A 136,263-nucleotide genomic window follows, 5' to 3' on the forward strand; every position below is an offset into this window, starting at 1 on the left:
TGTTCCCACTCACCTGATCACCTGCTGCATTCCTGCGGGTTACTGTTGGGAGGCTGACCTTCCTACCAGTACTCCTCCAGGATGCCCTCTGACCACGCCCCACCCCGCACATCAGGCAGCTTCTTCTTGAGGCCTGACTGCTGTGGGACTTTCCGGGAGATCGGACAACCGCTGAACGGACCTCCAAGAACGCCTACAGGAAGGTCATGGGCCCTACCACATCTTCACGTAGGCAGTCATCGGCCTCTGCGGCGTCCCCGAACCGCCGCAGTATTGAGTCATGTCTTAGGGCTGCCTCTTCCCTGCTGCCACTCCCCTACCCCCACTCCCAGGAGGGAGAAGTTGCAGACCTTAGTTTTCCGGGAGGAGGGAAGAGGGCCTCTTAACCTAGGAACTGAGAAACCAACAGTGGGGTCTGCCTTAATGGTGCTGCTCTTGTCTGCGTCTGCATTTGGGGGCTTGGCTTCTGTCCTGGAGAGTGTCCGGCTCTGCCTGACCATAACCCAGTTCCGGAAGAGAAACCTCAGTGTGGGCCGGGGTCCAAGGCGCAGAGCAGAGAGGCCGAGCTCAGCGCGGGTGAGGGCGGCTGCCGGCAGGCGCTGCATCCCCCAGGCACCATCTCCTGGTGACCGCGGCGCTCGCGGGCCCGGCGGCCGTTGTCCGGGCGACTGCGCAGCGCAGGCACCCCCGCGGCCCCTCCCCTGGGCGCGCGCGCGACCTGGGCGCCATGGCGGCGGCGGCGGCGGCGGCGACGGCCCAGCGGCCGGAGACCGCCGCGGCCGGTGAGGCCTCGAGTCCGCAGTGGGCGCCGCCAGAGCACCGCCGGGAGCGGGCAGCGGCCGGGCTGGGCGACGGCGAGGACGCACCGGTGCGGCCGCTGTGCAAGCCCCGCGGTATCTGCTCGCGCGCCTACTTCCTGGTGCTGATGGTGTTCGTGCACCTGTACCTGGGCAACGTGCTGGCGCTGCTGCTCTTCGTGCACTACAGCAACGGCGACGAAAGCACCGACCCCGGGCCCCAGCGCCGCGCCCAGGGCCCCGGGCCCGCGCCAACCTTAGGCCCCCTCACCCGGCTCGAGGGCATCAAGGTGAGGACACCACCCCCCCCCCGCCCCGCCGTGCTCCAGGCCCCGCCCGGCGGAGCCGGCGCTCAGCACAGGTCCCCCACCCTACCCCTGGTGCCACTCCATGCCGATCCTGCGCGCACCCATTCAGTCGCCTTCTGTCGCGCTTCGGCCCCGGGGTGACTTTTCCCTTCTTGGGCAGCGCGGTCTGGCGCCCCAGCTGCCCGCTGTGCGCCTTTCCCTTAGGTGGGGCATGAGCGTAAGGTCCAGCTGGTCACCGACAGGGATCACTTCATCCGAACCCTCAGCCTCAAGCCGCTGCTCTTCGGTAAGTCTGGGCACTCCTGGGAAGGGCCAGGGGCTGTGTGCCACCTTGAGGCTCATTTTGACCACGTGACCTCTATTTTGAAAATGGCTGCTTCAAAGTAGCCCTTTTCTTTTATTCATCCAGAGGATTACCAAAGTGAAGTACCCAATTCCGCTCCATAATAGGGGAACAGGGTGCCCTTTTCACATTCTCCTCTCTGGTCCCTACTCCCTGAAGCCAGTTCTTCCATCACAGGGCTGTGCGACGACCCTGAGGCTAGAATCTAAACGTTTCATTGAAACTGTCTTTTGACATTCTGTGCCACCATCAATCCTGTCATCTAGAATGGGGGGAGGGTGGGAGACTGAGAACCAGGTTTCAGCTGACCTCAGGGCCTCTGGGGGAAATCCCACTCCCAAAGTAGGCCTTGTGGTCTGGTGAGAAGCTGTCCAAATGGGGATAAACTGGTGCCCCCAAACCTGCCCCATCAGGGCACCAGTCAGAGGCCCAGCTTTTGCTGCCAGCACTCTGGGATTCTTCTTGAGGAAAGAGGCTTTGGCTCAATCATAGTGGGCAAAGCCTTCTAAGGTGACTCGACTTGGAGCCACATGTTTTCTGAGCCCCAATTTGTGTGATTATTTCATTTAATTCTTACAACCCCTCTGTGAGGTATATTTAGATCCCACCCGCAGGCCAGCAGGTAAGAAAGTGAGACACAGAGAGCTGCTGCGGCGTGGCCAAGCTTACACAGCTAGTTCGGTGGTGAAGCTAGGATTAGAACCCAGGCAGCCTGCCTCTAAGGCCATTGTGAAGACCCAGAAGTCCTTGAAAGACCACCAGTGTCAGCAGGTAGGGGCCCACATACCCATGGACCTTGCCCAGGGTAAGTTTGTGCAGCCCAGCCCTGGTACCTGGCCTCAGCGACACACATATTTGCAGACCCGGGGCTGTTCCTGGCTGAGAGTGGGCAGAGAGTTTTAAGAAGGGGGCTGGAACCAAAGCAGAGAATCTGAGCAGGTGCCATTACCCCTGGGGCAGCAGGCCCTAGTTGGGAATTATGCCTAGACCTGTGAGAACGATGTCACATGCTTGCTGATTGTGGGGAAATAGGTTCTGCTGTCAGTCATGTGGGAGGGGCCCTAAAAGGTGGTGGTGGTGGTTGGTGGTTGTTTCTATAATCATGGAATAAGAATAACATTGAAAGCCAGGCGCGGTGGCTCACGCCTGTAATCCTAGCAGTCTGGGAGGCTGAGGCAGGCAGATCATTTGAGCTCAGGAGTTGGAGAGCAGCCTGAGCAAGAGCAAGACCCCACCTCTACTAAAAAAAAAATAGAAAGAAATTATATGGACAACTAAAAATATATATAGAAAAAATTAGCCGGGCATGGTGGCGCATGCCTGTAGTCCCAGCTACTCGGGGGGCTGAGGCAGAAGGATTGCTTGAGCCCAGGAGTTTGAGGTTGCTGTGAGCCAGGCTGATGCCACGGCACTCTAGCCTGGGAAACGGAGTGAGACTCTGTCTCAATATAAATAAATAAATAAATAACGTTGAAGTCTGTGCCGGGCACTATTTTAGGTGCTGGGAACACAGCATTGAACAAAATAGAAAACAAAAATAAAATCCTGAAGCTGACATTCGAATGAGGAGGAAACACACAATAAGCAAATAAATTAATAAATGTACATGGTGTGTCAGGTGACGATACATAATTGCAGACAAATAAGGCAGAATTTCACCAGGGGTTGAAACTCTTACTAAGGTAGCCAGGATGGGCCTCCCTGAGAAAAATACTTGAGCAAAGACCCACAGGAGGTGTAGGACCAAGCCAGGTGGCTGTTCCCACGGAAAGGGAACAACACTTACCTCATTACTGCACTACTGTGAACAGACACATCTGAGGAGGTTGTCTTTTCTCTCAGCCTTCCTGGGACCTGGATATATTTAATTCAAGTGCACATTAGCTTAAGTGAGCCATGAGGCCAAAGTTCCACTAACATACAGCTTGTCCTGTGAAGCAGGGAATGAGAAACCCAGACCCTAAGTCACCAAGAGTAAATTACATGAAGCAGAAGAGATCAAAGGGGGCCGGGCTCGGTGGCTCATGCCTGTAATCCTAGCACTCTGGGAGGCCGAGGTGGGCGAATCGTTTGAGCTCAGGAGTTCGAGACCAGCCTGAGCAAGAGTGAGACCCCATCTCTACTAAAAATAGAAAGAAATTATATGGACAGCTAAAAATATATATAGAAAAAATTACCCGGGCATGGTGGTGCATGCCTGTAGTCCCAGCTACTCGGGAGGCTGAGACAGGAGGATTGCTTGAGCTTAGGAGTTTGAGGTTGCTGTGAGCTAGGCTGACGCCACGGCACTCACTCTAGCCTGGGCAACAGAGTGAGACTCTGTCTCAAAAAAAAAAAAAAAAAAAAAAAAATCAAGAAGAGATCAAAGGGCATAATTAGGAGATTCGGGCAGCTGTGGCAAGACCTTCCTGTTTGTGGCCCTCATTTCCTCCAAAACATTAACATTGCTCTCCTGTCTGTTGGTGGAAGATGGCCCAGGTTTTCCCCTGAAAGCCCTGGGGCTTGCTACTTGGCGAAACAAGGTGGGACAAATGCAGAAGATATTAGTGATTGCAAGTCCCATTGTGAGAGAGGGAAACCACAGGGGAGAGGGTGTCCACAGTGGGTAGTTCCTGAGTGCTCTGGCGTTAGATGAATCCAAAGAAGGATGCCTCATCCCCAGAAGGAGCAGTGTGGGTCTCACTTCTGTGCCTGCCTGTCCATCCATCCATTGGTCTGCTGTCCACGTCATCCTAAAGAGGCAGGTAGGGCCCGAGGAGAGTGGGCCTGCTGTAGACTCTGCCCCCTCTGCTATGCTGCTTTTGGCTCCAAACCAGTGACCTGGCAGCCTCAGGGACCCAAGATGGCCTGGGCTCCAGGGGAGGGTGAGCACAGGATGTGAGCTGAGGCAAGGGCACTGGGGTTCTACCCCAAAGTGCCTCCATCTCTATGGAAGGGAACCCCAGCACTTCACAGGGAAGACCCCATGCAACCTCCAGTCTCTCTCTTTGAAATATGTTTCCTGTTTTCCATCCCTGTTTCTAGAGATACTTGGCAAGTGGGATCTGGGTCACCAAAGGCCCCACCCTGAGTTCCTGGCAAATACCTGCATGACTATGGTAGGCATTTCCCAAGGATTTGGAATGTTAGGGGAGAGCTGAGGACTCTGTCCTATTCAGTTCAGAAGGGAAGTACCCCATTTGTGAGTCATTGCCCCCTCCCTAGGGGCTTTCTTACATGTGGCTCACTTCTACCCTACCTCACCCCATGCTCATTCTGTCTTTAAACAGCAGGTCAGATATCATCACCCTCTTCCTTAAAGTTCTCCTGCATTTCCCATTTCCCTTCTGAGTCTCATTTGGTGCCTTAAAGCCCTGCCACTTCCCACTTCCTCCCTACTGATGCTCAGACACCAAGCTCACTGCTGCCTTGGGGCCTTGTATGTGCCTTTCCCTCACTAGACCTGGCTCTACCCATAGATGGTGCCTTCGGCTCCAGAAGCCCCTGCTCAGACGTACTCAACCCATGTCTTGTCCTCAAACCCATCTTACAAAGTTCCCAGGCATCCTGTTGCATCAGCCCACTGGGTTTTCATCTCAATGCTTAGCCCTGCTGGAAACTGTGTTCTGTATGTATTTGTGTCATTTGGGCCTCTGCCCACAAAGGTGATCTGCATGTGTGCGAGGCCTAATTTGTTCTGGCTGTGCATCCAGTGGTCAGAGTTGTGTCTACTGCTAAAAATTATTGGCCACCTGGGGGGTTCACTGAGCACTCGCAGCCCCGACGCCAGCACCTGCCTGTTTGCTCAGTGTGGCCTCTACCGCCCCGCCTCCTGACTTGGCACCCTCTTCAAGGGCAGCAGGGGGCACTTCCAGTGGGCCAGTGAGAGTTTTAATCCATTTTTCTTAACTAAGGTAAATGAGTAATTGCCACCAGTACACAAAACAATTTATGTTAAAATCATGACTGCTTTATCATAGGATTTCCAAATATATTCTTTTTCAGTTTAAGAAAATAATTAGGCAGCTACGTGAGACCACTGTGCTCATGACAAACACTGAAGGCCCAAAAGTAGGGAAAGAATTTTAGTGTACATATTAGTTCAAGTTTTTAGGCAACTTAATGCAGTTTTCTGCATGGACCGCCACACACACACCCCTGATGTTTCATGATGCTGTTTCTTGGGCCTGCTGCTTGGCAAAGCTGTAGACTCAGTAAAGGTCAGGCAGGTATAATTGAGTCTGTCTGGGGTTTAACAAACAAGCAACATCCTGCCCAAGGTGAGCACAGCCCAAGGCTGTGTGTCCTCTCTGAGATGCAGCTTGGGGTGCTAGGGCATGTGGGCAGTAGCAGGGCAGTAGCCAGGCTGTCATCCCAGGCCTGGGACGGACAGAAAGGTGGTTTTGTTTGCCCAGCACACACAGCTGCCAGGGAGCCTGCCTGCCCTCTTGGCTGAGCAGAGAACTATGTGCTCAGGAAGCAGACCCTAGCTGTGTCCCAAGAAGATGGGCTTCCATCCTGCTTGAGCCTTGTGCCTCTCTGGACTCTGGTCTGCAAATATCCTTGGTGGGGGCGGAGGGCAGAAGAAAGAGGGAGCGCACACACAATTTGTGTGGGCACTGCAGAATGTGTGGCTACAAAGTCCCAGGCTTTCCCTGGCAGGGTTAGCCCCTATTCTTGGCACTGATGATGGTGCCACCTGCGCACAGCCAGCTGTAGATTTCGGTGGCCCTGGCTCCAGGCATAGGCCGTGGTTACCAACAGCCGGCGGCCCTGCATCTTCCCGCTCAACACATAGGTCCCTGTGTGCTTTCCTCGCAGGAGGTTGTACACACACGTGACATCCAGCTGCAGCCAGCGTCGCAGGGTAGGCGCCAGCTCTGCAGGGGATAGTGGTCCTGTCTTCAGTACCTCTAGTCTCGAGTCCAGGTCACAGTCCCAGGGGCCAGAGGAGGTACTGTTGCACCAGGAGAGCCGGACCTTCACTGCTGAATGGGATCAGAGGGACTGGTGATGAGAGGGGCCCCTAGGAGTCTCCCTAACCCATCCTCTCCCCCTGGTGGACTAAACCCTCTTGTCTGATGCTCAGCTCTTGGAATCAGGCTCTTAGGGATGCCACCCTCCTTAGCAGAATTTTTTATTTGTTTTTGTTGTTGTTTTAGCAATGTCCCATGCCCTTAAAGGAAATTTTTTAGCTCTAACCCAGCCTAGCATTTGGGTATTCCCTCTTAACATTGTCCTAGCACCAAGCCAGGGGCTGGAACGGAGGTCCTTGTAAGGGGTGAGTAAAGGGTGCTACACACTCAGGGCTCACCAAAGTCGCTGGTGCACAGCGTGTCCAGGATCTCCTTGGATGAGCCTGCGTTCTGCAACTCACAGTCCCTGCAGCTGGCACGTGGCACTAGGAGGAGGGGTGGGAGTGAGGAGCCCACCAGGGAGGAGGGGGTAATCAGAAAGAGTCCCTCCCACTTCTCCCTCTTTTTCACCCTTTTGAGATAGATGCCTGCTGTAGCAGCAGCCTTTCTTTCCCACCTGAGAGTGCCATTTACCTGATCCCCATGGGGAATGATTTGAACAGGGTGGGGCACTGCCCCATGGGCCTGAGCAAGGTAGAGACCAGCCAAGATTTTCAAAGACTCACATGGGTGATCCAGGCGGGAGCCGTTGGCCAAGGCTGCAATGCAGAGACCATGGCCAGTGGGGAAGCGTCCGCAGTGCAGGATGGCTGGCCAGGGATAGCCATAGCAGGCCATAACGGGCTCGCAGCTGGCCTGCACGGCCTCGCACAGGCTGCGGCATGGGTAGATGACCCTGCAGGGGAAGAGTTGGGGGTGGCACAGCTACAGCCTGGGCACTTACATCAGCTGGTTGCTGGGCAACGACACTCTGGTCGCCTAGCAACATCACTGCAGCCTGGCTTTCCCACTTGCTCCACATCTCAGCCCTCAGCCCTGCCTCCCCCCTCCTAGAGCTGCTGTCTTATCTCCCCCACGTCTTCTTCGGCCAGGCTTCTTTCCAGCCTTCCCACACACCTCCCCCTCCAACCTCCCCCTCCAGCCACACCACCATTTAGTGTCTGAGAGAGGGGAGTGGGGGGGCCTTGAGCTCTGGGCCTTCACTCTCCATCTTAAAGGGAGAAAGCAGGGCCCTCCCTCTTGTCCTGAAAGGCCTTCAGGGCACTGCAGCCAGGGCTGAGGTTGGCAAAGAGAGCAGGGGCCTGGTCCCGCGTTCTACTGGCATGGTCAGCCAGAGGCTCTGGGAGAGAACTGTTGTTCACGGGATAGGTTAGGCTGGAAAGGGCAATCAACACCATGACCTCTGGACTCTCTGGGAGTAAAGGCCACCAGTTGGGCCTTGGCTCCATCTTTTGCCAGGATCCCTTAGACAGAGCTTCCACACCCCACTGGAAAGGACCCCCTCCAACCCCCCATCCTGAAGCAGCTTACCCACTTGCCCCGTCTTGACATTCAAGACCCTGTGATCATTTGTGTGTCCCGACTACAGGTCCAACCCCACATGCTCACTGTTGCAGTCCCCTGCCTGTGGGCACCTGCTTCCTTCTTCCAGGAACACTCTAACAAAATGATCCTTCATTTTCCTCCCTGCCCGTCAGCAGTCAGCACAGACAGGAGCTCAGCAAGGGTTAGTGAGACCTGAGCCTCCAGAGCAGGACCTGGGTAAGGAGGGCTCCCTCCACCCCGCACCTGGAAGCCCCTCCCTACCTGTCAAGGCACACAGGGGCAAAGAGGGAGCAGAGGAAGAGGCGAGCATCGGGGTGGCACTCCCGGGCGAGCAGGGGCAACCAGCTGACCGACTGCTGGATGGCCTCAGTCTCTGTGTCATGGTCCAGCAAGTTGGGCAGCCGCATCTCTGTGTAGCCAATGTCGTGGCACAGGGCCATAGCTGGGGAAATGGGCACGCACCGTGTGGAGCCCCAGGGAGCCCCTGCCCCGCCATCACCCCACAGCACCACCAGCACCACCAGCAGCCACAGCCCTCCTCGCTCCATCACCTGCCTTCTCTGCCCTGGCCTTGATGAGCTAAGATCAAGGGCTTTATAGGACTGTTACCCACACCCCAGGAGCCAACAGAGAAGGAGGTCCTGCAGGTGTTTGCACAGCTCCCAGGTGCCTGGATCTACCTGGTTAGGCCCCAACAGGCTGACTGACTGTTTGCTTTTGATTAGCGCACAGTGGGGTGGGGGGCTGTAGAGGCTGGCGGCATCTCCACTGGACGGGCAGATTACTGGCACCTAATAAACTGAAGAAACCTAGGCCTGTGTTTTCTTTTCTTTTCTCTTTTCTGGCTTACTTTTCTTTCTTTTTAAATTTTATGTGTTATGCAATCAAGAGGTGACTGTTGATTAGCAGTTTGGTCTAACCCATTGTCCAGCAGGGATGTCTCCCAATTGCTGGCTCACACCCTTTCTGGGCTTACTGGGTTCAGAGGTCATGCAGGCCAGGGATGGGGGCTTTTGTCCTGTCCTCAGTGTTATCACATCTGGGTCATCTACTCCTGGTGACTGAATCTGGTCGTGAGCATGGATTCTGGTATACAGCAGCCTGGGCAGCCCTGTCCTGGGCAAGCTGCCCATCTCTCTGTGTTTGAGGTTCCTCATAGATAGGAAGGACAAGTTAATGGGGCCTGGCTTTCCAGATGCCTGACAAGATTAAGGAGTCGATGTGTATGAAGCGCTTAGGACACTGCCTTGGGCAGAGTCTATGCTACCGACGTGTGATCTGCTGGGATTTCTACTAAAAACCACTCCAGGGCCAGGCACGGTGGCTCACGCCTGTAATCCTAGCACTCTGGGAGGCCAAGGCAGGAGGATCGCTTGAGCTCAGGAGTTGGAGACCAGCCTGAGCAAGAGCGAGACCCCGTCTCTACTAAAAATAGAAAAAACTAGCCAGGCATGGTAACCCATGCCTGCAGTCCCAGCTGTTCAGGAGGCTGAGGCAGGGGGATCACTTGAGCCCAGGAGTTTGAGGTTGCTGTGAGCTAGGCTGATGCCACGGCACTCTACTCAGGGCAATGGAATGAGACTCTGTCTAAAAAAAATAAAATAAAATAAATAAAATTTAAAAAAACCACTCCAATCCTGGCTCTGAGTGGCTATTTTCCTTCCTCTGGGCAAAGAATGAAACTTCATGCTGGGAGTATGACTGAGAGAAGTGGCAGATCACTTGGAGAATCAGTTCCTTTGTGGGCCTCTTGTCCCCTAAGGAAGTCCTCTCTTCCAAGAACAAGGGAAGGAAAGAGGATGAAGGCTCCTGCCCTGGAAGTGCCTGGGGACACCAGGATGTTAGCTCCCCAGGTATGAGGCTCATGGTCCAGCATCAGCAGGCCATCTTCCAGCTGTGCCTCATGTGCAGGCATCCAGCCACTGCAGCCAAGCCTAGGAGGCCTGACTGATCTTTACCTAGGGGCTTAGAGGCACAAAGTAGGCACTTAGTATACATTTGTGCCAGGAATTGGGGAAGTGAAGGACACCCTGGGGCATCTTCTCAGAGACTAGCATCTGCCAAAAACCTGAGTAACGCCCACTGACTTTCCAGCACTGGGCAATTCAGCCCTTGTCATCTGCCCCATTAGTACAGGAGGATGGAGGGCAAGGCCCTTCGACCAACTTAAAGCATTAGCTGTCCTGTGCTTTCTTTTTATTTGAATAATGCTGAAAAGCAAAGATGAAAGCAAGAATCAGCCACCATCTCTCCACTTTAAAAACTTATACCCAGGCCAGGCATGGTGGCTCATGCCTATAATCCTAGCACTCTGGGAGGCTGAGGCAGGAGGATCGCTTGAGCCCAGGAGTTCCAGACCATCCTCAGCAAGAGCCTGTCTCTACTAAAAAATAGAAAGAAATTAGTTGGGCAACTAAAATAGAAAAAATTAGCCAGACGTGGTAGTGCGCACCTGTAGTCCCAGCTGCTCGGGAGGCTGAGGCAGAAGGATCACTTGAGCCCAGGAGTTTGAGGTTGTTGTGAGCTAGGCTGACTCCACGGCACTCTGGCTTGGACAACAGAGCAAGACTCTGTCTAAAAAAAAAAAAGACCCTTATACCCAGTAAAAAGTGAGGGTCAACCCTCTGCCCTTCAGGTCTACTCTGTGGCCTTCAGTCCTACCCTTAGGTGGGTGAGCCCACATCCAGGTTAGCTCTGGCTTTCTCCCAGGGCTCCCTGGAAAGTATTTGCTGTCATCATCAATGAGAGAGGCCCCACATTTCAAACGCGGGCCAACATTTGCAGGATAATTCAGCTTCAACGACTCAGAGTCCAGAGCAGATGTAAAGGTGTATGTAAAATGCCCACACCTGGTGGCCACCAAGGGACAGGGAGTACCTCAGGAGCCCTGTGGGGAGGAAGGTACTGGCTCAGTCCTTGGCCTCACTTACCTCCTCCTCTGGCAGAAATCCCTGGCTTCCTGACTGACGAGGAGTGTCGGCTCATCATCCAGCTGGCACAGCTGAAGGGCTTACAGCGCAGCCAGATCCTGCCCACCGAAGAGTATGAAGAAGCAATGAGTACGATGCAGGTCAGCCAGCTGGACCTCTTTCGGCTGCTGGACCAGAACCGTGATGGCCGCCTGCAGCTCCGCGAGGTTGGGATCCTGGGCTTGAATAGGCACAGGGTGGGAGTTCCCAGAATTACCTTTCTGGTGCCTAGGTGACTTGTCTAGCTCAGCCTTGGTCCCAAGAGTCAGATACCACCTCAGGCCTGCCTGGGCATGCCCAGTCCTGGGGTCCCCCTTGCTTCTCTGAAGAGCCCCTTGCTGCCCTCAGAACCCCAGAGGATGGAGGGAGAATCCACCTGGGGGTGATGGCATTTATCACCACAGTTTTCAAGTGGTGTACCATCTTTGGCCTAGATTCCTTGCTGTCATGGCTGGGGGCCCCACAGAACTCATGATGGATGGGGTGGTAGCTCTGGGAGGCCAGCAGTTTGCCCTCTACATGCCTCTCACACCTGGGCTTCTGAGAGATCTGGCAGGGTGCAGGGTCCATTGCCACACAGAACACCCCACTGAGCCTGGTCTTCCTGAGGGGCCTGGTGGTCATGCCCTAACCAGGCCTCCCCCTAGTGCCTGTTCCCTCTTCCTACTCAGGCCTTGGCCTCCCCACCTTACCTGGGGTAACCGAGTGGGACACAAGCCCATCCATTCTGCCTCCAACCAGCCAACGGTGCTCCCCTCAAAGGCCACCGTCCTAGCAGGGCTGGGAATGCCAGTGGCCTCAGGCCCCTTGACCCTCTCCCTGGCCTCTTCCTCAGATGCCTCTCACCTCTCTGCCTACCCTCATTTCAGTCCAGGGACTTTGGGCTCTGTCCTGTGTCCTCACCCATGCCCTGTCACCTGATCCCATACCTCTACAGCGAGAACTGGGCCATCTGTGCTCTGGTGGGTGTTCACCATGTGGGTCACCCCACTGAGGGACCCTCTCGTGCTTTAGGTCCTGGCCCAGACTCGCTTGGGAAATGGACGGTGGATGACTCCAGAGAACATTCAGGAGATGTATGCTGCCATCAAGGCTGACCCCAATGGTGACGGTGAGCTCACACCTCTCCACAGTTCTGTCCCTGTGAGCCTCCTGCCCACTCCCGGGTGCATCATCTTGAAAGCTTGGGTCCTGCCCCCACGGCCAGGCAGCCCTTCCACTCTGCTTTTACACAGGCCAGAGATGGGGAGATGAGGATCGAGGCTTGCCCCTCGCCCCTGGGAAGTAGGCAGGCAGCTGACAGTCTAGAGGGCAGTACCTGGAGATCCTTTTGACCTCATCAGGCAGTCTAGAGTCTGGGGCACAGGAAGGAGGCTTCTAGTTGGCAGAGGGCAGAGTGGGTAGAGCAGGAACAAAGGGACAGTGAGGCCAGCTTGAGCTTGGTTATTCACCCTGCTCCATCCACCTCTTCAGCTAGACATGGGGTCCACCCCAGCAGACAGCCTCCCTCGTCTAAGCGAGGTCTCCCTTGCCTTTTTGCCACCTGGAGTCATGCTGAAGCATCAAAGTGGTAGTGTTGCTAACTTTGCTAACTGTTGGGGCGGTGTGAGGAGGGGAGCTGCCGTGCAAGTGCTTCCCCCTCTGGTAATAACCCTCAGGAGCTGTCTGGGGTGCAGTCATCACCCTCATGCCCACATTCTGAACCAACTGAACAAGATACAGCAGTAAAATAGGACTTGGAAGAATGCCTTGTGGCTGGTGAACCCAGAGTGAAGAATCTGGCTGGGACTTGTGGCTAGAGGGCAATACTGCCATTGCTCCTGTACGGAGCTGGTGACAGGCTCACAGCCCTTGAATGTCCCCCATCCTCAGAGTAACCTGGGCCAAAGGGTGGAAGGTATCTTCCTTGGGTCAGCCAGAATAACATGAAGCAAAGACACCAGCTACTCTTCCAGAACCCCAAGACAGTGGAGCCCCTGCTTTGTGGTTTGGGCAGCGACAGGGGAGAGTGTTCTCTTTTGGTGGAGTTGCCTGGCTTTTTTGCTCAGGTAGACTGGTAACCCAGCAGGGGGACTGGCCAGGATGGGACCTGAGGTCATTCGAGAACCCCCAGGGACTGGCCCTGCTTGTACCCTAGGGTATGTAAGGCCCTGGATGAGACCCAGCACTGGCTACTCTCTCCCCTACTCTCTGCAGGTCGGAGGGTGGCTACCACGCTCTACGCAGCCAGGCTGGAGGGCGAGGGTTAGTCCTTGGCCTAGAGCCCTGGCCATATGGCTCAGGCTGCCTTTGGAGACCTGGCTCTGGCTACTCTAATAGAAGTTGGGCTTTTTCCTTTTTGGGGCCAAATCAGGGCTTAACCTGAGAAAATGAATTTCTCTGGGTCTTCTCTTAGGGCCTGATGTGACAGAAACCAGGTTCATTTGACCCAAGAGTCTAGGTGGGGGACAAGTGTACATGGCCCCTCAGTGTCTGAGGCCAAGGGCTGCTGCCTATAGGATAGGTAGCGAAGTGCGACCTGCCACTATGGTCTCCCTATCTGGGTTTGGCCGGCATTGACAGCGGGTGCCCTGTGCAGGAGTGCTGAGTCTGCAGGAGTTCTCCAACATGGACCTTCGGGACTTCCACAAGTACATGAGGAGCCACAAGGCGGAATCCAGTGAGCTGGTGCGGAACAGCCACCACACCTGGCTCTACCAGGGTGAAGGTGCCCACCATGTCATGCGTGCCATCCGCCAGAGGTGAGCACCTGAGGCTCTCCTCAGGGGAAGGGGGAGGAGACTGGATAGGACCTCCACAGAAGTCCTTGGCTGGGGCCAGAGGACAAGAATTGATTAGTCAATTTGGGATTAACTTCCACTTGTTAGACCAGGACTGGGATCCACTGAAAGACAGGCAATTAACGAGGCAAATTTGCCCTCACTGTGAGCAAACAATAACCAATTGGGTTTGGAAAGAGATCAAGCATTTGTTTTCTGCTAATTAGAGAAGACCCCTTATCTTTGGTCACAGGACCCCTACCCCTGAGCAGGCAGGGGTTTTAGGTAAATAATTTCCTTCCTGGTGGGTGGGCCTCAATGCTCCCATCCTCCCAATTTAGTGGAAATCTTATCTCTCCTACGCAGCAGGTGTCTCTGTCTCTGGCACCTAGGGAGAAAGGCTCATCATGAGTAACCCCTTCCTGCTCTCACAGGGCCAGTCTGAGATGGCTTAAGAGGCTTCCAGGGGACGTGGGCAGGGGTACAGCTTGTGGCAGGCCCAGGGCCCACCTTGGCCAGCTCGTTCAGGCTACCATCTTGGATGGGCCTGCCCAGCCAAATGCCTACTGCCCACCAGGGTGCTGCGCCTCACTCGCCTGTCGCCTGAGATCGTGGAGCTCAGTGAGCCGCTGCAGGTTGTACGATACGGCGAAGGAGGCCACTACCATGCCCATGTGGATAGCGGGCCTGTGTACCCGGAGACCATCTGCTCCCATACCAAACTGGTAGCCAATGAATCTGTACCCTTCGAGACCTCCTGCCGGCAAGTATCTCCTACCTGGGGGCTGCCTGCAATTCCCAAACCAGGCACCCCCATGACACAGGCACAGCACTGCCCTATGGGCATCCCACTTGGCAGGGGGCCAGGAGCACTGGGCCATCCTGGTCAACAATGCCCTTTTCTCTCCCTCCAAGTTGTTTACCAAATGGTAGGAAAAGGGTGGCTACTGGCTATCATGTCCACTCAAGGCATCACAGACTGAGGTACCCAAAGACACCAAAACTTGCCCCCAGAGCTCTGCAGCAAGGGGCAAGACTGGGCCCTCAGCTCTTTCTGCCCCCTCCCCCAGGTATTGATTTTGACTCCACCTAGAGGAACTGAAGCTGTGCCTCCCTCCCTTGCCGAGGCAGTTCCAGTTCTCTCCTCTTCTTGTGGCTGTTCTGGCTCAGCCTGTTCCAGTCCCCAACAAGACATTCTGCATGATCTTGCTGCTTCTGCTAGCTTACCTTTCCCAGCCAGGCCCTTGGTCAGGGCCATGTAATTTAGCTAAGTGCACCTCTGATCTTGGCCAAAAAGTCACTGTGACACACTAAGAGACTGGTTTTGGGGGAAGGAGGGGCCAGGGACATCTTGGCACTGGCCTGCCCTGTTATCGCCCATTCCAGTCTATCCCTCTGGCTCCTGGGAACCTGGGCAGCTTATCTTGCCCACAGGTAAGCCCCTGAGGGTGTCCACAGCTGGGGACCTGCTCAGTGGCCCCCCTGCCTTACAGCTACATGACAGTGCTGTTTTATTTGAACAACGTCACCGGTGGGGGCGAGACTGTCTTCCCTGTAGCAGACAACAGAACCTACGATGAAATGGTAAGGGCCAACTGGGCTACTATTGTGGGCTGGCAGGGCCTTGGGCAAGTGTAGTACACACCCTTCCAGGCCTAGGATGAGGGCCCAAGTGATCCCCTGGGCACATCTGGCTGGTTTCCCTTTGCCACCTGGCCTTGGCTCCTGGCCAAACATGGGGGCAGCCTGAAAACTCCACCACCCTGCTGCCCACAGAGTCTGATTCAGGATGACGTTGACCTCCGTGACACTCGAAGGCACTGTGACAAGGGAAACCTGCGTGTCAAGCCTCGGCAGGGCACAGCAGTCTTCTGGTACAACTACCTGCCTGATGGGCAAGGTGAGGGCCTATGGCCAGACTAGGGGTTCCCTGAGGCAGTTTCCCCTTACCCAGCCCCCCTGTCTGCCACGCTGGAGGGCTGTCTGGCTGCCCTCCAAATGGTTTTCTGCCCCTGGTACCTCCCAGACCATCCTTGGTGACTTCAGCAGGCCACTCAGGAGCCTGTTCCACCTCTTGGGTTATCTCAACCCCTATCATTTTCTGATTCCCCAGCCTTCCTGATCTCTGGGGCTCAGGACACATGGCCCTCCCGAACACAGGATGGGAAGGGCTGAGGACAGGCCCAGCAGCAAAAAAGCTGGTTTCAGAGGGCAAGTGGGGTGAGATGCTGAGCCCCGAAGGAAGCCTTAGATCTGCGTGTTTGCTACTCAAGATATGCACAGCTGGGCGCACCTTGTTATGCCCTTGGTCTGTAGGAGGCCAAGCTCAGGCCAGTCCCAGTCTAGGGTTCCTCCCAACCCCTCCCTTCCTCCTTTGCTCAAGCCACCCTCCTCTCCTAGGTTGGGTGGGCGACGTGGACGACTACTCCCTACACGGGGGCTGCCTGGTCACACGCGGCACCAAGTGGATCGCCAACAACTGGATTAACGTGGACCCCAGCCGGGCGCGGCAAGCGCTGTTCCAGCAGGAGATGGCGCGCCTGGCCCGCGAAGGTGGCGCCGACTCACAGCCCGAGTGGGCTCTGGACCGAGCCTACCGCGATGCGCGCGTGGAGCTCTGAGGGGAGGGTTAGCACCGGCCCCTAGCCTCGGGTCACCCGCCGCCAGAGGTCGGGAGCCCAGTTGTCCTGCCCTGCTGCAGACTAAAGGTCTGGCCAATGTCTTGTCCCACCCCCGCCTCCAGCCGCGATGCGGCGCAGTTCCGATATTGACGTTATTTATTGTGTACAGACCCCATGCCCCGTCAAATAAAACCACACCGCCTTGAGCCGCCCGGCCCACGAGCTCCGGGTCGGCGGGAGAGGGAGCGGGCGGGCGGCCAGGACCGCGCTGCCAGCGTCACGCGATGGGGAGGGGCGGAGGCCTCTCCGCAGGCCCGGCCAATCGTGAGGGGGATTTCGTGGGGCGAAGGGTCGTCATTGGACATCCACCGCGGGCGGCCCTGGTCTTCGCTACCTGTAGCTAAGGCGCAGTTGCTCGGCAGCGCGGCGCGCGGGGAAGGCTCGTTCTCGCGAGAGCTGAACTCCCTTTTTGGCTGCAGCCGCCGCAGCGCCTCGGGGACCGTCATGGACGCTCTGGAGGACTACGTTTGGCCGCGGGCAACCTCGGAGCTCATGCTCCTCCCGGTCACGGGCCTGGAGTGTGTGGGGGACCGGCTGTTGGCGGGTGAGGCTTGGCTCTGGGCGCGCTAGCGGGCAAAGAAAGAGCGCCCGCCTGGGGCGGGGCCACAGGAACAAAGGGATGCCCGGAGTAGGAGGATGGGCGGCAAGATGAAGCCCGATCGAAAGTGGGAAGGGAGCTAAGGAGGTGGCGGGGACTAGGGCCAACCCGAGGAGGGTAGGGCCCGAGATAAAAAGCTGATGTGACTGCCGCGGCCCTCTATAAACTGCAGCCAGTGTGGAAAGGGTGGGCGGAGGCGTGGGAAGGTGCAGGGGAACGCGGTCGTTCGGGGTGGGGGGGGCAGGGGAGCGAGAGGAGTGTGTGTCCCCTTGGATGAGATGGGCGGGGCCTTGACCTCTCCCGAGGAGGCCTGGCAGAGCGGGGAAGATAGGGAACGTGGCCCCCTCACGGGGGTGGAGCCAGGAGGTCGCGGGTGTGGCTTCTTTGGGGAAGGCGGGGCCGGGAGAGGGCAAGAGTGTGGCCTCTGGGGGCAGGTTTAGGCTCTTCCTAAGGTAGGTTTCCCTGAGGTGGGTGAGGTGGCAGAAAATTGCGAATGAGCCCATTCTGAGTAGGCCAGTGCCCGGGGAAGCGGGGGCTGAGGCCCTTCCTGACATGGTTGGGGCCCATGGAATCGCGTGTGGAGGTTCCTCCGAGAAAGAAAGCACAGGCCTCAGTGGTTGGATGCAAAGGCCTAGGACCTGAGGTGTCAGAGTCCTAGGGAGCAGTAAGACCTGACATAAAGTCAGGTGTGAGTCCTAGTGACTGATGATGGTGCTGCTGAGTTTTATAAGGGTCCTGAGGCAGGCTGTCAGGCTTTGAGTGAACTACTCCCAGTCCTGTGTGTGTGTGTGTGTGTGTGTGTGTGTGTGTGTATTGCGGGGCGGGGGGATGGCCTTCTGCAGAGGTAACAGCAGCCACTCAGGTGCCCAAGCCTCAAGCCGAAGAATCTGCCTCACTCCCAAGTCTGGTTGACTTTGTTTTTATTTTATTTTGTTTTATTTTATTTATTTACTTATGAATGAATGAATGAAACAGTCTCTCTCTGCCCTGAGTGTTGTGGTGTCAGCCTAGCTCACAGCAACCTCAAACTCCTGGGTTCAAGCCATCCTCCTGCCTCAGTCTCCTGAACAGCTGGGACTACAGGTGTGAGCCACCATGCCTGGCTAGTTTTTTCTATTTTTAGTAGAGATGGGGGTCTCACTCTTGCTCAGGCTGGTCTTGAACTCCTGAGCTCAAGTGATCCTCCCAGCTCAGCCTCCCAGAGTGCTAGAATGACTTTGATTTCATATATGTGGCATCTGTTTGTCTGCTTTTATTGCCATCATTCCAGTCCATGCTACAGTGTCTCCCTGATCCCCTCAGTAGCATCCTCTCTACCCCATTCTTGAGTCCTTCATTTCCTGTTACACCCAGGTCATTGGTTTGTAATGCTCAATAAATGTTTATTGAATGTCAAAAGATTGAGACTGAGTCTGGGGGTGGTGTGAGTGGCTGTGGCTGTCATCTTAGGTAAGAGGTGATGACCTGGACTAAGGTCACTGTGGTGGGGAGGATTTGCAGACTCTTTGGCAAATGAAATCCACAGAACTTAGAAATAGGTAAGATGTGGGAAATTAAGAGAGTAGTAGTCTGTGGGTTTCCTGGTTTTGGGCCGGGGAATGGGCAGAAGGTAGTAACGATTGTTGGGATTAGGAACATTGAGAGAATTTGGGGGATGAGTTAGTAGAGTGGAAGATGCCTGCAGGACAGCCAGGAGGCAGCTGAGGGTCCAGTTCTGGAGAGACCTGGGTGTGTGCACACACATAGTTGGGATATATGAGGCTGCCCAGAAAGCATGTGACTTGTGTAGATAGAGGTGCTGAAATTCTCTGGAAGCACCAATTAGGGGAGTTTTAGGAAAGGAAAGGAGGAAAACAAAGAGAATGTATATTACAGAGGCAAGAAAAGAGGTTTCTTTTTGTTTCTGCTGTGTGTCAGACCTTGTCAAGGCTCTCAATGACTATATCTCATTTGCTCCTTCTGAGGCTTTTTGTGTTGCTGCTATGCTGGGGCTTCATACACAGAATAGGGCTGACATAGCTGACCAGTGGCGGGGCCAGGATCCAAGCCCAACCTCTTTCGCCAAAGTGGGGGCTTCTCCAAGTTCTCATTGATACCGAATATGCTCACATCTCCTTAGATAGAAGCTCTTGGAAATCAGAAGGGGGCTGCAGTGGCTCCAGTGGCTCCAAGGATGAAAAGGTTGCTTTAGCAGGGACAGCCTCTGCCCTGGAAGAGGGGGATCAGGAAGGATGCATGTAGAAATATCTGAGAATGTGGGGACTAACCTGTCTGAAGAGTGAGGCGGAGTGAGGAGAAGGCTGTGAGTTTGAGAAATTCGTGGTTGAACTGAATGTCAAGAGTGACTTCTGGGAGCAGAAAGTTAGTACTGAAAGTCCAGCTGAAACTGAGACCGAGGATTTTCCAAGGTTAAAGCCGCAGGATTGTGTGTCCTTATGCATCTATATGCTACATGCTCCCTTCCCCCCATCTCTTCCCCGAGAGTCATCAGAGTTAGGTGCATGGTTCTGATATGACTCTTTGCTTCTGCCTAGGTGAGGGGCCCGATGTCCTGGTGTACAGCTTGGACTTTGGTGGACATCTTCGGATGATGAAGCGAGTGCAGAGCCTGCTTGGCCACTATCTTATCCATGGGTTCCGGGTGCGGCCAGAGCCTAATGGAGACCTTGACACAGAGGCCATGGTGGCTGTGTTTGGGAGCAAGGGACTCCGAATTGTGAAAGTTAATTGGGGACAGGGCCACTTCCGGGAGCTTTGGCGCTCTGGCCTGTGGAACATGTCTGACTGGATCTGGGATGCACGCTGGCTAGAAGGGAATGTGGCCTTGGCCCTGGGCCATAACTCAGTGGTGTTATATGACCCAGTGGTAGGGTGCCTCCTGCAGGAGGTGCCCTGCACGGACAGGTGCACCCTCTCCTCAGCCTGTCTGATTGGAGACACCTGGAAGGAGCTGACCATAGTGGCAGGTGCTGTTTCCAACCAGCTTCTGGTCTGGTATCCAGCAGCTGCCTTAGCAGACAACAAACCCGTGGCACCTGACCGGCAGGTCAGTGGGCATGTGGGTGTCATCTTCAGCATGTCCTACCTGGAAAGCAAGGGCTTGCTGGCTACAGCTTCAGAAGACCGAAGTGTCCGTATCTGGAAGGTGGGCGACCTGCGGGTTCCTGGGGGTCGGGTGCAGAATATTGGGCACTGCTTTGGGCACAGTTCCCGTGTGTGGCAGGTCAAGCTCCTAGAGAATTACCTTATCAGTGCAGGAGAGGACTGTGTCTGCTTGGTGTGGAGCCATGAAGGTGAGATCCTCCAGGCCTTTCGGGGCCATCAGGGCCGTGGGATCCGGGCCATCGCTGCCCATGAGAGGCAGGCCTGGGTGATCACCGGGGGTGATGACTCAGGCATTCGGCTGTGGCACCTGGTAGGACGTGGCTACCCGGGCTTGGGGGTCTCAGCTCTCTGCTTCAAGTCCCGTAGTAGGCCAGGTACCCTGAAGGCTGTAACACTGGCTGGCTCTTGGCGACTGCTGGCAGTGACTGATACAGGGGCTCTGTACCTCTATGACCTCGAGGTCAAGTGCTGGGAGCAGCTACTAGAGGATAAGCATTTCCAGTCCTACTGCCTGCTGGAGGCAGCTCCTGGTCCTGAGGGCTTCGGGCTATGTGCCATGGCCAATGGGGAGGGTTGTGTCAAGGTTGTCCCCATCAACACTCCAACTGCTGCTGTAGATCAGACCCTGTTCCCTGGGAAAGTGCATAGTCTGAGCTGGGCCCTGCGTGGCTACGAGGAGCTCCTGTTGCTGGCATCGGGCCCTGGTGGGGTAGTGGCTTGCCTGGAGATCTCAGCTGCGCCTTCTGGCAAAGCTATCTTTGTCAAGGAACGTTGCCGGTACCTGCTGCCCCCAAGTAAGCAGAGATGGCACACGTGCAGTGCCTTCCTGCCCCCGGGTGACTTCCTGGTGTGTGGGGACCGCCGGGGCTCTGTGCTGCTGTTCCCCTCCAGACCAGGTCTGCTCAAGGACCCTGGAGAGGAAGGCAAGGCTGGGGCTGGTACTGGGGCACCTGGAGCAGGTAGTAGCAGTGGTGGGAATGCTTTGGCGGGCTGGGGCCCTGTGTCTACCCTTCCTTCTCTGCATGGGAAGCAGGGTGTGACCTCAGTCACCTGTCATGGTGGCTACGTGTATACCACCGGGCGTGATGGCACCTACTACCAGCTCTTTGTGCGAGGTGGCCAGCTCCATCCAGTCCTAAGGCAGAAGTCCTGTCGAGGCATGAACTGGGTGGCTGGGCTCCGTATGGTGCCTGATGGGGACATGGTCATCCTGGGTTTCCACGCCAATGAGTTTGTGGTGTGGAGCCCCCGGTCGCATGAGAAGCTGCACATTATCAACTGTGGTGGCGGGCACCGCTCCTGGGCCTTCTCAGATACTGAGGCAGCTATGGCCTTCGCGTACCTCAAGGATGGGGATGTCATGCTGTACCGGGCTCTAGGTGGCTGCACCCGGCCACATGTGATTCTCCGGGAGGGTCTGCATGGCCGTGAGATCACTTGTGTAAAGCGTGTTGGCACCATCACCCTGGGGCCTGAATTTGGGGTACCTAGCTTCATGGAGCCTGACTACCTGGAGCCTGGCAGTGAGGGGCCCGGCCTGATTGACATTGTGATCACCTGCAGCGAGGACACTACTGTCTGTGTCCTGGCACTTCCCACAACTACAGGCTCAGCCCATGCACTCACAGCTGTTTGTAACCATATCTCTTCGGTGCGTGCTGTGGCTGTGTGGGGCATCGGCAGCCCAGGTGGCCCTCAGGATCCTCGGCCAGGCCTTACTGCCCATGTGGTGTCTGCTGGGGGGCGGGCTGAGATACACTGCTTCAGCGTCATGGTCACTCTGGATCCCAGCACCCCAAGCCGCCTTGCCTGCCATGTCATGCACCTTTCGTCCCACCGGCTAGATGAGTACTGGCACCGGCAGCGCAATCGGCATCGGATGATCAAGGTGGACCCAGAAACCAGGTAATGTACACTGCAAGGCAGGGGCATGGGGTGGGATTACACAGGCCAAGTTTACAGGCTTCACCTGAGGGCTGTGTATTGTCTTTGCAGATACATGTCCCTTGCAGTGTGTGAATTTGACCGGCCTGGCCTTGGCCCCCTTGTGGCTGCAGCTTGTAGTGATGGCGCAGTGAGGTGAGAGCAAAGGACCCATGGGGTGGGGAGACAAAGGATATGAGGTTGTCCAGGATTGGTTCTAAGCTGGGACCTTTCTCTGTCCCCCTCCCCCTCCCCCAGGCTTTTTCTCTTGCAGGACTCTGGGCAGCTTCTGCAGCTCTTCGCTGAAACCTTCCACCATAAGCGGTGTGTCCTCAAGGTCCACTGCTTTACACATGAGGCACCCAACCAGCGGCGGTGAGAGGGGCTGGACAATGATCCTTCATGGGTTGGGTTCCTGTTGCCTTCCATCCCTCTCACTGACCTGGCTGTCCTTTCCTGGCTCCTAGGAGGCTGCTCCTGTGCAGTGCAGCTACTGACGGCAACCTGGCCTTCTGGGATCTCACCACTGTGCTAGACCGTGGCTCCTCTGCCCTTGAGCCTCCAGTAGACCCTGGGCTTCCCTATAGTGAGTAGCTAGTGTGCAACCTGACTGCCCCACCCCACCTCTCCCTTTGCCTTCTCAGGTGTGGCAAGCAGGGCCCTGACAACCATCCTCTTCCTCCAGGGCTGGGCTCCCCATCTCTGACTCTCCAGGCCCACAGCTGTGGTGTCAACAGCCTGCACACCTTGCCCACACGTGAGGGCCACCATCTTGTGGCCAGCGGCAGTGAAGATGGCTCCCTCCATGTCTTTGTGCTTGCAGTGGAGATGCCAGAGCTGGAAGAGGCTGTGGGGGAGGCTGAGTTGGTACCGCAGTTGCGTGTGCTAGAGGAATACTCTGTCCCCTGTGCACATGCTGCCCATGTGACAGGCCTCAAGATCCTAAGCCCAAGCCTTATGGTCTCAGCCTCCATTGACCAACGGCTGACCTTTTGGCGTCTAGGGCATGGTGAGCCCACCTTCATGAACAGCACTGTGTATCATGTGCCAGATGTGGCAGACATGGACTGCTGGCCTGTGAGTCCCGAGTTTGGCCACCGCTGTGCTCTTGGGGGTCAGGGGCTTGAGGTTTACAACTGGTATGACTGAGGTATCCCTCGGTGGCCAGGGTGCTGGGTATGGGGCCTGCTCACAGACAGTGCAGCAGAGGTTGACTGTCTGCCCATGCCCAGCATGCCCTGAGGGGAGGCGGCAGCCGCGGGTTCCCAACTTCAGAGCAGGAGCTAGAGGTGAGTAGAGTGCTGCTCAGACTATGCCCTGCTCCCCACAACAGGACAAAACTTTGTACAACAAAACAATTTATTTTGGCTCCAGGCTCCTAACATCATGTGTGAGGTTTTGCGTTTTTTCCAGTTGATGACTTTGTGAACATTCCCATATATCTGGGCCTTATGGCCTTAAATGTGGCTCAGTGGAGGGAGACCCAGCATAGCCAGGCCAGTGTGGAGCACCTCACGCACGGCCCTCAGAAGCTGCAGGCGGGCGAACATCTGACCAAAGAGGTGTGGTCGAGGTTCCTGAAGGAGAAGGGGCCTGCTGGTCTCATCCTCTGCTTTCTTGCCTTTACCCTGCACCCCTTTGCACCTCCCACCCTCTGTGCTGTGTGCTTACCCCTAGGACGTGTACCCGGTTATAGTATGAGCTGAAATCCATGCTGAGCTGTACCAGGAACTTGCACATCTAGAGACAGAGACTGAGTCACTGGCCTGTCTCTTTGCTCTTATGCCCCAGCCCAGAATTTTTTTTTTTTTTAATACATCTGGGGTTATGCTAATTTTCTCTGTATCGTTCCAGTGTTAGTGTATGTGCTGCTGAAGTGAGCACCCTAGCCCAGAATAAAGAATAGATTGTGCAGTGCCTGGCCTTGTTTTCTGTGCCTCACCATCTCTGTGCGTGCAGCAATGTGCAGCCCTGGGGCTGTGCAGTCCAGGACTGCTGTCTGGCTCAGCAGGTCCGGGAAGGGGAGGACACTGTTGAAGAGCAGCAGCCACTCACCCTGTGGGGGAGAAGGGTGCTGCAAGGAAAGTCCAAGTCTCCTGCTTGTGCTACGTACTGGAGGGGACACTTACCTCATCGTGTAGCAGTGAGAAGTCCAGACTGCTCACAGGTGGAAAAGTGGGGTACAGACCTTGTTCCATACTGAGCTTGTAACTCTCAAAGAGTGTGGCAAGACGGGCACAATTGTACATGACAAAGGTGCCACTCTTTGTGCCCTTTGTGGAGATGCTGCTGTCAGATAGGGCCAGGAGGAGCTGGGAAATGGGAGCACAGCTGCAGAAAAGGGGGGCAGCCACCATACCCTGTCCCCCCAGCCCTGGCCCTGTGAGACTGACTCCCAGGCTCACCTGATTCTGTGGGGTTGTGCTTAGCATCTCAAACTTGATGGTGGCCACAGAGAGAATTCCAAAGATCTCTATCCAGGCTGGGTCTGAGGGAGTACAAGTTGGTTGGTTAGTCTCTGCAGGGAAGGAACAAGGGGTAGGGGTGCAAATGACCTTCCCCCACTGCAGAGCACAGCCAGGGCCTTCTAGGCGCACCTTGTGCCAGATCTTCACTGTGTTTGAGAGCTGAGGCCTTGCACACCTGGGCATGCCGGAATCTGTTTTGAAGAGAGAGAGAGCCAGTGGGCAGGGTCCCAGCAAAGAGTTGCCCCACCTCGACTACCCTGGCTCAGGTTGGCCTTCCTTCTAGCCTCAACTCACTTGTAGTATTCAGGGGCAGTCATCAGAGTGCCGGGTGCACCAGCTACTTTCACTGGGCCACAGACCAGGTGCTTCTGTCAGGAAGATGGCAGAGGTTCAGCCCAGCTGGCGCTACTCTCCAGCAATAAGTCCTTCAAAGAAACCCAAATCTGGTGCCTCTACTCCACCCAGTCCACCCAGACTCCCTCAACCTATAACCACCAGACTTGGTGCCTCCCTCTCAAGCCCAGCCCCTTAGGACACAGTCCAGGATCAACCTATTCTATTCTTCAATGTTCTTGGGATGTTTTCAGACTCCACCTTCTCCAGACCCTTGCACCTGCTGCACATACCCTCTCAACAAGTTCACCATCTCCCCCAAGGTCAAGTGTCAATTTCTGGATCTGTCAGATAACAGGCCACTTGGTAGGTTTTCAAGGGCCCTCTGAGGGTGGGAGGTGAGGTAGTGGGGAGCTCCACCATCACTAACCTACCTGTCTGAGTGGAGCCTGGTCATCCAACTTCCACCAAAGCAGGTCCAACTTTTGTTGCTGGAACTCTTCCTCACAGCTCACCACGTGTAGGACTGTGCAGCTGTCGGCCCCAGCCTTATAAGGAAGGAAGACAGTCACTACGGAGATGCAGGATATTTGGTTTGCTAGAAGCCTACAGGGCTGGGAATTACTAACCAGGCCTGGGTAGCTGTCCTCCGGCCAATACCGCAGAGCCTCCTGTAGCTCGGCCAGCACAGAGAGCAGATCCTCAGTCACTGCAAAGAGAACATACAGGTGCTGAGGCTGGCTGGCCAGGATTGCAGAAGTCTCCCCCCTCTTTTCTGGCCCTGTTAGGCTCCAGTTCCTACCCAGACAGTTGTCCAGGTTGCGATCATAGCCAGCTGCCAGGCCCTGTTCTTCTACCAGCTCCTTCAAGCACAATCTGCCCAGGACGCCGGGGGGCAGTGTCTCCCGGTCATGAGCAGAGGTAAGCTCTGCAAGTGCGCGGCTCCTGAGGGTTTCGGTTGAGGCTTTCTCCGAGGCAGGGGACCAGTCCACCTGCCAGTCCACCCGCAGTTGCTGCAGGAAGGTCAGCATGTGCAGATCCCGCACAGCAGGCACTAGGCGCACGCACACCCTGCGAACGGAGGGCGACCGCCTTAGCCTGCGCACCTGATCCGACTCGCCAAGACTTTCCACCCCCAGCGGCTGTCCCCAAGGGCGGCGCCGTTCTCTAGGCCCCCAATGGCCCGTCCCACCTTCTCCATTTTGGCCCCGCTCACCCGTGAGCACGAAGAGCTCGCGCTAGGTGATCGGCCACGAGCACGGCACGCAGCTGGCTCAGGCGGAGTGCACAAGGGGAGCCACGCAGCGCGGGACAGTGCAGTAAGACGCGCGGGCCCAGGGAGGCAGGCGTAGCGGGCGCGGCATAGGCAGCCACCGCGCGGAGGACGCGCTCGAATACGGCTGGACGGTGCAGCTGCAGCGACAGACCCGCGGGGGTCGGCACGCAGCGCAGCACTGGGGCCACACCGGGGCCCTGCAGGCAGGCGACGGCACGGAACACATGCTCGGGCACCTGTGGGTGGACGGGCGGTGTGAGCGGGCCGCAGCGCTCGCTGCCACCCTGGGCCGCACGTCCCGGCCCGCGCCCACCTGCCCGTCCTCGAAGCGCGCCCGCAGTGCGCCTCGCGGCGCCAGGAAGTCTCGGGCACGGAGGTGGCGGGCGCGCGTCTCCTTGAGCCACACAGGGCCGCCAGGTCCCAGGGCAGCGTTGAGAGCCCCCAGAGTCTCCCCGACCCCAAGGCGCCCCGTCGCCATGGCGACCGGAAGGAGTGAGGGGAACCGGAAGTAAATTTTCGGAAGGTGGAACTTCCGGAAAGCCCCACTGGCGAGGGCGGGGATGCAGCAGCGGCCACCCGTAAAGCGGACAGGTGCGGCGGAGGGAGTCACGTCTACCGCTTTCGACCTAGCGGTCCCAGTGCTACCTCTGCACGGCCCACCTGCATTGCCGGGCCCCGGACCCGAAATCTCGAGATCCTCCCCGGGCCTAGGGCTCTTTCGCTACAGTCCCGCATTAACAACTAAGAAAAAGATCCTTGCGACTGGGTAGCGGCTTAGGGCACCTTCTCTTCTCACCGAAGTCTCACATCTTTGTGTTTGTGTAATAACGTTTCATTTTCCCCATTTTACATATGATTAAAACATCAAATTTCGAAATGAGTTGTCACTAAGAATAAGGCAGTAACATTAAGGCCACTTTCATGACCTACTTTAAAAATCTCATTTTTCAAAGAATTTGTGTTCCGCGGTTTCAGATTATTTGCAAGCATTTACTCCTTTGAGATATGGGTGGTCTTTATTCCCAATAAATGCGCACTGATACAATTGCCGGTTTTCTTCTCTTGATACCTGGGGAATTAGAGCCACGGTGACGGTTTACCAGAATTACCAGCTTTTGTCTCCTTTAACCTGGTGTACTTCAACAGCAATCCTCAAGCTTCCTGTTTTAGGCTATTAAGGGCCAACTAAACAATTTGACCATGAGAAGAGGCTAAATAGACCTCAGTTGAAACATCCTGCTCCTCTAACAGCGGGAAAGCACTTTTCCTCTCTCTCACGAGGGGTCCCCCAAATGTTTTCACTTCCACACTCCCTCCCCCACCCTCGATCTCCTTTTAATAGCGATTGAACCCGACTAAGTACAGAGAACTGAGAAACCCCATGATCTCTGTGCCCAGAGTTCTGGAAAGGAGAGAAACATAAGAACAGGAAAAGCTTGGCAAGGTCCCTTTCTGGGCCAGGGCTGTGAGGCCCTGCTGGGAGGCTCCGAAAGAGCACTGGGCGGACACGACATTCCCGATGGCTCCTTGGGTGCCCACTCAACGGGAGTGATCGTGTCATTCCAAAGCGCTTTCCATGCTGTAGGCTCATGACCCGGAGACAGCTGCTAGCAGGGCCCCGCGGCCAAGCTGGGGACTTCAGCTACTCTCGTCCACAAAGACCGTTGGGGTGGTTTTTCCCCAGGAAGTGCAAGGCTATCTTTAGCGAGCTGTGGGCTGGGCCGGCCCTGTGGGACTCACCATCCTAGCAGCTCTACCCAGAGGCCCTGAGTCCACCCTCCCTCGCCAATGCTCCCTGGTGGTGCCAGAGATGGCCACCAGCCCCGGCTCTCCGACATCTACACCCACCACCTCCAGCCTGAGGGCGCACCTGAAGGAGGAACTGAGACCAGATCGGCCCAGTAAAGTATGTCTGAGGGTCTGGGGCCACCCCATCTGGGCCAGGGCGCTGCTCAGGCAGGAGAGCAGGGAACGAAATCCAAGCGCAGCTGGAATGCTCTGGAGACAACAGCTGCTTTTGGGATTCCGTTGCCCGCTGTCCAGCCGTTGGAGGGGGGCTCCTGCCCCCAGGTTACTTGCCCTGAAGCCAGACCAGAACCCGCCCATTCCCAGTCCCAGGAGGCGGATCCGGGAGTAGGCGGTGAAACCGAGTCTAGTGGGAACAAGGCGCTCACCTGGGCCCCAGAACAATAGGAGGGGAGATGGGGGCCTCCCCTGGGACCAGTTCCCGATCCGGATTAGATCCGCGGGGTAGGATTAGCTCTGCCGGTCCTACGCAGCTGGGACCACTGGTGCGGTGACGGTAGCGGTGGCGGGACGGGCTTCGGGCCAGAGAGGAAGTAAACCCACGCGTCCGCCTCGGGGACACCCCCGCGCCCGGGGCCCTTTGTCCGGTGACGCTGCCAGCCCGGAGCGCCAGGGGACGAACGGGCCCACACAGCAGCGGCGGGACCCACAGAAGCCCACTGCGACCAGTCCTAGCAGATCCACCGCCAGGCCCCGACTGTGCCAAGCCTCCCACTCGCCCCTCCCACTCGCCCGGGTAGCGAACACGACAATGTTCCCCTGAGGCCACAACAGAGCCGGCGTGCCGAGATACCCAAACCCAGCGCGGGCGCCAGCGACTCTTGCGCTAGTAGGCCCTTGACTTGGCTCAAGACGGGGGATGGGGGACTCTCGGGACGCGAGCAGAGTGACCGAGGACAAGGTGATGCTTCAGGCGCCGCCGAGTTCAAGTCTGGTCCGGTTCGGCCCTGTTGATCCCACCCGAACAGCCACATCAGCCCTACAACCGCGTGCCCTTCCGCTTGCTCTGGCTTCCCGCAGATTTGGAGCCATTTTAAGGCGAAACCACATGGCCACGCCTCCTCGCGCTCCGGAGAAGCCAATCCCCGCTCGGCCACGCCCCCCGCAGCGCGCGGCGGCGCAGCCAACGGTCGAGCGGTTGACGGTTAAGGAGGGGCGTGATACGGCAGCAGCCGAGAAACCCTAGGCGCCCGCCCCGCCTACGGGGCCTGACGCCACAAAGCTTGGGATTAGCGGCGGGGAGCCTGGCACCACGCCCTGGCCAGGTGTGCAGGACACCGCCAGGTGGGCGGCAGCCCGCCCCGCCCCGGGCCCCGGGCCCCGGGCGCCCTGCTTAATGGCCGGGAGCCCGGGGGCCAGGCCGCGCTTGCGGCCCAGGCAATGCCCTGAGGGCGGTGACGCTACCCGGTGTCCCACTCCCTCGGGATGGTCGGCGGGGGCATGGGGCGGGGCGGGCGGCAGGTGCTGACACTGGAGCCGCGCGAGGGGACTGGCCCTCCTGAGACAGATGGCTCTAGCTCGCTGGGCCGACCGAACTGTGCGGTGCCCTCCGGAACGCAGAGGGCGCTGTTGCTGCGCTGCGTCTGGCCCCGCTAGGCCCCACCAACCCAGTGACGGTCTTGCTACGCGCGTATCAGCCATGGCCGCCGCTTTGGCGCTTCGGTGCTTGTACCGCGCGCGACTAGCGCTGCGCTGTCCGCTGGTTCAGCTGCCGTGGTGAGCCGGAACTCTGCACCCCTAACCATCCCACTTCCCAGGGCCGGTGACCCCAGCCCCGCATCTGCCGGCCCGCTAGACCACAACCTGGGCACGCGCCCCTGACCCTACCGATCCGCAGGGCCCCACGGCGTGGGCATCGGCTCTCGCCGGCGGATGACGAGTTGTATCAGCGGACGCACATCTCTCTGCTGCAACACGAGTCCCCTCACGCCATGTACATCGACTGCTACAACAGCCGCGGCTTCACTGTCAACGGAAACCGCGTGTTCGGGCCCTGCGCGCTTCTCCCGCACTCGGTGTTGCAATGGAACGTGAGCTCTAACCCTCAATGAGAAATCTGAGGCCCAGAGTCACAGGCTTTCTCCCTGCTTGTGGCCCTGTCCAACTGGCCTTTCCGTGTATCCCCAAAGTGGAGCTGGGGGGCAGAAGCTGCATGGATTTGTGTGTCATATTGAATCTGTCTCCTCCCCGTAGGTGGGATGCCACCAGGACATCACCGAAGAGAGCTTTTCCCTGTTCTGGATGCTGGAACCCAGGATAGGTATGGAGGCGGGAGAGGGAGGGCTCAGGCGCTTTGAGCCCCAGAAGGCCACCCTCATCCCATCCTCTCAACAGACCTGGTTGTAGTGTAAGCCACACATCCCTTTCCCTAGAGATTGTTGTGGTGGGCACTGGAGACCGGACTGAGAGGCTGCAGTGCCAGGTGCTGCGAGCCATGAGGGAGCGGGGCATTGCTGTGGAAGTGCAGGACACGGTAAGTCCCAGGATTTGGGAATGCTGTGGGCAGCTCAGGCCGAGCCCGCCCTAGGTGGGCTGATACTGGCCTATTCTTTGCAGCCCAACGCCTGTGCCACCTTCAACTTCCTGTGTCATGAAGGCCGAGTGACAGGAGCTGCTCTTATCCCCCCACCTGGAGGGACTTCACTCATATCTCTGGGCCAAGCTGCAGAATGAACCTCCAGGAACTGACCTGTCTAGGAGGGCCCTGGCACTTTGCAGAGTGCAGGGGTTCCCAGTGCTTTCACTATTGTCTTCCTCTGGCACTTTTAACACTTGTCTTGTTTGCCAGCATATTAATAATTTATGTACTTCTTTCGTTTTGTATCAGGTGTGTTGCTGGCCAGGAGCTGCTGGCTCAGTGGGCTCTTGGTGGTGGGTATGAAGAAACTAAGGGGTCACTTTTTCTTCTAGATTACTTGGATTCCCCAGCCCTTCAGAGGGAAGCAGTATATTTACCTGTTCCAGATCTATCCACTTGTTCACATGCAGATTTGAGGGGACCTCAGTGGCTTTCCCCACAAGATCACTGAAAGATTTGAGTTAGGGAGTATATATTCATGTTTTGACCTGGTCCCATGTGGCCAAGCTTTGGGCTAGCAGGATTCCCTGTGGATGCCAGTCCGATGGATTGTTCTGGGATCCCTCCAAGGGAGCCACGGAGTTAGAGTCTCTGTGAGACTGAACCCACAGGAGCCAGAGCTGATCAGAGCTGGTTTGTGAGCAGCCTCAGGAGGAACTTTCTGAAACTGGAACTACCCCTTACCAGGTCCATGGAGCACCTTTATTTATCTCAGGGCCTGAGGCTCCCCCTGGAAATGAGGATACTGTGTTTGTGTGCATTTGTGGTGGTGGCAGCTGCAGAGTCCCACCTGCCTACTGACCTCAAAGATCAGGCATCACTTTCTTTTTTTAAACTTTTATTGAAAAACCAAGGGGATGTGCTGGATACCTTTTCAGAAAAGCCGCTTCTCATACCTGCAGTCAAAAGGACCACTGGTGAGGTGAGGATAGGAGGATAAAGGCACGAGGCATGGCAGAAGCCCCCACCCAAAAATGGCACTTACGAATGGAGGCTATGGACACCACCTTCCACCTGAGCTGAGGATGTTCTCTTCTCAAACTTAAGCTCCCCAGAGTACATCATGGCTCTGAAGAGGGTCAGATGTCAAAAGTAGGTAGCTGGCCTTGGACCAGCCCCTTTAACCATGTCCCAGCTCCCCAAGCTCACCGGACTTGGGTCAAGCTCTTGGCACCAATGTCCTGGCAGGAGTGCTGAATGCCGGCAATCAGGTAGGGGACAAATTTATGGATGGACCCTTTGTCCTGCACAGCCCCAGACACCCCCTGGGCCACTTTGATTTTGTCAGCTTCACTGCAGAGAGGCAAAGACACAGGCAAGGTCATACCAGAGATAAGACTGTCAGTGCAGGGCTGGGGTAATTGGCCTGCCTGTCCCACCTGAAATATCGGTTCTGGCTGCTGAGATGCTTGTCCATGGCATCCAGAGAACCCATTCCACGATATTTCTTTAGCCGGATGCCATCGGAGAAGAAGTACTCACCAGGGGCTTCGGTGGTGGCAGCCAGGAGGGAGCCCATCATGACTGTGGATAGATGGAATGTTTGGGGCAGAGCCTTCACAGCACTGGGGGAGGGCTCCCACCAGCCTCCAGGCCCTTACCTGTGGAGGCCCCAAGGGCCAAGGCTTTGGCAATATGGCCCACATTTTGGATTCCCCCATCAGCAATGACAGGAACACCAAAGCGCCGTGCATACTCTGACACCTTATACACTGCTGTTGCTTGGGGCCGCCCACAGGCCAGCACTATTGAGATGGAGGAACAGATGGGTGGGTAGGGTTAGTAGGGACAGGCACTGTGGCCATACTTAGCACCCAGGAGCTCTTGGCTACAGTTGTACCAGGACTGCAGCTTGGCGGAGGAAGAGATGTCTGGGATGGCTGCTGCCCCATCTGCCTTGAATAGTACAAACAAATGTGGTGGCCTTCACTCACCCTGCGTGTGCGCGTGCACGTGTGCAGTGCCCAGGGCAGCCTCAGGCACATGCAGTCTTAGCAGCCGGGAAAGCCCCGCCCAGCTGGTATCAGATGGGGCAAGAGTCACCGTGCAGTGCGGTTAGTACCCAGAGGCACTGAGTCAGGCCCACCCTTCCTCTCTGCATGGTGGGCAGCTCAGGCAAGGTCAGGGCAGTGTCATGTAGAAGTGAGAGCAGGCTCCAGAGTTGGTCCTTGAACCATGCCTTTTGCAGAAGATGTGGGCAGGGCAGGGTTTTTGCCTTAGGAAGGAGGTCCTGCCCTATCAGTGCCCCAGGAAGAGGACAGAGCTGTGTTCTCCAGCAGCCCCCGAAACCATGGTCTGTATATCAGTTTGCCCTGCCCACCCATCAGCACCACAAACCCCGGGAGCTACAGCTACAGTCAACCAAGCAGCCGGGCAGTGGGCAGCTGGGCTGGGCTGGACTTACTATAGCAGCCCGTGACAGTAGAAGGGCATTTGGGGCTGTGGGACTTTATGTCTGGAGGGATCTTGGGAGCCGCTAAATAAAACAAACAGACCAGAGTTTAGAGAGGGCGCAGAGCAGGAGCAAGGAGGCCAGGCTAGGCGAGGGAGTGGCAGGTGAGGGATGTCAAGAACTTGTCTTGTTTCCAGCCATGTCACCCATCCAAGAGGCCAATTTGGCCCCAGGTTTGCCCCTACTGGAGGAGGACTCGGTGGTGTTCCTGTAAGATTGCTTGGCTTCAGGGCATGTGGGGCCTAAAGCCAGGGTCTCTGTGGGCCCTGCCAAAGCATATTCTTACCTTCCTGGGTGATGCAGATGGAGCCGCTTCCCATGCCCACCCGCAGGGCATCCACACCTGCATCAATAAGGTTCTTGGCCTGAGCAGCAGTGACCACTACAGTGAAGGAGAGGAAAGGCTCCTGTGAAGGTCTGATGGGAGCCCAGCTCCCCCACTCCCACCACACATCTTGCCTTACCATTCCCTCCAATGACTTGGAGACTGGGGTATTTCTCTTTGATGTACTTGATCATGTTGATCTGGAAGATGGAGTTTCCCTGGGAAGAGTCCTGGGACAGGAAAGTAAGTCCCAGTCAGGCTGTGATATGGCAGCTGCCCATACTGCCCCTCCCTGCCTGTGTAGCAGCTCACCAAAACCACTACATCAACACCGGCCTGGGCAAGCAAGTCCAGCCTATACTTGTCATCCTCATGAGTGCCAATGGCTGCCCCACACAGCAGCTGCTTCTTGGCATCTTTGGAAGCCAACGGGTAATCCCGGTTCTTCTTCAGGTCTGTCCGGGCAATGATGGCTACCAGCTCATCGTCTTCATTTACAATGGGCAACTTTCCTGAGATCAGGGCAGGACATGAATCAGGACCCTGAGCATTAGTTCCAGGCCCCCTTCCCACCTCTAAGACTTACCTTTCTTGCTGCGCTGCAGAATTTCATTTGCTTCCTTCAATGTGATGCCTGCAGGGGCTACCACCAGGTCTTCCCTCTTTGTCATGATCTAGGAGAGAATGAGAGTTGTGATGAAAAGCCAGTCAGAAATCAGACCTCTCCACAGACCCTGCCCTAACTCAGGGGTGAGGCTCTCAAGACCACCATGTTCACACACTTGCACCTAGACCACCCTTCCTCAAGGGAACTCAATAGTCCCTATAGCAGTAAAGCAGTAAGGGAGAATTGAGTAGAAAGGACAAAATGGCACAGAAAGCAACTATGGAGAAGGAAGGACCACATAGGAGCAATGTGAAGAGAATTAGAAGAGGACGACTGACACTGGTCCTTGAGCACTGCTCCCACCCTGGGAGTAGCAAAAAACAAAGCATAAATGCTGGCAAACATGTGGACAGTTTGAGATTCTCTGGTGGGGAGAGACTACAAGAATCCAATGAAAGAGTCGGAAACTTGGCTGGGCCCTCGTATTTCCTGTACAGAAGAGGCCCTCAGAGATATCATTATAAGGGCAACAGAAGCCTTCAGTCTTCAGCCTGGGCTGCCAGAGCTTAGCTATGCTCTACCGTTGCACCTACCTCTTCCAAAAAGCAGTCATGCTCCTCCTCCTTGAGAAAATCAATGTCCCTTGAGGAGATTATGCCCACCAAGCGGCTCCCCATCCGGCCTGTGTCTGTGATTGGGATACCGCAGAAACCATGCCGGGCCTTGGCCTCAAAAACATCCCGTACACGATCCTTGGGACTGAGGACCACAGGGTCTGTGATGAATCCCTGCTCGTATTTCTGGAAAGGATGGTGAAAATGAGCATTGCATCTTTGAACTACTTTCATCAGGCTCTTGGTCTGAAGCATGGAGTCTGTCCCTAACTCCACCTTTGGCAGTGCCACAGAACCAAATCACAGCAACACTTAAGAGACATGGATGGGCTAGAGGCACTGTCCACCTGTTCCTCTTCTGTTGCCTTAAGAAACAGGGTCCCAGGCTCTTCTCAGTAATTGATCCCCATGGTGAGAAGAAAGGATCCTTAATTAGCAGAACAAACTCCCACTCTCACCCCACCCCACCTCAGTGCATTTCCCGGGAGCTCTTGGCTATGATCCTTGCCCTTCTGACCTTCACTTTCCGAACTTCATTGGCCTGGAATTCAGGTGTACAGTTGTGGTGGATGAAGCCGATACCACCTGTAAGCTACAGGATGAGCAGAAGAGAGGGAATAAGTGACACAGAGTAAGAGAGGCAAGACTGGATGCCTTAGGGAAAGGAGATGGCATTCCTGCTTCTCCTCCACCCCATGGGGCTCACCGCCATTGCTATGGCCATTCCAGCCTCTGTCACTGTGTCCATGGGAGAAGAAACCAATGGGGTCTTCAGAGTAATTTTCTTGGTCAGAGCAGAGGTCAGGTCCTGAGAAGACAAAGGTCCACTTATGTGGGAAAGCATCTCTTATAGCTTAGGGTGGTACCGGGTCCCCCCCAAAATAGGTGCTCTGTATGACCTGCATGAATCCAACCCCAAACCCAATTTGGTGAGGCTGCCCAGAGACAAGGCAACCTTAGTCCACCTTAATGTTCAGAACCCAGTTCTTGATCATACTCACCACCTGGTCTGCCGTGAAGTCGATGTAGCCAGGGAGAATGAGAAAGTCGCTGCGGGGAAGGGGAATAAATTGGGAATAGGGCGCTCAGGCTTATGGCAGCGTGAGACTCCATCCCTATAGATCATCGCCTAAGGCATATGAACAGAGACGGGTGCTCACTGAGCCCGTGTGTCACAAGAGAGGCAGAGGACAAGGTGGAGATGCGGACAGAAGACCTTTACGGCCACTGAGCTGTCATCAGTGCTCCTGGCACCCTGACAATTCCGTGTGTCCAAAAAACGTTGTCTCTAGCCTGAAATCCCAAGCACTATTAAGATAACTTCCCCAAAGCCAACTCCCGCTCCAGATCTGTCAAAATGAGCCCCAGAGACAGGTGGGTAGTTCCCGGAACCTGTCCCCCATGTCTGCACTCGAGAAGACTTCATGGAAGCCCCCATCCGGGCTCTTCGCCCAACATGCCGCCCCACTCCTTGCCCAGGTGAGCCCCATAGGCCCGCACTTGTAAGTGAGACCATCCCCGCAGTTGAAGAGCTGCTGTGCCGTGAGTCCGTCGTCTGGCACATAAGACGTGCCCCCACTAATCAGGTAGTCGGCCATGGCCAACGCAAGGAACCGCCGCGTGTCTCCGAGGACCGCGCCGCAGAGACCTCTGGCGTCTGGGCCGCGCCAATATAAACCAGCCGGTTTCGTCACGGCGCCGCGCGCAACACTGACGTCACGTCGTAAGGCGCGAGGGTGGAACGACTACGGCGCCGCGGAAGGGGCGGGGCTGGTTGACGAACCGGCGCATGCCCATGGCACGCACTGACCTAGTCACTGTGGAGCTGGGCTGTTTCCTGTCCCACCCGCTCCCCGCAGGGCCCGTAGGACCTTGGCCCGTTCAACAGGCAAGGCTTTGCTTCCACTGTTCCGCCCGGTTCCTCCCCAAATAAAGAGACCACGTTCACTAGCATGTTGAAAAGACGTGCTTGTCATTCTTAATAAACAACTAGAGTAAGAATACATAAGAGAAACAGAGTGGTATCTTTATATGATACACAAGTGTATGTTACAAGAATTCCATCAGGCACAGGAGCCTCAGGTTTTAAGGCCTCAATGTTAGGCCAAAAAAAAAAAAAAAAAAAAAGAAGCATGGTAAAGTTTTTACTTTAACATCTAAAATGTCACTTGTCATAAAGGAGGGTGTAGTAGAAATTGTCTTTAATAAATCATAATTGAAGTTCCCCTCAATTGTCTTCCATTAAGATGCTAAGTTTATGTCTGAGCATGAAGAAAGAAAAGAACATGGCTCCCCTGTGGTCAGCGAAGTCTGCCAGTCCAGGGTGAAAACCAGCTGGGGAGATTCCCTGCAGGGTCCATCCATCATTAATTCTATCTCTCTTGAGGAAGGGAAAGGGGCCGCATTTCTCCTAATAGTCCAAGCCCTTTCCACAGGCCTCGGACAAAAAAGAAAAAGTCAGCCAGCAACTTTCTAGGATATCTGGCTCTCAGGAAACCCAGAGCCCCCATCGGCTGAGGAGTCTGCCACAGCAGGTTTATAAAGATGCAAAGGGGGCAGAGTTTTCTTTTACATTTTAAACGGAAGCTGCCTGATAGGCTTCGTAACTACACCAATAAAAAAAGAATAAAGAAAAAATGGAGGCCTCTTCTTTAGTGTGAAACTTTGTCTCCTTTTTCCTGGCTGGTTTCTCTTGCACCATGGCCAAGACATCTCAGTGCATGGTGCTTGCGTTGGCCACTGCGATGGCCTCCTGAATTTCTCGTATAACCAGGATCCGGGTTAGCATTTGTCCCATCTGCTCTCTGCTGATAGGCTGGACTGAGTACCAGATTGGGCTGTTGGGGGCCACCACTGGCTCAGGTGTCAGGTAAAAGGTGTCATTCCGGCCTTTCACACTCTGGGGGCTGAAAAATATGTCAGTAAAAATTGGGTAACACCATTACAACCTCAACCTTCCCACTTTGAACCTCCTGGACAGATGCTGTCTGCAAAAGTTGGTAAGGCACCAAGGTACTGTGGCACAGCTACTGAATTCCATGTAGCCACAACATACCACTTCCTGGTCCTCCTTTGGGGCTACTGCAAATGCCAGTGATAGGGTGCTTCCTTTCTGCCCCTCCTTTCCATGTGCTATCTGTATCAGACTGTATCTACCTACAGCTCCCTGAGGCTCATTAAACTTGAGTCCATCTATATCCCACCCAGAGGCCACTTCACAGTCCAGAAGGTCTATCTCCACGTCTTTGTTCATGTTATTCACTCAATAATAATGGCCATAATGCTAGGGTTCTTACCTGGGCTCATGCCACCCCCCAAAGTGTGCTGTACCTCTATTAAAGTACTTAGCACCTTCCATCTTCTAACGGTTATTCATCCATTTGAGATTTATCGAAGGACTACTGTGTGCAAGGTCAGCACTAAATGCTGACGTTAAAGAAATGAGCAGGAACAATAATTCGTACTACATCATGTAGCTTACAGATAAAAGGAGAGACAAAGTTCCATAAACACACACAAAATGACAAACAGTGGTTAAGTCCTAGAGAGGCTACATCCAGAGAAAACAGGTAGGGCATCTAGACATGCTTCCCTGATAAAGCTGTGAAGTTGAGAAGAGGGATAACATGATGCCCTTGAGTGGAGAAGAGCTAGTATGGCTAGGGAGCCAAGAGCTCCAGGGACATCAGGTTAGCAAGGGGGAGCAGATGGAAGGCTTGTCCACTATGTGAGGATTACTCTGTAATGAGAAACCACCAAAAGTTTTCATCTAAGTGATATGTTAAGATCTGCAACCTAGAAAGATCATTCTGGCATTGCTGTGTCAACATGATATGACAGGGACATAGAGGGAGCAAAAGCCAAGAGGAGTTCCCCCTAGATTGATAGTGACAGTGACAAAAGGTCAAGGTCAGGATGCAGGGCCATGCTCAGTATGTGTGCAAGTGGCTTCTCTGTACCCTCATACCCTTTCCATAAAAGGTGACTTGACTATAACGGGATTGGGGACCCCTTTTGTATCAGTGCTAGGCACATCACACACTTTGGGAGAAACAGCAAGGTTGCTTCTATATTTAGCTTTTCAGAAGTCTTTTTTACTCTCAGTTTAGGACTAAAGAATGCCTCTATCCTGTGATCAGTCAGACAGACACACACACACAGCCAGTCATAATAAAGCCTCCTCACCATTTGAAGAGGTAGAAATCGTAGAGCTTGATGGGACACCTCAATGGATTCTCTGGATTTTCTGTCTGTTCTGCATACATGTCATCTGTAACTGTAAAACATCCCCCCCCCACACACACACCACAGAAGTGGCATCAGATTGCCTTAGCTCCAGCCCAGAACCTTAGGCTTTCAGCCACCCCAACTAGAAAATATTGGGTAGGGGGAGGGAAAGTATGGGGCATGGGCAGTGACTATGAAGGGAAGAGGCAGCTATCTTCTCAGGGGCTTCTCTGCTTTTAGGAGAAAAATTTGAAGTTTTTGGGGAGAAGGGAGTGGAGAATTCCTATCCAGCAAACCCCAACCTGCACATCTGCACATTCATCACTAGCCCCACAGACACAAGGGAGGGTGGGACAAGTAGCAGCTGTTTGTGCAGTCCCCTGCCTCCTTCCCCTACCTTTCTGGCCAGTCTGGTGTATTCCAAGGGCCTTCAGGTACCGTATACTCGTGCTTTTATCCTTGGGATTAGAGGGGTTCTTCTTTGTCTGTCGCAAGACCTTGGAAAAGGCCAGCTTCATGTGCTGGTCCACTGTCTTCAACAGGAAGTACCTGGACCGCAAGTGAAAAGCAAGGCAGAGGGAGGGGTGCCAGGAGAATACCATGACTTACCCTCTGCCCATCGGTACATCAGGGAGCTACTGCCCACACTCCCAGGATCTCAGCAGGCCCATACCCAAGCACAGTGTCCAGTGGAGGAGCCACATCAAGATGGATGGTAGGGATCTGGCAAGGCTGTTTGCCTTACTGGTCACCACACAAAATGCAGCCAAGCCAGACTGGGGTTTTCAACAGCCCAGACTTTCTCAAATATGTGTCAGAGGAATTCAGAAGTCCTCCTGGATAGTTTCCACCCTCTTCACTGGACAGATGCCAGCAGTGGCTAAGCGTGGAGCCTCTAGAACACTTACTTGGTGTTAAAGAACATGAGGGTGGTCAGCAGGGTGGAAGGGGAGTGAGCCCCAAGCTGTTTGCACTCCCACAGCATCTCCTCAGTCACATGGCTGGGCAGGACATAGCCTAGGAGGAAAAGAGTACTGCTACAAGAACATGGCAGGTGGTTTCTCAAAGGTACAATATGGGAGGTATAAGGCACAAAGACCACACAGGAATACAACTTTATTCAGGGAAGTCTCCCTAGAGTATGGCAAAATAATCTGGAAAGCTGGTTAAAACACAGATGCCTGGGTCCCAACCCAAGTTTCTAGGGTAGGACCTGATAATGAGTATTTCTAAGAAGTTCCAAGGTGATGCTGTTGCTGCTGCTCTGGGGAATCATACTTTGAGAACCATATCAGCTTTACGTGGTAACTGTTACCTGACAAAGTCTTCCTCTACTCCAAGGCTAATATGGGGCAAAAGGGATCACCCTCAGGGAGAATGAAGTAACTAAAACTCTGCACATATGCATACTTCTCTGAGAGGATACAGAGCTTGCATTGTATCTTCAAAGGTCTGCAAGGGCCCAAAGAACTGGTATGCATTGCCCTGTTTGCCCTTACCAAACCTTCTCTGTCTACCATGAGAGAAAGCAAGGCCATTCTCATCCCTTCTCTGGATAAAGAGGAGACTGATAATTTGGCTTTTACAAGTTTCCCCCACAGGGCAGGTGTTACTGTAAGATCCTGGTTCATAAGAGAACACACAGTTAGCAAAGGCAAAGATCAATGGTTTGAACAAGAGCCCTGGTCAGCGAGGTTTGCACATAAGGAAGAAGATACTTGGTTTGACCACCAAGCCCCCTTCATGTGCTCAATTCGGTCAATATGTGCACTGGGGGCACGGTGAGACTACAGCAGACACTACTATTCTCCTGAAGGATTTCAACATTCTCCAGGCAGGCAGTGAGGGTGACACTTCCTGAAAGCAGAAAAAGGAACGTTCTGCCAAATACACTCCTCTTCTCTGTTTTTGTCAAAGCTGGCCCTCTGACAACATTAGCATACTGCTATCTCTTTAAGGTAGCTCTGGCTCTATTCTTGTCTAAACTTTGGCTATTTGGTGGCCCAGTGGCAATGTGATAAGCTTTCCTATTCTCAGATTATCTGAAGCCCCCAAGGTGCAGGATGAGCAGAAGACAGCCCTGCTTTGGAAAGGCAATCTGCTAGGAGCAATTCCCAACATATCTTGGCATGTTCTACTTCTCTGGGTTCACTCTGCCAGCTGTACCCTCCTCCGGTGTCACTTCCTTAACTTTACTCATTTCTCAACACCACAACTTAAAATTAACTTTAGGCAGGGCAGAGTGGCTCACACCTATAATGCCAACACTTTAGGAGGCCGAGATGGGAGGATCACTTGAGCCCAGTAGTTTGAGAACAGCCTGAGCAATATAGCAAGACCCCATCCCTATAAAAAAAATTTAAAAACTAGCCAGGTGTGGTGGCATGTGGCTGTAGTCCTAGCTACTTGGGAGGCTAAGGCAGGAGGATCACTTGAGTCCAGGAGTTCAAGGTTGCAGTGAGCTATGATGGTGCCACTGTATTCCAACTTGGGTGAGAGACCAAGACCCTGTCTTTAAAATAATAAAATAAAATAAACTTTTAGTGCCTGAAAACTAGGACTCTTGGTTATGGGAGTAAGAAAATAGAGATAAAAACATTACATAAAATAGCCTTGCAGTTCTGAATCTGAACTGCAAGCATCAAGATGATGTATTTTGTCTTTAAAAAAAAATTCTAGTTCTCCCCACTCAAGGTCCTAGAAATAACAACCATTCCAGGAGCAATGAGTACTCCTAGTTCCAGACTGTAGTACTGAAATACCACTTCCCACTAAAAGGAACCAGGCTCCATAGAGAACTGATGGACTCCACATTGAGAGAAGAAATGTCCAAGATGAAATGTCCAACATTCTGTTAAATCAGAAATCAAGAAATTTATCAAAGACTACTAGGGTCATGTCCAAACGACATAGGGGCCAATTTAAAAAGGCTCCAAATGGCCAACATTGAGACAATTTCCACATCAGTAAAGATAAATGCAATAGACTGAATCACATCAAATGTTTCAATTCATGAGTTCACAATGATTCTCAAAAACAAAACAAACCTAACTGATCACCACTGGGAGAAGCTGGTAAACTGACCCATTACTGTGAAAATTGGTAAACAAAGGAAAAGAAACAAGCCCTCATCCTGCCTCATCTATATAATCTGCACTGCTATGGGTCCACAGTTCAGTAGGAAACGTTCCTCTTTATGTTCCAACTAATAACGAAGAAGTAGTAACATTAGAATACCATTTTGCAACCCCAAAATAAATGGATCTAGATGTTATGGGCACTGTAATGGAGGAAAAGCCACCTAATGAGATAATCTTGCCAAAAACAAAACAAAACAAAAAATAAACCTGTATCAATCTTTATATGCAATTACTAATAATCAACTGTAAATACATGGTACAAAAGAATATGTTAAACTATACCAGGATGCAATCTGCAAAGACTAAATTATTCTACAATTTAAAGGGTTCGTTTCTTCCATAAATAAATTGTAAGAAAAAAAATGGAGGAGGAAATTATAAATGAAAACAACTAGATATTAAAAGACAGCCAATTTCAATATGTGAACCTTATTTTCACCTTGATTCAGATAAACAAAAAGAATGAAATTTATGATACTATCAGAAATTTGAGCAAAGGGCAGATTTTGATGACATCATGGAATTACCATTTTGGGGTTTTTTTTTTAAGTATGACAATAGAATTGTGGTATGTCAAGAATATATATCAATATATTTATAGATAAAGTGGGATTTACTTCAAAATAGTACATGAGAGAAGCAGGTGGTGGTATACACGAAATCAAGATTGCATTGGAAAAAGGGCATGGGGGGGGGATCATTAATCTATTGTTACTTTTATGTATGCTTGAAATTTCCATAATAGAAGGCTAAAGAAGTGAACTCTGCATATCCATATTTGGCCTAAAAATTCACAAATCATGTAAAGAGTAATTCACTTATTTATGTCTCTGTTCTAATGAGAGCCCCTCAGATGGACCTCCATCTTAAAGCCCTTATAACATGTTCTCCCTTATGTTCTGTTCTTCAAAGTGCTTAAATTAACTTGCTTGTTCATACATTTTCTCTCTTTATTGGACTGCAAACTCTTTTCTTCATTGCTTTATTATATTCCTTGGCACCTGGAATACTACCTGGAACATAGCAGGCACTCATAATTTGTTTAAAAAACAAACAAACAAAAAAAAAAAAACCACAGTTATACTGCATACATTTTAATAAATGGCAGAGTCAAGATTAAAACTCAAATATTCATGTGGACGTAAGTTTTCAACTTGCTTGAGTAAATACCAAGGAGTACAACTGCTGTATCATAAGGTAAGACTATGTTTATTTTTGTTAGAAAATACCAAACTCTCTTCAAAAGTGGTTGTGCCATTTTGCGTTCCCACCAGCAATGAATGATAGCTCCTGTTGCTCCCTATTCATGTTAGCATTTGGCGCTGTCAGTGTTTTAGATTTTTAACCATTCTAAAAAATGTATAGTGGTATATCATTGTTGTTTTAATTTGCAACTCCCTGATGACTTTTGAAGATGAAAATCTTTTCATATACTTATGTGTCATCTGTATTTCTTCTTTGGTGAGGTATCTTTTCCGATCTTTTGTCCATTTTTTAATCAGGTTGTTTGTTTTCTTATTGTTGAGTTTTAAAAATCCTTTGTATAGCTTAGATACCAGTCTTTTATCACATATGTGTTTTGCAAAGATCTTTTCCCAGTTTATGGCTAGTCTTCATTCTATTAAGAGTATCTTTTGCTGAGCATAAATTTTAATAAAGGGCTGGGCGCGGTGGCTCACACCTGTAATCCTTGCACTCTAGAAGGCCGAGGCGGGTAGATCGTTTGAGCTCAGGAGTTCAAGACCAGCCTGAGCAAGAGCGAGACCCTGTCTCTACTAAAAATAGAAAGAAATTAGCTGGACAACTAAATATATATATAGAAAAAAAATCAGCTGGGCATGGTGGCGCATGCCTGTAGTCCCAGCTACTTGGAAGGCTGAGGTCGGAGGACTGCTTGAGCCCAGGAGTTTGAGGTTGCAGTGAGGTAGGCTGACGCCACGCCACTCTAGCCTGGGCAACAGAGTGAGACTCTGCCTCAAAACAAATAAATAAATAAATAAATTTTAATAAAGTTCAACTTACCAAGTTTTTCTTTCATAGATTGTGTTTTTGGTGTTATATCTAAAAAGTCATCAGCAAAGCCAAGGTTACCTAGATTTTCTCCTGCTGTCTTCTAAGAGTTTTATGGGGGTTTTTGTGGGGTTGTTTTTTTTTTTTTTTTTTTGAGACAGAGTCTCACTCTATTGTCTCAGGTAGGGTGCAGTGGCATCATCTCAGCTCACTGCAACCTCAAACTCCTGGGCTCAAGCAATCCTCCTGCCTCAGCCTCCCAAATAGCTGGGATTATAGGTGCAAGCCACCACGCCTGGCTAAGTTTTTCTATTTTTGGTAGACTGGATCTCACTCTTGCTCAGGCTGGAGAATTTTATACTTTCGCATTTTACATTTAGGTCTATGATCCATTTTCAGTTAATTTTTGCAGAAGGTATAAAGTCTGTGTTTAAATTCATTTTTTGGTATGTGGATACCCAGTTGTTCAGCACCAATTGTTGAAAAAGACTTTTTTTTCCACTGAATTACCCTTCTCCTTTATCAAAGATAAGTTTACTATATTTGTGTGTCTCTCTTTCTGGGTTCTCTACTGTTACATTGATCTGTCTATTCCTTTGCCAAAAACCTGCTCATGAATGTTGATATCAGCTTTGTTCATAATTGCCAAAACTTAGAAGCAACCAAGGTAAGATGTCCTTCCTTCTTTTTGAGACGGAGTCTCACTGTGTTGCCCAGGCTAGAGTGCTCTGGCGTCAGCCTAACTCACAGCAACCTCAAATTCCTGGGCTCAACTGATTCTCCTGCCTCAGCCTCCTAAGTAGCTGGGATTACAGGTGCATGCCACCACATCCAATTTTTCTACTTTTGGTAGAGACGGGGTCTCAATCTTGCTCAGGCTTGTCTTGAACTCCTGACCTCAAGCGATTCTCCTGTCTCAGCCCCCCAGAGTGCTAGGATTACAGGCGTGAGCCACCGAGCCCAGCCAGATGTCCTTCAAGAGGTAAGTGAATACACAAACTGTGATACATCCATACAATGGATTATTATTTAGCGATAAAAAGAAATAAGCTATCAAGCCACAAAAAGAGAAACAGGAATCTTGGACGCATATTGCTAAGTCAAAGAATCCAATCTGAAAAGGCTACATACTGAATTATTCCAACTATATGACATTCTGGAAAAGGCAAAACTATAGAGATAATAAAAAGATCAGTGGTTGCCAGGGGTCAGGAAGAGGAATGGAGAGAGTGATAAACAGGTGGAGAACAGGGGTTTTTATGGCAGTGAAATATTCTGTATGTTAACATAATAGTGATACATGTCATCACGCATTTATCAAAACCCACAGAATGTGTATAACACAGTGAGTGAACTCTAATGCAAACTATGAACTATAGTTAATAATATCATATCAATATTCGTTCATTGATTATAACCAATGTACCATATGAATGCAACATGTCAATGGTAGCGGAAACCCTGTGTGAGGGTGTATATGGGAGGAGGCATGTGGGAATTATCTGCACTTCCTGCTAACTTTTGCTGGAAACTTAAAATTATACGAAAAAATAAAGTCTAGCTAAAAACAAAAAAACAAATATAAAAATTCCAGCAACATTACAAATATGTATGTAACTTGCAAATATAACTAAGTTAGATTGTCATTAATAGTATACTCTGTATGACTTCATTTATATAAAGTTTAATCAGCAAAACAAAACAAAAAATGCCAGGCATTGTAGCATGCATGTGTGTTCCCAGCTACTCAGGAGGCTGAGATGGGAGGATCACTTGAGCCCTGGAGTTCAAGACCAGCCTGGGGCAACATAGCAAGACCCCATTACTTTTACTGAACAGAAACAAACTACCACTGAAAAGCCTATTGGAAAGAATTCCAATAAAAGATGCTGCCTGTGGGTAAAGCAAAAATTATGTTCTACAAACTGTTCATAATTCTTAATTTCTGTAATAATTCTCATATTAATCAGTAAATTTTAATAGGAAAAAAAGATAGTAACTAGCCTACTAGAGTTCTGCATGCCCCTGCATCCTTGCCACAGTAGGACTAGCAGGGTTCTCTGCTGAGCGGTACCTCCAGCACAGAGGCCAATGCTGCTGCTGCTGCTGCCACCTGGGTTATATAGCCCCCATATCACAGCCAGCCACAGAAGCTGCCAATCTTTTAAAAAACCCAGATGGGAAAGAAATCCAAGGACAAGGGAGACTCTTACCAAGTGGAGTAACCCGGGGCTGAATATCCTTCAGAACTTCATGTAGCCACTCCGTGAATCGAACATAATAAAGATCGGAGAAAATGTCATCCACTCGTCCATTTTCAAAAAGATACTAAAAGAAAAACAATCAATAAAAGTTATTGGTAATCTCCTGAGCAAAGCTTTCAGGGGAAATAAATATATTTTCTACCAGCATCAACATATCTCCCTACCCAGTCCCACCCTCAACAAACCAAGGAACCAAGTCAAAACTGTCCAGCATGTGATACTTCCACAGAATGCTTCAGATCACGTGAACATTTTCACAACATTCTTTTTTTTTTTTTTTTTTTTTTTTTTTTTTTAATTTTTTAAGATAGAGTCTTGCTCTGTTGCCCATGCTGGAGTACCGTGGCGTCAGCATACCTCACAGCAACCTCAAACTCCTGGGCTCAAGCAATCCTCCTACCTCTGCCTTCCAAGTTGCTGGGACTACAGGTGTGTACCACCATACACAGCTAATTTCTTTTTTCTGTTTTTAGTCACCCAGCTAAATTTTAGTAGAGAAGGGGTCTCGCTCTTACTCAGGCTTGTCTCCAACTCCTGCCCTCAAGCAATCCTCCCGCCTTGGCCTCCCAGAGTGCTAGGATTACAGGCATGAGCCATCGGGACCGGTCCTCAAAAAATTCTTGAGAGTTGGGTCAACAAGGCAGATTTTGCAACTATGATTTCACTCAAGCAACACACTGTCTCCTGGTAGCAAAAATCACAAACAGGCTCTGGGGTTGGTCTCTTCTTAGGTACTTTGTAAGTTAGATAGTGTGTAAGTTAAATAACACATGCAAGTTTTTTAACTTCTAGGGCTCAGTTTCCTTGTCCATAAATAGATATGCCTGTACCTGCCTTCCTGGACTGAGGAAAGAGCATAGAATAAGACAGAGCATGTAAAGCAATTCACATGGTGCTTAGCGAGGTTAGGGCCAGCAAGAAAGAGGAACAAACTAGAAGGCAGACTTTTCTCGAGACCTGGCAACACAGTGAGTACCAACCAGCAAGCCCTTTTCTATCATACTGTGGGTTTCTCCTCAGGAGCCTTTATTTTTTTTTTTTTTTTTTTTTTTGTTGAGACAGAGTCTCACTTTGTTGCCCAGGCTAGAGTGAGTGCCGTGGCGTCAGCTTAGCTCACAGCAACCTCAGACTCCTCGGCTTAAGCGATCCTACTGCCTCAGCCTCCCGAGTAGCTGGGACTACAGGCATGCGCCACTATGCCCGGCTAATTTTTTCTATATAGATTTTTAGTTGTCCATATAATGTCTTTCTATTTTTAGTAGAGACGGGGTCTCGCTCAGGCTGGTCTCGAACTGCTGACCTTGAGCAATCCACCCGCCTCGGCCTCCCAGAGTGCTAGGATTACAGGCGTGAGCCACCGCACCCGGCCCTCAGGAGCCTTTAAACACTAAGAAATCAGTCTGTGCTCCCCCAAACTGCCAGTCTACAAGGTTTTCTGTCATGCTTCATCTTAGATGTTTTGAAAACCTAACAACATTTGTGTATTATTCTAGTTAGACTTCTTCAAATAATTATTTTGTGTTAATGCAGGGGAGAAGGAAAAGAAAAGCTATATGTTAGCATCAGACTTTGTTTTGGATAAATCACTTTTATTTTTATTTTTTTAGAGAGAGGATCTCACTCTGTTGCTCAGGTTGGTCTCAAAACTCCTGGCCTCAAGCGATCCTTCCACCTTAGCCTCCTAAGCAGCTGGGATTATAGGCATGAGCCACTGTACCTGGCTGGATAAATTACTTTTATGAAAACCATCATATGTTTACTTTAACAAAAAGAAAAGTGTTAACATAAATGCTCTGTGATTAAGAAAACGGGAGCGGGCATGGTGGCTCACACTTGTAATCCTAGCATTCTGGGAGACTCAGGAAGGAGGACTGCTTGAGCCCAGAAAGTTTGAGGCTGCAGTGAGCTATGGATGATGCACTCCACTCCACTCAGGGTGAGTGAGACTCTGTCTCAAAAATAAATAAATAAATAAAAAATATATGGCTGTAAGATAATTACCAAATATTGTACCAGAAGTTTCTCTACGTGATAGGGTTATGAATGACACTTGTTTTCTTTCTTTCTTTTTTTTTTTGAGACAGAGTCTCACTTTGTTGCCCGGGCTAGAGTGAGTGCCGTGGTGTCAGCCTAGCTCACAGCAACCTCAAACTCCTGGGTTTAAGCGATCCTACTGCTTCAGCCTCCCAAGTAGCTGGGACTGCAGGCATGCACCACCGTGCCCAGCTAATTTTTTCTACATATATTTTTAGTTGGCCAGATAATTTCTTTCTATTTTTAGTAGAGACGGGGTCTCACTCTTGCTCAGGCTAGTCTCGAACTCCTGACCTCGAGCGATCCACCCGCCTTGGCCTCCCAGAGTGCTAGGATTATAGGCATGAGCCATCTCGCCTGGCCGACATTTGTTTTCTTATTTTATTTTCTAAGGTGAACATGTAGGTTTCTGCAATTTTAAAAAAGTGTGTATTTTAAAACTCACTATACAGCTAAAAGAAAAGGTTTCTTATTTTAGCCTTTTGCTTGTCATTTTACTAATTTAACTAACCAGCAATTATCCAATGGGAACACGGCTCAAACATGTTCCTGTGAAGATATTTCCTACCTTTTGAATACACAGGAAAATATAGTAGAGCACATCTGGATCATAGGGTTCACCTTCCCCATTTCGAGCTTCCCGTGTCATTAGACAGAGCCCATAATTCAACTCTGCCACAGCAGAGGAGATTAGATCCTCCTGGAAGCGTAGCAGTTGGCGCCCTGCAACAGAAGTCCCAAAAGTGAATGGAGGTCCTGGCAATAGTCATCTCTTTACTGGTTACCCATATTCCTGAAAGGAGGGCTCAGAGCAGACACTGACCATCAGGGTGCTGGGATAGAAATGGTCACTGTTATCTATGTTCAGAAGTGGTCTACTAAGGCAGTAATCACAAATGCTCTATCATACCAAGAGTTTCCTTTCCACAATCCTCCCAGCTTACATATCCCCCAATTATTACTAGGGCAAAGAAATAAAAGCAGAAAAACAGAATCCACCTTCTGTAATGTGAGCAAGTATACGCGCCTACTGCCAAGAAAGGGGGACACTGAGAGCACAACCATTGGTCTCTATTTCCTCCCAGAAGCCATTCTGCCCAGGTTTGCTAGTTCAATTCCAGAAACCCATGTGTCCAAAAATGCCTAATCTTGGCAAACCCCACACATCCTTCTCATTTGCACAGGGTCAGGCATGCTTGTTGTTTGTCTTGAATTCAACACATTATTTCAGATGGTACCCTCCAGTCCCAGGGCCAGGAAACACCACTTTTCTGCTATTCTTTTCCTCTTGTTACTTCAGTACCATTATACTTTAGACAGAACCCATGCTTCCCCTGCCCCAACACTCACTCCCAATGGGTGCCAATCGGTTCTGAGCATCCTTTTCTAGTTCAGCGTTCTTGGTTTGGGCCCAGTTTTTCCATACTTCAAGCCCTTCCTCTGGCTTCAAAGAATTTGGAAGCAGAAGTTCTGGGGAAGGCTGTGGCTGTGACTGTGGTTCAACTTCAGCAACCTGGACAGTTTGAGCCTATGAGAGAGAAACCACCAAAATGTGTCAGTACTATTTACATTTGGTCCTTCTGCAAAACTGCCAGAAAAATGTTACTTAGTTTATTTAATAATTAAAAAAAAAAAAAATCTCTGGCCAGGCCTGGTGGCTTACACCTATAATTCTAGCACCCTGGGAGGCTGAGGCGGGAGGACTGCTTGAGCTCAGGAGTTCAAGACCAGCCTGAGTAAGAGCAAGACCCCCATGTCTACTAAAAATAGAAAAATTAGCCGGGCATTGTGGCACACACCTGTAGTCCCAGCTACTTGAGAGGCTGAGGCAGGAGGAAAATCTCTTTTCCTTCCTGTCCTACTTTCAAGAAGCTTTAGAGTTCTACTTCTTTCCCCAGGGACAGCAAAAGCAGTACTGCAACAGGGCTTTTTAGCCCTGGCTGCACTTTTTAATCTCTTATTTAAAAACACCAATACCCAGGCTTACTCCAGAATCTCTTTCTGGGGTGGAGCTCACGTATTAGTCTGTTAAAAACTCTCCAAGCAAAAAGGTAATTCTTTTTTTGAGACAGAGTCTTGTTCTGTTGCCTGGGCTAGAGTGCCATGGCGTTAGCCTAGCTCACAGCAACCTCAAACTCCTGGGGGTTCAAGCAATCCTTTTGCCTCAGCCTCCCAAGTAGCTGGAACTACAGGCATGCGCCACCATGCCCAGCTAATTTTTTTTTCCTATATATTTTTAGTTGTCCAGCTAATTTCTTTCTATTTTTAGTATAGACGGGGTCTCACTCTTGCTTAGGCTGGTCTCCAACTCCTGACCTCAAGCGATCCACCCTCTTTGGCCTCCCAGAGTGCTAGGGCAAAAAGGTAATTCTAACGTTTAGTCACCACTGAGAACTACTGGCTCAAAGCATTGCTCCCTTAATCTTTAATGTGCAAGCAAATCAGCATATGCTGATTGAAAAGGTCTGGGGTAGGACCCGAGACCCTGCATTTCTAACAAGCTCCCAAGTGACACCAAGGTTGCTAGTCTGCAGGTTACATTTTCAGTACCAAATGTCCAGAGTAGTGATTTTTTTTTTTTTTTTTTGAGACAGAGTCTTGCCTGTCATCCTGGGCTAGAGTGCAGTGGCATCATCATAGCTCTCTGCAACCTCAAACTACTAGGTTCAAGCAATCCTCCTGCCACAGCCTCCTGAGTAGCTGGGACTACAGGTACACACCACAACACCTTGTAAATTTTTTTCTATTTTTAGTAGAAACGAGGTCTCACTCTTGCTCAAGCCACTCTTGAATTCCTAAGCTGAAAACAATCCTCCCGCCTTGGCCTCCCAGTATGCTAGGATTATAGGGATGAGCCACTGCACCCAGCGAGAACAGTGATTCTTAAACTTGATTGCACCTTAAAATCATCTGGACTGCTTTTAAAAATTACCCATGCCTGGGCCTTATCCCCAGATTGTGATTAAACTGGACTAAGGTGGAGGCCTGGCAATCAGTGTTTTTACCAGGTGATTCTAATGTCCAGCCATAATTGAGAACCATCATTTAGAAGGAAAAAAAGCAAAACAAACAAGTGGTGCCCTCTCCCCACCACTGTAAAATGAGAGGTAAGATTTGAAGATCTTTATCGCTTCTCCAGCTATAATGTTCTAATTTTTTCATTTTCATTCTGAAATAATACTCTCTGGTTTGTAAGAACATAATCCATTTTCTGAAGACAGGAGGTACTACTGCTGCCTCCAAAGGAAGAGTGGTCTATCATCAAGGATCTGACAGGCAAGTCATGCAGACAAGTGGCAGAGAGTGTCTCAATCACAAACCCCAAAGGTTTGGACAGACACCAACACAGACATTAAGTACAGGTTCTTGGGTCTCACACATCTGTCTACATTCTCTGAACAAATCCCCTTAAGCAATCCCCCATGTCAGGCCCTACACCTCCTTTACCCAAAGGGCTGAGGAATGTCAAAAGTCATTCAAATTGAAGGCAAAATAATTATACATAAAACACAAGTTTGTTCACCAACAAATAAAAACAATACTATTATCTTTGTTAAGATATATTATTAAACAGTGAGATAAAGCAACACAATGTTTTTGGCATTATGTATCAAGTCTCAAGAAAATGTTTACATGTTTTGACCTGGGACTCTATCCTAGGGAAACCATCAAAAAAGAACATATATCCAGATATTCTGTAAAGTTGTTTACATTAGGAAAAACCTCTAAAATAATACAAATGTCCAATAAAAGGGGACTGGTTTGGCAAATTATACTATATCCATCCAAATGGACTGCAAAACCAAGGCTAGAAATAACACTTTCATATGTTACTTACATGATTAAGTAAAAAGAAACAGGACACAAAAAATGTACAGTAAGTGTAACGACAACCATGTATATAAACCTGATTTTTCCTCTATCAAACTATAATAGAGTAGTGAATGTATGAATAATATTAAAAATACCTCTTACTTTTCTATGTTTTCTAACATTTCTATAATGGAAAAATAACTCAAATCCTCCTTTTTTAACAAGAACTCTGGTATGGGTTTTATATAAATAGGAAAGAAAAGTGTTATAAAATCTCAATAGGCAGAAACAGGAAGAAATAAATCCCACCTTTACATAAAATTAGGTCCACAATTTATTTTGATTACATGGGGTTGTAACCAAGGTCTACAACTGATGCTTAGTAAACCAGCTTTCATCCTCTGCACCTGACAAGAGCAGCCCTTCCTCCTTGTAAAGTCCACCGCAGACTTCATGGCTACATGGCTAGAGACATACAAGATTAATACCAACTTATAATGAGTATTTATATAAATAGGTTAGTTACCACCTAATCTTAAAGATTCTAAGAGATCTTTGTACCCTCAAATATTAAAACTCCAAGGTTAAGACTTTCAATTTCCTTAAGGTTGGGCTCTGATTTTAAAGGTAGTGCACTGAGTTACCACGTCTTCCAAGAATATGCTCGGACTCCCAAAGGTGATGAAAAACAGCAAGAAATCAGTTCAAATCATGCAAAATCCCTAATTTCTCTTATTCACTGATTCAACAAATGTGTGTGCAAAGCTTTGTGTTAGGCCCAGGAATACAGAAATACATTAAACCACTGGCTGGGGCAAAGAGCTGATTCAACTGGCAGTGAAGTGAAGAAAATCTGTGGCATCAATTTTTCCCCTTGACTCTACCGGCTAATCCAGTAGTCACCAAAAGAAAAACATTACTTGAACCATGTCTCTGAAATAGTTCCATTAACTGCCAACCATCATGCCCTCTGATACCTAGGCAAAGGCCAAGAAGGCAGCTGAGCTCAGGGCCAGGGGAACAGATAGTCCCATAAGCCTCTTAAAGTGAGTTATGCGGAAGTCCTCTTCTCCCCCTGCACACAGGCAAAAGCCTTCCTTTACCCAATCAATAAGCACTTACTCAGCTATTCCAGCAGCACATATTTCCCCCATTTTATTATACTGAAAAGTTTGCCAACAGTTACTGTCTCGGTGAAACCCAAGTCTACTATGGCCAGATTTTGGTGTTCTTGCTTTTTCTTCCACATTTGACTTGAGAACTCATTCTCTGAGTTCTGTAGACCTTTGATCCCATGTTGCACTGAAGGCTCCAATCACTATTCTGACTACCCCAGAAATACATGATCTCTTCTTGGTAACCCTGTTGGTAGCCACCACCACTACTACCACTCCTCGAACCCCCTAGTCAAAAATACCTGAAATGAAAGGGTCACACGCAATGCAAACATGGCCCCAACCTACTGGACCTTTCTGGCACATCCAACAATGTCACTCACAACTTTCTCCCTTGCATTCTGCTCAGCTCCTGACACCACATTCTCCTGGATCTCCCTAGGCTATCCAGCATCTCTTTCTCTATCTGCCTTGCATTTGTCTCTGTCAGACCCTGAAACGTTTGTCAACTCTGGAGCTCCACTCTAGACCCATTTCTCATTTCAACTATACATTCTCCCTGGTGAGTCTCACCCACTTTCCCAGTTTGGGTTTCTATGCTTGTGGAAGTGACTGCCAACTGTGTGCCTCCAAGTGAGACTCCCTCCAACCTGTTTTTTAAGAGACAGGGTATCACTCTGTCACCCAGGCTGGAGTGCAGTGGCATGATCATAGTTCCCTGTAACCTTGAACTACTGGGCTCAAGTGATCCTCCCACCTAAGCCTCCCAAGTAGCTAAGACTACAGGCACACGCCACCATGCCTGGCTAATTTTTTTGTTTTGTAGAGACAAGGTCTCGCCATGTTGCCCGGGCTGGTCTCAAACTCCTGGGCTCAAGCAATCCTCCCACCTCGGCCTCCCAAAGTGCTTAGATTACAGGTGTGATCCAGCACACCCAGCCTAGACCTCCCCTTAATACACCCACTGGCTAACGTGTATCTCCAACCGAACATCTCATAGCCACCTCAAACTAACATCTACAGAGAGAACGCATCACTTTCCCAGCCTGGACCTATTCTCTCCAGAGTTCCCCTCCTACCTGTTCAACAGCAATACCATCCACCTAAGCTGGAAATCTAGGAGTCTGAATGGACAAGTAGGCAGAGGCCAGAGCATGTGGGGCAGTGCTTCTCTACTGGCTTTTTAGCAGGCCCCCTTCACTATGGGCTTCCACTCACTAAATGTCAGTAACATCCCTAACATTTTGACAACCAAAAATTCCTCTACACATGTCCAAATGTCTATCAGTGGGTAGGGGTGGCAGTGATATAACTGATTGAAATCTACTGACGTAGGGTATTGTACACTGTGGTGTAAAGTTGTTCCTACATGTAATGGGAGCCCGTGAAGAGTTTCAAGCTAAGAAGTGACATAACCTTACATTTTAAGATTATTTTTGCTGTTCTATGGAGAATGAATTGAAGAACAAGAGTGGAAGCAAGTACTAGTGACCTAGACTAAATTAGTACCAGTAAAGATGATACAAGAGATTTTGAAAAGTTTGGTGATAGAACCGACATGGCTTATTAATGAACTGGCTGTGAGGAATAAGGGAAAGCAGACACAAGGATGACGCCCGGGTTTCAGGCTTCAACAACTGGGTAGATGATAGTGCTACTTTCTTAGGGAATTTTTCAATAGAGATAGAGGTGGTGCTAATGAAGAGCTGAGATATCAGCAATAAATACAAATAAATGCTAAGTAGGCAGCTGAATATGTGGCAAGAAGGGTCCTAATGGGAAAGGCATGGTCCAGAGATTTAGACCCATGAGTCAATGCAGCACAGGGGTTAAGACACAGGCCCCAGAGCCAGCCTGTCTAAGGTTGAATCCCAATTCTGCTACTTACTAAACATGGCTTTGACCTTGTTACTTAATCTCTCTATGCCTTAGTTTCCTCCACCTATAAAATGGAGATATTAATATATACCTCCCAAGGTTGATGTGAAAATTAAATGAGTTAATATATGTAAAACATGAAGAACTATGCCTGGCAGATAGTAAGTATCAGTGATTATCATCTTCAGCAGCAGCATGAGTCATCTAGAGGATGCTGAAAATGATGGCAATGGACAGAAATCCTTTAGGGAGAAAAGAGGGCTAGTACTGAACCCTGAATCCTGAAGAACATCAACATGTACAGTTCAGAAAGAGGAGGAGAAAGCACCAGCAAAGGCTCCTGGAAAGGAAGAAGAATCAGACTGGTAGGAGGAAAGCCAGGAGCGTGTAATAACATGAAAGCCCAAAGAAAAGAGCTTCAATGAAGTAGGTATGGTCTACTACGTTGCGTGCTGCTATGAGATGAAAACAGGCATGACTATTTGATCTGGCCATAGGGAGGTCACTGCTGACTCTGACAAGAACAGATTCATTCATGAGCTGAAAAGAAGACTGGACAACAAGTGAAGCTAGCTATGCAGATAATGCTTTTGAGAGTTCTGGAAATAAAGTGGAACAAAGAAAAATGGCCACCAATGGAGGTGGATGCAAGGTCAAGGGAGAGAGGTTTCACCATAAATCTGGTTTCAAAGATAGGAAACATAAGAGCTTTCATAAAGGGTACAGCCCTCCTCAACGCATGGGAAATGAAGGAACACAACACTTTGTCACCAGCTCTCTTTTGGGTTCAACTCACACAGCACAACTGTATTCTCCATAGTGGTCCAAGTGGTGGTCCAAGGGTGGAGGAGACTATCTTATTCATCTCTGTTCCCCAACACCTAGCACAGAGCCTGGTAAGGAAGGCAGAGGGATTTTTGTGGTACCTATGGACAAACTCATCTTTCCCTCACGATGGGTATTCTCAACTTTTCTATTCCTGGTTATAATACTTGACATAAATCCCAGAAGAGACAGCCTCTGAAAAACATGGGCCCACTAAAATTAACTCCAGAATGGTCTCTTACTGGAAGGGCCAGACAAACAAATTACAAACAGATACCAATAAGCACCAAAAGAGGTCCTGACCTACACTAGACTATCCAGGACAAGCAGGAGAGAAAAGCAGGAGAGATAAGCAGAGGCCTAACGGGCTCCATCTCTGTGAAAAATGGCGAAGCACAGAGCCCCATTACCAATATCCTGGCTGGTCTCTCCTACGTGCAATCAATTCTACACACCTCTACTTGATTCCTTTTGTTACCATGACTCCTTAGGATACCTAGGAAATGACAGATTTCCTGCCACACATAGATCAAACTCAACTCTTTACTTTGGGAAGACAGCACTCCCACCCTCATACTAAATCCTCTCCCACATTCCCTCTCTCATGTTGCCCATTCTGTCTATCTCTGGCTATATATTTATGCTGCTCCACCCTTCTGTCAATCTAAACTATAAACTACAATTCAAATCCCACTTTTTGCACAGATGCGTCTGCTGACTTTTTATCCTAGAATTTCTAAGTTCCCAGTTTGTCTTTGTGTGTGTCACACAATGTCACACTTCATTATGCTGTCTTAGAAATAGAAATCCCAAGTGTGTACTCTCACAAGACTCTAAGCTATCTGAAGAAAAGACTAGTTCCAGGCCTAATAGCTAGATATTTAGTAGGTCCTTAACAAAGTCACCTAGGATAATATATTGTTGCTTCTATGAAACCACTTAGCCCTTGGTTAGTTAATCATTTATGGCCAAGCTGGCTGTGGTGGCACATGCCTATAGTCTCAGCTACTTCAGAGGCTGAGGGAGGATTGCTTGAGCCCAGGAGTTCAAGTCCAGCCAGGGCAACACAGCAAGACCCCCCCCTCTAAAAATTAAAATTAAAAATATCATTTATGGCCCAAGTTTCTGAGTATTATAGTCGTTCATCTAAATTTGTTTATGCCAGCTCCCTCACATGCCTTCCCAAGAAGCCTACGATCACTGAGGCACATCACCTTCATCAGTCCCATGCAACCATAAGCCCTATATTCCACTCTAAAGGGACTGGAAACTTTACCAACAGTTCTTTTTTCTTTTTTTATTGAGACAGTGTCTGGCTCTGTTGCCCAGGCTAGAATGCAGTGGCATCATCATAGTTCACTGCAACCTTAAATTCCTGGGCTCAAGCGATCCTCCTGCCTTAGCCTCCCAAGTAGCTGGGACTACCTACAGGTACATACCACCATGTCCAGCTAATTTTTCTTTTTCTCTTTTTTTGTAGAGACAGGGTCTTGCTCTTGTTCAGGCTAGTCTAGAACTCCTGGACTCAGCGATGCTCCCATCTGGGCCTGCCAAAATGCTAGGATTACAGGTGTGAGCCACCATGCGTGGCCGCTAATAGTTTTAATAGATTAATCTACCAACACCTTTGCGATATCCTTAAGATTAATAATTAGAAAAGAGCCAAGTAATTTTAAAATTAAAATTTCGGCATATTTCCACTTTTACAACTTTTCTGCAAATCTAAAATATTTCAAAACAAAAAAGTTAAAAAATTTTTCAATACAGATGATGCCATGTCAGAAAACTCAATTAACCAAAGTTTATCCTACTGTCAAGAACACAAATACTCCAGTGGTGGTCCCACTGCATAGGTGACTTATTCAAGGCACCCAAAGGTGATCACTTTTAACAGGCCCACTACTAAGAGGTATTTTTAGATCTTCTAATTCACCCACACTGTGTCTAAAGATGAAAAATAGAAAAGGAACAATCTCATAGCCTCTCAACCTTGATGAGTTTACAACCTGTGTGCTAGTCTACCAGGATTCCACCAGATGCATTCACTTGTGATGCAAGGAGTAGTTTATGGGATGCGGATAACACTTGAGGTGTTCCATTAGTCTCCACCTGTAATTTTATTACTCTTCCTAAGAAGAGATTACAAAGAAGTGGCCCAGGCACTTAAACTCAAAGACTTTCTCCAAAACCTCAAAGCTGGTCATTTCATTTATCTCTAGGTACCAGGATAAACCTTCTACTGTTGCATAGCCTCACCTGCTGCTTCTCCTCTCCTTCTCCCAAATACTAAATACTTTATCACTGTAAGACTAACATCATAGCAATAAATAAGTCAGAGGTTGCCAGACAAGTTCTATGTTGCATTGGGCCCTGAGGGAGCAGGCTGCCCTACAGATAAGTCTCACTTACTGAACAAGTAACCTGGAGCTGCTGCTGCTGCTGCTGTGGTGGTGGCGTCTGTTCCTGGGGAGTTTGCTGCTGCGGCTGCTGCTGGGGGTCCCATATATGGACAGTCTGAGCCGTATTCTGGTACGTGCCTGCTACAGCCTGCACAGCCACTGGAATGTGGATGTTGCCATTCATGAACTGTGCTGGAAAGAGAGAGTTTGCAAGGGTCTGCACTACCTCTTCATGGGAGTTTTTCACTACAGACGTGGTGCCCACCATCTTCTCCTTGTCATCCTCCAGCTTTACAGCTGCCAGGGCCGTGGGTGAGCCACTGACGTGAACTGCGTTGTAGGCTTCCTGGGGAATGGCAATGTGGGTAATGCTCTGCTGCTGAGGGTCCCCCCGGGGCTGGGCAGAATAAACAGGGATGGTCCAGGTTTCTCCTGTAGGGCTAGTAATGGTCCCAGTGGCACTGTACAGGTGGGCACTGTCTACTGTCAATAAGTCTGGCCTCAAAGACACATAACTCTGCTGCTGGCCCTGTGGAATGGCCAGCACGGTGGCCACTGGCTGCCCTGAGATGGCGTAGGACACAGTGATAGGCATGTCCACTTTGCGCTTCTTCACTGGCTGAAGGACACTGGCCGTGCCAACCCGCCGCTCCCCTTCCCGAGGTGAGCCCTGTTGGGATGGTGGTGGGGAAAGGGCACCCACGGTCTGGATTTGAATCTGCTGACCCCCAGCAAGAGACTGGCCAGCCACCAGCTGAGCCTGGATTTGCTGATGTGGGATATGCTCCTCCGGGATTTCTGCAGCCTGGATCTGCTGGGCTGCCTGCACGTGCTGCATCTGGATCTGGGCTGCTTGTAGCTGCGAGGGACTGGGGCTCTGCAGAGACGGGGTCTGGATGGAGGGGGCTGCTGACTGCGGTGCCTGGCCTTGGATCTGCACCTGGACCTGGATGGGCTGCTCAGTAGGCTGGTGAACGGTGAGTTGCGGGGAGAGCTGCTGAGCCGAGACTTGCTGTGGAGACTGCTGTACCTGCACCTGTACCTGCAAGGGACAAGATTCACCAGTAAGCAAGCCAGGCAGCATTAAGAATCCAGCCCCCAAGGGAAGAAGAGATCTCAGGCAGGGGCCCTGTGTAATATGAGGAAAAGGGGCTGCCATACTCAAGGTTTCTGAGGAGGCCACAAACCCTAAAACCAAATGCAAAATTCTCCAGCAACACGCAGCACTCACAGTGATATATAGCCACCCCAAAGACAAGCAAGACAACCAACCAGGATCTAAGAAGAAAATATCACAACTTTTGTTCATTTTTAACTCTTCTTCGAAAAGGCACCCTCTTTGTTTTTTTCACACTGGTATACTAGTACAAGTACACAATTTATATATTAAGGAGTATGCTCAAGAAATATTTTACCCATGGGGTGAGAGAGAAAAATTGTTGGGACCACTGTTCTAGAACGTCAGAGAAACAAGTATATTCCACAGGCATTCAATTTCCAACTGCCCAACTTAGGATCAAAACTATCTCTCACCACAAAGAATAAGTAGAAAACACGGTAGAGACAAATCTCATTAAATCTCTGGAGTCATTTCTAACTTCTCTGCTTAAAACGCAGGCACTGTTCCATGATTCTTTAGAATGCTTATTTAAGATATCTTTTTTTTTTTTTTTTTTTGAGACAGAGTCTTACTTTGTTGCCCGAGCTAGAGTGCCGTGGCGTCAGCCTAGCTCATAGCAACCTCAAACTCCTGGGCTCAAGTGATCTTACTGCCTCAGCCTCCCGAGTAGCTGGGACTACAGGCATGCGCCACCATGCCCGGCTAATTTTTTCTATATATATTTTTAGTTGTCCAGCTAATTTCTTTCTATTTTTAGTAGAGACGGGGTCTCGCTCTTGCTCAGGCTGGTCTTGAACTCCTGAGTTCAAACGATCCACCCGCCTCAGCCTCCTACTGCTAGGATTACAGGCATGAGCCACCACACCCAGCCAAGACATCTTTGTTTTAATAAGGAAGGCATTAATAAAACACAGAAACCTAATAATTTAATCTCAGCAATGTTACTATATCCTAGATAACACATTTATTTATTTTTAAGAGATGGAGTCGGCCGGGCACGGTGGCTCACGCCTGTAATCCTAGCATTCTGGGAGGCCGAAGCGGGTGGATCGTTTGAATTCAGGAGTTCGAGACCAGCCTGAGCAAGAGTGAGACCCTGTCTCTACTAAAACAATAGAAAGATATTAGCTGGACAACTAAAAATATATATATAAAAAAAGAATTAGCTGGGCATGGTGGCACATGCCTGTAGTCCCAGCTACTCGGGAGGCTGAGGCAGGAGGATCGCTTGAGCCCAGGAGTTTGAGGTTGCTGTGAGCTAGGCTGATGCCACGGCACTCTAGCCCAGGCAACATAGTGAGGCTCTGTCTCAAAAAAAAAAAAAAGAGATGGAGTCTCACTATGTTGCCCAGGCTTGTCTCCAACTCCCAGCCTTAAGTGATCTTCCTGCCTCAGCCTCCCAAGGAGCTCGGACTATTGGTGCAAGCTATCATGCCCAGCTGGATCACACATTTCTGGTAACAATGTAGCTCTTGTCTTATTACTTACTGTTATTTTAGCATGCAAAACAGCATGAAAAGATGCTATACATAGTATACGATAAAAGAAAAGTTTTTCCATCAGACACATATGTAAATTAACCTAACTATAGGTAGGAATTGGGAAGGTAGAAAACAAAAAGGCAGATAATAAGGTAGACATGAATCTATATCTATCTAACAACAGAAGACACATGACGAAAAGATAACCAAGGATGGTGCTGGGACAATTGGATATCCACATGCAACAGAATGAAGTTGGACCTCTTCCTCTTATCAGACACAAAAAATACAAAAGGATGCAAACAGACATTTCTTCAAAGAATATATGAAAATTTGCTCAATATTATTAGCTATCAAGGAAATGCAAATGAAAACCACAATGAGATACCACTTCATACCTAAAAGGATGGATATAATAAAAAAAAGACAGATAATAACAAGCATTGGTAAGGATGTGGACAAACTGGAACCCTCATACCCTGCTGGTGGGAACGTAAAATTGGTATGGTCACCTTGGAACACAGCCTGGCAGTTCCTGAAAAGGTTAAACATACCGTGTAACAAACATGATAAACCATATGACCCAACAATTTCACTCCTAGGTATATACCCAAGAGAAATGAAAACATGTCCACACAAAAACTTGTACATAACTGTCATTATTCACAACTGCCAAAAAGTAGAAACCCTATCAACTCTAAACCTTTTGGCTAACATCAAATGTAAAGAGTAGAAACCCAAATGCCCATCAACTGATGAATGGATAAATAAAATGTGGTATATCAATACAATGGAATTATTATTTGGCAACAAAAGGAATAAAGTGCTGATACAGGCTACAACATAAATGAACCCCAAAGCAGGGTGCAATGGATCATGCCTGTAATTCCAGCACCTTGGGGGGGTCAAGGCAGGACCAACCTGGGAAACATAGCAAAACCTCATCTCTAGAAAAAAATTTAAAAATAAAAGAAATTAGCCAGGCACTGTGGTGCATGTGTGTGGCCCCAGCTACTCGGGAGGCTGAGGCAGGAGGATCACTTGAGCCTAGAAATTTGAAGATGCACTGAGCTATCATCATACCACTGCATTCCAGCCTGGGTAATAGAGACTATGTCTCAAAACAAAACAAAACAAAACAAAAAACCCCACAGATGAACTTTGAAAACATTATGCTAAGTATGAAGTCAGTTACAAAAGCCCACATATTGTATGATTCCATATATATAAAATGTCCAAAATAGGTCTATTTTCTATAGAAACAGAAAGTAGATTAATAGTTGCCTAGGGGGCTGCTCCAAAGGTAGTCATTGTTCATAGTCACAGATACAATTCCTTGTTCTACTCTTTCCCCACTTCTCATTCAGTACTGCATGTGACTTAAAAGAAAAAGGTGAAAAAAAAGTAGTTGCCTACAGATGGGGGTGTGGGGAGGAAGGTTGGGGAAAATATGGAGTGACTACTAATGAATACATATGGGGTTTCTTTTTGGGGTGATGAAAATGTTCTAAAAATGATGATGGTTGTACAACTCTGACTATATTAAAACCTATTCAATTGTACACTTTATTTATTTATTTTTTTTTTTGAGACAGAGCCTCACTCTGCTGCCTGGGCTAGAGTACGTGCCGTGGTGTCAGCCTAGCTCACAGCAACCTCAAACTCCTGGGCTTGAGCCATCCTACTGCCTCAGCCTCCCGAGTACCTGGGACTACCAGCATGAGCCACCATGTCTGGCTAATTTTTTCTATATATATGTTTTTAGTTGGCCAGATAATTTCTTTCTATTTTTAGTAGAGACGGGGTCTTGCTCCTCCTCAAGCTGGTCTTGAACTCCTGACCTCGAGCAATCCACTCGTCTCAGCCTCCCAGAGTGCTAGGATTACAGGGGTGAGCCACTGCACCCGGCCCAATTGTACACGTTAAATGAGTGAATTATATGATATGTGAACTATGTCTCAATAAAGCCTTTGCTAAGTTTAAAAAAAAAAAAAAGGAGAGAGAAAGATAAGAAAGGAGGTTGTGTAAAGAGCACAGGTTTTGAGATCACAGACTTGGTTTTTTTTTTAGACAGTCTCACTCTGTTGCCCTGGGTATAGTGCAGTGGTATCAGCCTAGCTCACAGCAACCTCCAACTCCTTGGTTCAAGCAATCCTCCTGCCTCAGCCTCCCGGGTAGTTGGGACTACAGGTGAGTGGCACGACGCTCAGCTAATTTTTCTATTTTTTTGTAGAGACAGGGTATCACTCTCCATCAGGTTGGTCTTGAACTCCTGAACTCAAGTAATCCTCCTGCCTCGGCCTTCCAGAGTGTTAGGATTAGAGGTATGAGCCACTAAGCCTGGCCCACACACTTGATCTTGAACTGATACTGTGCCTTCCTGGCTGTGAGACCATGAGCAAATTATCTAACTTCTAAGCTTCAGTTTTTTCAGTATACTAAAAAGGAAGAGCATAAAGTATTATTTAATGACACATATTAGGTGCTCAAAAAAGCAGGTTTTCTACATGGAGTTGTTCCTTTGGCCACACACATGCGAATCTACAAGAAAGGTGATATTGTAGACATCAAGGGAACGGGTACTGTTCAAAAAGGCATGCCCCACAAATGTTACCACAGTAAAACTGGAAGAGTCGACAATGTTACCCAGCATGCTGTTGGAATTGTTGTAAACAAACAAGGGCAAGATTCTTGCCAAGAGGATTAATGTGCGTATTGAGCACATTAAGCACTCTAAGAGCCGAGATAGCTTCCTGAAACGTGTGAAGGAAAATGATCAGAAAAAGAAGGAAGTCAAAGAGAAAGATACCTGGGTTCAACTAAAGCGCCCGCCTGCTCCACCCAGAGAAGCACACTTTGTGAGAACCAATGGAAAGGAGCCCGAGCTGCTGGAACCTATTCCCTATGAATTCATGGCATAATAGGTGTCTCACACTTTGTGAGAAGCAGTGGAAAGGAGCCTGAGGTGCTGGGACCAGATCCCTGTGAATTCATGGCGTAACAGGCATAGCACACTTTGTAAGAAGCATAAGAAAAGGACCTTGAGCCTTGCTGGAACCTATTCCCTGTGAGTTCATGGCATAGGAGAGAAAACTAAGAAAAGCCACTAGACTCAAAAAAAAAAAAAAAAAAAAAGCAGGTTTTCTTCCTCATTTTTTTCCATGGAGTAAAACAATTATTTCTTTACACTAGTGGTTTTTAAAATGTAGTTCCCAGGCCAACAGCATCAGCATCACCCAGGCATGTGTTAGAAATACAAATTCCAGGCCGGGCGCGGTGGCTCACGCCTGTAATCCTAGCACTCTGGGAGGCCGAGGTGGGCGGATCGTTTGAGCTCAAGAGTTCGAGACCAGCCTGAGCAAGAGCGAGACCCCATCTCTACTAAAAATAGAAAGAAATTATATGGACAGCTAAAAATATATATAGAAAAAATTAGCCGGGCATGGTGGTGCATGCCTGTAGTCCCAGCTACTCGGGAGGCTGAGACAGGAGGATTGCTTGAGCTCAGGAGTTTGAGGTTGCTGTGAGCTAGGCTGACGCCACGGCACTCACTCTAGCCTGGGCAACAGAGTGAGACTCTGTCTCAAAAAAAAAAAAAAAAAAAAGAAATACAAATTCTGGCCAAGTGTAATAGCTCATGCCTATAATCCTAGTACCTTGGGAGGCCAAGGCAGAAGGGTTGCTTGAGGCCAGGAGTTCAAGACCCTCCTGGACAACAGTGAGACCCCTGTGCCATGCGTGGTAGCATGCGCCTGTATGTTCCAGCTACTCCAGAAGCTGAGGCAGGAGGCTCACTTGAGCCCATGAGTGTGAGGTTGCAGTGAGCTATGATAATGCCACTGCAATCTAGCCCAGGCAACAGAGCAAGATCCTATCTCCAAAACAAATACAAAATTCTCTAGTCCCATCTCATTTTGAATCAGAAACTCTAGAAGTAGCCCCAGCAATTTGTGTTTTAACAAGTCTTCCAGTGTAAATGCATGCTCAAGTTTGAGAACCAGTGCTTTACAATGATAATGTAAAGGAAACTATGTAAGCCAACTATTAATACTTGTACAGCAGTTTTCAAACTTTTTGATTAAAGCTTGAATTTGGTCAAAAATTATTGAAGGCCAGATGCACATGCCTGTAATTCTAACACTCTGGGAGGCCGAGGCAGGAAGATCACTTGAGCTCAGGAGTTCGAGACTAGCCTGAGCAATAGTGAGACCCTGTCTCTACAAAAAGAATAGAAAAATTAGCTGGGCGTTGTGGCTGGTGCTCACCCATAGTCTCAGCTACTTGGGGTGGCTTAAGCCCAGGAGTTTGAGGTTGCAGTGAGCTATGATGATGCCACTGCACTCTACCTGCAGCAAAAGAGCAACATTCTGTCTCAAAAAAAAGAATTGAGGGCCGGGCGCAGTGGCTCACGCCTGTAATCCTAGCACTCTGGGAGGCCGAGGTGGGCGGATCGCTGAAAGTCAGGAGTTCGAGACCAGCCTGAGCAAGAGCGAGACCCCGTCTCTACTAAAAATAGAAAGAAATTATATGGACAACTAAAATATATATAGAAAAAATTAGCCGGGCATGGTGGCGCATGCCTGTAGTCCCAGCTACTCGGGAGGCTGAGGCAGGAGGATCACTTGAGCCCAGGAGTTTGAGGTTGCTGTGAGCTAGGCTGACGCCATGGCACTCACTCTAGCCCGGACAACAAAGTGAGACTCTGTCTCAAAAAAAAAAAAAAAGAATTGAGGACTCCAAACAACTTTTGTTTACATGGGTCTATCAATATTTACCTGTATTAGAAATTGAAACCAGGAAATTTTAAAATATTAATTCATTTTAAAAATTACATCAAGCAATCACACGTTAACATAAGTAACATGTTCTTATGAAAAAGAACTGTGAGCCAAAGCAAAAAATTATAATAAGAACCGCACTGTTTTACATTTTTGCAAATCTCTTTAATGGCTGACTTAATAGAAGACAGCTGCATCCTCTCATATCTGCTTCTGCATTCAATTGGTGTGCTATCACACATCACATATGGCCTCCATAAAACTCAAGCATACAGTCCTGAGAGAATGAAAGTGAAAAGGCAAACATCTTAGTATCATAATAAAAACAACTTTGGTCTCAAAGAACCTTGAAAGGGTCCTGGCGATTACCAGAAGTGCCTGAATCACCACTTAAGAACCACTGCTGTTGTGTTAAACACATAGTATGTTTTACAACTATAAAACTGCTTGCTTAAAAACAAAATTTCAAAAATCTGGTTATTATCATTGAATCATAGCGCATATGCTTCATGGTTTACTGTATCTCTCTTTTTTTTTTTTGTTTTGTCCTTTTTTTTGAGACATCTCATTCTGTCACCCAGGCTAGAGTACAGTGGCACAATCATAGCTCACACTGCAGCCTCAAACTCTTGGGCTCAAGTGATTCTCCTGCTTTAGCCTTCTGAGTAGCTGGGACTACAGGTATGCACCATGACACCAGGCTGATTTGTTTATTTTTTGTAAGGGGGCGGGTGTTGCTATGTTGCCCAGGCTGGTCTCAAACTCTTGGCATCAAGGGATCTTCCCACCTCAGCCTCCCAAGGTGCTAGAATTACAGGTGTGAGCCACCATGCCTGCCTGGTTTACTGTATCTCCTAATTGATTTTTCTTAGAAACCATTTATCAACACTTAAGCTTCTAAATGAAACAAATGACTATTAATTAGTGTTAGCAGAAATACTAGAAAGTCAGAACTTTCCAATCCAAGTCTGAACTGGAAGCATCTGTCCCTCACTCCACAACTGAACAACAAATGAGTATAAATAATTTAACGTGATTTTATATCCAAAGTAGTTAGAATTTACAGTTAGAACTCACCAGAAAATTGGTTTCCCTGATCATCACCTAAATACAAATCTGAGAACGACACCAATTGGACATCAGACTGAGGTGGGGGGTGGGGGAGGGGATGGGGGTATGCCTACACAATGAGTGTGCATTGCGCACCGTTTGGGGAGTGGTAACACTTGAAGGTGCTGACTCGGGAAAGGGGGGGTGGGGAAAAAAATATGAAACTGTTGTTTTTTAAAATAAATAAATAAATAAATAAATAAAAATAGTAACAACGCTAAAAAAAAAAAAGAATTTACAGTTAGAGAAGAAAGAATTAAAAGCTAAGGTATGTTCTGACATCTCTTTACTAATGTCAACATAGTGGATAAAAAAGGTTATATGTTTATAACCTTTTTTTTTTTTTTTTCAGACAGAGTCTCATTCTGTTGCCCAGGCTAGAGTGAGTGCCGTGGCGTCAGCCTAGCTCACAGCAACCTCAAACTCCTGAGCTCAAGGGATCCTCCTGTCTCAGCCTCCCGAGTAGCTGGGACTACAGGCATGCACCACCATGCCCGGCTAATTTTTTCTATATATATTTTTAGCTGTCCATATAATTTCTTTCTATTTTTAGTAGAGATGGGGTCTCGCTCTTGCTCAGGCTGGTCTCGAACTCCTGAGCTCAAACGATCCACCCACCTCGGCCTCCCAGAGTGCTAGGATTACAGGCGTGAGCCACCACGCCCGGCCTGTTTATAACCTTTATACCTCAGGTAGCTACAGTCAGTAAGAAGTCAAATATTTATTTGCATGACCATCCTTCAAATTTTTTTTATTTATATAAAAACATAACTCTTTCTCTGGTCAGATAATTACACGGTCATAGTAAGAATTTGGAAACACAACTGAGCAAAACAAAAACAAACAAAAAAAAAACACCTCAATAATTCTATCATTCAGAGATAATAATTAACACCTTTTTTTAAAAGTATTAAGTTTTACTTGAACTTAAAAGGAAACAAAATTGAAGTAAACAAAGAATTGCTTTTTTCCAGTGCTTGAAAAAGAAAAAAGATTAAAAAAACAAAGAATTGCTAAATTGTGGATAAATATTTCTTCCCAATAAGCTCCTAAAAGATTCCTTTTTTTTTTTTTTGAGACAGAGTCTTGCTTTGTTGCCCAGGCTAGAGTGAGTGCCATGGCATCAGCCTAGCTCACAGCAACCTCAAACTCCTGAGCTCAAGGGATCCTCCTGTCTCAGCCTCCCGAGTAGTTGGGACTACAGGCATGCACCACCATGCCCGGCTAATTTTTTCTATATATATTTTTAGCTGTCCATATAATTTCTTTCTATTTTTAGTAGAGATGGGGTCTCGCTCTTGCTCAGGCTGGTCTCGAACTCTTGAGCTCAAACGATCCGCCCACCTCGGCCTCCCAGAGTGCTAGGATTACAGGCGTGAGCCACCGCGCCCGGCCAAGATTCCTTTTTAAAAATAAAAAAAGAAGAAATTTAAGAAAGGCATTCCGAGATTAGTATATTATGCTTTATTAATTCCATTTTTCTTAATGGGTTTAAGTGTATTTTTCCAGGCTATAATACTTGAGCCAATTGTCTCAGAAAACCAACTGACACACTGATATCTAAACATACATATATACGTGTGTGTGTGTGTGTGTGTGTGTATACACTTTTTTTTTTTTTTTAACACAGTTTGAAACTTAAGTCTAGATTTAAGGTGACTCTCGAGATATAAAAAAGAAAAAGATCATCCCTAAGCCTAGTGTATCCTAGATAGTTAAACATCAATGGTGAAGGGGGACATTTCTAGGGGAACAAGTTTTGTTTGTGCTTCAAAAACCACTGTATCTTTTCCTCTATCAATCCCTCATAAATCACACTATATTTTAGTAACTCTTTGAGAAATTATGCCTGAATGTGGTCTACAGATTGGCATTGACCTGGGAACTTGTCAGAAACACAAATCATACCCCACCCCAGATCTACTGAATCAGAGGTCTGGTGGTAGGGCTTGGCCATCTGTGTTTTAAGAAGCCCTCAAGGTGAGACTGCACCCGTAAGTTGATAACCATCAGTCTAGAATTTTTATTGGACCTTATTTGTCTAGCATCTTAACTAGTTTGTAGCAAATAATCTATTATATTTCTTTTCCCTCAGTGTCATTAAGAACCTAAGTAATCCAGAGCTAAACATGAAGACGAAGTATTCTGACTAGGGAATCAATGAGAAACCACGCAGTACCACATATATTAACCCTACTAGGAATCTTTTCTCCCAAATAATCACTGGAAGCTCAAAATAATGTATACCTAATGCCATTTATGGATTTTTTGTTTCTTTTGTTTTATTTTTTTGGGTAAGTGTAAAACCAGTATTTTATTTAAAGGAGAATATGCTGGCTCAGTGAGTATGTTGGATTTCTAAAATCCCCCTCACAAACAGAACTTTTTGAAATTACCTTTTTATTTCCACAAGAGAAGAACGGAACAATTCTTTTCTCACATTTCTCTAAAGGTACACTGGTCTGATGCCCACCAGTTACATGTATAATAGTTAGCGAACACTCAAAATGTGGCTAGCCCAAATTGTAATATGTAAGTGCAAAATACACACTAAGATTTCAAAGATTTGTGCAAAAAAAGACAAACAGCTCATTAATAAATATATTGATTACATGTTGAAATAATATAATGGGTTAAATGTGTTTTTAAAAATTAATTTCACCTGTTTCTCTTCCCCTTTTTAAAAAAAGGCCAGTAGAAAATTTAGAATAATATATGTGGCTCACACATCTATTTCATGTTCTGGGTTCCACTGACAAGGAACTGCTGAGGATAGTGCTCAATGTAAGGTAAGGAATCATAGCATCTGGGATCCAAACCCACCTGGTACCTTTTAACTAGTCAGCAAAACCTTAGGGGATCTTGATAAAATTTTATTGCTCAAACCATGCTCTTCTTAAAGTGGTAAAGTCTTTATCCAAATATTGAACATTTACTGAACTCCTATTACACAAATGAACTTAGAAACATGGTAAGGGAAGAGATTTAAACATGGGTAAAAGGCTGGACACGAAAGGCCAGGAAAGGCAGGAATAAATGGTCCACCAATGCTAACTGATGATCAGAAGGATCCCAATCAGTTCACAAAGTGCCAGTAAGAAAGTAGCTGATATAAGTCCTGTTTTTAGCTCAAACTCATGTTTGCATAACACACCCTCTTATGAATACTGCCTCCCAAAGGCGGAAGCCAGAATCACTTTCCCAACATCTCCGGCAGCTGGAGTGCTGGCATGTGACCAGGGCTTTCCAAATTAGACACACTGAATGAAACTTGGACTCAGAAGGGAGCAACATGAAGCAGCAAGAACCATAGTCTCCATTTTCTGGTGAAAGTGGGAGAATGTGGCAGAAATGGAAGACAATGGTATAAGTCCCAATGACAGACTGTAGCAACGTGAGGACCTATGCCCAGAGGTAGGACTGAAGGTCTCTACCAAAGCAGCCTAGCAATGTGACCTCAGTCTTGTTCTTGGCTGTGCAGCCTCCAAGGCCCATTCTCCAGCCCTCCCATAAATCCCCTGAACTAGTTACTATCTTTTAGTCAATTTTTTCTGAGTAAACAGGGGGAAGAGATTATCTGATATTTGTAACTAATAAAAACAAAAGGATACAGGAAAAAACCACACCTGACAACATAAAAAAATTAGCCAGGCATGGCAGCACATGCCTGTAGTCCCAGCTACTTGGGGGGCTGAGGTGGGAGCATCGTCTGAGCCCAGGAATTCAAGGCTGTAGTGAGCTATGATTTGGCCACTGCACTCCAGCCTGGGCAACAGAGCAAGACTCTGTCTCTAAAAAAATAAAATAAAATATTGATGGACATTTAGGTTGATTAAAAAATAAAATGAAACAAAAGTAGTTCACTTAATAAAAAATTCAAACTCTCCCCCTTAGCACCCCATTTCTCCAGCCCAGTTACTATTTTGGGCCTTATTATTACTGTTCAAGGACCACTACATTCTACATATGTTAAAAATTAGGGTGATACTAAATTGGTTTTGACACTCAACAATCTGTTGAACATCCTCCCCTGTCCATATGCATAGATCTATCTCATTCTTCAGGCTGTACAGGACAATACACTACAATTGTACCATTATATGCCATTTCTCTTACTGAAAGAGAGGCTTGTTTTCAATGTTACTACTACAAGCAATGCAACAGTGACTATCCCTATATATACATGTATCTGTGAACACAAATGAAAGGTCAAAGGTATACACACTTAACCAGTGACAAATATTCCCAAATTCACTTCAATAGAATTACACTAATTTGTCCTTTCATACCGTGGCCCACCTGGGTGAAATCTTTACAAATGTTTTTCCATCTAGTAAATATGATATCTCATTTTAAGTTTGTTTTCATAATCACCAGTAGTATGAAGCATCATTTGGTATGCTTATTAGCACGATCTATATTTCTTCTTCCATGAACTGTTTACTTATATCCTTTGTCTGTTTTCCCACTACTTTGTTTTTTTTCAGTTTATAGGAATTTGTGTATTAGAAATACTAGTTAGGAGCACTAGTTAAGGCTCAAGTCAGAACAGCTTGAGTGCAAATGCCCCTTTTAGAATATGACTTAAAACTCTCTGTGCCTCACTTGCCATTTTTAGTTTCAAAAATTATACTTTTAAAGTAAGTGTTTTTAGGCATATAGAAGGGATCAAGAAATAAGACAAAAAAAGTTCAAGCAGAATTTTTTTTTTTAAAGGAAAAATGAAGTTTCCTCTACCTAATGACTTGCATTAGGAGTTAATACCCTGTGTGGGGATGGGAACACACAAAAAAAGCAGCCTATTAAGTTGGACAAAATATAGAACCATAGAAAAGTTATATAATTCTTACTCAAAAGAGCACTGACAATTATTATTGAATTAATATATAACTTGCTGATCAAACTAATGTTCCATTAGCTCTAAGTACACAACATATGTTCATGTGTGTTTTAAAGTCTTTGGTCAACTTCCAACCTTTAGGTCTGAGGTTGCCCCCGGGGGACCCCTTGATTCTGTGTATCCTCCACTTCCTAGCTTAGAGTATCCTGAGAACTTCCCCCAAAGTTCCCCCCTACATGTACCTGTCACCTAATTCTGTCTGCTTATTCTCTTCTAGCACTTTCTCAGATTTAGTGTTTTCTTGATGGTATTCTTTTTTTTCCAGCACTATTAGGAATTTTTTTTTAAACTATCTTTTCAGTCACTTGGAATGGGGAAAATGTGTTCTTATGAATCCGCTATATTGAACCTATCTCACGGATTTATTATTATATTTACATGTCTTCTTTCATTCACATGGGGTTTAGGGAAGAAGATGATAATGAGTGATCTTGATCAGTTATCTTGAATATAAAAATCTCAAAGAATACTTTAAAACAAATTCCCAAACTCATTAATCTTATGAAAGAGGAGGTCCAAGCTGTAAATAACAGCAGAATAATTTGAGCCAAAAAAAAAAAAATCAGCCTTCTTGTATCTACCTTTCCTGCACCAAAGACCAGAATAAACAATGAGTACATCCCTATATGTGCCAGATGCTTTCCTGTCTATTATCTCATTCAATCTTACTAACTGGTATTATTTCTATTTGACAGATGAAGAAACTAGGGCTAAAAAGATTAATCATGTTAATAACTAAGTGGTCAAGTCAAATTTAAACCCAGGAATACAGCTTCAGAGCCCATGTCCTTCCAATATATCCACCTGCATTTCTGAGGTGCAAAGGGGCCACAGCCAAACCTTCTACCTCACTAGGTACACTTCTCCACACTCTTGCCTCTCCAACATGTTCCACTTCCTTTCCTGTCCTCTTGGTGTAAAAAGCATCCAGAGTAAAATGAAACTCAACCATAATAGACAGTGGCAAGAAAACTGCATTTGTAATTTGAGGAGACTATTGTTTCACATAAGGATTCCTAAGGAGGAAAACTTACCTTTTCAGCAAATGCACTACTTTTTCTCTTTCAGTAAGTTTATATTATCAAGTAGCATTATTTCTTGTGGCTTAAAAATAGCAAGTGTAGACCTAGAAATCTACAGGTGATCTGAGTTATGGAATCACAAAACTAAATGAAAATCACTAACATACATTAGCCTTCCCATTTTAAAGTAAGTTCCAAATGTCCTGCTATCAGTAATGAGCAAAGATTGGCCCTCCTATATTCTGTACAAGATAACACAGAAGGGAAGCCTCAGTCACATGAAGATGTCACATCTAAATCCAATCCCAATTAGTCCACACTAACGATGAATGCCTATATGTTAAATAAAGAATTTCAAGGATTCTCCTTAGTGAAAATAACCTCCAGTATCTGTATAGATGTTATACTCCTACTAACCAAAACCCTGACAGCAAATAAAGTATATTAAACAGGCTGAACCTCAATATTTCCCTTTTACCTGAACCTGCTGTGGCTGCTGAACCTGGATCTGCTGTTCTTGCTGAGTTTGTGGCTGAACACTGGTGGTGACTGGACAGGCAAGTTCAAGCAAAGACCCAGCCACTTCAGTGCTGTCTGTATAAATGCAGTTCCCACTCTGCTGGTACACCATGGTAGTGGTGGCTGTCTGCTGAAACTCCTGAAGAGCTTCTGGCCCTTTGGAGGCCAGTGAGTCCAGAAACTCCTTCATCCTGTGTTGTGGGACAGATCGTGCCTTCACTCGGATGTACTCTTCAAAGGAGATGGTGTTCTCCAGAGAATTATTCATATTGCAGAGTCCTTAGGGTACCTAGAAATAAACGCACAGAAGTCAAAATTATACTATTGTTTTTACATCATGAAATACATAAAAGCAATCAACCTTGCATCAGATTGAAATATTCAGGGCAGCTGTATACATCCAGAATCCAGAGGTTTTATTATACTACCTTAATTTTTCAGCTAATGGTGTTTGAAAATTATTTCCATTAACACTTCTTTTTCTTTTTGAGACAGAGGCTTGCTCTGGCACCCTGGGTTAGAGTGCAGTGGTGTCATCGTAGCACACTGCAACCTCAAACTCCTGAGCTCAAGCGATCCTCTTGCCTCAGCCTCCTGAGTAGCTGAGACTACAGGCATGTGCCGACACCCAAGTAATTTTTCTATTTTTAGTAGAGAAAGAGTCTCGCTCTTGCTCAGGCTGGTCCTCAACTCCTGAGCTAAGTGATCCCCCCACCTCAGCCTCCCAGAGTGTTACGATTACAGGCATGAGCCACTGTGCCCAGCCCACTAATGCTTCCTAAATCAAACTATATCACACTGAAAACAAAAACCAAAAGCATGCTTCACAGTATTAGATGAAACAGGCTAAAAACACACTTCCCACCCAGCACTAGGCCAATCCCACCTTCTTTGCAGAGCCAAACACTGGACATTCAATGTCACATGCAAAACTGCCCTGTGACCATCACAGAGAGTACTACCAAGCAAGGAGGAGGAAGCCAGGAGCAGGGATTCCTACTGTCATGTTTTATTTCCATTGCCAAGTATGTGCTACAGTGGAGAGACAGGTATGCTGCCTACCTGTGGCAAAACTCAAGAGACAGGGCACGTGTTTCTCATCTCCCATCAGAAATACCCAAAATCCCACTTTGCCATATATTGCTCACATTCTTTTGTATGAGAACCAGCCTACTGGTTAAGAGCATGGAATATGGAGCCAGACTACCTGGGTTCAAATCCCAACTCCATCTCTTTTTAGCTATGTAACTCTGGACAAGTCAGTTAACCTTTGTCTTCTTGTCTATAAAATGGGGACATAATAGTACTTACCTCAGAATTAACAGGATTAAATGTATGTAAAGCACTTAGAAAAGTACCTGACACGTAGACAGCACTAAGTAAATGTAACAGGCTGGGCACAGTAGCTCACGCCTGTAATCCTAGCACTCTGGGAGGCCAAGGTGGGAGGATCGCTCGAGGTCAGGAGTTCGAGACCAGCCTGAGCAAGAGGGAGACCCCCGTCTCTACTAAAAAAATAGAAAGAAATTATCTGGACAACTAAAGTGCTAGGATTACAGGTGTAAGCTACTGTACCCAGCCATAAAAAAAGTTTTTACATGCAGCAAAAACTTTTTTGTCTCAAATCTTCGAGAAAATAAATATGAGTAAACACCAGTACAAAGAAACACTGCAAACTTTGAGTTTACAGAACTGGTAAACCTTCATATGAGTACTGCTCAGAAAAGCTAGTCCTCCTAGTAACCTTATTTCCCTGCTCACTCTTTCAATTTTCAAAAATTCAGGAGGGGAGTTTAAGCCTCACCTCAAGTATGATATTAAGTAAGAAGGAGAATTTCACTGACTTTTCTTCCTAGAAAGAAGCTTTCTTCGGTGCAGAATTCCACCTAGTTTTTGTTGGGTTTTTATTGTTGTTGTTGTTTTCCGGGGGTGGCAGGAATATAAAAGCAATGCATTCATTTACTAAGAAAAACATTCAAATAGTACAGGAAGGCATAAAATGAGAAGTAAAAATAGCTAGCTAAGTATGCTTTGACCTCTGATTCTTGATGTACCAATCAATGTTCCATACCCTCTATTTTTGACAGGCATTTAGCTAAGTGAGTATAGCTTCTGTTCAAGCAATCTTTTACTTTCAGAATACAGCATTTCTGGCCCAGTGCAGTGGCTCATGCCTGTAATCCTAGGATTTGGGGAGGCCGAGGCGGGAGGATCGCTGGAGGTCAGGAGCTGAAGGCCAGCCTGAGCAATATAGCAAGACCCCATCTCCACAAAATATTTTAATAAAATTAGCAGGGAGTGGTGGCACACACCTGTAGTCTCAGCTACTTGGGCAGCTGAGGCAGAAGGATCACTTGAGCCCAGGAGTTTGAGATGCAGTGAGCTCTGATGACACCACTGCATTCTAGACCAGGCAATAAAGCAAGACCTTGTCCCCCAAAACAAACAAGCAAACAAAAAAAGAATGCAGCATTCCATACCAAATCAAACTCTAGAACATTTTTTTTTTTTTTTTTTTGGTAAGTCAAGGTTCCAAAGATGATAAAAAACCATTCTGTTGTCCATGTCATCTTCAAATAAATCCTACCTGTCAGTTTTCTAGAATAGCACCTTCATGAAAAATTACAAGAAACTCTAGTCCAAATATATTAGGTCATTAATTATGAAATGTCCGATTTTGAATCAAAAGTGTAGTTTATTATAGCTCAAACAAAAAGCAGTACAATTAATGAAAGTATGCACCTAAACTATCCACACAGTTTTGCCATCTGAACAGTAGCTTGTTTATGGCTGCAGGGAAGAAGCCTGGAGAGCGAATGGCGATGAAAACGCAAAAGGCGTTTTCCACAGCTTGTTGAGAACCAAGTATTTTTCCTTGCAAGAAGCAGTCCAAAGCCTGGAAGAAAAGTGCCAGTCAGTTGGTGAAAGGTCTGGTGAATATGGTGGATGACAGAGAGTTTCCAAGTCTAGCTTCTGTAGTTTGAGCAGCATTGGTTTTTTGCAACATATGGTCTTGCCAGAGGACTGTCCTGTCTCTATCGACCAATCTCAGCTGATTAATCGCAAACATCCTCATCATTTTGTCCAAATGGTTGCAGAGACATCCGCTATAATCAACTGATCAGGCTTCATAAAGCTGTAGTGGATAATACCAGCAATTAACCACCAAACACACATCATTAGCTTTCTTTGATGAATCTTCAGTTTTGGACTGTGTTTCAGTACTTCATCTTTATCCACCCATTGTGCTGAATGGTTGTGACTGTCAAAAAGAACCCATTTTTCATCACACATAACAATACGGTGTAGAAATGGTTCGCCTTTATGTCATGACAGCAAAGAAACGCAAGCTTCGAGACAATTTCTCTTCTGATGCTCGTTTGATTCAGGTAGTACCTACCCATCTATCCAGCTGCTTTACCTCACTGATTCATTTCAAATGGTCCAATATTATTGGAATAGTAATATCAAACCTTGCTGCTAATTCATGTGTAGGTTGAGATGGATTCGCTTCCATTACAGCTTCCAGCTCATCATTATCCACCTTGGTCTCAGGTCACCCATGTGGCTCATTTTCAAGATTAAAATCACCAGAATGGGCCGGGCGCGGTGGCTCACGCCTGTAATCCTAGCATTCTGGGAGGCCGAGGTGGGCAGATCGTTTGAGCTCAGGAGTTCAAGACCAGCCTGAGCAAGAGCGAGACCCCATCTCTACTAAAAATAGAAAGAAATTATATGGATAGCTAAAAATATATATAGAAAAAATTAGCCGGGCATAGTGGCGCATGCCTGTAGTCCCAGCTACTCGGGAGGCTGAGACAGGAGGATCCCTTGAGCTCAGGAGTTTGAGGTTGCTGTGAGCTAGGCTGACGCCATGGCACTCACTCTAGCCTGGGCAACAGAGAGAGACTCTGTCTCAAAAAAAAAAAAAAAATCACCAGAATGGAACTTCTCAAACCATCAATGTACTGTGCATTCATTAGCCACATCCTTCCCAAACTCTTGGTTATTCCGAGTTGTCTGCCCTGCACTGGTTCCATGACAGAACTCATATTCAAAAATAACACAAATTTTTGAGACTTATCCATGGTTTCACAAAAATTGCTCTAAAAAATAAATTTGAAAGATAATCACAAGCCAAAATGTGTGTTTGAAGGATGAGGATGTACCTTCACAATTAAAAACAAAAAACAAACAAAAAAACCCAGAAGTGTCAAAGTGAAATGTCAGAGATATCAACTGTCAAACTTAGTACTTAAGGAAACTGGACATTCCATACTTCTTATTCTTTAAGCGTTCACCAAAAAAGAAAAAGCTAACAAGCTTGAAGTAGGAAAAATTCTATAAATTCTGATAAGAATTCTGATTAAAAAATGTTGATAAAGGTATATACACAGGTGTTCATCACATTCTCTATTGTTGTAAACATATTTGAAATATTATATATTATTGCACCATTTTGTTCATCACTAGCCATGCATGTAACGTGTTTTAGACTCCAGGGTATAATGCTCTCTGCAGTGCTCCAAGCTTAGAGCCAGCCATCTGTAGGTGGGGCTTCAAGCAGAAGCCACTGTTTCTTAAATGCTGTTTTCTTTCAATAAGCTCCCAGTGTTCTTCTCTGTACAAGTCCACAGAATCATTTGAGAACCACTGAATCAGAAAAAGCTAAGAAATATTAACAAATAATGAATTCAATGCAGAATTTAAAATTTATTAATAGAAAAAGACCAATTTGAAAGAACATTACAATCTGCCTGTTTATACAGACTAAAACACACATGGCTTCATTTCTTGTCTTTTTAACCTGCCTAACTGGCAGTTTCCACCACACTGACACACCCAATAATGAAAGTTCACCATTTGACCTGACACATAGTGCTGCTTAGAAGGAAAAAAAAAAAAAAAAGGCTTAAGAAATATATTTAATTCACCTGCAGATTAATTTAAAAAAGAAATATATTTAAAAGTCTTCTCTATCATAAGATCAGAACATCTATTTTAGTTTAGTTTAATTTTTTATACCATGCTTTGATCCACTTATAATTTATTTTGCAAGGTGTGAGGTAAAGTCTAATTTTACTTTTTTCCTAAAACCACTGGTCTATGTATCACTTATTGAATTATTGAAATTCCTCTGCCCATCAACTTGAAATGCCACTATTATATACCAAATTCACATAAACAAAGACTACTTCTAAGCTTTTTTTTTTTTTGAGACAGAGTCTCACTCTGTTGCTCAGGCTAGAGTGCCCTGGCCTCAGCCTAGCTCACAGCAACCTCAAACTCCTGGGCTCAAGCAATCCTACTGCCTCAGCCTCCCAAGTAGCTGGGACTACAGGCATGCACCACTATGCCTGGCTTCTTTTTTCTATACATTTTTTTTAGTTGTCCAGCTAATTTCTTTCTATTTTTAGTAGAGACAGGGTCTCACTCTTGCTCAAGTTGGTCTCGAACTCCTAAGCTCAAATGATCCTCCTGCCTCGGCCTCCCAGAGTGCTAGGATTACAGGTGTGAGCTACTTCTAAGCTTTTTGTGTGATTCCACTGATCTTCCTCTATCACAGTGGCTTTAAAAAAGCACATTAACATATGTAAGATTACCTTACCCTGACCCAGTTTTGGGTTTTTTAAAAAACATTTAATGACACAAGCACATTTTACGTGTAAAAAGGCAGACAACCCAATTGTGTTATATATCCCAGTTTAATTATATATAGTAGGGAAGAGAAGTCCAAAAATGCACCAGAATGCTAACGGTAGTTATGCCTGAATAATGGAATCACAGAGGATTTAAGTTTCTTCCTGTTTAAAACTCTCCTGTATTTTCCGCAAGTTGCATTAAACTAAAAAGATATTTAGAAAGTCATCTTCTTCTGCACTGCAGTTATACTGCAGTAACAATAGTAACAGACAATTCTGGTTGATGGTAGTAGGCTTTTCCCTGAAAATCTGAAACTAAACCTAAACCATAAAGCACCAAAAACTTGCATAATAATAAGGATTATTAACTTCAAGATGCTGCTAGCAAGACACAAAGGCTGAGCCTTGGGAATAAAGAGACATTAGAGGAACTTGATGAAACTATCCTCCACAACCCCAAAAGAAACAAAAAGTTCTTAATTAGCTACAAGTCAAAGACTTGGTGAGGAACAGTAAAGAAATTAATTTAAACACTTCTGAAAAATATGAAGCTATAGGGATATTTGAGTGCTCCTGATTTCTGGGAGTTAGATGAGATTAATAAGGGGGGGGGAATACTGTGGTACTCTGGGGAGTAGGACTCTGTAAACAGGCATTTGCTTCTAAATACTTCAAGTATAGTTGCTTTGCAAAACAATAAAGACAAAGCAGCACCCCTATCAAAAGACTCCAGAGATTTTCACTGGTATGCCTAAGCTGGTCACCGGTATCTCCCCTGTACTTCTTTCTACAGGAGCTTAGCACAGTGCCTGACACACAGCAGTCCCTCAATATATGAGTTATTATTTTTATTATTTTACCACTAGAACACAAGACAGTATCATGAACAAAGGTTGTTGCAAAACAACATCTATTAGGTCTGCTTGTTAATTTTTTTCTTTTTTCCATTTAGGTACTAAGGGAAGATCCAAGTACTGTTCCCACTGGAATCAGCCCTTCTCTTATCTCTGATACTTCTTCTGGCCTCCCTGCATAGCTCTGCAGAATGGATCTTGAATAAGTGACAAAGACAAGACAGTCTGAGCTCAGAGCCCTGCCTCTTCCTGGAGCTTTGAGCCCCTCTCAAGGTTCACATCTACTCTTGCAATATAGCTCCTCACAGCTGTAAGTCTGGCTGGAAGAATACATTCACATGAAAAAAAAAATCAATTTCAATTTTAAGGAGTTACAGTTATACTTGTGCTAATTAACATAAGGAGTCATTTCAAAGAAGCATAGTGGGAGATGTATTTCTATCATCAACGATAACCAGCCCACTCCAGGGTTTGTGATAGAAATTACCTCACTGGGCCATTTACAGGAGTTCCTGATTTAGCAGCATTTTCATCATGGTTCAAAATGGTTCTATTTTTGGACAATATACACTTTCAACCAGGAACTTAAAAATTTATATTTCTACCAAGTATTGATGGATTGTAAACTGGCACAACCACCTGTATTATCTAGTGAAGTTGAAAATATCCATTCCATAAAACCCAGCAATTCTATCCCTTGGTATATATGACATACACACGTACCAGCGTACTTATACAACAATATTCACAGCAGTATTGTTAACAGCCCAAAAACTAGAAGCAACTTAGATGTCTATCAATAGTGGAATGGATAAATACATTATGCTATATTCATACAACAGAATACTGTATAGAAATGAGAACGAACAATTATACACAAGGCAGATAAATTTCAGAAAGAATGCTAAAAGTAGTAAGACAAAATAATGTAGCAGAATTCCATTTATATAAAATTCAAAAGCAAACAAAACTAAACTATGTTGTTGAAGGATACAAAGGTGGTAAATGTAAAAAGAAAAACAAAGAATATGATTATCACAGAAGTCAGAGTAGTAGTCATCTCTAGAGGTTGAGAAGCTCTAAGTAGGAAGGGACCCATAAAGGGTTCAGGGATGCTGGCTTTATTTCTTTTAGAAGTTATACTGGAGTTCACTTTATAATTTTTCATTAAATTGTATAAAGATCACCTATATTTATATAAACAGATGTTTCACAAATTTAAAAAAAGAAAAAAAAATCAGCTTTCTGACACAGTCCACCAGCTCTACCCACAGTTTTGCCCTGGCCTAAAGAGTGAAACCAAAGGAGCATTCCTTTCCTCCTTTCAGCAAAGCAAGAGATTAATCATTTCTTCAAGCAGCTACTTGAGTTTAGTAATAGAAATTACAATTCAGTGTGATAATTAAAGGAAAAATGGAAGCATTTAAGTGAAGCTTAGAGAGAACTTAAAACATCTGGAACAAAATTCACGGAAACAAAGTAACAGAAAAGAACAGGTATTCACATAATATCTCATTCTGAGGCTAACTCAGAAATAAAAGATCCTCACAGATGTAAAGTTTGGCCATTTAAAAAGCAGACAAGAAAGACACAAACACACATCAAGTACAAACCACAACTGATTCAAAGTAAGCATGCAAGCTTAAAGAAAGATATTCAAGATTCTGAAGCTGCCATAAAGGGCAGCCACACCCAGAGCTGCTGACTTTGGTTACTTTTCTGGAACAATTGGAATTTACAAGAAAATTCAACCACTATTTGGTCTTTTGTTTGAAAAGATAAGTTGGAAAGGGGATGTGGAAGCAGAGGTTCATGGAGAGGTACACAAACAATTCATGACAGAGGATTAGGACATCTAACAGGTAAATCTTAGTTGATAAACTTAGGGAAATATTATTTACAAACACCAATTTAAAAGGAAGATCTCAAACTTAACAGTTAAAAACAAAGATAACCCAGAACAAGTAGACCTGAAAGGTATATTAAAATTATAAGTGTATCATAGATAAACTTGACTGCTTCTCTTCGAACCATTTAGGTCCTTCGAAAAGCTGATGCCTTGTCTCATGCAAGTTGCACTGACTTATACTTTAAGAGATGAAAATGGTCCAAGCAGCAAACTGTGGCTGGATTCAAGGATGCAGTTTTCCCACATCTTCAGTTTTATACCACCTAAAAGTTTCTGGCAGACGGGACCCAGAATGATTGACAGGATTTGTGAGGTTTCAATATTACCAGAAAAAACTGTGCACACATACTTCCAGCATATCAACGATTTTGACTCACCAGTCACCATGTTGCATGTATTTCTGCTGCTTGTCCTGAGTTCTTAAGACTTCTAACATTCTGAAGAAGATAGAACAAAAAAGTTCCTTCCATCCTCAGCCTCTTTTTAAGTTTTAACTTTGTTCTTAAAAAACATACAGTACGTTAGAAAGAACTGCCCATGATTATTAAATGTGATTTCTAATTTTCTTCCTCTTAGCTTCCTTTTCCTTAAACTTAGTGAAGCAAGACCATAAAACATAAACTAGCAGATGTTTTGTCTTAGAAAAAAAGAGGTGCGTATTTCTTTTCTAGGACAAACCTAGAATTTTCTTAGCACCAGAACACAGTGCTGGAGTGAAAAAGAGCTGAAAAGGACTGAAATCCTAAATCAAAAGTGATCTTTACAGTGATACAGGGGCAGATTTTAGAAATTTCTGCTGGAGAATTTTGGAATTTAAAAAAAAAGCAAAGCACTGACTCTCAGGTTGCTCAATTTTGTTCTAGGCAACTTTCTGGCTGAGGCAACAGCAGGCCCTTAGTATTATAACAGACTAAAGTAAGCCCCTCCCACTCACGCACAAGAAAAGCCTGCATTTAAGGATTTAAAGTGGAATTTTAAAGCTCGGAGAGCTGCACAACGTCCACAAAAGAGCCCCTTCCGGAGCGCACAGAAGTGACGTGTATGAACTGCGCTTATGGAAGAATGAGTTTCTAATGAAAAGAAAGCAGACGCTACTAAGGGCCTTCTGATGTTAACCTTCCCTCCCCGGCACAAAGCACCAATACAAGGTGAGGGAACCTCAGGGGGCTCACGGCCCTCTCAAGCCAACAGGGGTCGGTTTCTGAAGCAGGGAAGCACCCTCCCCAAGCACCCACCCCACACTTGGGCCTCAAGTAACCGCATTCTTCGAGAACAGGCAATCTCGCCCGCCTCGCAGAGCAGCCCAGCCACGAGCTAGACAGCAAAGCAAGTTGGTTTCTCCCCAGGCCTAGGCCACAGATGCCCAGGAACGTCACCAGAGCAGGAAAGGCCCAGCCCGCAACCTTCTCAGCGCAGCAAGCCGCCAGCCCTCCGCTCAGCAGAGACGTCCTGCGCGCTCTCGAAGCGGCACCACCACCCAACAGCAGGGCGCGCGCCCCAAAACTGGGGGTCGTGGCGGGCGCGCGCCCCGGAGAGCCGCTCTTGCCTAGGGCCACAGTTCCAAAAGCCGAGATATCCGGGCCGGGAACGCGCACGTCAGCGGCCACGCGCACCGGGAGGGCGGCACAGCGCGCGCGCCCCCGCGCGTAAAAACAGGTTCGGCCGCGCGCCCGCACTAGCGCGCGCTCGCGCGCCGCGCCCACCCAAATCCCTGGCCAACCCCTCCCCCACCCGTGGGGCGGGGGCACGCGAGCCCAGGGACATTCTCGGCTCCGGAGCCGCCCCGAGGTCCCTTGGGCCCAGCGGCAGCGGCTCACCCGCCCCCGCCCGTCGTTGTGTGGGGTGGGCCTGCTGTAGGCCCATAGCCTCGCCGCATCCCCGCCCCTACCGGAGCCCTCACCTGGCGACGTCACCGCCGCCGCCGCCTCCGCTCTACCCGCTGGCCCCGCCGAACCACCCGGGACCCCGGTTCTGCCGTCGCCTCTCTAAGACCGACAGGATTTTCTCCTCACAGCTCCCTGGGCGCCATCTTACATTCAACCCTCACAGCCAATGGGTGCCGAATGCCCCTCTCGCGAGAATCGGAGCGTGCGATCCCGCGAGATCTGGAGCTGCCTCCTGGCCAGACTTAAAGTGAACGCTTCAGCCAGCCAGGGAGGGAGGCTGCGCCTTGGATTGCTAGAGCCGGGTGGAGAGCCAGGGTGTAGGGCAGGCGCCCCGCCCACGGACGCCCCTCTTTGCGGGGCGGAGCCAGGCCCGGGGCTCGGCCTAGTGGTGGAGCCTTCCTAGGCTGGTGCTCCAGACTCGCTCCCTGGACCCACCTTCCGTCGCCCGCCTGAGCCTCCTTTGGTCGAGCAGCCCTACGCGGGGCGGGGCCCGGCACGGCACGGCCTCTCGCTTAAGGTGGCCTCCACAAATCTCTGAACTGGGCCTGGCGTCCCCAGCCGTGTCCTGCCTGGGAAGCCACTTGGTCGCTCACCTTCTGGAGGGCACAGTGTTTGGGACCCCGCCACCATCTGCTGCCATCTGAGTTCAGCCTTCCGCAGTCTGGTCCACCTTAAAGCGGGCTTCGGGCAGCCTGGTGTTTGTATACAGGGAAAATGTGGAAGGCGTTAAAGCTGCAGGCACATGCAGGCCTCACAAGCAGCCCACACTACCCCAGAGGGTGACCAGCCTGCTGTAGACACTTATTACCTCCCATCTTTTGCACTTGTTTCTGGCAGACTCTGCAGTCTTTCGGATTCCTCTCAGAAGTCACTTCCTAAAAGCAGTCTTTTCTGAGAACCAGGCTGGGTCAGTAACCTCTTCTAGCCTTGCACAGGCCCCAGGGAGACCTCTCCCTCACAGTGCTTGGTCTCCCATGTCTCCACTCCCCTAGATAGTGAACTTGAAAGGCCAGCAAATACAGCATGTGTGCCTCATCTAATTATTTGCTGAATGATCGGACTGGGAGCCAAGCCTCTCTTCATCTTCACACAGGGGGACACAAACCTTCTAGATCCCTCTGGCACAGGGCTCCTGACTAGGGAGCAACATCGCAGGGCCCTCTGTTCCCTTAGACCAGGTGCAGAGGATATTAACCCCACCCAGGCCCCTGCCCTTGAGCACCAAGAAGTGCACCAGTGGTTTCAAAGCTATCAGTGTCACTCTATTCTGGAGAAGCCCATTCTCAGAAAAAATATGCACAAGGCACATGCCTTCACCCACACACACACAGCATGTCTCCAGGGCCCTCAGATGCTAGAAGGGCAGACAGATAACACAGACTCTAAGGGAATTTAGGTGTTCTTTATTGACATGGAATTTGGGGGGGTGAGGGTACCCCCACCTCCGGGAGGATGAGGCAGGTCCACAATGCTTCACACCTTTCCTGGGTCTTCCTTCAGTGTGACAGTTCGGTTGAAGACAAGCTGGAAGGCAGAAGAAGAATGACCACCAACCCAGAACCAGGCCAGGAGGCCCGGGTAGGTTTCACCATAGACACCTCCCCCTAACTCCTTCCTCATCCCAGAGGGGCTGAGGGACCACCAAGGATCAGGAGGCACAGGTTCTCAATAACTTTGTAACTCTGAGTAAGGGATTGGATGGCTCCAGGCCAGAGTTTCATATGGATTATAACAACCTCTGTGCCTGCCCCCTACTCTGAGGAGTAAGAAAGGCAGGGTCCATACAAAATTTTGTACATGGACTTAACCTCCGAGTCAGTCTCCTCATCAGCAGAACATGAATGCCACCCCCCTCAGGTGTTGACGATTAACTAAGGAAATATAGGTAGAGCAGTTGGCACAGCAAATGGTAGCCACCATCAATGTTGCAGAAAGGGGCAGCTGGGTAAAGTCAAGCACCTGTCCCTGACGGCTGTCTGGATCCACGGAGAAGTACCCAAGACGCTCAAACTGGAACTTGTCAAAGGGTTGTGCCAGAGCCACAGAACGGTCCACTAATGCTGCCTCCACCACTTGTAGTGATGCCTGTAGGCAGGGAACTTAGGCAGCCATCCAGCCAGGGAAGCCTACCACCCTTACCCCAAACTCCATGAACCTACCGGGTTCAGGTCACTTAAGAATCCACCAGGTACCTCAACAGGATCTTCAGGGTTCTTGTGCTGGAATCTGCAGCCAGAGTGAAGGTCAGACCCCCCCAGCTGGGTAGCCACAGCAGGCAATGCCCATCTTATACCTGCCTCACCCCAGCTCTATTCACTCACAGTCGCTCATAGAGGCGAATTTCGCATGTCAGAGGCTGTGATACCCAGTGAATAAAGGCCTTGGGCTTCTCTCCGGCATCTGCTCGTCTACAGGTCACCTCCAGACTCTCTACAAAGCCACTGGGGCCCTGGAAGTAGAGGGAAGGGGTCAGCAATCAGACCTGGGAACCACTACCAGGACCACAGGCTACACTCAAATCCTGGCCCCAGCAGACTGCAGCCAGCTCTCACCTTGACAACATGCTGCAGCTCAATGACGTAGCCTGTATGCCTCAGGCCCACAGGCTGGCCCCAAGCCAGGCGCTTAAAGCCTGGCTCTGGCTCCTAGACATGGGAAATGGGGTAGACACAAGAGGTTGCAAGGGTCAAACAAGTATGAAAGGCTTCTCCCCAATTCCATGTCTGGCAGGGGTTGGTTCATCTGAAGCAGGAAGTATATGGACTGACAAAGGAAATGAGATCAAAGGATCCCAGGACCAGACTCAACAGCAAACAAGACCCCCCACCCCCCATTTACCTCCTTGAAGTCAGTCCTCTCAATGAAGACAATAGGTGCAAAGGGAACCTGATGGAAGCCCTTGGTCTCATCAGCTGGGAAGTTTGGCACCTGGATGTCTAAGGACTGTAGCAGGAGATAAATATCTAAGTCATCCCAGGCACTAAGACACCCATGCCCAGGCATACCCCCCGCCCTCAACCCCACACACACATTGAGGCAGGCCCACCTTAGCAGCAGGAAAGTTGGTGATGATGACCTGTAGTGACTCCAGCACAGCCATGGCCCGTGGGGCTGTGTCGTTCAGTATATCACGCACACAGGCTTCTAGAAGATGTGGCTCCATCGTAGTCTGTGCCACTGTCACTCCCACCTGGCAGGAAAGTTCAACATCAGTCATGGCCATAACCACAAACTGCTGTACTCAGCGCCCCCATCTACACACCTAACCCACTGGGCTATACCCGAGCACAGAAGTTGTTGATGGCCTCAGGGGGGAAGCCCCTCCGTCGAAGGGCCGTAAGTGTAAAGAGCCGTGGGTCGTCCCAGTCACTGTGGATGAGAAGGTGGTGAAAACACCTTTGACAGTACATGCCACTAGTACCACTAAACTTTGACGAGCCAAACAGCCACACCTACCGCACAGCACCAGCTGCTACAAGCTGGAGAATCTTCCTCTTAGAGACAACAGCATAGTGCAGGTTGAGGCGGCCATATTCCCACTGCACAGGGCAATAGACATCCAGCGTATTGCACAGCCAGAAGTAGGAAGAACGTCTGGGGTGGGAGAGTAGGGTTAGGACTGGCTACCTCTGGGACCAGGGAGAGACCACAGGAAGGGCTGTTGGAATTCCAGTGATCCTACCACCCCATGGGCCCAGCTTTCTCACCGAGCCTGGAATTCCTTGGTGCAGAGTGAGTGGGTGATATGCTCAATGGAGTCACAGAGGCAGTGTGTATAGTCATAGGTGGGGTAAATGCACCTACAAGGCATAAGCAGTGGGTCCTACCAGCTAGCGACACTCTGCCCAACCCCATGGCCCACTGCCCTGCTCTACAGTACTGCTACCCTACCCCATGCCCACACTCACCAGCTGTCCCCAGTACGGTGGTGTGGTGTATACTTGACTCGATAGGCCACAGGGTCCATCTTGCCATCCTCCATCACCAGTTTCATCCGTAGTGTGGCCTCACCCTCTGAAAACTTGCCCTTGCGCATTGCCTGGGGGGAGCAAGGGCTCAGGTTACCTCTCTAAACACATGGGCATCTCATCCTCACCATCCTGGCCCACCCAAAACCAGCTGCTTCTACAGGACCCCACCTCAAAGAGCAGCAATGACTCCTCCATGGGACGGTCCCTCCAGGGCGAGGGCAGAGGGTTGTGGCCTTTGAGCTCCTCTCCTCGCTGGTGGCATACATAAGCCTGACCCCTATGGGGAAGGGGTGTGAGTGCCCAGCATAGCTGTGACCTGATCAGCCTGCTTGGTTCTACATCATGGCCCTGGCCTCACCTGTGGATGAGCTCCACAGCCCATGCATACAGCTGGTCAAAATAGTCAGAGGCATATGTCACCTTGTAAGGTGTGTAACCTGGGGAAGAATTAGAAAGTATGAGCAGCCAGCCAGAAACACCCAATGGCAGGCCATGGCCCAAGGAGAAGCCCACTGACTACCAGACCTCCCCAGGCCTTGCCCAGTCCATACCCAGCCAGGTCACCATGTCATAGATGGCAGTAAAGAACTTTGCTTCCTCCTTCTCAGGGTTGGTGTCATCAAAACGCAGAAAACAGATACCATTGTTAGCCTAGGAAAGTTGCAACCTCTGTGAGCTCTCACATCATCCACCAGGCCCACAGTCCAGCTCATCAAACTAGGTCATTCTCAGAGCTCTCCCATGTCAGAATTAAAAATGCATTTAAGAGCTTCTCTCATCTTCCTGTATCTAAATGCCCCAGATAAAGCATCTCTTACACCAACCTGAGACTGACAGCAATAGCCTCTTCCTAAACTGAGGGGCTGCCCTAGCAATTCCCCCAAATCTGGACTCATCGACTCATCTTAGTTTTTTCCCAATTAAGCCCAGTGGATTCCTAGGTATTTGTCACATGTACTTCCTTTCTGTGGCCTTTGCCCACCTGAGTGCATTATTGGGAGCAGAAGGCAAGGCAGGAACACCTTTCTGGTATCCAGTCATGGGAGCAACAAATGATCATCTTCTTCATCAAGTCACTAGATGCATGCTCACCTTGGCATAACCAAAGTTGAAATTGATGGCTTTGGCATGTCCAATGTGCAGGATTCCATTGGGTTCTGGTGGGAACCGGGTACGAACCTGAGATAAGGGAGATGGGAGCAGAGGAACGAGATCACAGCTCAGACTACCCTAAAACAGATGCCCACCACCAGGGAGGCCACGGTGATGGGTGAGACAGGGCAGCCTGGCGTACCCTAAGGACTCAGGCATGTGTTTGATGGCACAAGCTCGCCTTGCCGTATTCCCACACACCTGCCCTCCAGTGATCTCCATGTGCTGCTTCAGTAGATCCATAGTGTGTGGAGTGGTCACGTAACCCGGGGTCTTGTAGTTCTCACCTGCCAGGACCAGAATAAGCCTAAGGACCAGGTTGCTGCCCAAAGCTTCTGACTCCTGGGGCCTGGCAACAGGAGTTGCTACCACAATCCAGCCCGCCCCAGGGTTTCGACATTCCTGCTCACCAGGCTTGTGGAACTTAAGGGCCTCTCCCCGGAGCTGCTCCATCAGAGACAGTGTCTGGCCAGCAGCCTCGCCTGTGGTGGGAGTGGGGGGTGGTCAACAAACACTTGTCCTCTGGATACAGTTACCATATCCAGCTCAGAGTTGTACCTATCACTACTACCCACATCCTGCAACCAGAACAGAACTCAGCAGGCCCATCTTCCTCTAATTCCAGAGATAAGAGATACAGAGCCAGACATCTTAGGCCACTCAGACCAGTCTCTGGGGAAAGGGAGCAAAGGAAGCACCAGGAATCCCAGTCTTCAGGCAGAAGGCAGGGTGTTGAGTAAGGCAAGGGCCCAAGGAGCCTGGGCTGTAAGGACCCTTCAGGGGAAATGCCTGGAAGTCAGGGAGGTGAATGCTGTGACAGGAACCTCAAGCCTCTCACCGTTCTCCATCATATCTTTTGCTGTCCTCCGGTCTATTTCTTGTAGCCGAGCCTTTGCCACCTGAGAAAAGCCCCAACACTGCATTAGAGTTCCTCCTGGGTAGGGTCTTGAAATCATTGGGGTCAGACACTCCTTTCCCCAGCCTGAAGTCTCACCCTACCCCACTTCACCCTCAGGGACCCAGGGCCACGCCCAGTCCCACCTTGGGCTTCTTCTCTAGATCAGACTCCGTCTTGGGACCCAGAAGGTGGAGGACCTGAGCAGAGACCAGAGTCAGGCAGGGACAGGAGTGTCTTCTTTCAAGAAGCCCATGACTGATCCTACCCACCCATCGAAGGGCTTCCTGGCCTGTCTACCAGCACTGTCTGGAAGAACCTAACTAGCCTATTCCACCTCTTCTCCTCATGTGGTTCTGCCTAAAATGCTCTCTCCCTCCTGAAGGTCCATACTGGGCACAGGTAACAAGGGCTGTCATATACAGAGAGTAACTATGGGCCCAGTCTCAAGAGAAGCATTCTATCTCAGCCATCACCCTCTGTGATTCCATGCCAGTATCCTGAAATGAAGGCCACATCACCCCTATTTATGGGATGAGGAAACAGGTTCAGTGTAAAGTGACTCACCTCAAATTAGGTACGGCCCAGAGGCCCAAGTCTCTCACTAACCAGTCAAGAGATGCTCCTGCCAGATGGGGCTCTACTATCCACCACCAGAATAGGGACAGGGCCTCCTCGCCCTTTTATCCCTCAGTGGATTCCTGGTCCTGTCCTTGCCAGGGTCTTTGACAGCTTCAACTCAGAGAGGCACGCCCACCTGCATGTCCACTTCGTGCTTGATCATTTTGCCATCTGCCCACTTGAGCACAGCCCGAGCCTCTCCTAGAAGCATGGGCACAAGGAGCTGCAGAAAAGCAAAAGAGGGCACTCCCCACCCTCCTTCCCAAGGAAGGGTCCTGGCTGACCACAGGAACCAGAGCCTGGGCCCCAGCCAGACCACTTTTTTTTTTTTTTTTTTTGAGACAGAGTCATCCCCTGTTGCCCCAGCTAGAGTGCAGTGGTGTCATTGTACCTCACTGCAACCTCAAACTCCTGAGCTCAAGGGATCCTCCCACCTTGGCCTCCCACAGTGCTGGGATTACAGGCATGAGCCACCCCTCCCGGCCCAGCCAGACCACTTTTAAGGTGCTCCTGCTCCTTCCCCCACCTTCCTCTCACTCATGCCCAGAAGCAAAGGTATGACCAAAGAGAACATAGCCCTTGCCCCAGGCCCTGCTCACCCATCAGCAACCCCATGTTGAAATGGTAACGCTCCACCAAGAGCTGGGGCCGGTGCCTATTTATGGTGGCCTCCACCTGCAGAAAGCCAAACCATGTGGTTCAGGAAAGCCCTCTTCAGAGATGTTCACATTGTCACTCTGGGTCTTCATGGGTAGAGAAACTGAGCCATTCCTTTCCATGGCCAGGACTGGGGAGGCACACAATGCCCAGGGAAAGACTCACAGCCTCTTCAATCTGCTCTGGGGTCACCATGACACCCACACCACATTCCTGCTCAAAGTCCACAGGGTCGATGGGGTCCAGGGGGTGACTCCGCACATATTCGAGGGCAGCTGAGAAAGAAGAGCCAATGAGTTTGTGGCATCTCAGCTCCAAGAGGTGGACAGACAGATCCCTAATCCCATGAAACTTCAAGTACAGTTTGGCCTCCTGAAAGGTTAAGCCCTGGCACCACCCTTGAGAAGCTTTGAGGCCACAGGGAAGAAGCATGTGTTCTGAGAGTGGCTCTCCCTCAGACCCTGAGAGTCCCTCTCAGTGCCACCACAGGCCACCTGCTCCACGCCTCAGTGCCCTTGCAGAACTAGGTGTCTAGAAAGAAACGGAGGACTTGGCAAAAAGGGTAGATAGGGGTCGTGGCTGAAGGGAGGGATTGGAGGTGGAACTGGCAGGACAGGCAGGGGTCTCACCGCTCAGCTGGGACTCAGTGTGGATCTTCTTACTGGCTATGTAGCTCACAAGGAAAGAGAGACGCCGGGTATCTTTGAGTCGGGAGGCCAAGCCATACAGCAGCGTCCCGGTAGCCTTATCGATGGTGGAGCCCAAAGTATGCTGCGCCTGGGATCACAGATGCCAAGAGAAAAGCCCCAGGCCCAGTGAGAGAGGCAAGAGTGAGACAAGGGGGATATGTTGAGAAAGGGACCCGACCTGCGCGGTGTTGCAGGGCCAGGCCAGGGCCAGAAGGGTTCGCACCTGGATTGCCGCCTCGCGCAGCTGAGCGCTCAGAGCCGTGTTCTTGAGCGTCTCGCGGGCCTTGTGCTCGCTCAGGCCGAGGCCGGTGAAGAGCGACAGGGAGTCCAGAGTCGCCATCGCAGGGACGCCGGAAACCAAATGAAACTTGGGGTCTAACCTGCACGTCTGCATTCGTCCAGTGACCAATAGGAGAGCGAAGCCTCCGGAGAGATCCAATGGTGTCCTTCCTTGGTAGGGAGGGGGCGGGGCTTTCCAGGGTCGTTGACGCCATTTAAGGGACCGAGAGCAAACGCGCCGGCCTTTTCAGGCCGTTGACTTCCGTCTCACTGGTTCTGCCACTGGAAGGGGGTGGGGGGTGGGGCAGCGGGGCTTTAGGAGAGATTAGCCCCGGCCCTAGAGAGAAAGCGTTGAGCACCGAGGCAGAAAGACGTGGGCATGGACTTTTGCTCTTTGACTTTTCTCTTTCAGCCCTGGGAACTCCATCTCAATACAGAAACTATTCTCGAGACGCAAATGTGAGTCCCTGTCGTGTTCCTGAGGCCACAGCTTTGTAGTTGTGAAAACAGTTGAGCAAAATGAAGCCCGGAAATCCCTGGGCCAGACTCCATGGCTGAGAATGTGAAGAATGGCCGGTAGAGCGTCCCCATAAGTCTGGCATTTTTCAGGTGCCTACTCAGGACACATCAGGCCAGGAGAGGGTTTGGGCCAAGAGGAACCTCGTAGAATTTCTGCAAAGATTTGGTTTAAAGTCTCGTGCCATACTTAGTCCCTTGCCAAAGCATGCAAATGTCACGAAAAACCACAAGCAAGACCTTGAAATCCCTCTGCAAGACTTTGAGAAGATGTTTTATTGAGGTTGGGACAGATGAGATGACCATCTTCACAATAATGGATATTGTGCTTGGGGATCTCCCCACAGTCTCACTGGACTTCCAGGACTTGCTGGCTAAGACAGAACATACAGACTGTGCTCTTTGTGTGTTAAGGGATGTAGCGGAACAAGCTACTGATAGTGGGATGGTGGAAGTCCCCAAATTTGGGATTGGAGTTCAGGCTCTTGGAAGCCTTGGTGTGTGGCTCACACTTTTTTTTTTTTTTTTGGTGGCTCATACTTGAAGCACCTTCAAGAACCAGGCAGGATCCTGACTAGTTTGTATCCACGTCCTGTGCCCTTTGTGCCCACATCCCACTCATGACCAAGCTCCAGGTCTGGGTCCCACATGATGACCCCATGCCGGGTTCTGCCCAGGGCCACAGGCATTGGTATCCCGGTCCAATCCTGTGTCCTGGGGCTTCCCACATCTCCATGGCCCCTTGGCCCCAGCCTAATGCCCAACCCTAGAGTGCACTATACCGGGAAGGCCAGGTGCAGAAAATGACCAGGAGGTGTAACAGTGGTGCCATAAACAGGCACCAAGCAGAGCCACAGCTACACAGCCCTGTGCCAAGTCTGCAGCTATAAGTGCCCAGCCCACCACAAAGGTGCCCATGATGAGCAGAGCCCTGCAGAGTGCCTGCCACTGCAAGTATTTCCTCAGTACCTAATGCCACCAAAGGATTCGTTGCAGCAGCATCACCATCATCACCAAGTCCTGCAGGTCTGGTTATGGCCTTCTCAATGGGATCAGGGCCTGCTCTCCCTTCCCTGATTCCTTCATGGTACCCTGTGGACCCTGTGGCTCCATGTCATAGGATGAAGCAGTTGTCCCACAATTGCTAAAAGAATGCCACAAGTGGTAGTGCCAGGTACCAGTGGATGTCCAGCCAGTCCTCTGGAACCCTATGATTTGCACAGAGCAGACATGTGAAATCGTACAAGCCCAGTCTGGGGATTAGCCTGCCTGCATGAACCCCTGGCACTGCTTCCAGGAAAGTCAAGAAAAATATGACCAAGCAGAAAAGCCAGGCAGCAGCCAGCAAGGCCCAGCTGCAGAATGGGGAGAGGTAGGGTCTAGCAGCCAAGCCCACAAAGAGGCCCTTGTGGCACAAGCTGATGGGATAGAGGTAACAGAGACCATAGTACTGGTGACCACAGCAATCTCATGCAGATGCCACAGAAGGATACAATGTGGTGGGCTCAGCAGCAGCAAGTCTACAGTCAGCGATGGACAAAGGGCTGGGTGTGGTAGCTCACATTTGTAATCCCAACACTTTGGGAGGCCAAGGTGGGAGGATCGTTTGAGGCCAGGAATTCAAGACCAGCCTGGGCAACATAGACCTTGTCGACAAAAAATAAAAAAATTAGCTGGGTGTGGTACACCTATAGTCCTACTCAGGAAGCTGAGGCGGGAAGATCATCTGAGTGTCCAGGAGTCTGCGGCTGCTGTGAGCTATGATTGCACCACTGTACTCCAGCCAACCAAGACCCTATCTCTAAAAAAAAAAAAAAAAAAAAAAAAAAAAAAAATGGATAGAGCTCTTTGATCAGTGCATTCAGCACATGCCAATGCTGACCAACCTCCCATGTACTTGGGGTTGCAAAGTAAAGGCCTAGCACAATTCTGTTTGCAGCCCATGCCTAACTGGCTCTCCAGCACTATCAGAGCTGTCAGCACCAGCACACAGCTCAGCAATTCCACCATTTCTACAGGGTCCTACAACTAGCTCTTCAGACCCCTCTTCACAGCCAGGAGCCCCACCAGAAAAAGCCAACATTGGTCATGGAGCTAGCTTTCTCTAGGAGCTCACTACCTCCAGGAGCTCACTCCTCAGGCTGAGGACTACTAGAAGGGCCTGAATGCTGAGCTTCATGACTAGCCCCATGGGCTTGGAGACAGGGATAGACTACAAGGCTGTCAGGACCCTGGCTACCTCTTCCTGTCTGAATCCCTCTCTGGCTTCTTTAAACACTTGCCTCAGGAGTACCTTTGATCCCCCCATCTGCCGCCAGCTAGAGATGCTCACCCTCCCCCAAGCAATTGGAGAGAGGAAGGGGTAACATTATCCACAAAGGGAGGCAAGGTTTCTCACAAGATTTGCCTTTGCTATAGGTGTGTACAAGGTTGCAGAAGTTCTGAAGCTGGGACAGGACTGCAGACCCACTGTGGGGGAATAGAATGGGGCAGTTGCCAGGAACCAAGGTCTCAGGGATTCTTAAAGGAAGAAATAGACTAGCAGATCCCAACACATTCCCTCCAATAGGAAGTCATACAAGATTAGCTCTGGTCCTCTCTGCCTGTCCTCTTCAGAGCATGATCTTCCCCACAGCTTCACCACAGTTTTCCTCCTGCTCTGTTCTCCCCTAAGGGATGCATATGGTATTCAAACTACAGCAAAGAAAAACCTAAGAACAGGAGAGGAGAAAGATCCCTCTAGTACCTCCTCTGTCCCCCACTAAGTCCTCCCTGCCTGCTGCCTGGCTGTCAGCCCGAGGCTGCTCCAATGCCTGTACCTTTTACCCCAAGCTGTCAGCTCCAGCACCTCATGGTGTACTGAGATCTTGACAATGATGTCGATCACAGCTGCCTCTCTGTGGGACCCAGAACTGGTGAGGTCAAAGAGCAGCAGGCGGATTCCTGAGAGCTGCTGGCACTGGGGGCTTCATGACCCACAGGACATGAGCAGTGACCCCAACATCTACCCTCAGATCAGAGCATTTCAGTGTCTCTCTCTCTCACACACACACGTGCCAAATGATGGGGAGGGAGGGGAAGTGGCCCCAGCATGTGGTGGATCACAGTCACTAAGTCTACTTATTTATTATTTATTTTTAAAATATATTTAAACAGCAGCAATCACTTCCAAAATGCAAAAAAAAAAAAATTACAATTTTTAGAATAAAATTATAACCTTTATATGCGGGTCAGAAAGAATTGAAAGTACAACTGGGAATCAAATCACGCAGCACTGGAGGTGGCTGAAGAAGCCAAGGTCCATTGGTCAGGGGGCCAAGCTGACAAGAGGTCCCAACCTGTGAGGTCCCCGCCCCCAAATCATATCCCCAGCTTCCCATTGACAGAACCAGTGTCCTCTGGGTTAGAGAAGGAGAAGCAGCAACGAGCTGGCCCTTTGTGGGGGATCCCCCAAACCCAGTCCCCCCATCAGCCAGGGACCTTCTAATCGACCTCCTCCATGTTGCTGTAGGTGGGGGCTGGGCGATCCACAGGGGGGGCGAAGCGTTCAGGGGCTGTCCGCGTGGGGGCCACCTCGGGGGCCTGGCCAGGGCCTAGTCCCTGCAACAGAATATGAGGACAGGGGTTGGGGGCTGCCCAGCATGCTGCCTGGCATCCCGGGGGTGCTGGCTTGGAGCCCCGGCACCCAAGGGAGGGCCCCAAGGCAGGCGCAGACAGCAGCGGCGTTGAGACAGAGAGACGAGATCGGGCCTGAATAGTCTCGCTTTATTAACGTTTTAAATACAGGAAGTAGCTTGGGCAGGGCCAAGCCCCAGGCCAATGATCAGAGCAGCAGGAGGAATGGACAGACAGCTGGATAGATACCCACCCTAGGTTGCTCTGCCCCTGCAGGGGCCATAGTCCCCACCTTCTCCCACCAGCTGCACATACTTCGGACCAAAGCCCAGAGGTGTTCCCCAAGACAAAGGCAGGCATGGCCAGCTCACAGCAGCTGCCTGCAGGCGAGCTCATCTCCAGCGACTCTGGGATACCAGAGGATAGAACACGTTGAGCACGAGGGCCACCAAAGCTGCCACGGTGCCCAGGACAAAGTACCGGAGGCAGCCCTCATCTGGTGTGGTAGGGCCACGTGGTGGGGGGCCCACCCAGTCTTGGGGCCCCCAGGGACCCAGGGGCCCAGGCCCCTCGGGCACCGGCTCCTCCTCAGCCTCCAGCTCCTGCCAAATCCGGGAAGCCTACAGCATGTGGAAATGGCCATCAGCACCCAGGGGGTGGGGAGGACCCAGTGTCCCTGAGACCCTTGGCCATGACAGTCCTGCTTGGGGTGACTGGGGCTAACCCCCTGTATTCCAGATCAAGCAGCAGGGAGGCAGGCAAATAGCCAACCTCAGGGTTGTTTAGACTGAGAGCTACAAGGTGGGAGAATCTTGTCAGCACTTGGGCCTCCTCAAGATAGCCTCCCAATCCACACGTAGTTCCAAGAGAGTTGGTTTGAGGTTATCTGGCCAATTTTTTAGTCCAGGCCTTCCACAGAGGGGACTGGCTCATGGACAACAGGGCAGCCAATCCCAGGGCAATCTCCCTGTTCCCTCCCACCCATCTCCAGATTCTGACCAGTCTTCTGCAGGGATTTATCTAAGGCTGATAGAGAGGGCTTAAGGGAAGAGAGGGGACAGAAGGAGGCAGCCAGTTCAGAAAAGAGATGTGACTATCCCCCACCAACTAGACCTGTGGCACATTATGTCAGTAAAAGAGACAAAGACCCTGAAAGCTCAGCAGGACAGACGCTCACCTCAGAGAGTATGACAGCCACCAGAGGATGTGGCCAGCCCAGACAGGCCTTATCCTGAGTCCACACCAGAACACAGTGACAGTCACAAGTGAGGGTCTGTGGGCTGGCATCTGGGGAACGTGTGGAGGAAATCTGGGAGTGTCAGGTATAGTCTGATCACAGCACAGTGCCCAGGGAGGATCAGAGCAGTTGTCTGACCTGTGTCAGGTGGGTGCCTATGTGAACGCCAGTGGCAGCATGTTGATGTACGTGCACTCCTCTGAGTGTCCCTAAGGCATGAGGAAGCCTCCGGATAAGGCTTTGATGTAAGGAAATCCTATCTGCAACTCTAATGAATCCCAAGGGTTGAGGGGCCTGTGGCTGAAGGAGAGGAAGCTGTAGCCCCCAACCCTATCCCCAATCTGTGATTTATCCACCACTAGCCTATAAAGCCTCCCCCATGCCTCACCTGGCTGACAGCAGCCTCGGCTGCAGGGCCTAGGTCTGGGTGGTGCTCAGAGTGACCTGCCCTGGGGGGCCTCTCCACAGGAGAGTTCCGCCGGCGATAGAAGAGTACATAGGCATAACGCGTCACGACCTGGCTCTCGTCTACCGTTGTCACCGTGCTGTCATCAAACAAGCGCCAGCCTATAGCAGGGTGGGAAGAGTGTGAACATAGCCTATACCACCACCCCTACCACCTATCTTGCTAGCTGTGTGTGCCCTCACCCACGTCACTGCGCTGACTGCTTCGATCATTGGGCAGGCGTGCACAAGCAGTGTAGTGGCCACCGATCATGCCTCCATAGTGGTTGATGACAGCATAGAGATCATAGCTGGGCAGCTGCTCCTCTTTCTGACCAATGCAGAACTTGCTCAGGTCCAGGTTCCTGCAGTCACAGTCAGGGATAGGGGAGAGAGTCAGCAGGTGCTCAAGATACCCACCCTGGTCCCAACACCTGCCCACAATCACCAAGGGTCCATTACTCACCGAACAGGGAATTCCACCAAGTCGTTGATTTTGTCCCGCCAGATGAAACTACGAAAGGAGAAGCGCTTGAGCTGCACAATGAGCACGTTTGGCAGGCGCCACAGCAAGAGCTGCTTGGAGGCCTCACGGTGCTGTTTACACTGTGGGCAGTACCTGGTAGGGGACAGAGGTAGGGTCAGGACCAGCAAGTCTCTCTTCCACCCTGCCTCATTACCTGTCTGCTGCCCTGTTCTCACCAGGCCTCCTCAGGTGCCAGCACCTCAGGCCGTGTGAAGAGGTTGAGGCACTGGTCCAGGGTGAAGTGGCCAGCACGGGCAGCCTCACCAGCAGAACCTGGATCCTCAGCACATTCCAGCTCCTTGGAGGCTACCAACACGAACTCCTGTAGGCGCTCATTGTTCCGCCAGACCAAAGCCAGGCTACAGTCATCACCCAGCTCCAGTGGGGTCTCTCCTGGAGAGTGGAGGGAGACAGGTCATGCAGCTGTGGAGAAGAGCCAGCCCAACCTACCCTCTGGGTCCTACCCATGGCCTCAGACACCTTTGTCCTCTAGCCGCTGCTCTCGGTTGGACGCGTCAATTTTATAGATGAAAAACTGGGGTGTGTGAGCATTCGTGGCTTCACTTGGATGTTGGTACCCAGGCACAGCAGCTGTGAGAGAACATGACAATCAAAGCTTCTCTGACCCCTAGGGCCTAAACAAACTTCCTCCAGACTCCTGTACCTTCCACCCCAGCTCTCAGAACTTTTTACTAGATCTTACCTTCAGGCCGGGACATTCTCTCACAAGCAGGTAAGGAGCCAACCTCAATGGGCCCACTGGCCAGCATTTCAGAAGAAATTCCACTGGTGCTGGGCACAGGACCCCGATCAGGGGCTGCCCATACCCGAGGAACCCCTGTGTCCCCCTCAGCCACAGGGGTTACCAACTGGAGCTCAGGTGGCTGAATGGAGTCCCTCTCACTGTCCCCAGCCTCCAAGGAGTTGGTGGAGAGCAGGGTGGTACAGGCAGGGCCCTGGGACTCCAAGGCAATGCGGCCAGGCTGGAAGGGTGGTTGGAATACACTCACAGAGTACCTGGCAACAGACAGCAAAGCAAGTAAGAATCCTGACCAGCCCATTTGGCACCTCTGCTCTCACCCACCCAACCCTAGTCCAATCTTTGGGCCCTTACCGGGCATAGCCCTCTAGCAGCTGAGCAAGACGGGCATAAGTGAGGCGTGAGGCAGGTACACTGACCAGGAAGGGGTAGCCAATGTTCTCAGGGCGGCAGAGGCCCTTGTGGTCAGGCCAGTGGGTTTTCTGGCAGAGCCTGGAGGAAAGGTGAAGATAAGGATAGAGGTTTAGCCCCACCTCTTATGACTCCATAATGGGGGCTAGTCTTAGGCCCTGGAAACTGAGTGTGCCAGCCCTGCCTCCCTCAGGGCCTGGTAAAGTAGGGGGTGGCAGGTGGAAGGCTTAAAACATATGTGCCTTTGTCTGGAGGGGAGGGGCAGGGTGGCAAGTAGATGGTGGAGAGGAAGGGTGGGGGGAGACCACAGGGGTCCTCACTGGTTGCAGTAGCCCACACGATAGCACCGGGTACAGCGCTTCAGCTTTTCATCCTCCGACTGTTGCTTCCGCTGACAGGCTGCACACTTGGAGATGGGGATGCTGGGCACCTGGGGGCGCTAGGGTGGGTCGTCTGGTTCAGCAAGGTCAGGCAGGAGTATACTCCCCAACCAGAGCCCTGTGCCATCTGGTTGGTCCCCACTCACCTGCTGCACCTCTAGCACCACTACCCGCTCCTTAGCCAGCTCTGGGGATAGCAGCTCAAAGCAGAGGAGCATATCTGATGAGGACACAGTGTCCAGAGAGTGGGAGGGCAAGAACACACGGTGGAAGCGATTCTTAATTACCTGGGGATAGAGAACACACAGATCCCATGTAAGGGTAAGCCCTTTTCCCAGTCCTGTCCCAGGGTGTAAGGAGAAGGCCTGGCTCTGCCTTGTGTCTATGTGGACAAGGTTGGGCTTTGTAGGCCAAAGGAGGCATATGCCTCTGCTAGCACCAGTCTCAGTGTCCAAGGCCATAAGGAGGCTGGTGCATCAGAGAGCCTGAAAGACCAGGCCTGGGGCAGGTATCAACCATACAGCTCTCCACAATGAGGGCTTCTACCCTGCTATAATTAGCAGGGCCCTGCTAAGACTGCAACATATTATCACAAACAGTCCACACTGGAAGAGCCTCCTCCCTACTCTCAGCATCTAAGAAAAACGGCACTGTCAAACTAAAGGCTAATAACCTTTGGGGAGAGCCAGCACACAGATCTGGGATAAAAGAAGAGCAGCAGGATGGAGGAAGAACCATAGCAAATGGAGGGACAGTCCTGCAGCTCAAGCTCTTTGTCTAAAGAGGGAAAAGCAGTTGGGGTCCACAAACAAAAAGGGGAGTAAACCCTGATGATGGCTAGAACTGAACTCTATTGCATAGTCCAAATACCTCATTTCAACCATGCCTCAAATAACAGCATACCACCTATTTTTGTGCAGTAACATACACATTCATATGTATGCGTACAGATGCCAATGACTGTACGCATGTGTCTATGCTATGAGTATACACACGTCCACGTATGTGAGAGCCCAGGGAAGAACAGACATACCTCAGCCAGACGCAGGTTCTCAGGCTTCACGTGGACACTCTGAGAAAGGGAGTCCAATACTTCACTTGCACTGGAGTTCTCCTTGCTGACACTCACCAGGAACTATAGCAAAAAGGGCAAAGTCAGTGGGGGAAGTGGCCAGGTTCTCTGGGACAGCCCAGAGGGGTAGGGGTTTACTCCTCACCTTGATGGGCTTGCTGTGGGGCTCTCGGGCAAAATAAAAGACGGGAAGAACCTTTTGCTTTTGTGGCAAGGGCACCGGCAGATAAAGAAATGGGTCAAAAGTGATGGAGACCTGTGGATGCATAGGTGGTACTGGGTGGCCGCACAGAGAAGAGGAGACAGGATGCTTGTGCCCAAAGAGCTCATTCAAGACCCTCTGATGACTCTCAGGGCCCTTACAGCCAACCAGCAAACTCTCAGGCTTGAGAACACCAGATGGAGCAGGAGGGCCCACAGGAAGAGAACAATCCCTCTTTCTGTCACTTGAGGCTCTGCTCAGCTTAGCCACCAATTTGTCCCTCACTTGCATCCCATGTGCCTTTCCACTCTTACCTATAACCATGTCACACCTTCCTTTGCCACACCACATTTCTGAGCCCAAACGTTACTTTTACCTTAGTCAGGAACCCTACCCTAAGGCCTACCTGCCAGCTTCCTTGCCCAAACCTTGCCCCGCAGCACCTGAAAATGCACATGCCTCTGAACTAATGTGACCATACTAGCTGAGCCAAACTAGGGAGCCCATCACACCTTGGCACACACAGGGCACACCAGCTTCGACTTGTACTGGCCCTGAAACAGGTCCACGATGAAAGAGTCATTCCTCATCTTGTGCCGCTGCCATGCTTCTTCAGCCACCACCTGAGAAGCAGAGTGATGAGAACCAAGGAGACTTGGAGGCTGGGATGCACATGAAACATGCCCACCCTCTACCTCTGACCCTGACCTCATCAGGTCGCCCATCTGAGTCGACGGTCTCTGTGTAGGGCTTGTTCTGGATGCGATTCAGGTCCTCATGCAGCCCATCCAGCAGGAAAGCCATGAATTCCTGGGCATCGTGCTGGGCATAGCCTGTGAACTGGCTGGCCTTGCTTGCTACAATGGCCTGGATGGAGGAGCCAAGGTGTGAGCATGAAGCCCTAGCACCCACTGCACACCCAGCTGGCTGGCCCTCCTCACCCTCTCCAGCCAACAGATCACCTTCAACTTGGAAGGTTGGAAGGCATGGTGGGTGCCCTTCCATAGTGCCCGAAGCAGTACAGCAAAGCCGATAGCCAGACGCCCACCAGTCCCCAGTGGGTTGTTGTAGTTGATCTCAGCCTCAAAGGAGCGATCTAGGAAAAGCAGCCAAGTAGAGGTATGAGGGACAAAGATACCGCCTCTTCCCATACCCCAGGTTCCAGGCCCTGCCCTCACCATGGAAGAAGTCCCGGAGTTCCCGAGTGTTGGACAGAGACTGAATGACGCTGTTCATGAAGCAGGTGTTGCCTAAATTTACAAGGCCAGTGAAGCCTGGCAGACACACCTTCTTCTCTTCCTCTTCCTCTTCCTCCACACTATCTCCACTCACTGGGCTGTGGGGCATGGGTGGTACCATACATGTGGGCTTGGGCTGTGGGAGCAAAGGGGGCATGAGAAAACAGCCTCGAGGCTCTCAAGCCTCTATTCTTGGCCCTTCCCACCCCAAAATTCTCACCGAAGCCAGGTGTGGCTCTGGCTTTGGGGCTACATGTTCCATGGGGGTGCGAGCTGCCACACTGTCTAGCCCAGTGTCCTCAGATCGAGCCTTGGGTTTGTCTTTCTCCACAGCCCGGGCTTCCTCCTGGCCTGCCAGGGGGTGGGGGGCACCTCCTGGTGGGGTTGGATCCAGAGGGGTTGGACCTGTCGGCACGGCAACCTTTGCACCACCCACTGCACCTTAAAAAGGGGGAATGAGAGGGCTGGTGGTTAGCAGCATGTGGCAGGGGATGGGGTCCTGGTCAGGTAGGGCTGGGGAATGAAAGGAGCTCGTGTGCAGACCTCGTGCAGCTGGAGCCTCCAGGCCCCCCCAGCGCTGACTCTGCCGCTTACGGAGACAGATGTCGATTCGAGAGGCTGTGAAACAGAAGGTGCACTGCTCCGGCTCAATCAGGTTCCTGTGGGAAAAGGCTGAACTCAGGGACTCAGGTGCAGTGAGCATCAAGCTGGATGGGCCAGGGAGATGGAGCCTAGGGTAGGACAGGTACAGTGGTGGGGCCGGGTACCACCCACCTGAGCTTCACCTGCCAACGGAAGATGGTATGGGGCCCACAGCCCGGGTGCAGCCTCAGGAAGTTTCCATCCCTGCAGAAGCAGAGCAGGGCATGAGAAAGGACAAGAGAAAGAACATAAGAGATACTGTCCCACCAGTGGCACACTGTCTGCCCCATCATATCCTGCCCACTCACTCACCTGGTCTGGAAGATGAGCGTGAAGTCCTGCTCACGGAAAAGTACTCGAGAGGTGTCCCTGCAGATCTCCTTCACATATACGTGCACCACCACGGAGTCTGGCCCCTTCTCATACGAGTCATTCTTGACAAATGCCAGGTTCACCATAGACTCAGGCTCTATGTTGAGACTATGGCTCAGCACCACCCAGGACAGGTTCCAGCCTGTAGCTATTCTACTCCCTACCTGCCCACCAAACTTGCAACCCAACCTAGGGCTCTGCCTGCCCACCCCCAGCCCCACCTTTACCATCCACCAGGGTAGCAGCATCTGCTGCCACTGCCATCTCTTCCTTGCCATGATCATCTTTCTCAGGGTCTCTGCTCCGGGCCATAACTGGAGAGACGGGGTCATTCCTGGGGGATACTGCCTTCTCTCCTGCCAAAAGGGCTAAATTCTCCTCTGAGCCCAGGAGGCAAGTTTGGGCATTCAGCGGTGGTACAAGCAGCTGTTCCTCAGTCTCAACCTATTCATGGCAAGATTGTGTGCAGGATCAGCCATAGGTCTGGCAGGTGGCCCCCACTCCAGTCCATACCCTTTCCCATCTCCTACCACCCAAACAGGCACCCAGCTCTCACCTGGGTGGCCGGGTCATCCAGGAAGGGTGGAGCATCACCCCGGGGTCCAGGGCCATCCCTGGACCCTTCCCCCTCTGGCCCTCTGCAGAGATGCACAGCCCTCTTGGCGCTGGGCCCTGCCTGGGACCCGGGGCCAGCCCCCGAGCCTACCTCACCACGGCCCTGGGCCCGCTTCTGGTTCCGGGCCTCTTGCTTAGCCCGACGGGGCTCAGGGCCTGGCTCCAGGGCAATGTGAGATAACTCCTGCCCATTCTCCTGGCACCGCAGTCCTGGCACCAACTCCTGGGGCCCTAGGGGTTTTTTCTGTCAAAGATATAGCAGTCAGGCCCTGTTGACCATACTGGGTAACCCTACCCTACCCTGTACTGGAACTCACCAGAAGAGAGGGCCACGTGAGCAAAGGCACCTTCTTGGGCAGTGCCAGTTGCAGGAGGCCACCCTTGCGGGCCTGCACTTTGGTGCAAGAACTTTCTATCTCAGCATAGAAGACACCACCCCACTGCCGACCACCTGGAGACAGAGTAGGGTCAGTGAGCTGGGGTGGAGGACATTGGAGGATTCAAATATACTACTGTGGGCAGGGCAGATGAATGCACCTGGAAGCCGCACCACACAGTCTGTGTCTGTGAAAGCTGCATCAACCTCTTCCAGTCGCAGGGGACCTGCTCCCACACGAAGCTTAACAATCACCTCATCTGCACTCTGCCTCCAGTCGAGCAACAACTCTGTAGAGGAAGTGGTAAAGAGATCACAAGCTCCTGATGGAGATAAGCAGGGAACAAGAGACCCAACCCTAATAGAACTACTCCAAATGGGAGCTAAATTCCCAGTACCCTTCCCCTCCTCTAGCACCCAAAAGGCCCATTCATTACTCACCCTCTTTGGTCTGCTCCTCTCGAGGAGTGGACACTGACCCTGATGACAAAGGAAAGAATAAGGAGACAACAATGTGAGGCAACCTCCAGGACCTTACCACCTCACAAAGTACCATCTTCTGGATCTCACCCAAATACCCAGACTTCAAAGCTGAGGCTCTCCCCAACCTGCCATGGGTCCTTCTCTCTGCATCAGACCAGGACAGAAGGAATGGCAAAAAAAATCATCTTTCCAACCCTCAATCTGTATGCCCAGTGAGAGGGGAGGAAGAGAAGGCCATGAGCACTCTGGGAATGCTACTCCCACCTTTCCTAGGATCTCCATCCTTGCTCTCCTGGTTTGCTCGATCCTTCTGCTTCTTTTTACAAGTGGCCTCCTCCAGTCCTGGAGGCCCTCTCCTTGGGCCTGTAGCACTGGCCCCACCAGACATCTTGAGCCGCTTTGTTGACAGCCAGAGTGCCCCAGGGTCGGCAACAGCGTCTGGGTCAGGGCTGCGGCGCTTTCTTCCTGACCCAGCTATCTTGGCAACTCTTTGTGGCCAAATTCTCCAGCAAGGAACCGACAGCCTGACAAAAAAGAACAAATGATCACTGCCAAGGCCCAGGAACTTGCTCCTTGGCAACAGCCAGGGCTTGGGAACCCAGGAAACTCCTAACCCTATAAAGCAATATCTCCTCATCACCAGAAGTAGCCCTGGACACTGTCAGGTTATTCTGAAGAGAAAATAAATATTCTAAGTAGCAGCAACCACTTCTGGCCAAACCTCCTAGATACCCACCATAACAGACCCACAAAACTGGAAGCCTCACTAAGGAGGCATCAGGTCAAGGCAGTCATGGCCTGGGATCAGGCTCCTCCACTAATCTGGAGAGGAGCCATGGCTTCAGCCCACAAGGTTGGCACTCTGAGCAGGGTGCTCACTTTTCCTTCACTCTCACTGGCTGCTTAGTCACCACTGGAGAAGTAGGAGGTGGAGAAGGAAGGCAGGAAAGGAGGAGACAATCAAGCAGCAGAAGATCCAGGCCCTGTGGCTGAAAACAGGCCCAGCCCAGGTGCTGCCACTGCCCAGAAAAGGTCCAGGCAAAGTGCCTCACCAGCCTCCTGCCAACTCCTACTCTCATCATGAACCTGCTCCTGTGCACTGCTTGGTCTTTCTTCATCCCAAGAGAGATTACTCTCCCCAGCTACTGTCCCAAGCAAAGAAGGGATGAAAAGGGTATCTAGATGTCACATTACTTCCTCAGTAGCAACCTTGCTCCAGTGCTAAGACAGGATGGGCAGCTAGTTTGAGACTGGAACAGACATCACAACCTTCCTTCCCAGGTCCCTTCAGTAAACAGCTCTGAGCCACAGGGACTTGCTACCCAGTTTCCCACAGACCCACCAGTAGATTCTGGGCTGTTTGTCCATCCAAAGTGAAGTTCTCAAAACCAAATACTAAGATGAGGGTGGCGATGAACCATGGATCTAGGATCCCTGACAGCCTCAAGCCCAGCCTGAGCCAGCGGCAAGAGAGTGACTAGTCTGTGTTCCGCTGAGTGTATGGAGGAGGGGGGAGGAGTGATAAGGATACTCTTTTACAGGTCAGATGTGATACTTGTGGGCTGGATCTTTAACGACGGCAGATCCAGAGCTAAAGGGTGGACAATTGCCACCTCTTCCGCCGCCGCCGCCGCCGCCGCCGCCGCCGCCGCCTCCTCCTCCTCGCACCGAGGCCCCGGCTTAAGGTCGCGTCCGTCCCCCATGCACCGGGGACGTCGAGGCAGGAAAGGGGCTGTCTAGGGATCTGAGCCGGTCTGATATGACTGCGCGGGGTTACTGACCACAGTCCAGCACCCCGGCCGGGCTGCGACCCAGCTCCAGCCTCCGAACCCTGGGCCCGCCACCACCTTCTCCAGGAAGCCGCCCTTACTGCCCCGCCAGTCCTCTCTCTGAGGCAGGAGGCCGGCCACAGGCAAAGCGCCGGCTCCGCCGGCCTCGGTGGGCCTGACACGCCACAGGACTCGAGGGGTCAGGACTGGCACGGCCCGTGACCTTGAACAGGCCGCCTTGGGCCCGCGTTGCAGCACCACCGCTCTGGCCAAATCGGCGAGTTGCGGCCCGCTCCACTCACCCAGCGAGACCGCCGCCGCCAGCCCTCTTCGGGCCCTGGCAACCCGTTCTCGGTTCCGGTTCCGGCGTCAGGTCGGTTCCGGTTCCGGCGGGCCCCTCCCCCGTCCCGGCGCCGCCACCGCCACCGCCTTAGCCGCTTGTTTTGTTTCGACTTCTAGTTACGACCGCGGGAGGCGGAGCGCCAAGCTGGTGACGCATTTCCGGCGAGAGCGGGCTCCTAGCTCCGGGCAGCTCCGGGGCGGGCCTGAGCGGAGGGAGGCGGGGCTCCGGTGCCTTGGCCTAGCATGGGCCCTCCTGGTAGCATCCTGGATGTTTATCCAGACACCCTGCCCGCCCCAAATCAGAGTCTAGACAACACAGTGGGGGTTCACACTAGTTTATTGGGGGCCCTGCCAGGCCAAGAGCTCTTTAATGTACAGCAGACGCGTGTGGGGCCAGGCTGGGGACAGGGATAGGCCATGGGCAGAGGTTACTGGCAAGTGTTGTAGATCTGGACCTGTAGGTTGATGGCTTGAAGCACACTGCGCATCCTGGCCTCCAGCCCGTCCAGCTGAGCTGCCTTGCCCTCCAGGGCCCGTTCATTCTCTTCATAGGTGCCCTCCAGTTCTAGGAGGTGAAGGTCTCAGCTTAGGGGTCCCACTCCCACAGTCCCACGTGCGTGGTGCCCACCTGCCCCACTCCTCACCCTGTAGCCGCTGCAGCTTGTCTTGAGCTGCCTGCAACAGGTCCCGAGCCTCATCCCGCAGCTGCTCTGCCCTTGCCTGTGCAGCCAGCACACCCTGGGCCTTGCGCTCAGCCAGGGCCTTCACTGTCTGGTACTGGTCACCTAGTGGGCCCTGCAGCAGCTGCAGATATAGAGGGCAGGGTCAGCATGGTAGCCCAGTGGAGGCCCAGCCTTCACCCCTACCTCTTCTAGCTGTCTGTGCCTCAATCCACCTGCTCAGCCTCCCGGGCACGACCCTGGGCACTGCCTGCCGTTTCTTCAGCCGTAGAAGCTGCCAGGCTATTTCCTGCTCGTTTCAGTTTCAGAGCCTCCAGGAGAGCATCCAATTGCCGAGCCCGCTCACCTGCAGAACTCAGTGCCTGCTCTGCACCTGCCATCCTCTCCTGTACCTGCCATGGGTAGACAGGAGGTTAAACAGATCTACGGTGCAGGCCCATACCCTTGCCCCACTGATGTCCTAGGGAGACCACACCTGGTGCAGGGTTTGCTCTGTGTCCTGTGTGTCAGCCACTGCACCCCGGATGGCACCCTGGGCAGCACTCTGTGCCCGCTGGGCCTCCTCCAGTGCTGCCTGTACTGTCGCTGCCTTCTGTTTCTCACCCTCAGCCCGGTTCCTGGGGAAAATGGTCAATCAGGGCCTGCAGGTATCAGGACCAAGCATTAGGTCCAGGGGCCAGGGATGGGGTCAGACCGTGCCCGCTGTGCATCCTGCAGTAGCTGCTCAGCCCGACGCACATCTCCCACAGTACGAGCCAGGATCGTGTCCACATCCTCCAGGCTCCGGACTCGCTCTGCAATCGCACCCGCCAGGTGCTGGATCTGGTCAGGTGAGGCTGGGATGGAGAGCTCTAGCACCCGTGTGGCTACCATTTCAATGCTATCAGGATCAGCCCCCTCCTCTATGGGGACAAAAGCAAGGACTTAAGGATATAGATTCTTCAGGATAGGCATGGGGATACAATCTTGGGGTATGGACTCAGGGTCTGTACCTGGGATAGAGGTTTGCTAATAGGCATAATGATGTAACCACAGGCACAGGGACTATATATATGGCTCAGACTCAGGGACATGGACCTGGGAACCACATATGGGCATGGACTCAGCGGCCAGACATGGGGTCATAAACACAGGTTCAATGCAGGCCCTGAGGCTCAAATATGAACCTAGAGAGACACAGACATGAGGGAAACAACCACATGGCCTGGCCACATGGGAGGCTCACGGTTGAGGAAGTCCTTCACACTCTGGATAAGTTCTCGAAGTTCCTGGTTGGTCTGCTCCACCTGTCCCCTGGAAGCATTAGCCTTGTCCAGGGCCGCTTGGGCCCGCTGCTGTGCCTCGCCTGCCTGCCGACGAGTCTCAGCCACTTGGCTGAGGATGCCACCACCTTCTGCCAGTGCCCGCTGCAGCTCTGCCTGTGTGTGCCGGGCCCGGCCCAGTGCTAGGTCTGCTGTGGCTGCTGCCCCATTGCAGCTGAGGCCCCCACAGCGAGGCTGCCCATCCTCATCTCGACAGCCGGCACCCCCACAAGGGCTTGTAGCACAGGGTGCATTCCCTGGGGCCCCACACACCTGCCAGGCACAGAACAAGTTAGGGCCCTATAGAAGGAACATCCACACCCACCCATCCCACCCCACACTTGCACCTCACCAGTTCATTTATGTCTGTCAGGCTCAGAGTGTGGGTACGGGCAGAGAGCTCGCCCAGAGCCCGCTGGTTGGCCATGTGTTTGCTGTTGAAGTCCTCCCTCTGGGCATCCATCAGTATCTCTGTCCGATGCCGGATACCTGCTGAGTTGCTCACAGGGCTAGGTACTGCCAGGGCTGAGGTGTTGGCACGACGTTCTGCCTCTGCAGACTGGCTGTGAGCATGGCGGATGCTATCATAGGCACCTAAGTTGGGCAGAGGCAGGCAGTCAACTAAATATTGACCCTAGTCCACCTGCCTACTTGGCCAACAACTCACCCAGGAAGTTTGAATGTTTGAGCAGGTCAAGATGCTGGTCAAGCTGCCGCAGCGTGAGATTAAGTGCAAGCCCATCTCGCTCCAGACCACTTAGTGCATGGTTGGCATTGAAGTTCTCATCCTGCACATCTGTAAGCTCTGCTTCCAGCTGAGTGAGGTGCTCAGTGGCCTCCCCAATTTCACGCCTGCGCTGATGGGGGAGGGGGGGTGTTCAGAGAGGCTTCGGCCCTGGTCCACTGGAACTCTGCCCCATCCCACCATGTATTCTCAGGCCCATCCGCACCGCAGCTCCTCTGTGGCCTTCACAAGTTGTGCAGTGGAGGCAGCTGAGGTGTTGTGGGCACCCACAATGCCCTGCACAGTGCCCAGTTTCTCCTGCATGTGCCGGAAGCTGCTCTCAAAGGCACCCAGCACACCCGTCTGCTGCAGCTCCTGCACCCGCTGCTCCAGGCGCCGTGTACGGGCAGCCAAGTCCTGTACCACACGGTCCCAATCCCCGAAGCATGCATGGCAGGGGTGACAGGCAGGAAAGACTCCTGAGAAGCCACGGGCACACTGGTCACAGCGCACACCAGACACGCCTGGGCGGCAGCTACAGTGACCTGTGGAGCGGTGACACTGAGGTGTGTCTGTTCCACGAGGGTCACAATCACAGGCTGCAGGAAAGGGCAGACCACAGAGTTAGGGCTCCTGTGGGGCATCCTGGGAAGTCCTCCATCCACCCTGGGACCCCTGACTCCCTTACCACGGCACTGCAAACCAGGGTCTCCCCAGTGGAGCTCTTGGCACTCAGAACAGGTCCGCCCACCAAAGCCGGCACGACAGTGGCACTGCCCTGTGAACTGGGGTAGGAACAGGGCATGAGTGAGAGCCTCTATCAAAGGCTGAGCCCTCAAGACAAGGCAGACAGCTGGCCCCATCTCCCCTACTCCCCTACTCCCATGGATCTGCAGTAGGGTCCCATACCTCATTGCAGGTAGGGCCTCTGGCCCGGCTTAGGTGGCAGGCACAGGGCTGGCAACCATGGCCACTGGTGAGGTTCCAGAAGTTGGTGGCACAGCGGTCACAGCTAGGGCCCTGGACATTGGGGAGGCATGGGCACTGCCCACTGCTTGGATCACAGTGGCACCGGTCAGCAGATGGGCACTGCTGGGGATTTGTGCCCAGCAGGTTGCAGGTGCAGCCTGTGCCAGCCAAGATGAGCACAGTAGTCAAGGGGAGCCTGAGCAGCAGGGCCACAACCCCAGCCATCCCTTCCCATACTCACGGTGACAGCTCTGTCGGGCAGCCTGCCCATGGAAGCCAGGCTTGCAGTGGGCACAGTGTGGCCCCTCTGTGTGGTGTAAACACCGCAGGCATTGCCCCGTGTGGGGGTCACAGGCATCAGGGTCCATAGGGTCAATGTTCCCACTGCACTCACACAGTTGGCACCGGCCACCTGGCCTTGATGGGTCTCCAAAATGCCCAGGGGCACAAGCTTCACACCGCAGCCCTGCCCACAGTCAAGGGGAAGCCATGAGTGCTCAGCCTAGGCACCTCACCCTGATCCCATTCCTGTCTCCTATTCACTCACCTGTGTAGCCTGCCCGGCAATGGCACACAATCTGCTGGGAGTACTCATCCCGGTGGCAAGAAGTAGCAAAGTGTCGTTGGCTCCCAGGGCCTTCAGGGCAGGGGCAGGGCCGGCATTGGCCTCCATATGGCAGCCGTGGATCCCCATGGAAACCAGCAATACACCTGCAGGGAGGGGAAGAAAGAGATATGTCATCCCTGGGCAGCCTGCCCACCCACCAACCCACTTCTAGCTGCTCCAGGCTTACCTTTCACAGTGTTCACCCCCTGTGTGATCACGGCAGCCCAGGCAAGCGCCTGTGTGGGTATCGCACTCATCTGCACGCCCATTGCAGGCACATGGCCGGCAGCTAGGGAATCCCCACTGGCCACGTTGGCAGCGGTCACAGCGAAGCCCAAAGGCACCAGTTTGGCAGGGACATTGTCCACTGGTCCCTTCACACAGGCCGCTGAGTGCCCCCTCAGGACTGCACTGGCAGGCTGGGAGTAGGGCAGAGGCTGAGCCAGGGGATGGGGGCTGAGGGGAGTCTGGGTGAGGTCAGGGTGGGGTGGTCAGGGAATGGAAAAGAACTGCAAGGGACATAGTGTTGAGAGTATGGGGTCCGAGGCCAAGTTAGAGGAAAGAAGAAGCAGGGCCAGAGGGAGGAGAGAGAACAGTAGTGGAAAGGAGAGAGAAGAATAGGAGGGAAAAAGAGGCAGTAAAGTACCTTGACAGCCTGTGGGGCCAAAGCCGTAGTAGCCGGGGGCACAGAGATCACAGCGGCGCCCAACCACTCCAGGTTTGCATAGGCACTGACCACCATGGGGGTTGCACTCAGAACTCAGTGAGCCTTGAGGGTTGCACTGACAGGCTGTGGGAGGGGAGTAGGGCCAAATCAAGCTGGGCCCCACCTCTGCCCCACCAACCCATATCACAGATACTCACGCAAGGCACCATTGTAGATCAGGGTGGACAGGCTGATGAGGAGGGGAGCACAGGCCTCAGAGGGAGGGGTCTTTCTGGGCACTAGACCCTCCTCATGGCATCGGTAGTGCTCAAAGGTGGTACGGCGCTCCAGGGCAGCAGCATCACCCCCACTAAACATCTCTAGCACCAGGACATGGGGCAGCAGCACCAGCTGAAGGGATGAGCAAAGAAGAGTGTAGTTGAGACCCAGGACCACACTGGCACAGCCAGAGCACTTGCCTTAGCACTGCCACAGGCCTGCCCACCCCAGCACCACAATGGGCCTGCCTACCTGCCCACCAATACCCAAGCCCCACCCCACAGGCCCTATCATCTTGGTTGGTGTGGGCAAGAGGGGATTGTTCACCGAGTCAATAAGCAGGCCAGGTCCAGAGTAGGGGGTCTCAGGCTGAGTACTTCCCCCTGTTCGTACTAGCTTCAGATGCAGCTTGTAGGAGATGCCAGGCTCAAGGCAGACAGGACTTGGAAACACCATGTACCTGGGGGGAAGTGAGGACAGGTAGAGGGGGATTACCCAGGGTCCCTGTACTCATCATCTGGGTCTCTCCTACCTCACTCACAGCATTTAGTGGCCAAACCATTGGCCAAAGCAGAGACTACATCTGGGCTGGGCTGAGCTAGGCCAACGAACAGCTGGGAGGCCCAACAGAGAATCTGTACAGAAGATTCCCATAAATGTGGCTTGCTGGAATCATACAATTGTGCAGACCAATCTGACTGGAAACACTCATAAAGCCTGATGACCCGAAGGCATTTCTGTGGTACAAGAACTTGCCAATTTTTCCTCAACAACCACTTCACTCACACTTTAACCTACAACCTGCTCCTCTTCACTAAGACTGCATCAAACCTCTCTCTCTCTCTCTCTCTCTCTCTTCCCCTCCCTCCCTCCCTTTCTCTCCCTCTCCATTTCCTAAGTCACTCCTATCATCCTATAAAACCATACTCGGGTTCTTTCATCCCCTCCCAAAAATCATTCTTCAATCCCTCAGGTCTTCCCCTAGCTGCTGCCTCATCTTTGCTTTCCTGCCCAACACATTTCTCAAAAGAGACCACTATAGTCAGCACCTCCACTCTCTAGCCTCCCACTCCAGTGGAACTTCTGCCCTATCCCGTGCCAAGGTTACCAGTGACCTCCATGCAGCTACACCCCAAAGCCACTTCTCTATTCTTATCAAGTGTTGAGCAGCATGTAATTGGAAACATATGCCTTCCTTCTGCAGACACTCTTTTCTCTTAGCTACTGGGCCCTACCAATGCTCCTAGTTTCCCTCCATACCCCTAGTTCTTCCTTCTTCACTGGCCTCTAACACTAGAGTACCTCCAAACCTTATTCTCGTCCTCTTTCCTTTCTCTGGTTACTCTTAAGTAATGAGTCCCAATTTATATCTCCAATTGACTCCTCCCAGTAATTTCAGACACAGAAATCCAAACACCCACTGGCCTTCTCCCCCATGTCTAAACATCTAAAAACTGTTCCTCCCTATGTTTCCATCTTAGTAAAGAGCTCCACCCTCATCGAGATGCCCAGGCCAAAAACCCTGGAGTCACCTTCCTATCTTCTCTCCTTTGCCTATATGTCTAAGCCATCAGCTCTGCTGCTAGAACCCTCTGGAACGTGTTCTCTTCTCACCATCTCTACTGCTATATTTCTGTCCAACCCACTATCACTCTGCCAACTTGGTAGCCTCTAGTAGATCTCCCAGCTTCCATCTTGGCCCCTTTAAGTCTATTCTTCACTCAGCAACTAGAGGAATCTTTGTTAAACACAAGTCACAGTTGGTAAAATGTCTATAATGGGTACAACCAGGTTCATTATGCTATTCTCTCTGCTTCTCTGTATGTTTGAATATTTTACATGACCAAAAATTAAAAAGAAGTGATGCAAAAGATACATAAAATAAATATTACCCAAAACATAATAAAACATTAATCAGAACAGTCACATCCCTGCTCAGAGTGCTCTGATGCCACCCCCCCACCACCACCACTGCCATGGGCCCTCCCTACAGTGACAATGGATGATTTTTCATTAATTCCAGCCTTGGCCTCAGGACCTTAGACCCCTAAGAGAGCGGGCCTTGGTCTGTCTGTTTCCTTCCTGTGACCAGGGCCATGCCCAACAGGACCTGGAAAACAGCACTCAGGAGGAGGCATTTGAAGAAAGGAACAGATGAGTGAGCTGTGGGGTCTTCCAGGTGCCCCACAGAGAGCTTAGGACTGGCCCCACACCCCCCAACTGTTATGGGTTCTACCATCAGTGCCCTCACCTGGTATCTGGTTGCAGAGTCCCTTGGATGTGGTCATCCTTGGGCAGCACATGCCCACATGGGCTGTGGGCAGGCACAGGCCCTGGACGCTGCACAGTCAGTTCCATCTCTGCCCATTGCTCAGGGACCTGGGAAAATGGGATAATGGAAGAGATGCTCCCACATCCAAAGGTTCAGCTCCGGGACAGATGTCACAGGGTCTAACCTGGGGCTCTAAGCGCAGTAGCAGGTCATAGTCCATGGCCCTTGGCACAGAGGCCACCAGGAACTCCAGCACCTGACCTTCCCGCAGCCGCACAAAGCCTGAGCCAGTCCACGATGGAGTCTCCTGGGTGGTCACCAGGCGCTCCACCACATCAAGCACCTGGGAGGTAATGCAGCCAGGGATGGAGGCTCAGGTGAGGCACTGCCTCTTCTGCCACAGCCATCCCCAAACCCATTTCTCCTGCCAAGTCCTCACCCAAGGCTAGATACCCCCAGTCCCCACAAGGTACTGCCCATAACCCCCATAATACTACCTTTCCAGCCATAGTCCACCCACTCAATGCCCTCTGCTGCTGCACCCCCCACCTGCCCTCGGGCGTCCTCAGCCTCCCAAGTTAGGTGGTCCAGGAAGGGCCGGAAGTAGCCAGGCTGGACCTGCTCACAGCGTCGCCCGACCATGTGCTGGCGGCAGCGGCACTGACCTGTGGCCTCGTCGCACCTGGGGGGACACCGTGGTTATTCAAGAAGAATGCCTTCTTCTGCCCAGGATCTTTCCCCACCCCTTCCTGGCCCTCCCTACAGCACTCACTGGGGATCCAAGGCACCACCCACATCGCAGTCACAGGGGCGGCAGCCCAGCAAGTCGTGGCTCAGGCCCCAGTGGCCAGGCTAGGGGAAAAGAAAGAGTTTCTGGGGGCCAGAAGCAGATCCTCTTGCTACCCAGCAGGGAATCCAACCACAAATCTCACCCTGTACCATCCTTTGGTGAAAACATGGACCCCACACCCTTGGCCTTCCAGACCTGAGGCTTCTCTAAGCTTTCAGCACCCACCCAATGGGGCATGGACATCACCTCCCAGCCCTGTGCTCTAAGGACAAGTCCTGATCCCAGAACCCCAGTCCCCTCTAGTCGCACCAGGCAGTGGTTGCAGCCATGTCCAGTCACCAGACGTTTGCAGAAACAAGTTCCACTCTTGGGGTCACAAGGGGTACCCCCGGGCACCGTGCCTCGTGTATTACACTGACAACCTGCAGGGAAGGAGTCCATCAGCACTTTGGGGAGCTGTGGCAGTGCTTAGGTTCAGCTGAATCAGGAGTAAGAGGTTAGGGGTTAAAGGTCAACACAGGAGTTAGGGCAGGAGGCACATACGCTGGCAGCCTAGAGGGTCACTGGCACTGAGCCCAAAGAAGCCATCACGGCATTGCTGGCAGCGAATGCCCACCACATGTTCTTTGCAGCGACACTGGCCCGAGACCAGCCCCAGTGCAGGGTCATCATGGGAATCACAGCGACCACCGTCTTGGGAGCCCATGGGGTCACAATCACAGGCTGAGGGCAAAAAGAGGTACAGGGTCACCCTATCCCAACTAGCCCAGCACCAGTCCTCTCCTAAGCCCCACCCTGTATCCCTGTCTGGCTCCAACCCAATCCCATCATCCCAATTTCCTGCAATCTGGATAGCAGTCTTGGCTCCCAGGTTCCTGCCCTAGGTTCAGCTTTCCTTCTCCCATGCCCTATCTCAGCCTCACAGCGGCACACAGCCGGGTCCCGCAGGTCCTTGGTTGGGTCCCGATAGAAGAAGGGCCGGCAGAGTTCACAGTGGCGCCCAGCTGTGTTGTGCTGACATCCATCACACACGCCTCCACTCACATTACCAGAAGCCAGGTATATGGCCATGTCGAAGTGGCAGCTGTGGGTGTGACCATGGCACTCACACTCTGTGGGGGAGGAAGGGCAGGGCAAAGACCACTTCAGAGACCAAGTCCTGAGGGTAAGGTTTATAGGGGGCCCTAGTGATACCTTCGATCCCTGCCACAGGCCCCAATGTGTGGGCTCAGGGACTTCCAGGCCTCAGCATTATCCTGGGCCCCTACCCAGAGAAGATTGTAGAGGAGGGCTGAGGGGGTCCCCCAGGTCATCAAGGCCTGGAAACCCTTTGTACACAGTCTGGGCTTGACATCCATCTGTAGGTTCTACCCAGGACACAGCCAGGCTACAGAGTTCTAGAGCTATGGGGGCCAAGGTCTCACTCACTCCTACAGGCGTGACTGTGACCGTCCTCAGCCGGATGCCAGGGCAGGTCATGATAGAAATCCTGACACTGCTCACAGTTGAGGCCACGAGTGTTGTGTTTGCAGACGCAGGCCCCATGCACCTATGAAGGTGGGCGGGCAAGTTGTCAGCATTGCTCATCCCTGCCTGCCACTACCCCTAGCCCTATCCCAGCCATCTGAAGCCCCTTACCATGCCCTCAGCATGGGCTGGTGCCCCTGGGGCAGGTGCACACTGTGAGGCATGTCCATAGCAGAAGCAGTTGCCACGTACAACCAGCTCATAGAGGGCATAATAGTACTTCTCTCGGATCTCCCGCCGTGGGTCGAGCAGGTTGTCCCCCAGCGTGTGTAGTCGAGTCAGGTTCACCCGTAGGTTGGTGATCTTCAACAGGTCTGAGTTGGGGGGAGGGTTGGAGCCAACTGGCCAGGCAGGCTCTTGTTGCCCCATGCCTACCCAGGGGCTGCAGTGGCCAAGGTCACCTTTAGAGACCTCCTGTCTACTGCTACCCAAGCTAAATTGGGCTTGGCATCTGCCCTAGGAAGCACCCAAAATAGTTACTGAGGCCCCAAATAGTCCCCAGGCGGACGCTGAGACTGTGCCAAGCTCAAAGGGTGGAGCACTCACTCTGGATCCGAGAGCTGTAGGGGTCTGGGATAGGGATGGCAGGGTCCAGCACACGATAGATGACCTGGAGGGGCAGGGAGGCCATACACACACTGGACCTTGCCTCAGGCCCAGCATCCCCTCCTTCTGGCCCCCAGCCCAGACCCCAGCCCTCACCTCGCCTTCAGTGGACGGCTCAATCTCTGAGTAGCGAGACTCACAGACTACATCATCCCAGTGCCGTGGGGGGGCTAGTGGGACTCCTGGGAAGTCAGCCCCACAGTCATAAGAGAAATATCGGTACACATGCCAGGTGCGGCCAAAGTCTGCTGAACGCTCCACCAGCATGGCAGCAGGACGAAATGTCTGGGTAGGGGACATGGCTGATCAGCAGACACCAGGACCAAGCCTAGTCCAAGGCCATCAAGGGCCCTGCTCCACTTGGGACTGCCCTCGAACAGCTCATAGACAAATGGGGGTGACTAGTAGAAGCCAGAAAATGACCAGCAAGGTCACTTCTAAGCCATTTCTAATGAAGAGGCTCAGGGGTCATGGGGCCCAAGGAGACAGCACCTAACCCAGCCTGGGACTCAAGCAGCAGAAGAGCATGTGTAAAGGCCCGGAATTGTAAGGCAACGGAAGGTTGGAGGGATGAAGGAGCCTCTCGTGCAGTCAGAGCACAACTTATGAGCTCAGGGAGGCTGGATTAATGAGCCAGGGCTCTGTCCAGGGCTAATGGGGAGCCAAGCAGGGCGATTCGGGTAGGCTCCCAGACATGCAGGCACCTTGAAGGTCATAATGAGGTGCGTGAAATGGAACTCAGCCTCCAGGTCCAGCTGGATGGTGACCTCCGGGATACCTGGGACAGGAGTCAGAGGTCAAAGACTGGAGGCTACTGGTGGGCAGCCCTGCTCACTCCATGCCCCACCCATGGCCTCACCGTTCTCTGACTGCCACCAAGCTGCCCGGCGCTGTGGTGCAAAGCTGGTGACTACATTCTGGATGCGATGGCTGTGCGGGTTGTCTCGAGCAGAGAAGGGGCGCCGGGAGTCACACAGGAAACACTTCTTTTCATCCTGGGTTGGGTAGGGATTAGAATCGGGGCCTTGGGCAGTGCCAGTCCCACCCTCACCAGCTTCCCACCCTCTCCCCAGCCACACCTGCAGGTGACTGACGATGCAGTAGGGCTGGGGGCTGTGCAGGCCACAGGTGGATGAGGCAGTCAATCTGTCAGCGCGGCCCACCAGCAAGTCGCCTGTGGCTGGGTAGCAGCTTCCCCTCGAACAGCCAGGCACATCCGGAGCCAGGGCCTGGGCCAGTGTGGTGGCCAGCACTGGGGACAGTGGGTCAGCCCATTCTGCTGAGCTCCCATCTGGTAGTCCCACCCATGTGCCCCAGAAGCAGCTATGCCAGGCCCTACCATCACATCCCTAACCCCAGCCCTCACCAGGCCCCCTCACCGCTCAGCAGTAGGCCCAGTCGAAGTTCCCAGAGCAAAGGTTGCCTCCTCCCTGGCTCCATCCTGAAGAGGAAGGGAACAGGGATGAGGAAAAATGAAGGGTCTAGGGCCTGAGCCTTCACCCACTTTCGGGGTCCCGTGCTGGCCCTGCCTGTGTGGATCTTTGGCCAGTTTCCCTCCAGGCCCTCTGTCTGTTCCCAGGTCTGTCCAGCAGTCCCTCCACCAGCTTAGAGAGTAGCGACTTAGAGCAAAGTTGGGAAGCACGGCAGGAAGGAAAGTACGGAGCAGAATCTGGGCAGGAACACAACACCAGGCAGACAGCCCCCCACCCCACCCTACGCCTGCCCTCCAGAAATGGCCCTCACCCCAGGAACTGGCCACTGGCCACCTCACCCACAAATCATAATTGTGCCCCCAAGTCCAGATCTATACGGGGGCCAGAGGAAGGTAGGGAGTTTGGTGCTTTAGATAGACCACCAAGGGAAGGGAACCCACAAAGTTGTGGGCATGGCAGGAAAAAGTAATAGGGATTTGATCGTCACCATATCCAATGCTGGGCCATGGAGCCTATAGTCTTTTTCCCTGGTGTCCTCGCTATGGAAATCACTGTCAACTCAACTATTTGACCTCAAGGCTCTAGCATCAGCAGGGAAGCGGAGGGCGCAAGCAGAGGCACCAAACTCCTCTAATTCAGAGCTGTGGGGAGCTTTTAGACAGTCCCAGGGACAGGACAGGATGGGGTTGGGGAGAGATGGGGAAAGCCCTCTGAAGCCCGAGGCACAGCTCCAGGAGTCTCTGCCTGCCCTAGTCACTACAGCAAGTAGGCACGAGAAGTGTTGTCTCGGTTTCCCAGTATGTAAACGGGCGCCAGGCAACAACCAGCAAATCCGGATCTTGTGGCTATTCATCCGCTCCGGACTTTCCGGCCCTCCAGGAGCGCCAGAGCCCTGGGTTGGAATGCGCGCGGCCGGCGGGTGCGCGCCCCACCCAGGCCCCTGGGACGAGGGAGTGGGGAGGGACCATGGAGTCCGCGGGTCTCCATGACTGGGTCAGGTTTGCCGCCACAGCTGTTCCGGCAGGGAGTGCCAGAGCTTCGGGCTCAGGGGAGAAAGCTGGGAGTTCTTCAAGGAATCACCCCGCTTCACAAAGAATCGTGGGGGCGGGGGGGGGGAGGGGCAGTCAATCTGCTGGACTTTCCGCATCACTGGGAGTTATTCTTGTCATCTAGAGTAGAGGTCCCAGGGATACTAGAGATGACTCAGAATTTTAGATCACTCAGATAAAAGTTTATCAGAGTCAGGGGCACTAGATGGCACATGATCTCTCTGCTTTCTCAAGGACAGAGGGCCCCCTGAGGGGTGTCAGGGTCAGTGGGCACTCAATGGGGTCTCTGGTCTCTCAAGGTCAGGAGATTCTTGGGTCACAGTGGGGTCACTTTGAGTCACCCAGGTGGTCCCAGAGTCCTTGCTGGCATCCATAGATGGCTGTCAACAGGTAGCCTTGTTGGTGCCCCAACTCGTGTGCTCAAGCAGCTCTGCTGCCCGCTGCTCCAGGGCCTACAGGCTGGCTGCCTTCTTGCCCAGTGCCTGCTCATTCTGTGCCAGGCAGTGCTTCAACCCTGGGGATCAGGTCATTTGAGCCAGGCTCTGACCCCTGGCCCTGCCCTCTGACCCCAGCCCTAACCCTAAGTAAACCCTGATGCTAATCAAAAGTTGACCCCCTGTTCTGAACTTTGACCCCAACCCCGATCTCTATATGAGTCTGGAGCTGATCTGGACCCAGTCCTGACCCTTCCACAACATAGCTGTTCTGATCCTCACCCCTCCTGGTGCTGCCCTACTTGGGCCCAGCCACACACCCTCCAGGCAGCTCCAGCTGCTCTGCACCTTCTTCAGGAGCTCCTGGGCCTCAGCTCATGCCTGCTGCATCCATTCTCCTGCATCTTGCACCGTGGCTACCAAGCCATATGTGCCCTCCTGCACCTCTGCCCCACTCAACTGGACCACCTGAAACTCCTAGAGCAGGGCTGGACCTGAAACTCCATCCCAGCTAGACGCTACTGCTCCAAATATATCACTGTCCTAGGTTCTTGGGGGCTGGGTGTTTTGGAACTGAGACCCTGCCTCAGCCCAATGTAGCCAGCCCCAGCCCAAACCCCAATTCCCACAGTTCAAGAGGTATCCCTGAGACCCTAACATCCACTGTTCCCCCATTTCAACTTGCCCAGGTTGCTAGCCATGCCCTCAGCCATGTTGCCCATTTTTCTGCCTCCTGGGCCTACTGCTCACTCAGGGCAAAAGTGTCCTGAGGACCTCCACTGCACTGGGCAGATGCCCCAGGACTGGGGCCACATCAGCTTCCAGTGCCATCTGGGCTAGGTGCCTTGCCACCTAGGGCAAAGGTTGGGGGGGATCACAGAGAGAACACAGCAGAGTAGCAAGTAGGTTGATTGTTCACATGATCAGGGTACTTGACAGCACTGTGGTACCATAGTGGGTCAAGGATCTCAGGGAGAATGGGAATCACAGCAGTCATTAAACAAGGGATGCAAGGGAGCTGAGGAGGACAGTGGGGTATCACTTCTTGTATAGTGGCCTCCAAGCATTCAAGTGCCAGCTTCACTGCCTCCAGCCCTCCAGTGCTTGGTCCTGGGCCCTGGCTGTACTCTTCCTAAAGGGCACAGATGCTCAGTTGGGTATCCCTTTGCTGCCTACCCCCTGATCTCCACCTCTAGCCTCCTGGCCCTTCACCTGATCTGCTGTGCCTGATGGAGGGACGCCTTCAGCTTTAGGCATAGGCAGCTTCTGGCCCGTGGTGTCTGGTGCAGGAAAAGCACCTTGGATCTGCCCCAGCAAGAGGGCAATGGCTGCTGTCCCACTTGGGGGAGGGGCACTGCCAGCCCATGCTATGACACCAGCACCTGTGTCTGTGGGGAAGAGGGTAGGGATTTTAGACCTGAACCCTGTTTTTCTCTGAGACAGAGTCTCACTCTGTTACCCTGGCTAGAGTGCCCTGGCGTCAGCCTAGCTCACAGCAACCTCAAAGTCCTGGGCTCAAGCAATCCTCCTGCCTCAGCCTCCGGAGTAGCTGGGACTACAAGCATGTGCCACCATGCCCGGCTAATTTTTTTCTATATATATTTTTAGTTGTCCATATAATTTCTTTCTATTTTTTTAGTAGAGATGAGGTCTCACTTTTGCTCAGGCTGGTCTCGAACTCCTGAGCTCAAACGATTCTCCTGCCTTGGCCTCCCAGAGTGCTAGCATTACAAGCATGAGCCACCGCGCCCAGCCAAATTTTTTCTATTTTTAATAGAGACGGGGTCTTGCTCTTGCTCAGGCTGGTCTCAAACTCCTGAGCTCAAGTGATCCTCCTGCCTCGGCCTCCCAGAGTGCTAGGATTACAGGCATGAGCCACTGCGCCTGGCCTGGACCTGAACCCTGATCCGTGATCCAATGAACCCTGACCTTAACCTTTCACTGACCCTGCTTCTGATACAACTACCCAGTGGTGTGCTGAAGGTTTACAAGACTCAATTGTTAAATTTTCAGGAATTTTGCAAATAAATTATTAAATGATATGATAGACTAAAACAATCATGGTAGAATTACTTACACCACAGAAATTGATAAATGCTACAAATCAGTTCCCCCTGACTCCCAGCCAGTTAAACATTTACCAGCACACTGGTGCTCCCACCTGACCACTGGTCACTCCTCATGAATATTCCTCATTCTGGAAGGAATATCTTGACAGTGTTGTCATGATACTCCTACCCATCTGCCCCTGCCCACCTGCCACTCTCCTCAGCTGTGAACAGATACGCAACAAACAGATATGTACCCACATACCACTTCTATGAGGAAGCACTGAATGATCTGCATGGTTGCTTGTATATGGGCATGCCCCAGGGCTCCCTTGCACTATGCCATGTCTCCTGGGCATGGATTCCCATGAAGCGTATTGTGGCCTGGATTTGCTGCAGCTGGTAGGGGTGGGTCAGAGGTGAAATGTGTCTCCTGTAACCCCATGTCCAAGCCATGGTCTCCTGTGACTCCCCCTACGACTCCCACCCATAGCCTCCATGGCTCTGTACTTATTACTGATACTGCTTCAAGGCTGTGACTGCTATTTCCAAGCTAGAGGAGGAGCTGTGGGAGGCAACCAGAGCCCACTGAGCAGTGAGTATGGTCCCAGAGCAGGGGGAACCCTACAGGGCACAGGAATACAGGCCATTCCAAGTCCTGAGGACCTCCACTGCACTGGACAGATGCCCCAGGACTGGGGCCACATCAGCTGCCAGGGCCATCTGGGCTAGGCGCCTTGCCACCTAGGCAAAGGTGCATTCCTGCAAACAATATGGAGGCTCTAGTGAGGAATACATGTCCCAGATCTATTGCCCTACACTCAGCCTACCCCAGGAAAAAGTCCTCATCTAGGCAAAGCCCCCCACAGTAATCCATATCTCCACCCATCCGTCTCACTCTGACTCTAACCCCTAGAAGCTGCAGGTGTAGCATCAGGACCCTGTAGACCAATTCCTTCAGTTTTAGCCCCCACATAGCTGTCCCTGTGGGCTGGCCTAGCTCCCACAGTAGCTGCTCCGTCCACCACTGGGTTTCAGGCCTGCCTCAGATGCTCTCTGGTCTCCCAAGTGTGGCTATGGCCTGGACTCTAAGCATGACCTCCTGGGAAAGCAGGGCAACTGAAGAGGCCTAAGCTTCCATATCTGCAGGGGATGGGACAGTTAAATAGATGAGTTCCTTAGGGTTCCACTTCCTGGGACAGGACCAATCAGCCTCCTGGGTCTCCCAGATACACAAGGGCATGTGGTCCCTTCCTCCTGCCACAGCCTAGCCCCTGTGGCCCACTCATCTCCTGGCCTCATCTTGGGCTCCTGTGGCCCTCTTGGGCCAGGCCAAGCCCTTGACACAGTCAAGCTTCTGGGATGATACTTTCAGGTGTTCATGCTGCCCCCTGACCCATCATTCTCTTTTGGCTACAACCTGTTCTGTGGACTGCAGTGTCTAGGCCAATGAAGTCATTTCCATCCTGTGGGGAGATGGAGCATGGAGCATTAGCCTGGACAGAGATGTGCTCTGCTCCATGATTCCTCACTCAAGGAAACCTACCTAACTCCCAGACCCAGGACTCAACTCAGACCAGCCAACCTGTGACCCTCTGAATCCCTGACCCTGGGAAGCTGGCCAGAGACCCCCTCCCTCCTGATCCCAGACCCCTTGCCTGTACCAGCTGTCCACTCTGTAAGTTGCTGCAGCATCCACATGGGGAATGAAGGTGACTCTAGGAGTGCCTGTGCCTGCTACAATACCTTCTCCAAGACCTGCAGGCATCCACCATGGCCCCCCCCACACCAGCCAGGCATCTCCAGGCTTAGGGCAGCCACCTGTTGGGCCACAGCTTCCAGCTGCAGCCAGAAGGGAGCCAGGTGTCAGTCCCAGGAGGTACAGCAGGTGGGACAGGACATGCAGTGTGGGCTCTGGAGCCATGAGCACATGACTGGCACCTCAGCACTGAGATGCCCTCTCTACAGAGGCAGGTACCCATGTGTAGGTCACAACTGGGTGAGATGGAGCCCTGTGGGTCTCACAGGCACAGGCTGCAGGGAAGAGATAGAGTCAGGGCAGAGAGCAGATGGCACTAACCCTAGCCTCACCTTTAAGAAGCCTGAAGGACAAGAATGGCCGTGTGTGAGTGAGAGGGTGTGCACCAGCCCTTGCCTAAGCCACTGCTCAGAACTGCATGGGCATTGGCATCTATCCTGGCCAGAAACGCCATACTTCACAGCAGCCTTTGGACAGGAAAACAGCACAGGGCTCCAGGGGCTCTACAGCCCAGTTAGGCATCAACAAGGATCAAGAGCTGGCAAGCAGGGTGAGGAAAGAGCCACCCGATGTGTCCTCTCTGGGGGCACCCCCTGCCTGGCCTTGCAAACTGTTTCTCTACAGTTGTTTTAATAAATATTTCTTTAAGTTTTGGGGGAAAATAGCAGTAAATATACTGTTCTTTCCCTCAGGAAGACCCTATCCATTCTCTTGCTACTCCACATCAAATGGCCCTGAAGGGCAGCCTCACCCCTCATGGTGGACTATGCAAGTGCCCCTCTCACCTCTGCATTCCTGCTCAAAGTCACCCAAATACATGTCCTGACACTGGGAGCATGTGCAGCCCCCAAACCCTGCCTGGCAGGCTTGAGGGAAGAAAGCATAAGCCAGTCAGCAGAGCCAAACAGGGAAAGACTCATGTCCCTCTCCCTTTTCAGGAGAGGGAAAGGGACATGAGTGCTTGGAGGCAGCAAACTCACATTTGTGTCTTCTCTTCCCAGCCCTGCTACTGCCCCAGGCAGCATCCACACTTGCATGTGGCCAAGGGCCTCTCTCTTCTTGCTTTCTCTGGCCTGGCCCCCTTGGCCAATCCCCACCTTCCCACATCGCTAGACCTCGCCTCCCACGGCCCCACTTGGTTCTCATCTCCTGACCTGTTGCCCTGTGCTTCTCCACATCATGAGCTGCATGCTCACTATCTCCATGCCCTCACCCCCATGCCTCCCTCACCCCCTGAGTCTGATTCCCACCCTCTCCTCGCCAAGGATGCAAAAACACACTGCAGGCTTCATCACTGACCACTCCCCTCCTAAAAACTCTTGCTTCCTGTAGCCATCCCTCTCTGCCTAGCCCAGATCTCAATCCTAACCCTCTGCCTGTGTCTCCTTCCAGCCCTATCCTACCTTCATCCCCACCATGCTCACTCTGCTTGACATGACTCACTCACAGTGGTCTGACCATACTAATGCATGGCTGCAAGTGAGGTCGGGCACAGGCAGCCTCATGTCTACACTCCCCCGGGTCTCACCATCAGCTCACAGTTAATGTCACATGAGAATACAGACTCACACAGCTGTTTGCAGCCACATACACCAGTGCTGGCAGTCATATGGACCCTCATACCAGCCATAAGTCATACTCTGTTATAGGCAGGCACACATTAGCTCACACCTGGCTACTACCACATGCTATGTGCAACATGGGCTCACTCACTGGGTGACACATTGGTTGCAAAGTGTATTGGGCATGGCAGCCTTAGGGTTCACAGCCCCAGGGTCTTCCCAGTTTCCAGAAAAGGGAGGCAGAGCGGTTGGAGTTCTGTCCCAGTGTGTGGGGGGTGGCATGGGAACTGCCTGCTGACCTGATTGCAGAAATAGGCTTCAGCCCCCGATGTGCACTGCATTGTAACAATGCCCTGAGGGTCACAGCTGTAGCCTGGAGACAGGAAAGACTTGGCAGGGTCTTTGAAGGGGAGACCCCAGCCAGACACCCTGGAATATTCTCAGCCACCGAACTCCACACTTATGCTGGCAACCCCCTGGGCGCAGGGCACTGCCAGGGCCATGGCTATAGTGCAGACAGTGCTGGCAGTGCCCATGGTAGGGGTCACAGGTGGTGGGATCATGGGGATTGATATTGTTGTTGCATTGGCAGGGCCAGCATTGACTTCTTCTGGGGTCTCCTCTTGGCCAAGGGTTCCCAAATTAGCCAGAGGAGCAGTAGTCACAGTGGAGGCCTAGAGAGGATTGGGGTGTATGTAGGTTGTCTCAAGTGTCTTTCTGTACCCTTGGGGCCTATGGGTCCCAGATACCCAGCTAGAAAGTCTGAGGTCTGGCCAGGAGGGACGCAATAGCTACATTAGAGCCCATTTTCCTGGCTTACAAGGTCCATGCATATTATTCCTCCCATTTGGCTGTTCCTCCCCAGAACAGAAACTCCTTGAGGATAGGTGCCTAGCTCAGCATACAGGTGGCATTGGCAAAGATTTGTCATGTGGACCTGATGGGATTGTGAACAAGTGACAAGAGCTGTGGCTTTGCCACTGCCAATAATGCCTCACCTGCATAGCCAGGTGCATAGAGGCACAGGACATGCCCACCCATGCTGTCCATATGGCAGGAGCTCCCATGATGAAGGCCAGAGCCAGGGTGCCCAGGATGCAGGCAGGGCCAGCACTCAGGCCTGAGTCCTGAGTGGGGTCTCCATAGTAGCCATCCAAGCACCTGGGGTCAGTAGCACATGAAATGGGGCCTGGCCCCCTCATAATTCCTTCCTGCCCCATCCAATGATAGTGCTTACCTCTCACAGTGCTGGCCTGTGATGACCACATGGTAGGCCTGGCAGACACCTGTAGGCGGGTGGCACAGCTCAGCATGCCCATTGCAGGCACAGGGCTGGCAGTGTGGGAAACCCCACTAGAGAAGCAGCAGTTACAGCGGTGACCAGCATCTCCTGCCCAGCACATGCACCGCCCACTCAAAGGGTTACAGATGGCACTAGTGGCACCCTCAGCATGGCAGCAGCACTCTGTGGAGATACAGGGTGATCAAGCCATGCAGGGAAAGGAGATGGCTGTCCCCTGACCCCATGCCCACTGGCCCTGAAGGTTCAGAAGGTTCACTACTACAGTCAGTGGGCCTGAAGCCATATGTTCCAGGCACACAGTAGTCGCAGGCATGACCAATAACATGGGGACAGCAGGGGCACTGCCCACCCAGCAGGGTACACTCAGTGCTCAATGAAGCCTGTGGGTGGCACTCACATGCTTGCAGGAGGAACAGCAAGATTAGATAGACAAACTTCATGGTGCTCCTATAACCCCTATCTTACAGCCCCCTCAAGCCCAGGGCACACACTCATGGAGGCCACCCCTGTGGAGCAGGCCCGAGGTGCTGCAGACCAGGTGGGCACAAGCCTCAGGCATGGCGCTGGAGAGACCTGTCCTCACTGCCTCCATGTAGCCTGCCTGGTGGAGCTTCTGCTAATGCCGTGTGGCCCTGGGGTCCACAGGACCTTAGCCCAGGCAACTCTTTCACCTGTGGCAGGAGCCACAACCTAGCAGGAGGGTGGAGGGCCACAGGCAGGGGGCAATGAACCCAGCCCCATTCACTAACACCTGCCACCCTTCCTTGCATCAGCCCTCACAGCACCCCCACCACTTTTCTGTTTCCTAATCTCTTTTGAATCTGTTTCTCCTCCCTCTCCACTGGCCCCAATTTAGTCCAACAATGCCACCTCCCACTTGGAATCATTTCAGCAGCCTCCATTTGGGCCTCCCCCAAACAATTCATTCTGCCCACATCTCTTCCCTGATCAAATCTCTTCTATGGCTCCCCATTTCCTCTGAGATAAAGGTTAAGCCCCTCTCCTGGCCCACAAGGTACTGTGAGGTCTGGCCCCTGCCTATTCTCATCTTCTACCCTTTGCATGTGCTCTTTCCCCTGATGGACTCCCCTACCTACACTCTGTACCTATATAAGTCTTAATTCCCAGCCCCACCACATCAATCGTGTCCTATTATAATTTATGTCTCTGCCAGATGTGGGGTGGAGCCCCTAGGACCTCACTGAATTCAGAAGGACGAAGCTCCCCTGAGGCCTCCACATCCCCTTAGTCCGCCGCAGCCTCAATATCATGTAGTAGGGTGTTCCCAGTTCAGAGCAGAAAGGTCTAGATAAAACCACAGCCCCATAGGAAATGTGGAGAGGAGTAGTGGTGGGGTGAGAATGTCATGATCATGTGGTACCAGGGATGCCCATTTCTATTGTGCAGTTATTAGACTCAACACTTTATCCTGAATGGAAAAAGACCAACTTCTTAAATCCTGCTCTATTTTTAAACTAAGTCCCTTTTTTGATTGTTCTATAACATAATGACATTCCATTTTGGGGATTTTCCACTTGGTTTGGGTGTTGTTTCAAATGTGTTGGCAGCATAATGGGATCTTGATATTGGGTGTCACATGGTTGGGGGTCACAGATTGCCTGTGAACAGCTGCTCTGAGGGCAGAAGAAGGGCATAGCAGGTGCTGCTGGGCAGGGATTGGGCATGGACATTAATGCCTACTAGACTTCTGGTTCCTGCAGTCAGGGGTCAGCAGTGACAGAGCTGTCCCTGCCCACCACTACTGCCACCCATCCACATCCACATTCGAGTCACCCATGCCACTGACCTGGGTCTCATAGCACAGGACAATGTCAAACTGACGACCAGCAGAGAGAGGCCAGCCCCACTGACCACACATGCAAAGTCCAAGCCAGTACAAAGTGCAGGGCCAGAAACCTGATGCAGGGGAAGGGGCTTTTTGGAGGCCTGGATGTGAGACACAGACTCCAGATCCAGACTACTCCAGAGCCTAGGACCCTCAGGACTTAGGTTCCCATTCCCCTCAAGAACCCAAGTATCTGTATCCCCAGAGACCCCCTCCTTCCTAAGATCCTAGTGATCTGTGACCCATCTTATTCTTCAGACTCCTCACCTTGGGCAGCTGGTGGCTGTGATGGCAGGGTAGAGGGCACATCGGAGGAAGGTTGTGCTGTCTTCAAAGTCTGGGCTGGCACAGGCCAGGGGGAGTACCTGGGGTTTGTATACAGTGGAAAGGAGCAAGCCAGGGGGCTCCCTGGGAGGAAGTGGGTTGTCAGTGTCCTCCAACATTCTGGCCTAGTCCTCTCCCAAACTGTCCTGGGAATAATATGGCCTCTGTCCAAGACACCAAAACTCTGACCATGCTGACACTCACACTTGGATTTCCTAATCTTTCCAGCCCTGCTCAGCCTCTTTCTCCAAATAGTTCTCTCTGGACACTCACTCCCTCCTCTGAGCCTGAACATCTAAGCTTTGATTTCTTCCTGTCTCTGACCCTCCTGGATATTCACAGGCAGCTGGAGGTCAGCTGGCTGGAGACCCTGGCCAAGCTCAGCGTTAGCTGTGGCCTGGTCAAGGGCAGCCCAGAAATACCCAGATTGGAGCTCATGGCAGCCATGGCCATGGAGGTGGGGGTGGCATAGGCAGAGATTCTCCCCTGCAAAACCCCTGAGGGAGCACATAAGCGAGGAGGGGGCAGGGTGAACTGATTCTTGCCACTTGACTCTGACTCCCAGGCGCTCTCCTGTACCTGTTGATGTAGACACCCCCAAAATCAAAGTCACAGAGCTTACAGCCTGGGGGTGGGGGTCACTGCTCAGACCCCAGAACTCAGGCTGCAGGAGAGAGTAGTTGGGTGGGGGAAAGGGAGGAAGATCTAGACGGAGAGAAAAGGGTCAGGGGACTGGGAGATCACATACTGGGACTGACTGTTGTAGGAGAGGGGGTGAGTGTAGCGCTTTAATGCTCTTCTGCCTACAGCTGAGAGGGAGGATATTCTAGTGCAGGGGTCCCCAACCTATGGTGAGTTGTGTAACTATTTCCTTATATATTACAATGTAATAATAATAGAAATGAAGTGCACAATATATGTAATGCCCTTGAATCATCTTGAAGCCAACCCCTCCCCAGGTCTGTGGAAAAATTGTCTTCCATGAAAATGGTCCCTGGTGCCAAAAAGTTAGAGACCGCTGCTCTAGTGTACTCCTGCATGGCTTCACAGAGGGGGGTAAGAAGGAGATGAGGACACAGCCAGGGTTAAATAACAGTTAAACAAAGGGTTTGTTAACATTCAAGGCAAGAAGGTGATGGAGTTATTCCTTGGACTGAATTTTCCTCCAAACATGTTTGCTGTGCAACACCTTTAAATCCGGTGTATAGTACTGTTGTAACATGTTTAATCACTTTCCTTTCTTTTGTTCCTAAAGCTCCCATCTCAGGGCATATGCTGGTTCAGCTAGCCAAGGTGATGCTGACCCTGGTAACCAGGTCAGTGAGTGGTAGCCACCCACGAACAAGGTTCAGTCTATAGTCATGATAACTACAGCCTTACACTCATTAGCTCCAAGAAGCTCAATGTCCAAGGTGAAGGTCAAATCAGAAGGTGGGTCAAGGCTTACCAGACAATGGCTACAGTCCTGTCCAGAGACAAAGCATTTGGAGTGACAGGTACCACTGGCGGGATAACAAGCATGAGTGTCAGGGACCCAACCCTGCGGGGTTACACCTGCAGGCTAAGGCATAAGGCTCTCAGATTGCTAATGGGACTGCTGTGGGGTGGGTAGGTGTTATTAGGGCACTGATTGGGGGCAGAGTAAGGAGGATATGGGCGTGGGAGCCCACCCTGAGGATTACTGTTGCTGGCAGCCCTTAGGTTGGGTGGGGCTCCGGCCATAGTGACCAGGCTGGCAGGAGTCACAGCGCTGGCCCCAGATGTGGACTTTGCAGCAACAATGTCCAGAGAAGCAGCTATGGGTCTTGTCCGTGTATCACACAAATCCCCTTCCAGGGCACCCACAGGGCAACAGTCACAGGCTGAATCAGAGGTCAGAGGTTAAGGATGCAATTAGCTCAGAGGTCACCATGGAGTTGAAGGCTCATGGTCAGAGTTGAGATTGGGGGTTGGAGCATCTAGGAATGGGGATGCTCCTGGAGGTCAGGGTGGAAGAAGGACTGGCAGTGCTCACAGCAGAACCCCGCTGTATTGTGCTGACATGCATCACACACACCTCCACTCACACTGCCAGACGACAGATACGTAGCCACGTCAAAGTGGCAACTGTAGGCATGCCCATGGCACTCACATTCTGGGGCAGAACCAGAAAGGTAGATCTGGAGTGGGCTGACCCATGGCAGGTATGGCCAGGCAGAGTAGGGCGTGGCATCCACCCCAGCAGGTGTGGGGTGCCCAGGCTCTGCTCCATGCCATGGGTGGTCCTGATGCAGGTCCTGGCAGCACTCATAGTGTGCAGCAGCTGTATGGTGGCAGCACACATAAAGACCAGGTACCAAGCAGTAAGACAGGTCTTCCCCAGTTGCCCCAGCTTGCCCACCCCACCAGCCACAGGATGTCTTTCCCATAGTCCTCACCATGTCTTCCACATTGGCTGGGGCCCCAGGTGCAGGCCTCTACTCAAGAGGCATGGCCATGGCACAGGAAACTTCTGATCATGAGCTCATAGAGGGCACAGTAGCAGAAAGGGTGTCCCTTGAGGTCCCCCCGGAGCCTGTCACCCAGTGTGTGCAGTTTGGAGAAGTACACACGGAGGTTAGTCACATGCAGAAGCTTTGGAGACACAGATGGGCAGACCTCAGGTGCTTTGGTCCTCACTCCTCTATGGCTGGGGAGGAGAGGAAGGAATGGGGGGGACTCTCTCCCCCCTCTGCATCCTTGCAGCCACCTTCTCCAGCACCCATGCTGTGGGGCTCCCCCATCTCTGCTTCCCTGGGTGCACCACCTTAGAATGACCACAGTCCCCCACCATGGTGACAATTCCACCTCTGTGGTGAGGATCTCCTTTCTTCGGTTTTGATGTCACTCCTGAACTGAGACCTGCACATTTCACTACTCCCTGGACACCCAACCCTGGCATCAACAGGTATCTGAAACCCAATTCTCCAATGCCTAAAGGATTCCACTTCCCAGCCCATTGTCCAAACTAGAAATCTGCTTATCATCCAGCCAAACCACCTAAAGTATCACAGTCACCCACACATACGATTATAACAGAGAAGAAAAATTCCTATCACCTAGTGATGTGGTAGCTGTCATAAGACTGTAGGGCAACACATTACTCACGTTTGTGGTAACGCTGTGTAAACAAACCTACTGTGCTGCCTGTCATATAAAAGTACAGCATATACATTTATGTACAGTACATAATACTTGATGATAATAAGTGTTACTGATTTATGTATTTACTATACTATACTTTTTATTGTTAGAGTGTACTCCTGTTCTCCTTCTACTTATTTTTTCTAATTTTATCTTAGTTTTTTTAGAGACAGGGTCTTGCTCTATTGCCCAAGTGGAGTGCAGTGGTATGATCATAGCTAACTGCAGCCTGGAACTCCTGGGCTCATCTCCTGGGCTCAAGCGATCCTCCTGCCTCAGCCTCCCAAGTAGCTGGGAATACAGGCACTCGCCACCACACCTGGCTAATTTTTCTATTTTTAGTAGAGATGGGGTCTCGCTCTTGCTCAGGCTGGTCTCAAACTCCTGACCTCAAGCAATTCTCCCACCTTGGCCTCCCAGAGTGCTAAGATTACAGATGTGAGCCACCACACCTGGCCTTAATTTATTTATTTTTGATACAGAAATTGCCCTGGTTAGAGTACAGTGGTGTCATCATATCTCACAGCAACCTTAAACTCCTGGGCTCAAGCGATCCTCCTGCCTCAGCCTCCTGAGTAGCTGGGACTACAGGCATGCACCACCATGCCTGGCTAGTTTTTCTATTTTTTACAGAGAGGGGGTCTCACTCTTGCTCAGGCTGGTCTCGAACTCCTGACTTCAAGCAATCCTCCCGCCTCAGCCTCCCAGAGTGCTAGGATTACAGAAGTGAGCCACCACACCCAACCTAAATTTTTTTTTTTTTTTTTGTAGACAGGAGTCTTACTATGTTGCCAAGCCTGGTCTCGAACTCCTGGCCTCAAGCAATCCTCCTGCTTCAGCTTCCTTAGTAGCTGGGTCTACAAGTGAGAACTACCATGCCCAGGTTTCCTTCTACTTATTAAAAAAAAAAAAAAAAAAAGTTAACTGTGAAACAGCCTCAGATGGGTCCTTCAGGAGACATTCCAGATGGTTTTGTTATCATAGGAGATGACAGCTCCATGTGTTACTACTGCCCCTGAAGACCTTCCAGATATAGAGGTGGAAGTCAGTGATATTGATAATCCTGACCCTGTGTAGGCCTAGGCTAATGTGTGTTTGTGTTTTCATTTTTAACAAAACAGTTCAAAAGGTAAAATTTTTTTAATATAAAAAAAGCTTATAGAATAAGGATGTAAGAAAATATTTTTGTGGTTTTTTTTTTTGTTTGTTTGTTTTTTTTTTTTTTTTGAGACAGAGTCTCACTCTGTTGCCCAGGCTAGAGTGAGTGCCATGGCATCAGCCTAGCTCACAGCAACCTAAAACTCCTGAGCTCAAGCGATCCTCCTGTCTCAGCCTCCCGAGTAGCTGGGACTACAGGCATGCACCACCATGCCCGGCTAATTTTTTCTATATATATTTTTAGCTGTCCATATAATTTCTTTCTATTTTTGGTAGAGATGGGGTCTCGCTCTTGCTCAGGCTGGTCTTGAACTCCTGAGCTCAAACGATCCGCCCACCTCGGCCTCCCAGAGTGCTAGGATTACAGGCGTGAGCCACCGCGCCCGGCCAGAAAATATTTTTGTACAGCTGTACAATGTGCTTGTGTTTTAAACTAAGTGTTGTTACAAAAGAGTTAAAAAGTTTAAAAAGTTTTTAAAGTAAAAAAGTTTCAGTAAGCTAAGGTTATTATGGAAGAAAAAATTTCAAAATAAATTTAGTGTAGCCTAAGTGTACAGTGTTTATAAAGTCTACAGCAGTGTACAGCAATGTCCTCGGCCTTCAGATTCACTCACCACTCACTCTCTGACTTACCCAGAGCAACTTCCAGTCCTGCAAGCTCCATTCATGGTAAGTGCTCTATACCAGTCTATCAGTTTTTATCTTTTATACTTTTACTGTATCCTTTCTGTGTTTCGATATGTTTAGATAAACAAATACTTACCATTGTGTCACAATTGCCTACAGCATTCAGTACAGTTATAGGTTGGTAGCCTAGGAGCAAGCTCTACCATTTAGTCTAGGTGTGTAGTATGCTATACCATCTAGGTTTGTGGAAGTACACTCTCACTAATGACGTATTTCTCACAGAGTATCCCTAAATGATTCACAACTGTAGTTTATTTATCAAGTGTCTTTCTTACTTTGATTTCAGCTTCAAGAAGACAAGACAGATACCTATTCTGTCTGCTTCCCATCAAAAACTGCCCAGAAGATGCCTAACAGAGGGTGGGGCTCAATTGTCGCTTGTTAAATGAACACATAGATGGAGGGATGGCTCCTCTCTCTGCTCCATACCTTAGGTCAGGTACCAACTTGAGGCTACCTCCTACATCTTTCCTCTGTAGGTCTCCCCTCTTTCCTGATCAGAGGCAAAAGCAACAGCAGCTCGCAGACCTATTATGAGGGCTCAGGATGAGCAGTTGGTAACAACCACCGTCAAGGTGGGCAGGAAGCACCCAGTGGGTGTAGAGAAAAAGCTAGCTTGGGGTTTGTCTTGCTCTGGTACCCTCTTGGCTTGGCTCTGGGCTCCCCTCCTACGTTTATGTGGCTTGTCCTTTAATAAGACTTCTTCATAAGGAAAGAGTCACATTCAGAGATGCCTTGGTGCCACCTAGAGGCAGTTGCAGGGATGAAGGGCACCAACTAAGGACAGGGTCATGAATCCAGGAGGGGAAAATGACAGGTGGACCATGATAGCAGCAGTGATGGGTGCCCAAAAAGGGGAGACATATGAGAGGCAGTGATAGGGACAGGAGAATGAGGGATCATGATGGGGCACTGGGCACACTTATAGAGTAACAGCGATTAAGACAGGGATGGGAGGTCACAGGGACCACAATAAAGGACCATGATGGGAGATCAGGCATGGTGGCTCACAACTGTAATCGTAGCACTCTGGGAGGCTGAGGTGGGAGGATCACTTGAGGTGAGGAATTCAAAATCAGCCTGAGCAAGAGTGAGACCCCACGTCTACCAAAAATAGAAAAAAATAGCTGGGCATGGTGGTGTGCACCTGTAGTTCCAGCTACCTGGGAGGCTGAGGCAGAAGGATCACCTGAGCCCAGGAGCTTGAGGTTGCAGTGAGCTATGACAACACCACTGCACTCTGGCTGGGGGGACAGAGCAAGATTCTGTCAAGAAAAAAAGAGGCTGTGATGGGGCAGAGCTGGGGAATGACCCAGGGAAACTGAGCTGGCTTACCTGCTTACCCTGTCCCACCAGTGCCTACCCCAGGCAGGGCCTCACTTTCCCCCCAGTGAGTATCTGATTCTGTCTTGACACACAAATGATACAGGATTGGGTCTGGGGATGATTACCCTTAATCTCAGGGTTGTTTCAGGCCTCCCCTGGAACGGCTGGGTCCAGAACTTTGAAAATTACTTGAGAGGAAGAAGCAGGCTGGCTTGAGCCTCTGATTTCACCCCAGGGCCTAATCCCCTTTCCCTGGGCCTGACCTCATCCTCAGAGAAAGGGTCAATGTCTGAGTAACGCTGGTCACAGATGAGGTCACTAACCCTGTGTCCACGGGCAGGAGGGATCCTGGGAAAGAGGCCTGAGCAGTTGTGGGCAAAGTATCAGTACACGTGCCAGGAACAGCCATGGTCCACCGAGTGCTCAAAGAGCAGACTGCTGAGCAGAATGTCTGGGGACAAGAGGTGCCTTTGGGTCACTAGGGCATCAGGTAGGGAGGCAAAGGTCGGCACTTAACGAGCAAGCCTTCAGGCTGGGGCACTGGGTACTGTCAATGTCATGATGAGGTGGATAAAATAGCAAGGTGGGTAAAGTAGAAGGTACCCTCTAGGTCCAGCTGGATGGTGATGCACCTTTAGCCATGATGGCTAATCAGAGTGACCAGGTTCTGACCCCACACCCCAGACTCACACACACAGGCAAACTGGCACCCTCGTCACTCTTTGCCTGCCACCATAGCCACTCCAGGAGATCACATTCTCAATGTCACGGCCTTCCTGGTCCCGAGAGTCACAGAAGCAGCAATTCTCAGAGTTCTAGGGGAGGGCCCAAGGCTAGACTGGAGGTTCATGGTCAGACCTCTACTCCAAAATGTCACAGGACAGACTTCTTTCCAGAGCCTCCATAGAGCTAGACCTACCCAGGATACCCCAAAGACACTAGTCTCCAAAGCCCTCATCTCCCTCCCCACCTTCAGATGACTGATAATGCAGTAGGGTTCAGGGGCATGGAGGACACAAGTGGATGAAATTTGAAGGCTCTGGCCATGGCCAACCGCCAGGATGCTGGTGGGCGGGTAGCAACTACCATTTGAGCAGCCAGGTGGGGGAACCATATCTGGTACTTCCTAGATTGTTCTAGGAGCCTAGACTGGGAGGGGCAGGGTCTAAGTAGTGATCCTATGGATACCTCCCACCTCA

General features: G+C 50.6%; 9 protein-coding genes across 35 annotated transcripts; 3 read left to right on the forward strand and 6 right to left on the reverse strand.

Annotated features, from left to right (window-relative positions):
* Nucleotides 1-711: 711 nt before the first annotated feature.
* Nucleotides 712-16,522, forward strand: P4HTM (prolyl 4-hydroxylase, transmembrane). Its single transcript, XM_069473622.1, has 9 exons — nt 712-1,087; nt 1,310-1,391; nt 10,834-11,024; nt 11,872-11,968; nt 13,436-13,598; nt 14,194-14,379; nt 15,110-15,200; nt 15,393-15,516; nt 16,017-16,522. The coding sequence occupies exons 1-9, from the start codon at nt 728-730 to the stop codon at nt 16,235-16,237; spliced, it is 1,515 nt and encodes a 504-aa protein (XP_069329723.1). The 5' UTR covers nt 712-727; the 3' UTR covers nt 16,238-16,522.
* A 155-nt stretch (nt 16,523-16,677) lies between these two features.
* WDR6 (WD repeat domain 6) lies at nt 16,678-23,073 on the forward strand. The gene is made up of 6 exons (XM_069475648.1): nt 16,678-16,841; nt 19,430-21,905; nt 21,996-22,079; nt 22,182-22,298; nt 22,391-22,509; nt 22,609-23,073. The coding sequence occupies exons 1-6, from the start codon at nt 16,742-16,744 to the stop codon at nt 23,070-23,072; spliced, it is 3,360 nt and encodes a 1,119-aa protein (XP_069331749.1). The 5' UTR covers nt 16,678-16,741; the 3' UTR covers nt 23,073.
* Nucleotides 23,074-23,380: 307 nt separating this feature from the next.
* DALRD3 (DALR anticodon binding domain containing 3) lies at nt 23,381-26,506 on the reverse strand. Of its 3 annotated transcripts, XM_069475649.1 has the most exons (12): nt 26,314-26,505; nt 25,941-26,236; nt 25,527-25,795; nt 25,354-25,433; nt 25,159-25,272; nt 24,686-24,759; nt 24,521-24,582; nt 24,329-24,411; nt 24,053-24,235; nt 23,866-23,979; nt 23,595-23,663; nt 23,381-23,500 (listed from the first exon to the last, which is right to left on the reverse strand). In XM_069475649.1, the coding sequence occupies exons 1-12, from the start codon at nt 26,476-26,478 to the stop codon at nt 23,381-23,383; spliced, it is 1,629 nt and encodes a 542-aa protein (XP_069331750.1). In that variant the 5' UTR covers nt 26,479-26,505. The 3 variants fall into 3 exon arrangements, with proteins under 3 accessions (XP_069331750.1, XP_069331751.1, XP_069331752.1); XM_069475650.1 differs by lacking the exon at nt 23,595-23,663; XM_069475651.1 differs by lacking the exon at nt 23,381-23,500 and having other exon boundaries at nt 23,599-23,663; nt 23,866-23,953; nt 26,314-26,506.
* A 2,782-nt stretch (nt 26,507-29,288) lies between these two features.
* Nucleotides 29,289-30,587, forward strand: NDUFAF3 (NADH:ubiquinone oxidoreductase complex assembly factor 3). Its single transcript, XM_069473623.1, has 5 exons — nt 29,289-29,522; nt 29,644-29,836; nt 30,000-30,066; nt 30,179-30,279; nt 30,363-30,587. Exons 1-5 carry the CDS (start codon nt 29,314-29,316, stop codon nt 30,477-30,479), a joined length of 687 nt encoding a protein of 228 aa, XP_069329724.1. The 5' UTR covers nt 29,289-29,313; the 3' UTR covers nt 30,480-30,587.
* Nucleotides 30,588-31,211: 624 nt separating this feature from the next.
* Nucleotides 31,212-36,059, reverse strand: IMPDH2 (inosine monophosphate dehydrogenase 2). Of its 5 annotated transcripts, XM_069473625.1 has the most exons (15): nt 35,883-36,059; nt 35,384-35,432; nt 35,089-35,190; nt 34,900-34,974; nt 34,362-34,568; nt 33,748-33,835; nt 33,474-33,673; nt 33,301-33,391; nt 33,123-33,218; nt 32,789-32,860; nt 31,986-32,129; nt 31,764-31,908; nt 31,534-31,677; nt 31,370-31,453; nt 31,212-31,280 (listed from the first exon to the last, which is right to left on the reverse strand). In XM_069473625.1, the coding sequence occupies exons 1-15, from the start codon at nt 35,978-35,980 to the stop codon at nt 31,259-31,261; spliced, it is 1,617 nt and encodes a 538-aa protein (XP_069329726.1). In that variant the 5' UTR covers nt 35,981-36,059; the 3' UTR covers nt 31,212-31,258. The 5 variants fall into 5 exon arrangements, with proteins under 5 accessions (XP_069329726.1, XP_069329728.1, XP_069329727.1 ...); XM_069473627.1 differs by lacking the exon at nt 34,900-34,974; XM_069473626.1 differs by lacking the exon at nt 32,789-32,860 and having other exon boundaries at nt 35,883-36,058.
* Nucleotides 36,060-36,335: 276 nt separating this feature from the next.
* On the reverse strand, nt 36,336-83,779 carry QRICH1 (glutamine rich 1). 7 transcript variants are annotated; one of them, XM_069475657.1, is made up of 11 exons: nt 83,323-83,476; nt 81,800-81,859; nt 72,977-73,306; nt 58,098-59,129; nt 49,408-49,585; nt 48,626-48,780; nt 45,973-46,087; nt 39,518-39,626; nt 39,007-39,158; nt 38,568-38,658; nt 36,336-37,288 (listed from the first exon to the last, which is right to left on the reverse strand). In XM_069475657.1, the coding sequence occupies exons 3-11, from the start codon at nt 73,283-73,285 to the stop codon at nt 37,096-37,098; spliced, it is 2,334 nt and encodes a 777-aa protein (XP_069331758.1). In that variant the 5' UTR covers nt 73,286-73,306; nt 81,800-81,859; nt 83,323-83,476; the 3' UTR covers nt 36,336-37,095. The 7 variants fall into 7 exon arrangements, with proteins under 7 accessions (XP_069331758.1, XP_069331760.1, XP_069331757.1 ...); XM_069475659.1 differs by lacking the exon at nt 83,323-83,476 and adding an exon at nt 82,665-83,013; XM_069475656.1 differs by lacking the exon at nt 83,323-83,476 and adding an exon at nt 82,826-82,995.
* A 910-nt stretch (nt 83,780-84,689) lies between these two features.
* QARS1 (glutaminyl-tRNA synthetase 1) lies at nt 84,690-91,659 on the reverse strand. 3 transcript variants are annotated; one of them, XM_069475668.1, is made up of 24 exons: nt 91,517-91,659; nt 91,234-91,381; nt 90,770-90,879; nt 90,547-90,622; nt 90,084-90,148; nt 89,473-89,526; nt 89,270-89,330; nt 88,842-88,913; nt 88,633-88,718; nt 88,372-88,458; nt 87,831-87,930; nt 87,638-87,716; nt 87,448-87,556; nt 87,217-87,347; nt 87,016-87,108; nt 86,765-86,902; nt 86,590-86,677; nt 86,355-86,498; nt 86,147-86,251; nt 85,861-85,953; nt 85,630-85,757; nt 85,468-85,534; nt 85,268-85,393; nt 84,690-84,832 (listed from the first exon to the last, which is right to left on the reverse strand). In XM_069475668.1, the coding sequence occupies exons 1-24, from the start codon at nt 91,631-91,633 to the stop codon at nt 84,782-84,784; spliced, it is 2,328 nt and encodes a 775-aa protein (XP_069331769.1). In that variant the 5' UTR covers nt 91,634-91,659; the 3' UTR covers nt 84,690-84,781. The 3 variants fall into 3 exon arrangements, with proteins under 3 accessions (XP_069331769.1, XP_069331771.1, XP_069331770.1); XM_069475670.1 differs by having other exon boundaries at nt 91,283-91,381; nt 91,517-91,655; XM_069475669.1 differs by having other exon boundaries at nt 91,267-91,381; nt 91,517-91,655.
* Nucleotides 91,660-95,271: 3,612 nt separating this feature from the next.
* Nucleotides 95,272-106,645, reverse strand: USP19 (ubiquitin specific peptidase 19). Of its 13 annotated transcripts, none has more exons than XM_069475683.1 (27): nt 106,533-106,645; nt 104,726-104,985; nt 104,420-104,458; nt 104,140-104,268; nt 103,920-104,053; nt 103,544-103,846; nt 103,215-103,431; nt 102,928-103,084; nt 102,748-102,819; nt 102,517-102,632; nt 102,194-102,414; nt 101,914-102,109; nt 101,698-101,831; nt 101,444-101,602; nt 101,248-101,358; nt 100,679-100,789; nt 100,495-100,596; nt 99,608-99,748; nt 99,402-99,520; nt 99,025-99,162; nt 98,614-98,927; nt 98,391-98,501; nt 98,087-98,303; nt 97,851-98,003; nt 97,589-97,749; nt 97,329-97,507; nt 95,272-95,688 (listed from the first exon to the last, which is right to left on the reverse strand). In XM_069475683.1, exons 2-27 carry the CDS (start codon nt 104,847-104,849, stop codon nt 95,572-95,574), a joined length of 3,975 nt encoding a protein of 1,324 aa, XP_069331784.1. In that variant the 5' UTR covers nt 104,850-104,985; nt 106,533-106,645; the 3' UTR covers nt 95,272-95,571. The 13 variants fall into 13 exon arrangements, with proteins under 13 accessions (XP_069331784.1, XP_069331782.1, XP_069331781.1 ...); XM_069475682.1 differs by lacking the exon at nt 95,272-95,688 and adding an exon at nt 95,715-96,323 and having other exon boundaries at nt 103,209-103,431; XM_069475681.1 differs by lacking the exon at nt 106,533-106,645 and having other exon boundaries at nt 102,194-102,408; nt 104,420-104,452; nt 104,726-104,913.
* Nucleotides 106,646-106,902: 257 nt separating this feature from the next.
* LAMB2 (laminin subunit beta 2) lies at nt 106,903-118,559 on the reverse strand. Its single transcript, XM_069475684.1, has 33 exons — nt 118,503-118,559; nt 118,353-118,414; nt 118,053-118,225; nt 117,833-117,968; nt 117,678-117,751; nt 117,070-117,258; nt 116,914-116,977; nt 116,479-116,681; nt 116,269-116,389; nt 115,764-115,952; nt 115,384-115,563; nt 115,150-115,262; nt 114,823-114,902; nt 114,600-114,732; nt 114,235-114,393; nt 114,030-114,157; nt 112,106-112,238; nt 111,718-111,910; nt 111,500-111,643; nt 111,041-111,272; nt 110,794-110,957; nt 110,488-110,712; nt 110,187-110,404; nt 109,966-110,062; nt 109,504-109,876; nt 109,221-109,405; nt 108,906-109,147; nt 108,478-108,826; nt 107,947-108,154; nt 107,728-107,869; nt 107,468-107,644; nt 107,217-107,376; nt 106,903-107,137 (listed from the first exon to the last, which is right to left on the reverse strand). The coding sequence occupies exons 2-33, from the start codon at nt 118,411-118,413 to the stop codon at nt 107,001-107,003; spliced, it is 5,382 nt and encodes a 1,793-aa protein (XP_069331785.1). The 5' UTR covers nt 118,414; nt 118,503-118,559; the 3' UTR covers nt 106,903-107,000.
* Nucleotides 118,560-136,263: the final 17,704 nt, after the last annotated feature.

Source organism: Eulemur rufifrons, chromosome 7 (genome assembly GCF_041146395.1).
Source record: "Eulemur rufifrons isolate Redbay chromosome 7, OSU_ERuf_1, whole genome shotgun sequence".
NCBI lineage: Eukaryota > Metazoa > Chordata > Mammalia > Primates > Lemuridae > Eulemur > Eulemur rufifrons.

Coding starts and splice junctions, on each gene's coding strand:
- QRICH1 (XM_069475662.1), bottom strand. CDS start 73,285: ATGAATAATTCTCTGGAGAACACCATCTCCTTTGAAGAGTACATCCGA. Junction 46,088..48,625: donor TTTTCCTGTGTATTCAAAAG/GTAGGAAATATC, acceptor TTTTTCTTTTAG/TATCTTTTTGAAAATGGACG. Junction 39,627..45,972: donor GCCCCGGGTTACTCCACTTG/GTAAGAGTCTCC, acceptor TTTTCCTCCTAG/GCTATGTCCTGCCCAGCCAT.
- P4HTM (XM_069473622.1), top strand. CDS start 728: ATGGCGGCGGCGGCGGCGGCGGCGACGGCCCAGCGGCCGGAGACCGCC. Junction 14,380..15,109: donor CCCTTCGAGACCTCCTGCCG/GCAAGTATCTCC, acceptor CCTGCCTTACAG/CTACATGACAGTGCTGTTTT. Junction 15,201..15,392: donor ACAGAACCTACGATGAAATG/GTAAGGGCCAAC, acceptor TGCTGCCCACAG/AGTCTGATTCAGGATGACGT.
- IMPDH2 (XM_069473625.1), bottom strand. CDS start 35,980: ATGGCCGACTACCTGATTAGTGGGGGCACGTCTTATGTGCCAGACGAC. Junction 34,569..34,899: donor ATGAAGTTCGGAAAGTGAAG/GTCAGAAGGGCA, acceptor CATCCTTTCCAG/AAATACGAGCAGGGATTCAT. Junction 32,861..33,122: donor CATCTGCATCACCCAGGAAG/GTAAGAATATGC, acceptor TGTTTTATTTAG/CGGCTCCCAAGATCCCTCCA.
- DALRD3 (XM_069475649.1), bottom strand. CDS start 26,478: ATGGCGACGGGGCGCCTTGGGGTCGGGGAGACTCTGGGGGCTCTCAAC. Junction 24,583..24,685: donor ACTGCCCCTGAATACTACAA/GTGAGTTGAGGC, acceptor TCTTCAAAACAG/ATTCCGGCATGCCCAGGTGT. Junction 23,980..24,052: donor TCTCACTGCTACACGATGAG/GTAAGTGTCCCC, acceptor TCTCCCCCACAG/GGTGAGTGGCTGCTGCTCTT.
- NDUFAF3 (XM_069473623.1), top strand. CDS start 29,314: ATGGCTCTAGCTCGCTGGGCCGACCGAACTGTGCGGTGCCCTCCGGAA. Junction 29,837..29,999: donor ACTCGGTGTTGCAATGGAAC/GTGAGCTCTAAC, acceptor TCCTCCCCGTAG/GTGGGATGCCACCAGGACAT. Junction 30,067..30,178: donor GATGCTGGAACCCAGGATAG/GTATGGAGGCGG, acceptor CCCTTTCCCTAG/AGATTGTTGTGGTGGGCACT.
- LAMB2 (XM_069475684.1), bottom strand. CDS start 118,413: ATGGAGCCAGGGAGGAGGCAACCTTTGCTCTGGGAACTTCGACTGGGC. Junction 115,953..116,268: donor TCACAGTCACGCCTGTAGGA/GTGAGTGAGACC, acceptor CCTCCCCCACAG/AGTGTGAGTGCCATGGTCAC. Junction 110,405..110,487: donor TGCCCGACAGAGCTGTCACC/GTGAGTATGGGA, acceptor TGGCTGGCACAG/GCTGCACCTGCAACCTGCTG.
- WDR6 (XM_069475648.1), top strand. CDS start 16,742: ATGGACGCTCTGGAGGACTACGTTTGGCCGCGGGCAACCTCGGAGCTC. Junction 16,842..19,429: donor GGGGGACCGGCTGTTGGCGG/GTGAGGCTTGGC, acceptor GCTTCTGCCTAG/GTGAGGGGCCCGATGTCCTG. Junction 22,510..22,608: donor AGACCCTGGGCTTCCCTATA/GTGAGTAGCTAG, acceptor CTCTTCCTCCAG/GGCTGGGCTCCCCATCTCTG.
- QARS1 (XM_069475668.1), bottom strand. CDS start 91,633: ATGGCGACTCTGGACTCCCTGTCGCTCTTCACCGGCCTCGGCCTGAGC. Junction 91,382..91,516: donor TGCGCGAGGCGGCAATCCAG/GTGCGAACCCTT, acceptor CTGTGATCCCAG/GCGCAGCATACTTTGGGCTC. Junction 87,348..87,447: donor AGTCATTGCTGCTCTTTGAG/GTGGGGTCCTGT, acceptor TGCTCCCCCCAG/GCAATGCGCAAGGGCAAGTT.
- USP19 (XM_069475682.1), bottom strand. CDS start 104,849: ATGTCTGGTGGGGCCAGTGCTACAGGCCCAAGGAGAGGGCCTCCAGGA. Junction 103,432..103,543: donor TGGATGACCCGGCCACCCAG/GTGAGAGCTGGG, acceptor TGCCATGAATAG/GTTGAGACTGAGGAACAGCT. Junction 103,085..103,208: donor TACCCTGGTGGATGGTAAAG/GTGGGGCTGGGG, acceptor GTCTCAACATAG/AGCCTGAGTCTATGGTGAAC.